Here is a 131429-nt window from a genome sequence, read left to right on the forward strand (position 1 = left end):
TCTGGCAAAAAATCAAAAACAAGAGTAGTGAACATCCTTTACTGAGATGACATTGGTTGTAGTTGTGTCTTTCTAAGAGCATACTACTGATGGAAACCATCAAGGCAATGGATCAACCACTTTTAAGATTAGGTTTTGATAAAAAAAAAAAAAAAATGCATGTTCCCATGTTTGTTTCAGATTTGTGCCAACTGGTTACATTTCTATGACCCAGAGTCTGGTATTGGATTGTATTTGGTCAGTGTCAGTTCTGTCAAACAGATAAATGTGACAGACATTGCTAACTTGACAGAATACAGCAGGAAAACACATGAAGCTTGTGTAGAGCTAACTCCTGAAAATTACCTGGAACATGGACATACTTATTTCACCACTGTATGGGCATTTAATGGAGCTGTCAATCAGAAAAATGTGTCGGCTATCTCAAATGGAGGTATAAAAAAACATAGATCATAGTCATAGATTTGATAAAAAGATGTATCAAATTTGAATATGGGAATTAAATACTAGTAATACTTAATCATCAAAGATTCCTATTCTTGTTTGCATGTGAGAGTTTATAATATTTATAGAATACTGAAATATGATCTGATGTAAATAATTTTTTTCAAATTTTAAGTAATTTTATTATGTTGCAAGAAAATATAATGGTTCCCCAATTTTAATTTTAATTTTTTTTTTAAAGAATGTAAAGATTTATTTTCATATTTTACTTCAAAATTCTGTTATCTACTGTGGATTTATTTATTTTCGTGGATTGAGGAAAATTTCTTTTTTCGTGGATATTTGATTTCATGGTTTTGCCAAAGTCTGCATACATGCCTACGGTATAGCAAATTTGTACTTCATTAAACTATTTAATTCGTGGTGCACTTATTCCCACGAAATCCATAAAAATTGATATCCCACAAATAATAATGAAGCCACAGTATGTGTTTTTTTTTCATATTGAATATGCATGAAATGTGTAACTCTATGTGAACCAATCAACAGTCAGTCAGGTTTTTATTCAACATGTTAGGTTAGATATAAGCTTGGTGCAAAATACTCTTTTTTATGACTTCAAATTTTTGGACTATTTTAAACAAAATTTGCAACATTGTTTTTTTTAAAGATGTACTCAATGACTACAAGGTAGCTGATCAATTTCTTCAACTGTTAGAAATGAATTGACTTAAAAAAAAAAAAAAAAGGAATAGTAAAAATGAAAGTATAAAATGGCATTGATTTTACACTCCCTTACAGTTACTGTTGATCTGACAAAACCTGTTCCTGGAGATGTTGTTGATGGAAATAACACAGGGTTTGAAGACATCCAGTTCTCTGGTAGTGCAGCTAAAGTAGAGATTCAATGGATGAATTTTTATGATCCAGAATCAAAGATCAGACAATATGATGTTCAAGTTCAGGCAGCAGGGTATGTTATTGAATAGTTTATAGATATTCTTGAAGGTTAAAGTAAAGTACGGTAGAATGTTTACCAGATAGAACAGCTATCAGCTATGAGAAACATGGTGTTTTTATGATGACAAAAGATTTCTATAAGGCCACTCCAATTCAAATACTTGTTCTTTGGACTTTTTTGTACAAAAATTTGAGAGAGCTAGCAAGAAGGGTAGTAGGAGGGAGTGTTATCCTGAATTCTCTCAAAAAATAAAGTATTCTTTCGATCTAAAAAATTAATAATTAATTACAGAGTCCCGATAGGTGTAAATCCTTAATTCCTGCAAAACAAAGTTTGGCTGTTTTTTTTATCTTACAGCTTATTCGTCTTTTTTTCTGTATTACTTTTTAATTTCGAATTCAAGGGACTGAAAAAAGTGGGTTTATCATACTCTCTCCTTTGTATTATAAGTTTGGCTGAAAGAGTGTAAACTGTTTGACTTGATTTTGATCTTAATTTGCATATGTTTATAGTCAATTGATTAATATAATCTACTTTTATTTTAGGAATTTATCAGAAAACTTCCAAGTAGTGAGAGATTTTGTAACATTTTCTAACATGACAGAAAGTGCTAAATGGCTGAATTTTCATTTTGAACATAAAGATAGAGTAAAATTGGTTCTGCAAACTACAAATGGAGCTCTCAACTCAATAGTCAACGAGACAGATGGTTATATAGTAGATCTCACACCTCCAAAGCTTGTATATCTAGAAGATGGTTCTGTTCAGCATGAGGATTTGGAATTTCAGGTGGGTAGATATTAAATTATCAAAGACATTATTAATGTCTTCATATTTTTATGGGGCTGCTGACTTAGGTTGGAGCCATATAGTATAACCCTTATCTGTCATTCCATCATTTCATCATTCTGTCATTCTGTCATTCCGTCATTCCACAACGAACAGTTATATGTCTTTTTTCTTCTAAACTTAACATATTGAGCTGATTTTTAGTATGTGAGTTTATAGCTACTATGATGAGTTACAGATCGAGTTTACATTTGATTCTGCTGCACTGATTTTTGCCTAATCTTAAAGGGTATCGACTTTGAAAATTTCGGGAAAATAATAGTTATACAGACTTTTTTTCTAAACCCCTCTACATATTGAGCTGATTTTAGAATGTGAGTCTACTATAATGAGCTACAGATCGAATTTACCTTTGGGTCCGCTCCACTGATTTTCGTCAAAATAAAGGGCTTTGGACTTTGAAATTATTGTAAAAATAACAGTTAAACGGACTGTTTAGCTCACCTGACCTAAAAGGCCAAGTGAGCTTTTCTCATGACTTGGCGTCCATCGGCGTTGTCTCTGAACTTTTACCAAAATTTTCTCCTATGAAAATACTGGGCCAAATTTACCAAACTTAACCACAATCATCATTGGGGTATCTAGTTTTAAAAATGTGATAGATGACCCCACCTGCCAACCAAGATGACCGACATGGCTAAAAATAGAACATTGGGGTAAAATGCTTTTTAAAAAGTTTTGCCTATTATTTTGAAAACTGCTATAAGTAAAGAAAATCTGACAAAAATGTTCAGAATGCTAAGCTCTACCTATTGTTCATTTATGACAAAACTGTCAGACGACTTCTTATAGGAGTTAGGGAACGACCATTTAGCCTCAATGGGGGGTTATGGTTTTTTCCTAAAAAAATATTCTGATCCCCAACTTGATGAAAAAAAATATTGTGGTCAAGCAGATACCAAAAAAAAATTATTCTGAATCCAGATTTTTACCCATACCTTATAGTGTTAAATTTTGAAAAAAAAAATTTGATTGATAGCGTCGAAAAACTAAATAAAAATGTTCTGTCTCCGACAAAAAACCATAACCCCCCCCCCCCCCCCCCCCCTTGAAGTTAAATGGTTGCTCCCTTAATGCCATTAAATGATGAATTTTACCATTTTTTTAAATTTTTTAAATAAAAAAAACGATCAGCAATACAAGATCTACAAATAAGTCAACATGGCTGATATCTTCAATCAACTCCTAATTAGAGTTATTGTCCTATAGTCCTATAATGATGATTTTTTTTTCCAATTTTTTGCATATTTGCGTCATATCTTAATAACTATATTAGATAGATTGAAACTTTAAATAGCAAAAATGATCAGCAAGACAAGATCTACAAATAAGTCTCATGATTGAAATTTTTAATCGACTCCTTATTGCCCTTTAATGATGATTTTTTTTCTTTTTTGCCTATTAACTTAAAAACTGTAATAGATAGATTGAAACTTTAAAAAGCACAAATTTCCACTAATAAAAATGGCGTCAAGCATTTGTGTCATTCCTACACATCTAGTTTTTGACAGGTTTTAGAAATGAACGCTACAACTCAGATTAATTTGAAATGCCTTAGATCATACAAATACTTCTTAAAATTCAAATTTCAACTTTTAATGATTGGAAATGAAAATGCTTTTAAAATAAATTTCTACCAAATTATCATTTTTTGAACTGGGCACATTTTATAAAAAGATATTTTAAACCTAGGGATATAAGTAATTAATATTGCAATAAAGAAAACTACTATGAATCAAGATTTAAAAAATGTATATTAAATTTCCTTCTAATATATTGCTTATCAGATCTAAAAAAAAAAATCATACACAGGTATTGTAGCAATGTGTAATGGTATTCTATCATTGAAATTCTTTTCGTAAAATTATTTCATATTTAATGTATCAAGTCAATTATTGAAACACAGTTTAGATATGAAATGATGTATTTGTAGTCTGATACCACCAGCCTCTCATCAAATTTCAAGTTTATTGATGAAGAATCTGGATTGGATCATTTTAAAATACAGATTTACCAGAGATACCAGAGCATAAGATCACAAATTGTTCCAGGTAGTATGCAATTGAAATTCCAGATGTTATACAAATAGATTTGAATTTTTATCCACCTTTTAATTATATGACTTTCCCATTACTGTTCATACCCCAAGGGTTGACTGGGTTATAGAAATATGGTCATCCCTAATTGGTCTTCTTCTGTCGGGCAGTAAAACTCTTGCCAAAGTGGGTGCGTGGGATGTGGAAATTGGCAGGCAAGTCCAGTCAGAATGGGGATGATTAATCCAATGCCTCATGTAGAGAAAGTGCCATTAATTCTAGGGTCAAATTAAAATAATATTAAGCAAGCAACATTCAATCAACCAAATTAAAATATTCAACAATCATTTGGTGATATTTTAACATTTTTACTTTGTAATATGCTATTGGAATGTTTATGACAACTACAAAATTCTTTGTAGGTGTTTTTTTTAAATTTGCTCAACTCAAGCATAATAACTTATTGTTAATGTAACACAGCTATTTGTTATGAGCATAATTAAATATATATTTATATTCTGTATTTTTATGTTTATTTTATATTTTTTAAATGTTGAACCTTTTTTGCAAAATATTCATTGATTTTATTTTAGAAACTCGCAATGATTGGATTGAATTGGATGATGGAAATCTGAATGAGTTTATCGACCCCAGTCTGACTCTCCGACAGGGTGCAGTATACAGTATAAGAGTAGGAGCTGTTAATAAAGCAGGTTTTATGGCAGCTTTTGAAACAAATGGTGTAATGGTAGACACAACACCCCCTATTGTAAGTTATTTACCGGCTACATGACGATTTATTAGTCTTTAGAGAGAGGGACGCAAAAAAAGCAGTGTGGGGTTTGAGGCTGCTTAAAGTCCACAGCAAGTCCATTGCATTGCTAAATTTATATTTGGGCTGAATTTAGGGACCCTGCATGATGATTGCTACCACACTGATAATCTGATTTGGTGTGTTGATCTTGTATAAAGCAGAGTATATCATATGATATATTGACAAGGTAGAATGACAAGGCCTTTCATACTTCCTGCTAGAAATCAATCAAACTGGCTGCTGTTTTATTTTGGTTTGAATTTATTTAGCATTTTTCATGTCAGTCCTTTTATAGCTGGCTACACGATTTTTGGTTTGCTCATTATTGAAGGTGACAATGACCTAGCGTTTCTTACATCCACATCATTTGGACTTTAGTGAATAGTTGTCTCATTGGCAATCATACCACATCTCCTTATTCTATATAATACATGGATGCTTGTTTCAATTTATAGATTCACTGGCTTCATGTCAACACATTATCAGATGACGAAGGGCAGACTGTGTACGGCTATGTGTGGCAAGCAGATACAAATGGTATAAAAGCAGCATGGCTTTCATCAGATCATGAGTCTGGTGTTATCAATTACAAAATAGCTGTTGGATCCTCACCAGGTATATGTTAAGTAATATAACAATGTTGGAGGTTATGTAATTGTCACAGCCTTTACAGGTAATCAAAATAATGTTGCGTAGGAATTACTCAAGATAATAAAATGCAATTCACTATTATAGGTGTTTACAGGAGACATTGCATTTTGACCTCTCTAATAGCTTTTTATGGTGCTCCATAATAGCTTTGAGCATTCTTGAATATATTACAAAAAGGGTATTTATGCATACAACTTATGATACAAACATTTTTAAAGAAAATTTGTAGCTAACAAAAAAAAAACACAATTTCCACATTGCAACATGTATCAACCCAATGTGATCTTTTCAAAGTATAAACTGACGCAAATTTAGCTTTCTCATACTAAGTTTGATCAATAACTTTTCTGAAGCAAAATAAACAATTACCTTTAAACAATAATTCAAAAAGGTAATACAATTTTCTATAACAACTTGAACTGAAATTATGTAACCCATCATACACACCAATAAAATGAACAAAGGTTCATGAATATTTTGACCTCTTCCTTAAACATATGGACAATGTAGAAGAATCTTTAGAAATAATTTTCAGTTACCTTCATAGCAATTTTATGGATACTTTTCTTTACATTCTAAGGTGGAACTGAGGTTAAGTCATGGACAGATATTGGACTAAAGACAGATAAATATATAGATGGATTATCCCTGGATATTACTGATATTGATACCAAGACCCCAGTGTACTATGTTAGTTTAATAGCATTAAATGGAGCTGGCCTGGAAAGTTCACCTGTGATTTCAACACCAATAGTGGTGGTGGAAGCTGACAAAGCAGGTAAATATGTAGATGGAATATCCCTGGTATCAATGTCACCAAGTCCCTAGTTTTCTATGTGAGTTTGATAGCAGTAAATGGAGCAGGTCTTGCAAGTTCCTGTGGCGTCAACACCATTAGTGGTGATGGAAGCTGGCAAAGCAGGTAAATATATAGATGGTTTATGCCTATAAATGTTACTGACATTAATCCCAAGACCCAACCATATTATGTAAGTTAAATGGCAGGCCTTGGAAGTTCCCCTGTGGTGTCAACACCAATAACGGTGATGGAAGCTGACAAAGCAGATAAATATATAGATGGATTATCCGTGGATATCACTGACACTGATACCAAGACCCCAGCTGACAAAACAGGTGATTTTAATGAGGTTCATGTTCAAATAAATATAAATGCGTCATACAAAATTGGTTCTGCATATATATGTTTTCGACTATCTTTTGTCAATGGGATATTCTAGATTTATTTCACACTCTTGAGTCTCTAAAACATAAAGGCAAACTTTACATAAGATGAGAAATAGCAGTAAAAACTAAGGTGAAAAGGGGTAAGGGGTGTATTTTTTCACATTTAGAAAAATATTTCAATTGAATGTGTTAATTATTTAGATATAATTATTGATGGTACAGATGGAGCAGACCATGATCCTCTATCTGACATTGGTGTTGACATTGATTACCTATCTGACATTTCTACAGTCAGTGTACAGTTTACAGGGTTTTACCTTTACTGTGTTTTGTAGGTATAGTTATTGATGGTACAGATGGAACTGACCATGATCCTGTATCTGACATTGGTGTTGACATCGATTACCAATCTGACATTTCTACTCTAAGTGTACAGTTTACAGGATTTGAGAGTCATCTCCATGGTGTTATGGCCTATGAATGGGCTGTAGGAACAAGTCCAGGTGGACAAGATGTCACCACATTTTCAGCTGATGGAATTTTACATGTAGAAGAGCAAAATATTGCTGGAGATGGTAATTAAGATACATATCAGTATTTTTTTGACACGATTAACATACAACTTTGATTGCCTCATTGCAACATAATTGTTTTTAGTTGAGGAGGTGTGACTTTCATTCTTCTTAGCTGTATCAAAACATAGACTTTTAAACATCAGTAGCTTCTGTTAATCAGCTCAGTAAACAACACCAAGAATTACTGCAAAGGAAATAAGACCTTTCCCCAGAATCAGTTGGTGTTTACCAGGCTATTTAAATGTTTGCAAAGTGACATGTCTCGTGGAATAAACACATGAGAGTTGTTGCAAGGTTTTATTTTAAAGTGTTGAGAGCAGTGTTCACCGTACACAAAGCATGATTTAATGTCCCTATTCTGTCTGGCTGATCATTTATACATCCTGCATAGCCAAAAGGATACCCCACCTAATCAAGGTTTTACTGCTCTACAGGTAAAGTCCAGTTATTACCATATTACTTTACCTCAGTCAACCTTTTGGTTGATTTTGGAATTATGCTAGGAAGTGCACTAGATACAGGTGAGCGACATAGGCTCTTAAGAGCCTCTAGTTTAATATGCAGTTCATTTTTAGCACACAAACACATGAATATCAAAATATAGGCTTTGGAAAAATGTATTTATTTCAATTTTGCTATATTTTTTAGGCCTAACAAGCTCTGGATATGCACAGGTAAATGTTCAGCTGGAGCCTGGAAATACATATTATTCTACCATTAGGGGTGTTACTAACGCTGGAAATATTATTGAGTCTGTATCAGATGGAATAACTGTAGACTTATTACCACCAGACATTGTTTTGGATAGGTAATTATTGTAAACTTTTTATTTATTCTTTGCATGTTAAAACTATTTTTTAATGTTTTTTTTTACCTGTCCTTCATCAGTCTGTCCATCATGACTTTGTTGTCACCTGTGAGTATAGCTACTTCATTTTGTGTCAGATCTTCCTTTGATAGAAGATTTCCATTCATCAAAACCTCAAAAGAGTTTGATAATCAGAACAATCTGAAATAAGTGGAATATTTTTACCAGGGTTTCCAGGGGAGTTTAAAAAAATATCTCATTAATTCTTTTTGCCAGGACAGGGCCTTCATTTTTATATCAAATCTTCAACAAAGTCTTTTATAAGGATAATGATCATAAAAGTCTGGAATTTATTGACAATTTTTATTCAGGGATTATAGATATCCCATATTTTAAAATTCTTGTTCATGTATAGTCACTATTTCTATTTTTTTTAGAATATTTCTATTTTACTTTCTGAGTCTAATTATTTATATGTACTTTATCCATATTTCATTGATGGGTTGATGCCCATGAGTCAGCAACTAAAAAACCAAAATTAAACAAAATAGACATCTGAGGCCCTGTAGATACACTGGTATCTCATATACCAGTAACTCTTTTCTTATTACACAGACTTTCTGATGAAAGTGCAGACAATGGTGGAATTGGTTCAAGTTTGTCAATGTATAAAAGTTCAACTGATTCCCTGTCTGCCATGTGGCACTACAATGATACAGACAGTGGTATAACAAGAGCCTGGTATTCTGTTGGGACATATCCATATGCTGAGGATATATCACCTAGATCTGAAGTGAATATATCCTCTACACAAAGTAGTCACATGGAAGTTGGTACTGTAACACCTGATATTACAGGTATATATAGTTTTGTTAAAATCAGTTTAATAGGAAGTATGAGTTGGTTGAATTATTATTCATCGGTATTGATTTATATTATCAAAGAACCTGAAGTGAGGTAAAGAAGCAGTTTCACTGTAGATAATTTACACATACCTGTACATTTGCTGTTCTCATATTTTACATGTACATAAAACAGTACATCTAGTGTGCATGTCCATTTTACATTAGTTGTATTCATGCTGGAACTTTTTTCATTGTAGGCAAACCAAATATAATCAGTATCTGGGCAGAAGATAAAGCTGGTATGATTGGTAGGACTACATTTGGTTCAATTATCATTGATACCAGTAAACCAGGAACAGGATATGTAACTTGTCCAGAATACATAGGGGTAAATAATGTACAAAGTTGTATGATTAGATAAGAAGTATTTCACAACTGATAATCATAAAAAAGGCTTCCTTCACATTCCTATAGAATGTGGGTTTTGATTTAGCCCTAGCCACTTAATAGTCTTACCTTAGTATCTCATTCTGTCCTTCCTTTATTTTTGTCATTCTGTAATCAAAGAGTTGACAGGACTTTTCATGCACCCGCCATAGGCAACGGGGGCATTAAGTGTTAGCCTTATCCATCTGTCCTGCCGTACGTCTTTCCATCCTCTGTCCCTCCCATTTTTGTTTCTACACTTTAACTTTAGTTTGCCTCATGAAAATTTTATGAAACTTGTACACAATGCGAAGAATAAAAACTCACAGACAGAGTTTGAATTTGGACAATGAGTCACTTATCGTTCTAGAGTTATGCCCCTTTTAAACTTGGAAAATTGCTAATGTTTAGTTTCAGCATTTTTACTGAAGTTTTTCTTATCCAAATTTTATGAAACCCATACACAATGCTAAAAACCACAACACGCAGACAGAATTTGGTTTTTTTTTGTACATATTCATTGATGACTTACATATTGGGTTTGCATTTCCCTCTGGTTAACAGTTTTTGGCCCTTTGACTTTCCTGAAAATTGTACACTTGTCTTGACTTTTTTGTAATCCCTGTAGATCTGGAGCTAACTTTTGGTACATTCGTATATGATGATGACATACAGGATGAGTTTGTTTCATTGATGTGATACTTCGGCTGCAGGCAGGTATATTCTTGTTGTAACCACCTATCTAGTTTTGCTTATCATTGGAGACATTCCAACAACTATAAATTGAACACCGATATAGGCGCTGTTCATTTGATATAGTGATTGTTTCTAATGGTATTTTTGCCAAATGGATATCTAACTCAAATCTTTTCTTTTTCTATTTATAGAAAATATTATATTCACTTCTTGACTTTTCAGGTGGAAACCCCAATACTGTGTTCATGGTCAGGATTTTTAGATGAAGAGAGCCCTATCCAGAAGTTTACCATTTCACTAGGATCAGAACAAGGATCCTCAGATATATTTGAAGAACATGTCAGTGGATTTGTTTCTTTTTATAATATGAAAGGTAATATATTGGGTTTTTTTTCAAATCTTTAGTTTTTTTGCATTTAACATTTACAGACAGTCTGGGATTAATTTTGTTTGACACATGATAAAATTTGTAAAGCTTCATGGATTGTTATTAAACTTAGACAGAAGCTAATCTTCAAGATCAAGAAATAGCCTCTGAAAAAAGCTTGATTTTTAAAAAAGAAATTCTGTATATTACTGATAAATGGACTTACTTTTTGAAGTCAACATTACAGTTTTACACTGACAGCAGCAATCACATGTGAAACACAGGGTTCTCGTGAACCTTTTACAAATTTTTTAATGAATATTTAACACTTTCACAGTATGTCATGGTATTTTTTCTTGCTTAGGAGTGAATCATCTTTTAAACCATGGCAAATCCTACTTTGCCACAGTAACAGCAATCAATTCAGTGGATATGGAAACATATGCATTCTCTGGACCCATCTCCATTGATACAACACCACCTACACATGGGAAAGTGGTGGACCTACATACAGTTTATAGAATCAATGTAAAAGACAACAGCGAAACAGTGGCAATGAATGCTAAAATCTGCACTACAGATGAAGGTTGTTATTTCTTTCAATTCCTTTAGGGAAAATTTTGTTTTTCAATGAGAAAAATAATGGTACAGTTGATTTCACTTGAGCTCACTTCAAATAAGTTTAATCATTTTGAAAAGTCATCATTAAGGAACTAGAGAAGTTAAACAGATTTAGCTACTTTATTAAATCACTCCTACAAAGTTTTTCATAATCCAAAGACCAATTTTTGAAAAAGTTATTAATATTTAATATTTGAATTTAAGTACCTTTTGCAAAATGTCAAAATGAGTTAACTCATTTTGCAGGTTTGTATGTAACAGTCAAATAGATTTGACAGAGAACATATTGTTCAATCATTATTCAATTTTGAATAAAAGGAGATGAGGGGTAAACAATGAGACAGCAACCCAGCAACAAAAATAACCAATAAAACATTTAGAGTTCAACTTTATACAGTCTTCAACAGTAGACAGGTGTCTATAGACTATTTCAATGTAGCTAAAATGTCCAGAGTCTATAAATACAGGATTTTTAATTTAAATTTTTTTAAATTGAAAACCTTTCATACCGTACTTCTATAACAAAGATACGGACTTTAATTGGAATTCTATTTTCCTAACAGATATAAATGTTCTGTTTTACAGAATGTGATGCCTTAGATGCCGTCTGCTCAGAGTCCCTTACTTCTGTATCAGCAACATGGCAGCTGTTTACTGATGATGAATCTGAAATTGTTGGGTTGGTATAAGAATAAATACTGTAGAAAATACATAAGTAAGTTCCGTTGAAGTTAATTGTACTTATGTTCTGGAATCTCTGCCTTGGTGGTTGTGCTAAAATGGAAATGACTTTTCCACCCTTCACAGAGATGCTTATATAATTATCTGTTTATTTTGCTACTAAAGTCTTGAACCAAAAGAATAAAGAAATTAAAGTTGAAATCTTAGCCATTTCTATTGACATTCAGTGTAATTAAACAGATATATCATGTCCATGAGGGGTGTTTGCAAAGATACCAAACTTTCAAAGAAATTTTTACTTGTATTCCTGCGAACAATATATCTGAATATCTTAATGTTTATTCAAATTACATTCCAATAGGATTAAGTATGTTTTCTTTTACCTGCATTAATTAACTAATATCAATACTGTATCTCACTCAGATAAATTTGATAAAGATAAAAATGTCAAGTCCTTTGAATAGAAATAAGAAGATGTGGTATGAGTGCCAATGAGACAACTCTCCATCCAAGTCACAATGTGTAAAAAGTAAACAATTATAGGTCAAAATACGGCCATAGTTTGATATGGTGATATAGCTCTGATTCAGATAGATTTTTATGCCCCACTGTTGGCAACAGGGCGTTAAGAGTTACCCTTGACTGTCCGTCCATCCTTCTTCATACACAATGCAAAGAACCAAAAAGAGCAGACAGAATTCGAATTTTGTCAGTGAGTCACTTAGAGCTATGCCCCTTTTCAATTTTTCAGTTTCTGCAATCTAACTTAAGTTTGTCTCATCCCAATTTTATGAAACTCATACACAATGCTAAGAACCACAACACGCAGACAGAGTTCAAATTTGGGCAGCGAGTCATTTACCGTTCTAGAGTTATGCCCCTTTTTTACTTGAAAATTTGCAAAGCTTGAGCGGTCCTGTTCTCCGACACATTCTTATTTTATTTTTAACAGATTGCAGAACACTGACATGTACTAGTTCCAGTTGTATAAATATATATTATTTGACAATAACAATATAACAGGTACCAGATAGCAGTAGGAACAACACCGGGTGGGGGACAGATTACGTCTTTCTTTGATATACCTGAGGATGCTAGACATTATACAGTACCTTATATAACTATTATTTTACAATATAACAGGTACCAGATAGCTGTAGGAACAACACCAGGTGGGGGACAGATTACGTCTTTCTTTGATATTCCTGAGGATGCTAGACATTATACAGTACCTTATATAACTATTATTTTACAATATAACAGGTACCAGATAGCAGTAGGAACAACACCAGGTGGGGGACAGATAAGAGCTTTCTTTGATATTCCTGAGGATGCTAGACATTATACAGTATCTGGGCTGAACCTGATGGGATATAGAAAGGTTACTAGGATATTTTGTTTCATTTTTTACATAAAAATGTAAAACTGTAGTTTATTATTGTATGGTCTTACAAATAATATTTTCTAATAAAGAAAATAAATCATTGCATTTAAATGTAAGGATATATAGAAATTTCCATGTCACTGTCCATCTAACTGTCTGTTTGGATGAAATGCTTTGTCCTGTGTCAAGTTCCTTTTAAACTTTGTAATATAACAAATCATGAAAGGCATGAAGGCATTACCAAAAGCAAAGGTTTTATTCTGCTTAGTTTGTAATACTCCACGAAGAAAAGTCAGGGGCTTATGGGTAATCACTTTGTTCATCTGTCTTTCCTTCAATGTGTTAAAAACAAATGGTTTGTAGATGGAAACTTTAATATTCCTTGCTTGATTGGAATGGAATTTATTATGATTGAAAATATAGGGAAGGGGAAAGAATCCTATTGATTTTGAGATCAAAGCTAAGGTCAAGGTCACTCTTGCTAAAAATTGAGTTCTGGTTAATTGAAGTAGTAATGTTTGATCACCTTTTTCCAAACACATCTTGTCAATATAACTTATTAGTTGATGAATTGTCCATTCAGAAAGGTGTGTTATGGTTGATTTCTGTTCAACCATCTAACTGTACCTTTTCGAGTATGTAAGCCTCATACATTTGTTTATACAATTACTGTATATATTATAGGTTTATGTATCTATCAGAGGAACAAATGGAGCTGGAGTTTCAAGTGTAGCTACTTCAAATGGAGTTTATATATCCTACCTAAGTCAAGGCCTTCAGCCATTGTCACATATTGCAATCAGTGATGTACTGGAAAACTCTGATGTTGATGTGTAAGAAATTAATTTAAACTTGTTCTGTTGTAATTACCACGAGAAGCATTCATGCTACCTCAGTATGTATTGTAAGCATTCTGGCTAATTTACTTCTTTTCAAACTTTAATAGGATTTTAAGCATAAATTTCCTTTCAATTATATATATAAAGCTTCAATATAAAATCATGTTCATAATTATAACCATGTTGCATTAAACTTGTCCATCTGCTGTCGGTTTGTCCAACAGTTGTTTAATCACACTTTTCAGTAGTACCTGTGAATAGAATAACTTCATAAATGGTTAGCAGCTTGATAATGACAAGTTGAAATGTGAGAGCACTTTTCAGATTTGTCAGAAACCTTTTTCCAGTCTGCCAATACTTTGGATTGTTCAATATGTTTTTGTCCAACCAACTTTTCATTACTATTCACTATATAGAAATTATTACAGAGATTTCCAGAAGAGTTTTGACACACTAAGAGCATCATGGGATTTGTCAGGTGACCCTTGCCCATCAGTGAGAAATGAATGGCAGATACAGAGGCTAGATGGAAAAGTTATCTCAGAATGGCTAGACATGCACGGTAATTATACATTTACAATTATTTCATGTTATTTAATGTATTATCATTTATTGAGGTGCTTTGTTGTCATGGTTTTCTGTTAACAACAAATTAAAATGTGTATATTTTTAATGAACAAAAAAAAATACTCAGTTTCTACAATGTTTACATTAATGAATAGAAAACTGTTGAATGTAATGTAACAACACTTGCAACAATTGGCATGTATGCTCATGAGATTGGAAGGACATATGAAGAGGAGAATGTTTTCTCACTACAAGTCAGATAGTAACCTCTTTAATTTTTTTAATCTTGGTACAACCATTTAATGGTATTAGTTGTATGTTTTATCTGCAACTAGAAAAATAAATATTCAGAAATGTTTTCTTTCAGTTTCAGAAAATGGAATGCTTGATGGACTCCATTTGAATGACAGAGAACTGTATTATTCCTTGTTGAGAGTAACAAATGCTTTGAATTATACCTACATTATTAGAAGTAATGGAGTAACTATAGAAGAAGATCCTCTGCTTCCAGGCAAAGTGTTTGATGGATATATAACTGGATTTGACTTGAATATACTTCCTTCTCAACGTAAGGTCACTGCAAACTGGGATGGTTTTGGTCTGCCAGCATCTGCCTCATTTCAGGTAGATGTTGAAGGTAGGTTTCATTTATATTGAATTTTGAATGAAATGTCTTCCTAAAAAAGATCACAACAATGAAATCTCACAATTTCAAAATCTTAAGGTATATCTAAGTAAGGCACTCATTTGTATTGAAAGTGTTCATTAGTTAGAGTCAGTGATACAGTTTTCATTACAATATTTATTTTAGGAAATCCAGGATATCAGGTAGATGACTCAAAAACTGAGGAACAACGTAAAACACAACAGGTATTATTTTATGAAGTAGCTGTTGGAACAGACAGAAGATTTCCTAAAACCAGGGATAATGTTGTACCATTTACAAATATTGCTGGGAACAAATCTGTCACATTCTATGATCTTAACCTAGAGTCAGGATTAGCAAAGTATTACTTTACTGTCAGAGCCTATAGTGTATCTTATTCTGTTGCCACGGTGACATCTAATGGTTTCCATGTTGGATATGATGGTGGTGTTGAAGGTAAGTTCTTTGTTGCAATCTATTTCCCTTACTTAGTTTCAAGTGGTTGTCTATTGTCTCCCTGCTTTTAAACTTTTTCTAGTAATCTCATTTTCAAGCATTTGGCAAAGTAGATTTTAACTCTGCTGCATCTGTCTTAAGAGTATCTTGAAATTAAAATTTATTTGATGATTGTTCTGGGAGACTATTCTTTGCTGTTGAAATTATTAATCAAACTTGGCAGAAAAAATCTGATGGGTAATTTTAAGATGGCAAAAATTTTCAGCACTTTAGGCAAGATGGATGTTAAGAATTGGTTTTCTTTCAACTTAAAATTTGGAGAACTTGCTTAAAATTTGATATATCAACCGCAATATAACTTATATGTAGAAAAACTTTTGAAAAAAAATCTTTCAAAGTTTTCTTTTCCAAAATCACTAAATCTAAATGTTTGCACAGGGTAGTTAGTCTAAACTTAGAACATATTAGCTTAAGACTAATAAAGTTTTGAAAACAATGAATATAGCATTTTAAAACTTTATCCTGATATATTAATTACTTTTGTAGGTGGATCTATTATCATGGGAGACTATATCAATACAGATACTTATGTAGATATACAATTTGAAGGTTTTACATCTAAGTTGGATATAATGATGTATTATATAGGACTGTCCAATCACACACAAGTTGTTGGAACTGACTGTAAACAATATGTAAGTATTATTTTGTTAGTTCGATGTTTAATATATAGCATTGCTATATATTGATAGACCTATACATATAGACACATACTTTTGCTATTGTTTTAAATCCAAGAAATAACCAAATCATTAAAATGTTCGCTTTTGTTATATTTTAGATTAAAGGTCGTGAAGGAAAGCAAGCTGTGGAAAAAGCATTTAATGTAGCACCATTGATCAACATTAACTTAAACACATTCTTTACTCTGACATCGCTTCGGTTACAGTCAGGAGGAACATACTATTCCTGGGTTATAGGTAAAAACTGGTATTGTGGATTGTGTATTGACTATTGACTATTGTGCATTCTGAACGCTTAACTGTTGTGAATAAATATCCTTGTCTTGAATATGTATGAAATATCTGTCACTGGACATAAAGCAAACAACAATACATCAGTTTATCTTAAAATTCCCCTATTTACAGAATTATATTCACTTTTGATTAAACATGCAATCAAAAAGTGTCACAAAGATAAATGTCAGTTTTGCTAAGAAAAGTAGACAGGAAAGTCACATATGATTGAGTGTTACATTTCAGACAAGGCAAAATATTTCATTGTTTACATACACTTAAAAAGACATCCAAGTCATACTTATCTGATTTGATCTTTTTTCTATTTATATTACAGCTGCAGATGAATCAGGAGATTGCGGAATGATTCACCACAAATTCACAGTTGATACAACACCTCCAATGTATGGTGCTATGACTGCGGGTCCATTTTATAACATGGTATATTTTTTTAAATAGGTTTTTTTTATCATTTTGCGTCATACTTTTGTCCTCTGTTAGCTTTTACAAAAATTTTCTCCTCTGAAAAAATTGGGACCAAACTTGGCCCCAATCATCTTTGACCCTGCCTGCCAATCAACTTGGCCGACATGGCTAAAAATAGAACATAGGGGTAAAATGCAAGTTTTGTCTGTTATCTTGATCTTGAAAACTATGAAATGATAAAATCTGAGAGGGGCAAAAATGTTGAGAATTTGGAGATCTACCTACTGTCCATTTACATCAAAACTGTCAGACGACTTCTTATAGGAGTTATTGCCCTTAAATGATGAGTTTTTACCTTTTTAGCTCACCTGGCCCAAAGTGAGCTTTTCTAATCACTCAGAGTCCGTCGTCCCTGGGCGTCTGTCGTCCTCTGTTAACTTTTACAAAAATCTTCTCCTGAAACTACTGGACATGGCCACAATCATCATTGGGGTAACTAGTACCAAGATGGCCGACGGCTTTAAATAGAACATAGGGGTAAAATGGAAGTTTTGTCTATTATTTTGAAAACCGTTATAAATAGAGAAAAATCTGACAAGAGCAAAAACGTTCAAAATGTTGAGCTTTACCAATTGTACATATAAGTCAAAACTGTCAGACTACTCCTTATAGGAGTTATTGCCCTTAAATGACAAATTTTACCTTCTTTTTTTTCATTTTTGCCTATTATCTTAATAAAAACTATAATAGATAGAGAGAAACTTTAAACTGCAAAAATGATCAGCACTACAAGTTCCACATTTAAGTCTCATGGTCGAAATCGTCAGTGGACTCCTTATTAGAGTTATTGCCCTTTGATGATGATTTTTATCAATTTTTTTTGCGTTTTTGCCTTATATCTTAAAAATTATAATAGATAGATAGAAACTTAGATAAGCAAGGATGTTGTCCAACTACTCCTTATTGTAGTTATTGCCCTGTAATGACGATTTTTACCATTTTTGGGGCGTTTTGCCTTATATGATGAAAATTATAATAGATAAATAGACAATTTGAATCACAAAAATGATCAGCAAGGCAAGATCTACTAACAAGTCAAATTTTGCTGATATAGTTTGTAGACTGTCACTCTTTATAGGAGTTATTGCCCTTAAATGAGGATTTTTTTTTTACCCTCTTTTGTGTTTTGAGCAAAAACTAAAGAATATAGAGAGAAACTAAACACACTAAATGATCAGCAATACAAGATCAACAAAACAGAGATTTTTGTCATGAATTCTATTCTTGTCTACAATGTCCTTTGTTAAATATGCACATAGAGCAAGGTGAGCGACACAGGCTCTTTAGAGCCTCTAGTTTTATGTTTTGGGCAAAAACTGAAGAAGATAGAGAGAAACTGCAAATAGAAAAAATAATCTGCATAAAAGAGACTTTTGTCATGAATTATATCCTAGTACAAATTGTTGGAGGATGTCAATCATTGAAGATGCACATAGATCTAGGTGAGCAACACTTTTTAGAGCCTCAGTTTTCTAATTTCTAAGAATCTGTCTAACACAAAACTGATTGAATAACTATATTGCTAATGACATGGCTAATTAGAACTGAAAAATTGGAAGAATGAATTAACTCTTTTTTTTATAGCACTTGGCCTACACTTCTGACAATACAACTGTCAGAGTTCAATGGACAAACTATAGTGATCCAGAATCTGAGATATCAACATATGAAGTTTCACTGTGGAGGAACACATCATGTTATTCTGATGGAGAGGAAGAACTGTTGGTAGATTGGATAGAATTAACAAACAACTACACAGAATACAGCTTTGTCAATTTGAATCTTACAGTATGTTATAACAATTCACCATATACAATGTATACATAAAAGGAAAAATAGAAGTTTCAATGAAAAAGCAATTTTAAAAGGAAACCATCCAAAAAGTAAAATAATTTCCTTACCTTTTGTTTTTAAAAGCAACGTAAGAGAAAAAGTTTAGAACAAGGTATCTGCCAACAGTCATACACTAGTAGAAAATGTTCTCTTCTGGACTGCCTAACTTGATTCATCTAAAGCCGGAAAGGTACACAGAATGAATAAACATCATGTGTGTTACTGTAAATTCAGAAATTATTGTTTTTGGTTACTGTGGATTCATTTTTCTTTGTTGGATACCAATTTTCATGGATTTCGTGGGTACAGGTCAACCACAAATTTAAATGTTCAACAAATTATAAATTTTCCATTGGCTTGTATGCAGACATTGGCAAAACCACGAAATTAAATATCTGCGAAAGTGTAAGTTTTCCTCAATCCACTAAAATTGGTACCCTCGAAAATAAATGAATCCACTTTATTGCAAAATAAAAATTTGCATTTTAAATTTTGATAACATTATTTGTATGCAGCATTTCCTGAAAAGGCAATGGTTAATCTCATGTTTGTGTTGATTGTCCAACAATCGCATTAAGTACCAATCTGCCTAAGTATCAGGCAGTGGTGAAAACATGGCAAACAAAAACCCGCTCAGCTTTACATTAATTTAAGTTCAGAATGTATAATGGTGCATGAAAATGACATTCATTTCCTTTCCCTGTTCTGGTAATTCAAGATATAATTTGGTTGAAATGCACTAGAAATTAACAATTAAGGGGAGATAACACCATAATTTGCTATCATTCTAACCAAAATTTATCTAGATATTTCTCGAATTACCAGACATGCAGAAACGAAAAACCTACCATTTCTAACTCAGGATGAAGGTATCTTCAAAATAGGGTGGTTAGGTCGGTGGTTTTTTTTCGGCCATGTTTTGAATTTTTTCTAATTTGCCTGATTCTTACAAAGACTGGCACTTAATAGATGCTTGCAAGAATTTCTCAATGTACAGTATACTAGGTAAGCCAATAGATAGCAAGCTCCTTTCAGCATCTAGTTTTGTATTTCAACAACAGTTGTATCTCCATTTTTGGCTAAAAAGACACATACAGTTTCACATTTTTTCACAAATTAGAAATATTCTTTTAGAAATTTTTTTAACAAGTCAATAAATACTGCATGTTAAATTTGTTATTTTCTTTTACGCTGTTACTTAAACCACCTGCAGTTATTGAAGTTGATCAAACAAATTCTATTTGAATTATTTGCCGGTAAAAAGACAAAATAATTGGTTCATTCACTGAGTTTAAGATCACTATTTTAAAACTGTTTGGTCACATGTATTTGTAATTCTTGCTTTCATTTTCAGATGAATATACCATATACTGTTAGGTTTAAGGTTATGAATGGTGCAGGTCTGGACATCCTACAAAAATCTTCACCAGTTCTATATGACCCATCAAAACCAACTGCTGGGACCTTGCAGGATGGACCTGACTTTTCAACACCACAAGTTTGGTTTAGTTCAACTATGACAATAACAGGTGAAGACTTTTCTTTCATGTAGCTAGCTATATATATATATAGAGTGACATACACTATGTTGAAAAATACCGTTGAAAATTTATTTATCTGATCTGGTATTGCAAAGAATGTTTCATTCACCACTCTTTTTAGGGTAAAATTGAACAACACCTGTCATCCATAAATGATTTGTAGATGTTCTAATTAGGTGGGGATTTTGTAGTTTATACCTTTTATGGGTTTTTTTTTCATCTAAAAGCATTGTAAGTAATGTCCATTTTCATAACAATTGTTTTTTTGTGTTTTGAATGGAGTTGAACAATCAAATAGCAGTTTAAAAAAAAAACACACATTTTTTCAGTTATTTGAAAACAATTTAGATAAAGTGCGATCTCACACCTTTTACTTATATTATTAACAGAAGTTCTTAAAAAGAATGATGCATGACTTGTAAGTATGGCTTTTTCTCCTCCATCATGTCAATTAATTGTTCTTGTGGTATTGTTTAAGGTTCAATACTGCACTTTGCCAATCCTCTTGGTTCAGTCTGTCCATCAAGACATATTTCAATGGTGAATGATCCTGACTGGAATGCACTGCAGCAAATTGGTCTCAAAGATCCAAGTGGCAAGAAATGGTCATTACTGTATCAAACACAAAATATTAACAAGGATTTATATGATGATGTTGTTTCTGTTAAACTAGCACGAGACCACAAAAAGATGCAGATGTTTACTGGTGCATATTACATACCTGCAAGTTTTGAAAATGGTGGCACATATCATGTAAGTTAATAAAAGACTTTCTTACCTTCTTTTCAAAATATGAAAAGATAAACAATTATTCTATTTCAACAGAACTGACTCCGTGGTTTTGTAGTAGCATGTCTTGACTGCAGGAGGTTGTGTTTTCCAACCCAGGCTTGATCAAACCAAAGACTGTAAAGATGGTATTTGCTGCTTCTCCATTAAGCCATTCTGCACCAAAAACTTTTCCAACTACTGGTCAGAAGACTAATATTCCGCCATTTTTCTTATGTGTCTAAACAAAGTTTTGAAATACTTGCTAGTTCGAAAAATTTTTTACTAGTCTGGGGCATCTGACTAGTGGCTAACGGTGCACAGTTAAGCACACAGCATTAGGGATTTATTCAGAGCAAAGACTGGTGTGCTCAGAGTCAGAATAAATTGTCAGGGTAGGGTGTCATGTCTTCCTGCCGGCAATAACCTTGTGAACAAGCAAGATAAAAATCTGGCTCGGCATGTTGGTCTAAAACAAAGAAGGGTTAGTATTCACATCGCACTAGCATGTTCTCGTTCTGAATATGCATTAGATATGCCATTGAATTTTAAACAGCCACCAATCCATTTATATTAACAGTCTTTAGCTCAAATTAAAATAGCTTTTAAGTCCAAGCAATTTCATTATTTTATATTCTTTTAGATTTCTGTAAAACCTGCGAACGGACATGGAATTGCTGTAACAGAAATATTATTCTGGGATGGGCAGGATACCAGTATTGCAACCTTTCAATATGAAGAACCAGTTGACTGGGCATCATCAGTTTGTCAGTGTTGTTTACTGAAACCAATACCTTTGGTAAAATCATGTTCATGCTTTTATAAGTGTTTTACTTTTTTATCATATATTATTTCATGTATAGATAGATTTATTAATTTAATGAAAATTTTGGTACTATTGCACACATGGTAGTATATTGGTTTTTATTCAATGATATGGTTTATTCTGGTAAATAGTAAGAAACTGGAAGAAAACATATTAGATATCGTCATCTTTTAAGAATGTTTTCATAGCTTTTTTTTTTTTTTGGGGGGGGGGGGGGGGGGGGGGGGTGTAAAATTAACTTGCACACACAATTGAAGCCTGAAAAATTAAGAAAAAAGAATGATACAAGATTTTTAAGATGACAGATATTTTCAGTGTCTAACATTTGCCAGTAGATCCAGCAGGCAATAAAAGTTATATATAATTGAAATAAGCACCTTCTTCACATTAATATTCAACAATTAAACAGTGGAAATCTAGTGAACGAGAACAATAGAAAATTCACTCTTCTCATGAAAAAGTCAAGAAAATAAGAAATAAAACAATGCCAGTGACAATACTGATCAAAAGTTATTTTCTAAACAATAGTTGTACATTTTTAAGATATATTTGTTATACTGTTTTTAAAAATGTGCATGCAAATACATGATGTTTTATGTTCAGCATTTATTAAGATATTGCATTAGAAGCTTGTTTCACTGAAATTTAAAAAATGTTAAAATTGCTAATCCAGCTGCATACATTAACGGATAATTGGCATGTTCCAGGAAGGTATGCAGCCAGTAGAAAAATAAATTGAAGTTGGTACTTCAGGATTTTTTTTTGCATAGCATAGCAACATTTTAGACCAATTTTACACCAAGCTCCTATAGCCTGCTGTACTCCTCGTTTGCTTTGCTAGGAGGGAAATGATAACATTAAATGGAAATTTTGTTTTGATTTGATTTGATTTTTATTTTTACTATTAACCAGAACGTTTTCTCGTGAATTTCTAATTGATAGCATCCTTGCTAAAACGGGACAAATATTGAAAAGATCAAGTTTTCAGTGTTTACAGGGGAGGTAATATTTTATCACTAGATTTCCCCTCTGTAAATGAATATTTGTGCTTTGATTTAGTCTTTTGATTGTTTTAAAGGCTGACATATGCTGTTTGTTTATCAGACATTTTAAATATTACAGGACTGTGATTATTGTAATTGCTCGAGATATCTGTCAGATAAATATGGAAACAGTACAATACCTACAGTACCTAGTACTACAACAGGAACAACAATCCTGACAACAACACAGCCATATGATATCGTCAATAATCCTGATAACAGTGATGTTTCAGAACCCGTAGATACCAGTAAACCAATAGCACAACGAGCATGTGGCATTCAAGTGTTTTCGGGTACCGTTAAGATAATTTTATTTTTACACAATCTTCACTCAGATATACTGCTGAAGCCTCCATATTGCCATTCTGACTCCTCAGTATGTAGATTTAACATTAAATTATTTTAATCATTTTAAACTCACCTAGCCCAATGGTTCAGTTATGAAAGTAATAATAAAAAAACACAATTATGGTGCTTCAATGAGCACTCATTATTCAATATAGTCCTGATGACACTGCGCTAACAGCTAAACATCATTACCTTATTAAGCACTGACTATGTGTTAACCAGGATGTTGTTGCATTATCTATACTTCATTTTTAATTTTTAGTGAACTGAAATTTGTTTTTCTCTTGCAGATCAAAATCCCAAGATAGTGACTTGGTGTAGATCTTTTAATGACATCTATCCTGTAATGAAGACAGCTGTGGATTATAACATCACAGGAGAATTTGTAAACTTCAAAATCATATTTAAACCCGAGATGGACGATGCAGTTGATGTAAGAATTATATTCGCCATATTTGTTGCATTGTAGGATACCTAGTAGTACAGTACATTGATAATGTTTGCAGTCAAGTTTTTCAAGTCTGCACATTGCATCAATGTACAAAGTAATGTGATATTTTTGAAGGTGTATAGACATACAATAAGGCAGTGTGTCACGAAAAAAATAAATACAAAAAAAAAACAATATCAACAACTTTATGTTTCAAACCTTGGACAGAGCTTCTTCATGATCAAGAAATAGCATCTGATGATTAAGTTTGATTTTTTATATTTTTCCATTTATTACTGATCAATGGACTGAGAAATGGACCTTTTTTTGGCAGCAAACATTACACTTTATACAGACAGCAGCAATTTTCAGGCCAGACACAGGGTTTGGTGGAACTCTTTACAATTTTTCTTTTCTATTTCAGATATCTTTGTGTCTTATTGTATCTGTAAATAATGAGGAATTAACAGAATTATGTGGAATACCTATTCTAAGTAAATCAACAAAATTAGTGCTTCACGTTTTCAACCGTGATAATTTTGTGCCAGATATTACAGATAAATTCAACATATTTTCCACCAAAGCATATTTCAAAAATCTTATCCTGCCACCACCAACCGGTGCACTTTGTCGCTATGGTGATCCATTCAGAGGCGGGACTAATCCGATAATAAAATATGAAGTTGGTATTGGAAGTGACAAACTTTTAACCGATATTGTGCCATTTAGAGAAGTGATAGTACCCTGTATACCTTGCTTTGGAGAATGTTCTAAATATAACTGTGAGAGGAAGTGTAGTGTAAATCAGCAAGTGGATTTCAGGTTTACTTTGACAGACTTAAATTTAAAACCTCAGGTTGTTGATCTGAATGAAACTGGACACTACTATAATAAGACAATAATCTATTATCTTACAGGTTAGTTATTGTAATTATACCCTGGTTTTGACGGAAAATTGGTTGAATTAAGTTATTTCTCCCCAATCTGTATCTGCATTTGTCTGTCCAAACCCTTTTCTGCCATATTTTCTATCGCTAAAAAGTTAATAATAATCCTCTTTTTTTTTGGTTCAAATAGAAAAATCCGATGCTGTTTCACAACAGATTCCAGTTACTTTGTAGAAAGATTGCACATATATTTTTCCAGACATAAGAACTAAGACATTTTATCAGCAAAATTTTCAAAAGAAAGATTTTGGTTAATCAATACAGTTTTCAGCCAAAATTCTTGTAACTTGAGAAAGTTAAAAAATTCAAGCGAATGTCAACTAATTCAATCTTATCAAAGTTAGAATATAATACATATCAGATGTTTTGAAATAATTTGAAAATATGATGGCATTTAGTTGTAAAGATATACTTAAACCTGTGCAACTAGAAAGACTTGTGATACTTGTTTGAGGCAACAAAAAACAAATATCAATCAGAATTCTTACACCTTATATATCATCTCTTGCTTGGTTTCTGATTACACTTTAGTTGATACATTTTAGGAAAAGCTGTTACAGGGGCTGGGGATACTGCACTGTCATCATCGTCAGGATTTTATATTGACCTTACAAGACCTGTGTTTGACCTTGATGTAATGTTGACCAGTCCAATATATATTGATGCAACACAAGGAGAGTTTCAGCCAATTAGATACCAAGCATCCAACAATACTATTAAAGCTTTCTGGAGATGTACAGATGAAGAAAGTCAAATAAAGGTAATGAAGTGCTTGCTTTAACAGAAAAAAGAAACACTATACAATGCACCTGTTGTACTTCTTGTTTGCAATTGATCAAAAATTAAGATTTTAAACAGATTTTTTAAGAAAATGTCAGTTTTGAAATAAATTTTGTGTCCAAACAACAGCTAAATTTGCAGTTCCATAGCTCGATATAACTGCTTTGATAGTCTCTTGGTAGCTTGCTTGTCTTGAGTGTATGAGTTTGTTTCTTCGTTCAGTAATACATGCTGAATAATTAATTCCTGATAGAATCAAAGAAAAGAATGATTACGATCTCTATAGTGACAGCACCAACAAAGATGCAAGTTTCAAAATTTCTAACAAAGTAATTTTGTTAGAAATTTTGAAACTTGCATCTTTGTTGGTGCTGTCACTAAGGCTTGAAAAGATTTGTTTCTGATGCAATTTTATAAATAAAAGGAAGCAACTTTTCAATCTACTATAGATATAATTCTACTTTTAATATTTCTGCTAGCTATAGTGTAGGTCTACTTTTAATATTTCTGCTAGCTATCGTGTAGGTCTATTTGTCAACACTCTTCATTTGCATTATTCAATAATCTCTTAAACTTTTTCATGCTTACTCATTATAAATGTTGAGAATAAAGAAACTAAAAAAAAATTTTAAAAATTCAGTAAAAACCTCTTTTTATAAGAATATTAAAAATTTTGTTACACTTTTAGGAAAATTTGTGGGCTATTGGTGAAACACCAGGTGGAGAGGAAGTTCAAAGTTTTCAGTCCATTGGCTATAACATGACCGCCCTTAATTCATCACTAGAGGGCATCCTAAAGCATAACCATACATACTATGTATCTATCATTTGTATTAATGGTGGTGGGAAATTGGCTTACTGGAATGATACAATAGGTAAGTTGTAAAGGTATAGAACCACTAATTTGGGACCGGTCAGAAAGAACATACAAGAAAGTAGTACATATTACAAACAAAATAGTTCCTACACATAGCTGTATGTCACTATGTAAAATATTTGGGTAATTTTATAGCAAATGGAAGCTTAAGGACGTGGGATCACTGTAAGACCCTTGTTAAAAGTTTCTTTTTAACAATAAAAAAATATACGAAATGAAATTAGGAGAGCATATTTGCCCTGTTGCTCAGATCAGAAATACCTGTTTGTGTACTACCCAACTTACGGGAACAAGTATGCAATTAAAGGTAAGTTAATTTTTTCAGCACAAGTCAGGATAGAGTATAGTTTTGACTTGAAATGACTGTCACTTTATTTGAACTTAAGACAAAATAGCTATAAATGATATAAGTTGCAGAATTTAACATAGAAAGAAATGGGGCTATAAATTAGTGGTGTTATTCCTAAAGAAAATAAGTGAACATTTGTGTGGTCAAAAATTTGTAAACAAAGCAAATATTGTAAGGCATCCTTCAAATGAATGTTTTTTACTAGGCCATCAATACTTTTAAGATTTTAGAAAATGTTATCCAGTGAAACCTGTCCAAACCAAATACCCTTGGGACTTGATGTTTTATTCAGTTTTCACAGGTGTTCAGATTGTAGAGGTAATTGGCAGTTGATGGATTAGAATAATTTCGACACTGTCTGATGATGCCGCTCAGTTGTAGATAGTCAACATCCAAATTTTGATATCCCATAAGTATATCCCAAGACATATTGTAGAGATTATATACTTTCTCAACTCATTAGCTGAAAAGAAAAGGGTTACACTATTTACTGGTGTAATTCACTAGCCAAGAGTTGAAGGGTAACCTTATGAGACAAGAATATAGTCAAAGTAAGTGTATTTAAGAAGCTCCTGAAATATTCAGGACCTCCATTATTCGAATTCAGGATATCCATAAATCATTGAGGACCTCTTGAAATATTACAGGACTTCCATAATTTCATTTTAGGATATCCTGAAGTCGATTTAAGGATGTCCTGAAATCAAATTGTGGTGGTTCTGAAATATTTCCAGATATCCTAAAATTAAATTATGGAGGTCCTCATATCTATTAGGATCCAGAAATGTTTCAGGATATCTTTGAATCTAAGTATGGAGTTCCGGGAATTTTTCAGAATCTCCTTAAAAACAATAATTATGACTAAATCGGCAGCTCATATGACCTCAAGTACTTCATTTTCTTTCACCAGTAAACTCCCTGTTATATTATGATAAAAATCTAAAGAAATTGGCATAAAACCTCATGTGTAAATTAAACAACTACAGTTATATAGATAATCATACAGAGCAAATCTATTTTGTATTAAAATGTTTTTTTTTCATTTATTTAGGTGTTGTAGTACTATTGGAGCCACCAGAGGTTGACAATTTGAAAAATAGTATACTGGGAGACATCCAACCATTTGAAGAAGCAGTAGTCCCTACTGATGCCATGGAAAGTACAGATCCTACAACTATAGGGTTCACCTTTACTGTTAGTGAAGATAAATCTGTAAAGAGATATGGTATGTTCATTTTGTGCTGTTGTTGATTTCAGGGGCTTTTGAAATTAGACTATCTACTACTATTTTGGTGCATCTTATTTGTCTCGCCTGCAAATATGCTATTGTGGGCTTGGATAATTGTTTTTTTTTTATATATTACAACATATATCAGTATTATAGTGTCTTTTGTCTTTTCTCAATGAAGTTGCAGAGACGAGACCAAGGTATGCTGTGTAACACAATGTATAAGTTTGTGATTAGGTCAGTCTCAGCTGAATGACTAGTGGTATGTCAATTATATTTGGTATGCAGTTGCATAAGCACTGGCACATCTCATTTCATGGACATTATTCAACGCCGCCCACTCAGTCATAGTATATTGACTTTAAAAATTTTGCTATCCTTACATGTTAAAGTCAACAATGTATGATGCTGTCAGAGCTTAAAAAACAATACTGTTATCTCCATTCTAATGAAACTGACAGAAAACAACGTCAAATCATACATTTAAAATATGTCATACCTCATCTGCGCTTGCGATACATTTTCATAGCATTAATTGTGAATTAATGCCATGAAAATTGGTGAAGTTATCCAATCAAAATTAACGTAACAAATGATGTTGCATTAGAATGATATTTGGTATGCAGTTGTATAAACATTGGCAGTTCTCATGTCTACAGAGATTATTTGGCCCTGCACTTTCAGTCATGATTGATTGACTGAATATTTTGCATTGTTTAAATGTTAAAGTATTGCCATTTTTATTTTAACATTTGCATTATATTATCTATATTACATACAGGCAAGACATATCTCTGTGTCAACAGTTTTTTGTAAAACTATTGTGTAAATAGAATCATCTTTTATTTACATAGAAAGTATTAGATATTTAAAGAATCAATTCTTTAGATAAAAAGCTCTTTGATTTGATTGTCAAGATGATAATTTTTCAAGTGCACATCAAAGACTGAACATTTTTTGGAAGTGCACAAGTTTGAATATATGATCTTCGATTTTGTGCTTTTTCACCGAAATATTAGACGTCACAAAGCGAATATCTTTATGTCACAATGTTCTATGACATGTTTCCCCAAAATGATCCTAGGTCAACCATGGCATTTCATTCATAAAATGGAAAATGTAATCTAGTGTATTCATGTCATATGTAGAAAAGACGTAAATAGAACCATATATCAGTATATGGTTGTTTAGTTACATATAAGTTATTTGATTTTTAGAGATATGTATTGGAACAGACAAATATTTAGACAACATTTTCCCTTGTACCTGGGTTGGTTATAACACGTCAGGATCAGCTTCTATCAAAGATGGATATTTGTATATAGATGATATCAAGCTGAGACCTCTGTCAGAGCTTAAGACCAAAGTTTGGAATATCTCCTACGAATCAACGGAGAACAAGACAAGCGTATTCCATATGGAACCAGGACGGACATTATTTATGACTATGAGAGTTTGTAATGAAGCAGTACTCTGTACCAATAAGTCAATAGGCAGTGTACTGATAACTAATACAGAAACTGTATTGAAAACATCAGAACACGGAGAATCCATTGAAATTATACAGTCAGTTGCTACTAATTCAACACGGAAAAAGAGGGACACAGATGTGATTGTTGTTACAACACCTGAAGGACTGGAACCTGGACAAACAGTTGTACTACAGCCAATATCAGAGAAGGATCTAAACACAGAATACAGATCTGATTCTTCAACAGATTTCCAACCTTATATTGTTAATCCAGCAACTTCATTTGACATGGTTGAAAGATTATTGTATAGAAGGTATGAGTCTTTTTTATTTTGAAATTTAATGGTACAACAATAATCTTTTAATTGTAAATGATTTTGTATCTGTTAAAAGTTTATCACATTATTAATAGATTATGTTATGGCATTTGCCTTATTTTCCCAGCTGGTATCATCCCAAGACTCTTATTTGAGCTTGAGGGCTTATATGGATTGAGGACTGATACCAGGGATGATATGGACAGAGCCTCCACTGTAAAATACAGGAATGATTACTGCAAGTTTGTGATGCACTGTTCTAGTAGAAATGATATATTAGGTTATGAAATTTGAGTAGAGATCATTGCTAAATCTTAACAATGATAAATGAAGGCTTAACCAAATTGAAATTGTTGGGAAAACAACTTTTTCTAAAGTACATGTATTGCGATCAAGATGACAAGTTGAATTTTCTTAATTTATGAAAGAATTTGCACATGTTGACTTTTAACAGGGAGACAAAGGGAACATAACTCTTGCTCAAATTGAGACAAACAAAAACTATTTGACTTTGACATAAACTTTATCATATCATATTTTATTTATACTTCATCAATTTTTATTGATTGATTGATTTATTTATTTGTAGAATATATTCATATGCAACTACATTTTCTGTGATACCTGTTGGTCACCTGTCAATGCCAGGGCCTATGAATATTACATATCCAGATACTCTGGGTGAGAATGAAGACAACAGAACTGTACTAGCTCACTGGAATACAGGTTTGTCTATTGAATTTTATATCATGGTGTAGCTATTTCCACCTAACACAGTAGACATATTTATCAATTAGTTTTACCTTCATGTGAAGTGCATATACATATTCTCATAGTTAAATGATGTTTTTGAATTTTTAGCTATTCAGCAGTGGGAATTAAGTGGTAGAACCTGTGGTGATGCATCTGTTCTAGATATTGATAATGATGATGGCACAAAGACTGTTCAGGTATTTTTTTGTGTTGAACAATTAAACACATCGACCTTTAGATGTCTTTTTGTTTGTTGAGTTCTTGTCTAATTGACATATACCTAACATCTCCTTTTATTCAGGTGGCCGAGTGGTCAAAGTAGTTAATCTACTGTATTACAAGCATGTCAACGCTGAGCTTGTGAGTTAGAACCAAATCTTAATTGACTAGGATTACCCTTTTTCCTGATGCAGGTCAGTGGTTCTCTCTGGGAATTCAGTCTTCCTCCACCAATAAAAAACTGGCTGCCATGAAATTCTGTCTTCCTCCACCAATAAAAAACTGGCCGCCATGAAATAGCCAATAGTGCTGAAAGTAGCATTAAACACCAAATAATCAATCAATCCTTTTATGCTGATTGAAATAAACAATTTTAATAGGTAATTGAGAAATATCGTGAAGTATTGATCAAATTTGACAATAATACAAGAAAGAAAGAAAGATGTATAAGAAAATAAGATAAAAAAAAAAAAAAAAACACAAATTTTGTTAAGGTAAATTTTCCTGAGGGAGTCACAACAAGGTTGTAATACAATTACATAATTTATGAACTGAAAATTTCCAATTCCCAGCAGCAGTCCACATCCTAGATATGCCATATGTCTGTAAAGAAAATTTGACAATTCCAAAGCTGAATGATTTTACTGTACTTAAAACAAGAAAAGCTGTATTACAAATTAAAAAAAAATTTTTTTGGACAAGAAAAAAATGTTCTTTTATGTTTAAATTCTTGGAAGAGGTAAATACATATTTAAATCATGAGTATAATTGTTCTTTAGTTTTACATATGAATAAATGATTTGTCATAATTTTATTATGAATATTTTGAATGTGAATAATTTTTTAACAAATATATTATCAAGGTTTGCAAAACATGGAGAGGTGAAACAGAAGCAAGCAATGAGACTGAGGAATCCATTTTGTATTTCTCTGAAGAGACACAATTTGCTGTTTTCATTGTATCAAACAAAGTATACAATTCTGCACCAACATTGATCAGTAATAGATTTATATCTATCACAGAAGATCAAGGTATGACATAAAAAAACTGGTATACTGTGGATTCATTTATTAACTCACCTGGCGGAAAGTCCTAGTGAGCTTTTCTCATCACTTGGCATCCGTCGTCGTCGTTAATTTTTTACAAAAATTATCTCTTGTATTACTGGGCCAAATTAAACCAGACTTGGCAAAAATCATCATTAGGGTATTTAGTTTTTAAAATGTGTCCGATGACCCTGCCGGCAAACCAACATGGCCGATATGGCTAAAAATAGAACATACTGGTAAATTACAAGTTTTGTCTTTTATTTTGAAAACCTCTATGAATAGAGAAAATCTGACTGGACAGAAATGTTCAGAATGGTGAGATCTATCTGCTGCCTATTTACGTAAAAATAACTGTACGACGACATTTTAGAAGAGTCAGTGCCCTTAAATGGCAAATTTTATGATATTTTTTTCATTTTTATACAACCGCAAAATTTTTGCATTCCTATAATGTTATCATGTTGTCAGCATCGTCATCGTTGTTGTCCGAAGACATTTGGGTTCCAGACAATAACTTGTGTATAAGTGTATGGATCTCTATGAAATTGTACCACAAGGTTCCTTACAACAAAAGGAAGGTTGGGATTGATTTTGGGGTTTATGGTCCTATTTGTTTAGGAATTAGGGGCTAAAAACAAGAATTTTTCTTGTTTTACGACAATAACTTGTGTATAAGTGTATGGATCTCTATGAAATTGTACCACAAGGTTCCATACCACAAAAAGAAGGTTGGGATTGATTTGGGGGGTTATGGCCCTAACAGTTTAGGGAAAAGGGGCCAAAAACAATACTTTTCTAATACTTTATATAAATTGCTTATATCTTGACCAATTTCAATGGGGTTTGAAGTCCCGAATTCTTGGGGTTCTTAGATATGCCGAATCTAACCGTGTATTTAGATTTTGGATATTGGACCATAATAGGTAAAAGTCCAGTTTCAAATTTTTCAGTTCTCTGACCACATTCATTGTGTGTCAGAAACCTATGCTGTGTCAAATATTTATTTAATGGCAATCCAAATTCAGAGCTGTATCAAGCTTGAATGTAGTGTCCATACTTGCAATAACTATTCAGGGTTCATCCTCTGAGGCCGTTTCAAGCTGTGCCCTGTGGAGCATTTTATTGCTGATTATTTTGAAAACTGTAATAACGGAAACAAGATCTACAAATAGGTCAACATGACTGAAATTGTCAGTCAACTCCTTATTGAAATCATTACCCTATAAAGATGATTTTTCCCATTTTAGCATTTTGCCTATTATCTTGAAAATTATAATAGATAGATAGAAACTATGAATAGCAAAAATGATCAGCAAGACGGGATCTACAAATAAGCCACATAGATGAAATCTTCAGTTGACTCGTTATTGGAATTATTGCCCTTTGAAGATGATTTTTACCAATTTTTTTAGGTTTTGCTTATTATCTTGAAAATATGGTACTGAATAAGTAGTGAAGCACTGGCTACTGAGCTGATGATGCTCTCAGGGACTAGCAGTTCAGCAGGAGTGATATCAACCTAGTTCTAGTAAATAGAAATAACACTTTATAGATTTTGTGTGTCCGAAGCACTTTTCTAGATTTACCTTCATCAGAAACAAAGGCCTTTGCTATTACAATGGATAAATACTTTTAAGATCAAGACCTGTTTCATAACAGGGGGAAATATTTATTCAACTGATGGAGCAACAATTTCAATTTTTTTATGCCCCACCTGCGATAGTAGTAGGGGCATTATGTTTTCTGGTCTGTGCGTCCTTTCGCCTGTCCGTCTGTCCCGCTTCAGGTTAAAGTTTTTGGTCAAGGTAGTTTTTGATAAGTTAAATTCCAATGAACTTGACACTTAGTACACATGTTCCCTAGGATATGATCTTTCTAATTTTAATGCCAAATTAGAGTTTTGACCCCAATTTCATGGTCCACTGAACATAGAAAATGATAGTGCGAGTGGGGCATCCATGTACTATGGACACATTCTTGTTTATAAATACATGTATTAACTGGGATACTATGGAAGGCTCCTCAATATTTCTTCTGATATATCAAGGTGAACAAAACTAGGTCAAATGATGAATGGTTTATCCCAAATAAAAAGACTATGTATTGAGCTGATCTGTTGAAGACATGGCTTATTCAGAATTGGTTTAATTTAGGTACAGTACAGTACCAGTTAGAGGCAGCAGACGAAGAAGATGATACAGTGAGATTTTACCTTGCAACAAAACAGACATACCGATACAAACTTGGTGCTCCAGTTCTGTATGAGAATGGCTTGTAAGTCAGAGCTACCATTCTTTATATATGAAGCAAAGTTATTTTTCTGCTTTAATTTAAATTTAAATTGCTTTGCTTATGATATCATAAGAGTGCACACACACTCAATGTATCAACTGATTGTCAGAAAAAAAAATTATTTCATGGATTTTCAGGGTCAGTATGATACCTATGCAAACCTACGCCTTTGCCCAATGCATCATATAAAGTCAAAAGGTCTCCTCTATAACAGATAAGATAACAATAATCTATTTGGGGTTTTTTACTGTTATAATAAACATTTTCTGATTTTTGTTTAGATTGATGTATACTCCATGTAAAGATTGTTCAGGAGTAGAGACCATTGATATCATCCTCAGAGAGATACTAGCCAGTAAGGATATTACACCAGCCAGCAGGGCGGCAACACTTGTTATTACAATTATAGATACCAATGACCCACCAGATATGTTCCTTGTACAGAATGGTCAGTCTATTTTGTTAGATGATCCAACAGAGCCAGTTATGGTATGAAATTTTAGAAATAATATATATAAAAAGAGGAAATCTACCAATTTTTATGAATACAACTATAAAGGTTAAAGTTATTAACTGATTAATTTATAAATTTTAAACATGTTGCTGTCTTTCTGAAACTTTCAGGCCATTACTTACAAATCCATGATGAAAATATTGTTCAGATTTCATTATAAATGTAAGACTTAATTACAGACCTCAAATAACATAGACAGACAGCTTGAGTATGAAGCACATACTAATCTTACAATGGTGTTAATTGAGGGGGTAGGAGGGGGTGTCATTACAAATTCCTCGAAAAATAAACACAGAATCCCGAAAATATAAAGCTTTCTTTTCCAGATGCCGAAAAAATTAATCAATAATTCCAGAGTCCTGATAAGTGTAAATATTGAATTGCCACAAAAATATAGACCCAATTACGAGTCCTGAAAAAGGTCCTTCCACCTCTCTTTTTTTCTGCATTAAATATAGTTGGTACTTCAATACTTACTTTTTAGCTCACCTGGCCCAAAGGGACAAGTGAGCTTTTCTCATCACTTGGTGTCCGTCGTCCGTCGTCGTCGTTAACTTCTTACATTTTGAACTTCTTCTAAAGAACCACTGAATGGAATGAAACCAAACATGGCATGAATGTTCCTTATGAGGTGCTGACCAAGTGTTGTTACTTTGTAGCTGATCCATCATCCAAGATGGCCGCAAGCGGGGGACTTAGTTTAACATAGGACCCTATGGGAAATACATACAAATGTCTTCTTTTAGAGAACCAGTGAATGGAATGAAACCAAACATGGCATGGCTGTTCCTTATGAGATGCTGACCAAGTGTTGTTACTTTGCAGTCGGTCAATCATCCAAGATGGCCGCCAGTGGGGGACTTAGTTTAACATGAGGACCCTATGGGAAATACATACAAATGTCTTCTTTTAGAGAACCAGTGAATGGAATGAAACCAAACATGGCATGAATGTTCCTTATGAGGTGCTGACCAAGTGTTGTTACTTTATAGCCGATCCATCGTCCAAGATGGCCACCAGTGGGTGACTTAGTTTAACATAGGACCCTACGGGAAATACATACAAATGTCTTCTTTTAGAGAACCAGTGAATGGAATAAAACCAAACATGGCATGAATGTTCCTTATGAGGTGCTGACCAAGTGTTGTTACTTTGCAGTCAATCCATCATCCAAGATGGCCGCCAGAGGGGGACTTAGTTTAACATAGGACCATATGGGAAATACATACAAATGTCTTCTTTTAGAGAACCACTAAATGGAATGAAACCAAACATGGCATGAATGTTCCTTATGAGGTGCTGACCAAGTGTTGTTACTTTGCAGTCGGTCCATCATCCAAGATGGCCGACAGCAGGGGACTTAGTTTAATATAGGACCCTATGGGAAATACATACAAATGTCTTCTTTTAGAAAACCACTAAATGGAATGGAACCAAACATAGCATGAATGTTCCTTATGAGGTGCTGACCAAGTGTTGTTACTTTGCAGCCGATCCATCATCCAAGATGGCCGTCAGGGGGGGGGGGGGGGACTTAGTTTAACATAGGACCCTATGGGAAATACATACAAATGTCTTCTCTTAGAGTAACACTGAATGGAATGAGACCAAACATGGCATGAATGTTCCTTATGAGGTGCTGACCAAGTGTTGCTTCTTTGTTGCCGATTTACTGTTCAAGACGGCCACCAGGATATTTTATTAAATAACGGGACCAATATTAAACCAAATTTGGCCTCAATCATTATTTGGGTATCTGTTATGATTTTTATCTATCTTTACATGATTTCTAAAACCAAAGTAGAGTCAGGTGAGCGACATAGGCTCTTGAGAGCCTCTAGTTATTGTGTGTACATCCATGGAGATTGGTTATGATTTTTTTTTTTTTTTTGTATAATCTTCATATATCAGTTACACTTTACAGTTTTAAATGATATTTCACCATTGTAATCCTCTTAAACCTTCTGTAAGAGCAGTTTTCCCTTGTTAAATATCTGTACAATGTTAGAAATGTGACAGCCATTATCAATCCAGATATTCCCCTTGGTTTGAAATAAAATAAACTTAACAACATTGTTGGAATAATTGTTTTAAAACTTGCAATATAAATATAATTCAGGTATATTTGGAACAGAAGACTGAATATAACAGAAACAAATGGATGGAAGATTTCAGAGCTGTTATAGGAGCCTTTGACGTGGAACAACAACATCTTATTATGGAAGTATACAAACCAATGTCGGGAACAGTTATGTTTACAGAAGTGAAAACAACAGTACCAGATATGTATGACTGTGAAACTGATGTAAATGTAAGTAGATATTGCTTACTGCTGTAAATTCAGAAATTATTGCGATATTTTTATTATTGCGAAAAATGCCACAGGGTTATAATCGCAATAATTTAAAACTCGCATTTTGAAATTTTTTATATGAGTTAAACAGGATTGTTCTCCATATCACAAAAATTAAAATCTCATTTTAGTCTAAAATGACAAAATTGCAATAATAAATGCACGCAATAATTTCTGAATTTACAGTAGAAGGTAATATGTTTCAACAAAAATTTCAGTTTAATTGAAATTTGAAAATAGCTAACAAAATAAATTAGGAACTGTAAGCAATATTGCTTAGATAAAATAGTAAAATGCAGGTATCTCAGGACCATAGATTATAAATAGGTTTGTCTAAGGTGCTTTTTTAGTTGCAACACCTGACCATTTATCCAGATAAAATTAAGATAGACCACTTACAAGAAAATTTCTGAATGTGCTTATGAAGAGGTATTATCCTTTTACAATACCAATATCAAAAACTCTTTTTCACAGTTGCAGCTTGAAATCACTTCTTTAAGCTTATTTGAAATGATCAGAACTTAGTCCATTGTTTGAGAAATGATGTTATTATAAAATGGGTGCAGTGTAGTAAAAATATTCTTTCCATCATAATATAATAAAAATTTGGACAAATCTTATCTAACAGGCACATTTATGTAAAAAAAAAACATAGCAGCCTCCCACAGGATCACTGACCTATATTTTACGCTTCATTGACCAGTTAAGTTTTATGTTAGTAAATATGATGCAATAATATGTGAAATACATGTCATCAAAGTTAATTAAACGAATAAAGCTGTTTTAAAGATCCTTTAAAAATGAGAACAGCTTTTTAAATCACTTTGAAGATATGGTATGTATTACTGACATAGTAACATCTAATAAACTAATTGAACTCATGATAAAGGAACCATGTCCTGGAATAATTATTAAATTAACCAATCGAATACAATATATGATCCAGGATTTATTTTTGCAGGCAGCCAGTGAACCATGTGGTAATTTTAGTTATACTCTGCCTCATGATAAAGGAACCATGTCCTGGATTTATACCACCTTGACCTACAAACAAAGCATAAATGTAACAGGAAAGGACTACATCAAATTTTATGTCTCTGATTCCATGAATGCCTCATCATCAGTAGTGACTGTACAGTTTGTTTTAATGGAATCACCATGTCACAATGATGGGTTTTGTCAACGTAAGTTTTAACTAAGAACTATTATTTCAATGACAACTAATTTTAGTAGAGAAATTAAATTTTTATGAATGATTCATTTAGTATCTCCAAACTTTTTGTTTTATGTAGCATACAGTTATTTTCCAAAGATATTCAAGCATGGTGGTTAATTAATAAAATTACAAATTGTAATCAATATTTTCCAATTTTTATTTTTTAAAGCCAGTTAGAGTTATCTCCCTGATTGGCAAATATGTCAAACCTTTTATAAAATATAAATACTTATGTACTTATTATTTTATTTTCCTAGCTTACAATTTTTATTATTTGTATTTTATCCACAAAACTTTTATACCTTGACTTGGAAAGAAAATGTAGAAAAATGACCTTATAGACACTATGTATTACTTTTTTCTTTCAGCCAAAAATGGCAGTAACTATCCTTGCACCAGCTGGTACAGAGCTAACAATTTTGATCAGTATTTTGAATGTGTATGTTTACCTGGCTGGATAGGTGTATACTGTGAAGAAAATATTGATGAATGTATAAGTTCCCCATGTATGGAACCATTTGAATGTGTTGATGGTGTCAATAAGTATGAATGCAGATGTCCAGTAGATGACCCTAACTGTGATCTTAAGATCTGGATTATTCCAGTGATTGTCCTGAGTGTCGTTTGTTTGGTGATAATCATCATAGTGGTCATTTGTAGATATTGGAAGAAAAGGTGATTGTTAGACTGTTGTTTTTTCAATTTTTACCTAATAATAAGATTATGAAGATGTAATCTGAATGAAAATAGATGTGATAATTATGTCATGATGCAGTTAATCAAACCACAAGTAAGATATCTGGAGATCAACACAGATTCTTAAACAATAGACAAGTTTCTTTACCATTTAAAGTCTGATATTGCACTAAGGTGGATAAATGATCAATTTAAACAGAGAAGGGCCTTTTCCATGAAGTCACAACTACATTTATTGTGACTTAATTTATCTTTAACTACCAGTTTTTGACTTTTTATTACTGCAATTTTAGTATAAAAATAATTGTAAATCTTGATTTAAAATTTCAGTGAAAAATTAAACCAAAATTAATATATGGTCCTACGTTTTTGACAAAATGACCTGTAATTTAATTCCTTTCAATACCAGTTCTTGCTTTGGGCCACACCCCAAAAGAACATAGATGTGTAAGAAATGCTTTGGGCCACACCCCAAAAGACCATAGATGTGTAAGAAATGCTTTGGCCACACCTCAAAGAACTTGGATGTTTAAGAATGCTTTGGCACACCCCAAAAGAATATAGATATGTAAGAAATGCTTTGGGCCACACCCCAAAAGAACATAGATGTGTAAGAAATGCTTTGGGCCACACCCCAAAAGACCATAGATGTGTAAGAAATGCTTTGGGCCACACCCCAAAAGAACATAGATGTGTAAGAAATGCTTTGGCCACACCTCAAAAGACCATAGATGTGTAAGAAATGCTTTGGCCACACCTCAAAGAACTTGGATGTTTAAGAATGCTTTGGGCCACACCCCAAAAGAATATAGATATGTAAGAAATGCTTTGGGCCACACCCCAAAAGAACATAGATGTGTAAGAAATGCTTTGGATCACACCCCCAAAAGACCATAGATGTGTAAGAAAAAACAGACATAAGTGCAATATAGATGTTTGTGCAAAATGATAACAATGAAAATTTAAGGTATGTACAAATTCCTATAAGTTCAAGGTTAGTATAAAAGAAATGAGAAAAGGTCAAATTTCAAGAATAATATATTATCTTTTTATTTTTCAGAGTGAAAAACAAAAAAGCTTATAGAGACCTTCTGAACCAGGTAAATATACTTATAGATTATCGTTGGTCATCTCAACGAGATTGATTTTCTCGCTTGAGCCGTTATGGCGAAAGTGAGAAAAGCAATCGAGTTGAGATGACGAATGATAATCTGTTTATCGCTATTTTGCCTATGACGACGTTGATGTTGACATTGACAACAGCACGTGCGCTTAGTTTCTAGTGATAATTTTTCATATCACTCTACTCCGTTGAGAAAGGTAATTATCAGTCCGTAAGATCAAAGGAAAATTTCGTAAAATAGCGATACTTCTTAATATTTGACACAGTGACACAAATTGTATATACTTTGGTGAATGGCATGCAGGTTGATTTTACAGAGTTTTCATTGAATGTTCTTTTTTTGCAAACTGTACAATGCATAAAAAGTCATATCAGAATTCACTAAAGAAATTTTTATCAAAGATTGTACTTTATGGACTATGTTAAATTTTGTATATATTTTAGTTAAAAAAAAACATATGATAAAGATTTATGAAATAAGTAGCAGCTAAAAATCAACAAGATTTGTTTCATCTAAAATAAGAAATTCTTCTGAAATCAACCTTGCTACTTTCAACAGGGAATGAAAACAACCCTGAAGTTTCAACTTGATTATAAATTATTTCTGAATTCTGAGAATTAGTATATGGTGTTTCTTTGTCTATCAAATGATAGTAAACCATTATAAATTATTTATGAATTCAGAATTAGGATATGTTGTTTCTTTGTCTATCAAGTTATAGTAAACCATTATATATTTTTATTTCATACTGATAAAAGTGTTTTAATATGATTGAAAAATGTTTAACCATTAATAAAGGGGAACAGATTTGAATTATATGCACAATTAATGTTTTGAATATAAAAATAAGGAGATGTGGTATGATTGCCAATGAGACAACTAGCCACCCAAGTTTAAATGATGTGGATGTAAGCAATTATAGGCAACAGTACAGCATTCAACAATGAGAAAAAACTCATAACGTATAGTCGGCTATAAAAAGGCTCGACATGAAAAATATGAAACAATTCAATTGAAAAAACTAACGGCCTAATTTATAACAAAACAATTTATGTAAAACAAATATGACAGACATGAACCAACGACAACCACTACAGGCTCCTGACTTGGAACAGGCACATAAAGAATGTGCTGGGGTTAAATGTGTGTGAGTGCACAACCCTCCCCTAACCCAGAAAAGTGGTGTTACAGCACAACATAAGAACATACTGTAAAAATCAGTTGAAAATGGCTTAACTCATTTAAGATCGATACAAAGCTGAATAAAATGCTTCGCTGGGGCGCAGCTTGATACGACCGCAGAGGTCGAACCCTGAACAGTTGGGGCAAGTATGGACACAACATTCAAGCTTGATACAGCTCTGAATTTGGATTGTTATTAAATATTTGACACAGCATAGGTTTCTGACACAGAAAGAATGTGGTCTAAGAACTTGAATTTTTTTAATTTACCTATTATGGTCCAATGTCCAAAATCAAAATACATGGTTAGATTCAGCATATCAAAGAACCCCATATATTCAATTTTTGTTAAAATCAAACAAAGTTTAATTTTGGACCCCAACTTGGACAAACTTGAAAACTGGGCCCATAATCAAAAATCTAAACACATGTTTAGATTCAGCATATCAAAGAACCCCATATATTCATTTTTTGTTGAAATCAAACAAAGTTTAAATACTGGACCCTATCTTGGACCAACTTGAAAACTGGGCCCATAATCAAAAATCTAAACACATGTTTAGATTCAGCATATCAAAGAACCCCAAGAATTCAATTTTTGTTAAAATCAAACTAAGTTTAATTTTGGACCCTTTGGACCTTAATGTAGACCAATTTAAAAAACAGGACCCAAAATTAAAAATCTAAATACACAGTTAGATTTGGAATATCAAAGAACCCCAATAATTCAATTTTAGATGAAATCAAACAAAGTTTAATTTTGGACCCTTTGGACCCTAATGTAGACCAATTTAAAAAACGGGACTTAAAATTAAAAATCTAAATACACGGTTAGATTTGGAATATCAAAGAACCCTAATAATTCAATTTTTGATGAAATCAAACAAAGTTTAATTTTGGACCCTTTTGACCTCAATATGAACCAATTTGATAGCGGGGCCCACAAATAAAAAATCTAAATTCATGGTTAGATTCAGCATATCAAAGAACCCCTTATATTCAATTTTTGTTGAAATCAAAAAAAGTTTAATTTTGGACCCCAACTTGGACCAACTTGAAAACTGGGCCCATAATCAAAAATCTAAACACATGTTTAGATTCAGCATATCAAAGAACCCCAAGAATTCAATTTTTGTTAAAATCAAACTAAGTTTAATTTTGGACCCTTTGGACCTCAATGAAGACCAATTTAAAAAACGGGACCCATATTAAAAATCTAAAAACACGGTTAGATATGGCATATCAAAGAACCCCAATAATTCAATTTTTGATGATATCAAACAAAAGTTTAATTTTGGACCCTTTTGACCTCAATATGAACCAATTTGATAGCGGGGCCCACAAATAAAAAATCTAAATACATGGTTAGATTCAGCATATCAAAGAACCTCGTATATTCAATTTTTGTTGAAATCAAACAAAGTTTAATTTTGGACCCCAATTTGGACCAACTTGAAAACTGGGCCCATAATCAAAAATCTAAACACATGTTTAGATTCAGCATATCAAAGAACCCCATATATTCATTTTTTGTTGAAATCAAACAAAGTTTAAATACTGGACCCTATCTTGGACCAACTTGAAAACTGGGCCCATAATCAAAAATCTAAACACATGTTAAGATTCAGCATATCAAAGAACCCCAAGAATTCATTTTTTGTTAAAATCAAACTAAGTTTAATTTTGGACCCTTTGGACCTTAATGTAGACCAATTTAAAAAACAGGACCCAAAATTAAAAATCTAAATACACAGTTAGATTTGGAATATCAAAGAACCCCAATAATTCAATTTTAGATGAAATCAAACAAAGTTTAATTTTGGACCCTTTTGACCTCAATATGAACCAATTTGATAACTGGGTCCACAAATAAAAAATCTAAATACATGGTTAGATTCAGCATATCAAAGAACCCCATATATTCAATTTTTGTTGAAATCAAACAAAGTTTAATTTTGGACCCCAATTTGGACCAACTTGAAAACTGGGCCAAAAATCAAAAATCTAAATACATGTTTAGATTCAGCATATCAAAGAACCTCATATATTCAATTTTTGCTAAAATCAAACAAAGTTTAATTTTGGACCCTTTGGACCTTAATGTAGACCAATTTGAAAACTGGATCCAAAATTAAAAATCTAAATACACTGTTAGATTCGGCATAACAAATAAATAAATGTGATCAAAGATTTTACAAATCTAATGCGCCATTCTGTGCAATTAAAGATTACTTCTTGAAATTTTTCAATATTTGAAATTTGAAAAAAAAAAATAATTCTTTTTAATTTCTGAAATCTGAAATGAGAAAAAATTGACCCCCCACAATTTCTTTTTATCCCCCCCCCCCCCTCCTTTTTTTCCCCCAAAAAATTCTTTCCCTCAAGATATGGTCATAATCTCAATTCAAATTTCCAATGGAGTTGGCAACCATAATTACCCATTTAAATTTACCATAGTGCTAACTTAATCTATTTTATAATAGAATATAGTGTCAAATCTTTCATATGGATTTTTTTGTAAAAAAAAAAGATGCAACATTTGCAGATATTTTTACTGGTCTTCCTTTATAAATATGCATTTCTTTAAACATAATTTAAAAGCAGTGTAAGGGAAGTAACCAAAACGTTGTATTTGGATTACCTCCCTTACACTGTTTTAAATTATCTTTATTGTTCATTAACCATTACTTTATACATAATTTAAAAGCAGTGTAAGGGAGATAATTTCAATGATGTATTTGATTTATCTCCCTTACACTGCTTTAAATTATGTTTTGTACTAAAGTATTTGTCCATTAACCAGGACAACCTTGTTTTTCCCCCTTTTTTGCCCCTAATTCCTAAACGGTTTGAGCCATAACCCCCCAAAGCAAATCCTAACCATCCCTTTGTGGTATGGAAACTTGTAGTATAATTTCAGAGAGATCCATACACCGTTCCACAGTTATTGTCTGGAAACTAGAAAATGCTTATTTTTGGCCCCTTTTTGGCCCCTAATTCCTTAACTGTTGGTACCATAACCCCCAAAATCAATCCCCACCTTCCTTTTGTGGTATTTAACCTTATGGTCAAATTTCAAAAAGATCCATTCACTTAAACTAAAGTAAGAGTGCGAAAACCAATGTGTCTTCGGACGACGACGCCGGACGATGACGACGACGCCAACGTCATACCAATATACGACCACAAAATTTTTTTGCGGTCGTATAAAAACTTCTAACAAAAACACAGACCGGACATGGCTGGGTATTTATGAACCCAATTCAACTGCTTACTGAGCATGGACATTTGAAAGATCAATGAGGGCATGGTGGACACATATTCTTGTTAAAACAATAGAATTAATACATATTTGACTCCCTGTAAGATCATTGGTTAACATTTCAGTTCATGTTGTGAAAACCTCAACAACTACAGATGAAGAGATACGTCTTAATCACACTAAACTGGCATTCCTTAGTTTGGGCTGATATCTCTAAATACATGTGAATAAGCTGTCATTTATTTATATAGAATTCTGTATCTGGACCATAACTGGCCAATTAATTATTTAAGCTGACCTAATTATGACTTGAGAAACACTGTTCATCTTGTTAGTTTCTTTCAGGGGCCTTGGTGGCCAAGTGGTCTAAGTAGTCAACTACTGTATCACTAGCCTGTCAGCACTGAGGTTGTGAGTTCAAATCCCTCAGGTGCACTCAACTCCAATCTAAATTGACTAGGATTGTCAGTTTTCCTACCCTAGGTTGGTGGTTCTCTCTGAGTTTTCCGGTTTCCTCCACCAATAAAAACGGACCGCCACGAAATAGCACAAGAGTGTTGAAAGTGGCGTTAAACACCAATCTATCAAGCAATGTTATTTTTCTTTCAGGATTAAATGACTTTTTAAAGATTTTTTATACTCCACGCAGCAAAGTTGCAAAGGATATAATGTTTTTGACTCATTCTTCAGTCCGTCCATCCATCCGTCTATCTTTCAGTCCTTCAGTCCTGTTCTTGTCATCACAACTCCTCTGAAACCACACAACAGAATTTCATGAAATTTTGTAGATAATGAGGACATACTTTGTAAATGTGTATATTGACAGGAAATTATGATTTATTTTTTTCTAGGAGTTATGCCCCTTTGAACTTAGCATTTTGGCCTAAGTATACTACTGCAACAGTTTGTCATCACAACTTTTCTGAAACCACACAACTTAATTTCATGAATCTTTGTAGTTAATGAGGACATAATATGTAGATGTGCATATCCACAAGAAATTTTTATCAGTTATTTTTTTTTAAGAGTTGTGAGTCTTTGAACTAAGAAATCTGGTGAGATTTTGTTTGCTCAATGACAATGTGGGGGTGTGGTGTATGTGAGCATGCTCACAAAGGTTCTTTAATTTTTTCAAAAGTTTTGAATATTTTACTGCCATTTTGATTATGGTTCAGATATCTTGAACTAAGAGCAAATAATTGGTTGATTAATTACTGTAAATTCAGAAATTATTGCGTGCATTTATTATTGCGATTTTTAAATAAAATTGAGAATGGAAATGGGGAATGTGTCAAAGAGACAACAACCCGACCATAGAGCAGACAACAGCCGAAGGTAACCAATGGGTCTTCAATGCAGCGAGAAACTCCCGCACCCGGAGGCGTCCTTCAGCTGGCCCCTAAACAAATATGTATACTAGTTCAGTGATAATGGACGTCATACTAAACTCCAAATTATACACAAGAAACTAAAATTAAAAATGATACAAGACTAACAAAGGCCAGAGGCTCCTGACTTGGGACAGGCGCAAAAATGCGGCGGGGTTAAACATGTTTTTTGAGATCTCAACCCTCCCCCTATACCTCTAGCTAATGTAGAAAAAACAAACGTACAACAGTACGCACAGTAAAACTCAGTTTAAGAGAAGTCCGAGTCCGATGTCAGAATAGGAAACAAAAGAAAATAAACAAAATGACAATAATACATAAATAACAACAGACTACTAGCAGTTACTGACATGCCAGCTCCAGACCTCATTTAAACTGATTGAAAGATTATGTCTTCATCATAAAGAATGGACTAAAATGCAAGATTTATTATTGCGATTTCAGGAAAATCTGCATACAGATTTTTGTATCAGATATCAGAATGTGAGTTCTTATTATTGCGATGATCACCAAGTCGCATTATTCGCATTAATAAAAACCTCGCAATAATTTCTGAATTTACAGTAGCAGCCTATGGTTCTCATGACACATTTGAATTATTAAATATTGGGCATAAATATTTATTTTGACCAGGTAATTGCATGAAATAGATTGACATCTCTGATATCAATAAAGATAATATTTATATTCTTTTTTCTATTTGTAGAGTACTAAAGATCTTTTAAGTGATGATTTATCACGGGAATTTTCATTTGCTAAAGATACAGTGGTAAGTAACATAGAAATTTTAACATAAATAATTTAAAAAGTACATTGTATATGTAGCAGAGGGACATTAAGTTTTACCCTTGTCCGTACGTCCAAAAATTGGTTTCCGTTCTCTAACTTGAGTTTGCCTCAACCAAATGTTATGAAACTTATACACAATGCTAATTACCACAAAACACAGATCAAGTTTGAATTTTGACCGTTCAAGAGTTATGCCCCTTTATAAATGGAATAAATTGCTTTGCCTAGCACAGCTGGATATGACCTCAGAGGTCCAACCCTGAACAGTTGGGGCAAAATTGGACACAATATTCGCGTTTGACACAGGTCTGAATTTGGATTGTAATTAAATATTTGACACATAATAGGTTTCTGACACAGAATAACTGTAGTCAAAGAACTTAGAATTGGTTATATGATTTGAATTTATATTCAATTTTTTTGCTTTTGTGCAATACACTTTGTTGTTGCGAATTGACCCGCCCTCCCCCCCCCCCCCCCCCCCCCCCCCCCCCTTTTTTTTGCTTTTGTGCAATACAGTATGCTGTTGCGTCAGTTGACAATGTTTTCTCGGGGTAACAATCTGCTCTATCACCCTCTCAGCTATGTGTTATTTATATAATAGTAACTTCTAAAAATAAATTGACAGCTAATCATCTCAAGACAATACAACATTTCTTAAAACATAATTTAAAAGCAGTGTAAGGGAGGTAATCAAAACGTTGTGTTTGGATTACCTCCCTTACACTGCTTTTAAATTGTCTTAATTGTCCATTAACCAGGAAACCCTTGTTTTTCCCCCTTTCTTGCCCCTAATTCCTAAACAGTTTGAGCCATAACCCCCCCAAAGCAAATCCTAACCATCCCTTTGTGATATGGAAACTTGTGGTATGATTTCAGAGTGATCCATACACCGTTCCACGAGTAATTGTGTGGAAACTTGAAAAATGCTTATTTGGGCCCCTTTTTGGCCCCTAATTCCTAAACTGTTAGGACCATAACCTCCAAAATCAATCCCAACCTTCCTTTTGTGGTTATAAACCTTGTGTTTAAATTTCATAGATTTCTATTTGATTATAGTTATTGTCCGGAGACCAACTGTCTTCGGACGACGACGTGATACCAATATACGACCACAAAATTTTTTGCGGTCGTATAAAAATTGCAAAATTTTAAGTTTCCGTTCTCTAACTTAAGTTTGCCTCAACCAAATGTGATGACACTTATACACAATGCTTATTCCAACCAAATACAGATCAAGTTTGAATTTTAGTGCGGTCACTCTAACCGTTCTAGAGTTATGCCCCTTTATAAATGGAAAAATTACCAAATTTTTAGTTTCCGTTCTCTAACTTAAGTTTGCCTCAACTAAATGTTATGAAACTTATACACAATGCTTATTACCACAAAACACAGACCAAGATTGAATTTTGGTAGCTTCACTCTAACTGTTCTAGAGTTATGTCCCTTTATAAATGGAAAAATTGCAAAATTTTTAGTTTCCGTTCTGTAACTTAAGTTGGCCCCAACCAAACATTATGAAACCTATACACAATACTTATTACCTTAAAACTCAGATCAAGTACAAATTTTGGTAGCGTCACTATTATCGTTCTTGAGTTATGTCCCTTTATAATGTTGCATGCAAGCAGAGGCATCATCTGTGTCCATGGGGACACATTCTCCATTTATTTAAGTTTTTTATTTTTTTTAATATTCATTAAACAAATATACTTGTACTTATTCTGATTGGGTTTTTATTTTCAAATATTCAAGGGAAGTAAATTTTGTGAAAACAATCACAATTGTGATTGATTGATAGTTGCTAAATGTCCAATGGAAAATATTACATGCATATTCAATATAACAAAATATGACCAGCTCTTGGAATTTCCAGTACATGTCAAAATCTAAGACACTTAAGCACATGTACCAGAATACATTTGTATACATGTATTATAGATATTTTAACTTTAAAAGCAACAACAGGTATGTATTATAAGTGCAATTTTGTGAACATTTTTTAAATTAAAAAAATATCTTTTAGATAAAGTTATAGGCTCATATCTAAATTTTGACAACCAGATCACCAAATGAGGTTATTTTTGCATTCTTGAACATAAAAAGCAAGACCTTTGAAGCCTTAATACAAGGAGGGCATACACAATTAAAAAATAGAAATACCGATTTCACACAGACTTGCATCTTGTGAAAACCTGAATGATGTTATAAGATGGATTGTTTATGCTTTTTGATTTTGAAATTCAAGAAGACAAAAAAGTGACATTTTCATATCTTCTCCTTTACCATGTTTACTGAAATTGAATAGAACAACCAGGACTAGAATCAGTACTATTAAATGAAGACTAAAATTTAAAAGTAGATGTAAAAAAGCTCTTAGAGATGCACAAAATAGAATTGTCAAAGATGTCATAATTCAGTTATTGCACATTTTAATTCTCAAGTCATTTTACACTGCCTTAGTACTGTGAAGTATTTATAAAACTGAAAAATATTCTTTTACATACTAAATGACTCGTATTCATCATGATTGTCTGACTTTTTGAATTCATAGTCTAAAAGTTACAATTGCACCCTAATTATCCAATGTTCAAATAGATCAATGGGCATGGAACTGTATGGTACACTGTTATAGCAGTAATATAAGCTGAAATATATGTCCACAAATTAATGTAATATGAGGCATGAACTGTAGTTTTATGATTGTTCTTTTTTCAAGTATTTTAAATCAGTAACTAATTTTTTTTATCTTTCCTATAGCAAGTTGACTTCCAAGAGAGCCATGATGATCTTGCTAATTTGGATCTAGTGGGAATTCTGAATCCTGTTATTGGTAAAACTGCAAATCCAAGATGGAAGAATAAGGTTTACCCTGAATCATCACGTACCAAGAAATTTCTTATTTCTCCTGCAGAACAGAAATCAGAAAGTAAGCTGAAAGAGGAAATTCAAGAGAAAGATGATTTGAAGAATAACTGGACATATTCGTCACCTGTCCATCAAGCTCTCAAACAAGCCATGAAACCTATAGCAAAACCTCATATGAAGTCTTTAAAAGAAATAAAATTAGAAGTGTCATCTGATAACAAGAATACAGAGCCAATATCAAATCCAACAGAGGAAAGAAAGCAAGACACGGAAGTTATTCATCAACAGGCCATGCCATCACATTTTAAACCAATGTATCAAGCACAATTGGCAAAGCCACTTCCAACAACTGGTCTTGTTGCACAAAACATGTCTTACAGTCGATACAATGAAAAACAACAGCTTGAGAAAAGCAGTGATGCTTAACTTGTGTGTACTTGCAATTGCGTTTTACAAATTTTAGAAAACAGATTTTGGTGATATAGTAACTTTTTCACAATATTCAGTTAACCAGTTTATTATTGATAATTTATTGAATTTTTGCTGAAATGCAAATAATTGTATGATCAAATGTTTTATTTCTAAGTATTAAAAATAAAGTCTTTCTTAGCTTTCAAATGTATATATTGTATTATATACTTGACATGAAATATCTTGTGGTTAAGGTAGCTAGGATGTCTTCCTCCATCTTGGATTTTGAAATAGCAGATAACAATTGGTTTAGATCTTTGATGAAATGTGCGAATTTGAAGAGTAATATGTACTTCACTTGTAAGACTTTTCGTGTTGATATAGAAAATTATGTGTTTTTTCATGTTAACGACTACATTTTACAAAAAAAAAACAGAATATTTTTGCTGAATTCATTTTTTTTCAACTTTGCCGCATAAGGGGAGATAACTCAGATATAAGGGGAAATTACTCAGATAAAGCATTTTTGTTGAGCCTGCAACTTTTGTAGTAGAAAGCTCGACATAGGGATAGTGATCCGGCAGCGGTGGCGTTAACTAACTTCTACAAAGCTTTATATTTTAGAAGGTGGAAGTCCTGGATGCTTCATACTTTGTATATATATGCCTTTTGTTACAAAGTTTCCGTCTGTCACATGTCCATTGTCCTTGACCTCATTTTCATGGTTAAGTGACTACTTGAAAAAAAAGTAAAGATTTTTTGTAATGTTAATTTCTCTCTTATTATGAGTAATAGGATAACTATATTTTGTATGTGCGTACCTTGCAAGGTCCTCATGCCCGTCAGACAGTTTTCACATGACCTCAACCTCATTTCATGGATCAGTGAACAAGGTTAAGTTTTGGTGGTCAAGTCCCTATCTCGGATACTATAAGCAATAGGTCTAGTATATTTGGTGTATGGAAGGATTGTAAGGTGTACATGTCCAACTGGCAGGTGTCATCTGACCTTGACCTCATTTTTATGGTTCAGTGGTTATAGTTAAGTTTTTGTGTTTTGGTCTGTTTTTCTTACACTGTATGCAATAGGTCTACTATATTTGGTGTTTGGAATGATTGTAAGGTGTACATGTCCAACTGGCAGGTGTCATCTGACCTTTACCTCATTTTCATGGTTCAGTGGTCAAAGTTAAGTTTTTGAGTTTTGGGCTTTTTTTTCTAATACTATATGCAATAGGTTAACTATATTTGGTGTATGAAAATATTTTATGATGTGCATGTCAGTCTCGCAGGTTTTATTTGACCTTGACCTCATTTTCACGGTTCATTGCTCAGTGTTAAGTTTTTGTGTTTTGTTCTTTTTTCTTAAACTATAAGCAATAGGTCAACTATATTTGTTGTATGGAAGGATTGTAAGCTGTGTATGTCTGTCTGGCAGGTATCATCTGACCTTGACCTCATTTTGGTGGTTCATTGGTCAATGTTAAGTTTTCATGGTTAAGTTTGTTTCTTTGATTCTATAAGCAAAAGGTCAACTATATTTAATACATAGATTATATGTAAGGTGTACATGTCTGCCTGGCATGATTCATCTGACCTTGACCTCATTTTCATGGTTCATTGGTCAATGTTTAGTTTTCTTTGTTAAGTCTGTATCTTCGAAACTTTGGCAAATAGCTATAGGTCAACTATATTTGGTGTATTGAATGATTGTCAGGTGTACATGTATTTCTCGTTTGCTTTATCTGACTTTAACCTCATTTTCTTGAATCATGTTAAGTTTATGTGATAGTTGTAGTAAAGCTTTATATTTAGGACTATCAACATAATATCAATGGTTAGTATAGAAGGCGAGACATTTCAGCGTGTGCACTCTTGTTTATAATTATAGAATGTGTTGTGAATTTTCCTATTTTAATAAGTAGCAAGAAAACGAGTCTGGTGACCCCAATATTTCTTTTTCTTATCTGAAAGCATATTATGAGAGCTCTCTTCTCATATTTTGTCTTAAAATTCTATGGTCTAGTTTTCTTTTTATCACACGAAATCTGGTTTTCCATTCATAATCTCTACAAAATCTGACAATTTTGCACAACCTGTAGCGTGAAAAGATGCCCGGTGACCAATATTTTTTATTATATTTTTCAAAAAAGCATGGTATAAACTACATTTTGACAAATTATCAAAAAATTCTATGGATTTTAATTTAGACCTCCTTCCGCCCCAATCTACCTCAAATGCAATTTGAATGGAATTATTACCTTACATCAACTACTTTCCATTCTGCATTTTCAAGTACATTTTTGTTTAGACTGTGATTATTTTATAGACAGGTTGTTCCTTTAATGGCAATTACAACACTGAAATTCTGTTGTCTGATTGTAACTTTCAGAATAAGTTCATTCAAAATGTTATGTGCCCAATGCTGTAACTAATCTAATTGATCTTAACTGTATCTCCATGTTTTGCTGTTGCTATTGACTTCACTGTTAGTGTTTCTCTCTACCTATAGCAGTTGCTGTAAAAGTACTTTTGTTGAATGTACTTATTTTCACGAAGTAGATATTGCCACTATATTCATGTGAATTTAATTCAAAAATAATATTAAAAAAAACTATATACCGTATAAATAAGGGTCTTTTTATGTCCCTGCATTAAGATTTGGAGGGGCATATTAATTTACCCCTGTCTTTCCGTTCATCCGGATATAGATACAGATGCATGATATGTCCGGCTATCTCCTTCTACAGTTTTGAGTGACAGCTTTAATATTTTGTTGGATGTTTCTACACATAATATCCACAGGATTTTGATATTTTCAAATATTCTCAAAATGCCAGGTATTTGAACTTAGTCATTTTTAAAGTAGTAGCTGTATTAAGTGATCATGGTTTTTCCAGCTATCTCCTCCAACAATTTTTGAGCTAAAGCTTTAATATTATGTAGGTAACGTTTTAAAAATAGGAAAATAAACAGTCATTCAAAAATTATGACAAAACTGAATTTTGTTAATCGAATCCAACTGCACAACATGTCAGAAATTTAAACACCATTTAGTATATCAACATCTACTTAATATGCTCTAATTATCTAAAATGTTTTAGTATTTGAAATGAAATAGGTAAAATTATTTTCGTTTCAAGATTTTTTTGGTATACGGATAAAAATAAGTGATACCAGTACAGTAAGAATTTTTTTTAGTTGACTTTAGTATGAGTTATGAGTCTTTAAAGCATGCTCACAAAGGTTCTTTAATTGATATCATTTTCATACTGGTCAACTTTTTTTTAAACTTTGATCAGGCTTTTGAGAAGACATTTTCAAAGAAAGAAAATAACACAGAAGTTTACTTACAGCTCATCTAGCCCCAAGCATCATGTCAGGCATTGTCATTACTTAAAACCATTAGATATCTTCTGAGAAACAATTTTGACATTAAAACGAAATCTTTTACTAATGATACTGGGAAGATCCTTAACTAATTTACAGTTTTTGCGGACAAACCGAAGTAAGAAATGACCACCACAAAGGAGCATAAATAGATCCACACGAAATAGGAATTGCATCCAGGTTCTCGGATACAACCTCCCATATTAATATCACATCATGCTGAAATGCATCTAATGTGTTCTTCTCCTAGCTATCCAAAATCAAAGATGTGGAACATATTTTATCATAATCATTTGGTAATCAATGCAATCAGTGTCTCCTCCATGACAGTCTTAAACATTAAAACTAAATATTTAATAAACTACACTGCTAATGTTTAGTGCACATGTTTGGTACAGGTTGGCTGTCATTGTGCAACACAGTTTAATATAGAACCCTATGGGAAAAAAATAGAGACATTTTTGTCAGAAAACAGTGTCAAACATTCAAACATACTATCCACACTGATCTGTGTCCACACTTGCTATTTTTCAAAATTCTTCTGTTTTGTGCTTATCTGAAGTGTAATATTGAAAGTAAAAAATAATAGTTGAAATTGTATATTGTATACCTATTCCGACAAATATATTAATATATAAGACTGAGCAACATGGACCAAACTAAAAACTAAGGTTTTTTTCTTATACTATTGAACGGTAAACTTAATACTTCAATAATGTTCATTTTAACAAACACAGAAATTATAATGTTTTCTAGATTAAGTTCTCTTTTATATATAAAACCTTGTTGAAGGCTCCATGTTGAAGGCCGTACTTTGACCTATAATGGTTTAATTTTTTTAAATTGTGTCTTGGGTGGAGAGTTGTCTCATTGGCATGTACCGCATCTTTTTATATCTAATTAATCAAATAAGAAAGTAAATTGTCTTCCTAAATTTGCTTTATAATTATATTTCATTACATGCAATGTAATGATGGAATTTGTTTATTTGTTTTTAAACTAGCGAATAATTTTTATCACTACCATAAGCATCTGACATGAATTGAATAAAGAGACTAACAGATAAAGTATTAAAGAGTGGAAACGTTTTCCTATATTAATGTAGAGGCATTTGACATTTGATTAAAAATAGAGATAGCATTACTGTCGATAAGTTTTCTTGAATTTCTTCCCTATGCACTTGACCAAGAGTTTTATCATGTACTTTCCATCTTTTGTTTTTCAAAATCATATTTTGTCATACGGAAAGAAATATTCTTAGAAATGTGTTCAAATTAGTCAGATTTTGAGAAAAGTTTGAAGACTTGATTTTCCTTTATGATTCGTGTGTACTGTGTTCAAGTTTTTTACATGTCAATCTGTAACCAGCATGACTATTTACCAGATTTGTAATAACATAACAACACGACAGGTGCCACATGTGGAGCAGGATCTGCTTACCCTTCAGGAGCACCTGAGATCACCCCCAGTTTTTGGTGGGGTTCGTGTTGCTTAGTCTTTAGTTTTCTATGTTGTGTCATCTGTACTATTATTTGTCTGTTTGTCTTTTTATTTTTGGCCATGACGTTGTCAGTTTATCTTCGATCTATGAGTTTGACTGTCTCTCTGGTATCTTTCGTCCCTCTTTTATATCATACAGTATACATGATATAATTTAGAAATGATTTTGAACATCTTTTGTTCATGATCAACAAAAGAGTTCTTGGAATGCAATAAAAACATGAATATATAAAGTTAGTACAAATGTACCAAACACCCAGTTTTTATACCACCAAAGATGAATATCACAATGCATGGAGCGAAAACACATTTTTTAATTTTTTAATTTTACTTAAGACAGTTTTCACCACTACACCAATTCTTCCATCTACCACATTTACAATACACAACATTTAAAAATACCACTGAAAGTTCATCGTCAGAATAAAGATTAATGTAAGAACTGGATTTACTTTTTGTCACACCTTTCTTCAATCTTTGCATTGGACAGTATTACATCTGCTGGTCTGTTGTTATTTGATTTCGTTTAATGTAACTGATGTTTCAATATTTTGTGGATAGTAACCAAATGATTAGGACCACAGCATGTATATACATTCCGTCCATAGCAACACGGATCATACATACAATATATTACATATAAAGATATGATTGCCAATGTGCCATAATGCAGATGAGTATACTTGATTTCAAATACTTTTTTTATTTACTTATATGTAATATAAGTATTGTTTATACAAACAAACAGCCATTTCAGGTTACAAATATAATTAAGGGTATGATAAAGATGCTGACATCCTGTTTTTTATAGCATTTTCAAAATTGGAATACTGAATATCATTTTTATAGCATCTCAGGTTTTGAATACTCAGTACCATTTTTTATAGCATTCTTATGTTTGAATACTGAAAAAGTATAAACAAGTTTTGTTAAAGAAATCTTGACATTAGCTTCTTATGTTTAAATAGTAAATAATATTAGTTACATTATTGTGAATCAGTATGTGAACATATATTGTTTTTCTTTTTTTTTCTTTCTCATGGCTTCATTGAAGGCGAACTAATCCAAACTCCTAAATCCTTGGGGGCACTGATATGATTCCATGTAAGTTTTTGGACCTTGATGGAATTTTTTCACTGGTAATTTCTAAAATTTCATTCATTCCCAATCATTTCGAGGACAAATTTTTATCAAATTGATTCCAGTGCCAGTATGATAGACCCCTGCTACTCTACTATCACATGGGCTATCCCCATGCAGACCTTGCACACCCCGGCTGCAGATGAGACACCTAGTTTCATCCCCTAGTGGAGAACCCTCGCTCCACAGTCCCTGGCTGGCGCATTCTGGGGCAGGCAGGTTCTTCATTAAACTGAAGGTTGCAAGCTGACTTGCACAGGCAGGAACTCACAATTCTATTTGTATGTTGAATGTTTCTCAAGGGCCAAAATTAAGTTGATTTTAGTGTTATTAATAATAAAATTATTCATATTTAATGTCTTTCTGCTTTAAGCCGGTATGATTTGCTGAGAATATGTTTTGGTTTACACACAGAAACCCCTTATGTTAGACTTGGGTTAGTTTGTTTGGAGCCAGTAATTGGTCTATTATGCTTAATTATGTGGGTTGCTGTCTTGACTTTAATTGAGATCTGCTCTATTAGGACCACTCAACCGTTATAAAATAATTACACATCCTCCTACTAAAACTACAGAAAGAATATTCACACTATGATAAATCAGGAAATATATAATAAGAGACTACAAATAAATACAATATGAGACAAACAGAATACAAACACTATTGAAGTTTGTATAAACACAACTAATGTTTTGTCCATATACATTTATGCCATAAGATATACTGTTTTATGCCATTAATAGTAAATGCTGTGAATACATTTGAAATGGCTATAAATGTGTGTTGCTATCACTCTAAGTGCTTTGCTCAGAAATTATTGCAATGTTTGCACTCATCCATTGTAGTTCCAAAATTCACAATACTCCAAACGTAATATTTAATTGTCATTAGAGGTGGTGAATATCTCTGCACTATAACTCATTGTTGATTTTATGAATATGATAAACAAAAAATAATAATAAGAAAAATCCTTACAAAGTCCATGGTAAAAACCTGGTAAATAACTTTCAACCAGACAGAACCAAAAATATGATAATAAATGTTGAAATTTGACATCCAGTTCAAGTGTTCCAAATAACGGTAAATGCTATACAATATAAAAATAAGAAGATGTGGTATGATTGCCAATGAGACAACTCACCACAAATGACCAAATGACAGAAATTAACAACTATAGGTCACCGTAAGGCCTTCAACAGACCATCTTGGATTTTGAAGTAGCAGATAACAATTGGTCTATATCTTTAATTAAATGTGCAAATTTTGAGAGTAGTATGTAATTCATGTGTAAGAATTTTCATGTTAATTAAGAAAATTATGTGTTTTATCATATTCACGGCTGTATTTTCTACAAAACACAATATTTTTGTTTGATTAATTTTTTTTCAACTTTGCCACATAAGGGAAGATAACTCAGATAGTAGGAGAGATAACTCAGATAAAGTAATTTTTATAATAGAAAGTGTTGTGAATTTACCTATTTTAATATGTAGCAAGAAAACAAGTCAAGTGACCCCATTTTTAGCTCACCGTTCCGAAGGAACGGTGAGCTTTTGCCATCACTTGGCGTCCGTCGTCGTCCGTCTGGTGTAAACTATTTCAAACATCTTCTCCTCTGAAACTACTGAACCAATTCAAACCAAACTTAAGCTGAATGATGCTTAGGGTATCTAAAATAAAGTTTGTGTTTTATTTACTGTTTTGTCAAATAACATGGCCGCCATGGCTAAAAATAGAACATAGGGGTAAAATACAGTTTTTGGCTTATATCTCAAAAACCAAAGCATTTAGAGCAAATCTGATTCGGGGTTAAAGTGTTCATTAGGTGAAGTTCTATCAGCCCTAAAATTTTCACTAAATTGGTAATTTTAAGGACATTTTGCAGTTTTTGGTTATTATCTTGAATATTATTAATGATAAAGATAAACTGTGAACAGCAAAAATTTTCAGCAAGGTAAGATCTACAAATAAGTTCATATGATCAAAATTGTCAATTGACCCCTTAAGGAGTTATTGCCCTTTAAGACAATTTTACACAATTTGTTTTTCATGTTTTCCAACTTCAAAAAATCTTCTTCTCTGAAACTACTGAACCAATTCGAACCACACTTAAGCTGAATGATTTTAAGGGTATTTCGAATAAAATTTCGTGTTTTATTTTTTGTTTCGTAAAAAAACATGGCCGCCATGGCTAAAAATAGAATGTAGGGGTAAAATGCAATTTTTGGCTTATATCTCAAAAACTAAAGCATTTAGAGCTAATCTGATGCAAGGTTAAAATATTAATTAGGCCAAGCTCTGTCAGCCCTGATATTTTCAGATGAATCTAACAACCCATTGTTGGATTGCTGCCACTTAATTGGTAATTTTAAGGAAATTTTGCAGATTTTGGTTATTATCTTGAATATTATTAATGATAAAGATAAACTGTAAACAGCAAAAATGTCCAGCAAAGTAAGATCTACAAATAAGTTTTGTATGACCAAAATTGTCAATTGTCCCCTTAAGGAGTTATTGTCCTTTAAAATCAATTTTTCATAATTTGTTCATTTAATTTGCTTACTTTAAAAAATCTTCTCCTTTGAAACTGCTGAATCAATTTCAGCCAAACTTGGGCTGAATGAGTTTCAGAGTATCTAGTATAAATTTTGTATTTTATTTTCTTGTACGTCAAGAAACATAGCCACTATGGCTAAAATGGAACATAGGGGTAAAATGCATTTCTTTGATTTTGAAAATAAAATGCTCCGCAGGGCGCAGCTTGATACGACTGCAGAGGTCGAACCCTGAACAGTTGGGGCAAGTATGGACACAACATTCAAGCTTGATACAGCTTTGCATTTGGATTGTGATTAAATATTTGACACAGCATAGGTTTCTAACACAGAATGAATGTGGACTAAGAACTTAAAAATTTTAAATTGGACATTCACCTATTATGGTCCAATATCCAAAATCTAAATACATGGTTAGATTCAGCATATCAAAGAACCCCAAGAATTCAATTTTTGATGAAATCAAACAAAGTTTAATTTTGGACCCTTTTGACCTCAATGTGGACAAAGTTGATAACGGGGCCCAAAAATCAAAAATCTAAATACATGGTTAGATTCAGCATATCAAAGAACCCCATATATTTAATTTTTGTTGAAATCAAACAAAGTTTAATTTTGGACCCAGATTTGGACCAACTTGAAAACTGGGCCCATAATCAAAAATCTAAATACATGTTTAGATTCAGCATATCAAAGAACCCTAAGAATTCAATTTTTGTTAAAATCAAACTAAGTTTAATTTTGGACCCTTTGGACCTTAATGTAGACCAATTTGAAAACGGAACCAAATAATTAAGAATCTAAATACACGGTTAGATTCGGCATATCAAAGAACCCCAATAATTCAATTTTTGATGAAATCAAACAAAGTTTAATTTTGGACCCTTTTGACCTCAATGTGGACCAATTTAAAAACGGGGCCCAAAATCCAAAAAATAAATACATGGTTAGATTCAGCATATTAAAGAACCCCAAGAATTCAAGAATAAAACACCATTGAAATTGGTCAAGAAATAAGCAATTTAAACGAAGTATCTTCTTTTGCACAATACTGTGCAATTAAATATTTCTTGCTATTGCGCAATACTGTACAATTGACAATTTCTTGCTATTGCGCAATATTGTGCTATTGGATATTTCTTGCTATTGCGCAATACTGTGCAATTGAAGATTTCTTGCTATTGCGCAATACTGTGCAATTGAAGATTTCTTGCTATTGTGCAATACTGTGCAATTGAAAATTACTTGCTATTGCACAATACTTATTATATAATAATTTACACATCCTGTTTGGTGTGTATCTCCTACCATATCATTATTATTTGCTTTTAAATATAAATCAGAAATAACCAACTTAAAATAGAAACTAGAAAAATGTGTTTTTGGGCCCCTTTTTGGCCCCAAATTCCTAAAATATTGAGGCAATTACCCCCATCATCAATCCCAGCCTTCCCTTTGTGGTATGGTACCTTGCAGTACAATTTCAGAGAGATCCATACACTTACACACAAGTTATTGTCCTGAAACTAGAAAAATGCTTGTTTTTTGCCCCTTTTTGGCCCCTAATTCCTAAAATATTGAGGCAATTACCCCCATCATCAATTCCAGCTTTCCCTTTGTGGTATGGTACCTTGCAGTACAATTTCAGAGAGATCCATACACTTGAACACAAGTTATTGTCTGGAAACTAGAAAAATGCTTATTTTGGGCCCCTTTTTGGCCCCAATTCCTAAACGTTTCGGCAATTACCCCCAAACTCAATTCCAGCTCACCCTTTGTGATATGGAACCTTGTAGTACAATTTCAGAAAGATCCATACACTTACACACAAGTTATTGTCATGAAACTAGAAAAATGCTTGTTTTTTGCCCCTTTTTTGGCCCCTAATTCCTAAAATTTTGAGGCAATTACCCCCAAAATCAATCCCAGCATTCCTTTTGTGATATGGAACCTTGTGGTACAATGTCAGAGATATCCATACACTAACACACAAGTTATGTCTGGAAGTTACAAAAATGCTTATTTTTGGCCCCTTTTCGGCCCCTAATTCCTTTACTGTTGGTACCATAACCCCCAAAATGAATCCCAACCTTCCTTTTGTGGTATTGAACCTTGTGGTAAAATTTCATAGAGATCCATGCACTTAAACTAAAGTTAGAGTGCGAAAACCAATGTGTCTTCGGACGACGCCGGACGACGCCAGACGACGACGACGACGACGACGCCAACGTCATACCAATATACGACCACAAAAATTTTTTTGCGGTCGTATAAAAATATGACAGATACAAAGAACATTCCAATGGAAGTTTTAAGCCATTCATTAATATATATTGAAAAGCAAAAATAATCATTGATGAAAGATTTAAGCAAAAATTACAGGTGAGCGATTCAGGCTCTTGAGAGCCTCTTGTTTCTTTTTCTAATCTGGAAGCATGTTATAAGAGCTATCTTCTCACATTTTATCTTAAAATATTATGGTGTAGTTTTCATTTTATCACACAAAATTGGGTTTTCCATGCATAATCTATACAAAATCTGACAATTTTGCACAACCTGTAGCGTGAAAAAAAGTCCGGTGACTCATACTTTTTATCATATTTTGGCAAAAAAACTACATTTTGACAAATTATTTTAAAAATCTATGGTGATTGGGATCCCCTGGTAAGAAACTTTTAAATGTTTTTTTTTTCAAATACTGAATAAAGATATATGTTAATTGAAGTGACTGAACATGTAATGTAGATTCAAATCTAGACCATCTTTAGTACTATTTTTGTTTAATTAAATCATTTGGTATATTTGGTCTATTTCGCTCGATACTACTGTCGTTAGACAATTAGTGCCCGGGGGTTTCATCGGCTCATTAGTCAGTGCTAAGGTACTACTGTAAACCGGGAAATTTTCGCGGCAGTTTTATTTTCGCTATTTTTGCGGTAAGAATTGAAACGCGAAAATAAAACGATCGCGAAAATTTCAAGGAAACTCTATTCATAAGATGAAAACCATTCATGTACATGTATGAATCGGATATGTATTGGACCACTGTATAACACCGAGTTTAAATACGACAGATCTATTCCTCAAATCATAACTATATTTCTAAATGAAAAGCAATGATAGAAATCCTGACTTTTACTCAAGTTAATCTTTTAAAACATGGAAGAAATCCAAAGCAATCGGACAATACGGATATTGTTTTGTAAACAACACTCGCTACAGATATGTAAATGACAACTGTCAATCAGTTCTAAAATCATTACCTCATTGTATCTGCTACACAGTGAAATACCCATGCGGCAGCTGTACAAAGTCTGTTCGTTCCAACCAGAAAGCAATAATGTGTGACCAATGTGATCTATGGTTCCACATTAAATGCATGAATATCACGGTAACATCATACACCATCCTATCTCAAAGTGATGATGAATGGTATTGTTCGAAATGTCAATTGCCAAATTTCTCAGACTCTTTTTTCGAGGATGATGACCAATATCAATACGATGGTAACAATTGTGAACCAGAGTCGATGAGTTCTACCGAAGCTCCAAAAAATGACAATTTACATTCTGATGAAGTCTTTAAATGTTTCCAGAAAGGAATGCACTTTAATCACCTGAATGCCCGCTCGTTACTTACAAAAATTCCTGAGCTACAAACTATTGCGTTTAAAACAAAAGCAGCAGTGATATCTGTAACCGAGACCTGGTTTGATGAAACGATAACCAATACAGAGGCTAACATCCCTGGATACACTATCCTCTGAAAAGACCGTAGCAGATGTGGAGGTGGTGTGTGTATGTACATTAAAGAAAATCTTGCGTTTACGCCAATAAATTTGGACGAAATAAACAATAATGATGAATTTTTGTGTATTGAATTATTATTACCAAAATCTAAACCTATTTTTGTCGGGACTTGTTATCGACCCCCTCAAAATTGTAATTTTGTTGAGAAATTTGAAAAATTTTTGTCTCAGCTAAGAGAGGATTGTGAAATTATATTACTTGGTGATTTGAACATATGTTTTAAAGATCAGAGTGGATCACTGTATAAATCTTTTAATGAGCTTTTAAAATTGTTTAATTTAAGTCAAATTATTAAAGAGCCAACAAGAATAACAGAATTTACAGCATCTGTAATAGATCATATTTTATGTAATAATACAGAGAAAATTTCTCAGTCTGGTGTACTAAATATTGGTTTTAGTGATCATTGTATGGTATATTGTACTAGAAAATTAGCAAAATCTGTATATAATAAGCACAGTAATGTTAAAGTCAGATCTGTGAAATCTTATAATAAAGATGAATTTATAGCTAAGCTTACTAAAGCAAAATGGGAAAGGTGTTTCAGTGCCTCAGACATAAATGAGGCCTGGTCAGTTTTTAAAGAAATTTTTATGGATATTCTTGACAGTGTTGCCCCTCTTAAAGAAGTTTGTATTAAACAAAGAACAGAACCATGGATGTCAGCTGAAATTTTAATAGATATTCAGCAGAGAGACAAATTTTTATCTGATTTTAGACTTCTAAAAATCCTGAAGATTTCAAAAAGTTTAGTAAACTTAGAAATCATGTTCAACGATCATGCAAAACTGCAAAATCTGACTATTACAGCAGTGAAATTGAAGAAAATAGAAATAACCCAAAACAACTTTGGAAAAGTTTTAAAAATTTAGGATATCAAAAAGATCCTAAATCAAATCCTAATATAGTATTAAATATTGATGGGCAAAACTGTCACGATAACAAAAAAATATCAAATAATTTTAACATGTTTTTTACAACTATAGCTGCAAAACTGGTAGAAAAACTACCAACTGCAAAGGGTTTATATAGTGCCACTACAAATATTGTTAGATCCTTTTATGTTCAGAGAAGGAAATCAGATATTTTTTTTAATCTAAAGCATGTAGCAGAGGAGTTTGTGTATAAAGAACTATGCAGTTTAAATATAAGTAAGAGCATGGGCCTAGATGGTATTCCAGCAAGGTTTCTTAAGGATGCAGCCCCAATTCTGAAAATACCAATTACTTTCTTGATAAATTTATCTATATCTGAGGGTACGGTACCTGACGATCTGAAAATGGCTAAGGTCAAGCCCCTATTTAAGAAAAATGACAGACTTAAGCCTGAAAATTACAGGCCTGTCAGTATTTTTAGTATTGTTTCTAAAATTCTAGAAAAAGCTGCCTATAAGCAACTTTAAAAATTTTTGATTTCAAATAATTTATTATTTGAGTTTCAATCAGGATTTAGAAGTTCATATTCAACTGATTCTTGTCTCATTCACTTGATAGATCACATTAAAGCTCAAACAGCCAAAGGTCTTTTTACAGGCATGGTCCTATTAGACCTACAGAAGGCATTTGACACAGTAGATCACAAGATATTATGTGACAAATTAGAAGTAATTGGGGTTAGATCTATACCTTGGTTTGAGTCATATTTAACAAACAGAAAACAGGTTGTAAGTGTAAATGGGGTGATTTCAGAAGTGTGTAATATTACATGTGGTGTCCCTCAAGGTAGCTTACTGGGTCCACTATTGTTTTTGATCTATGTCAATGATGTTCAAACTAGCATCGACTCAGATTGTAAAGTTTTGATATATGCAGATGATACTGCAATTTTATTTTCCCATATAGACCCTGGGGTCATCTCGTATAAATTATCCAGAATGCTGGAATCATGCCATGATTGGTTAACTGACAATAAATTGTCCTTACATTTGGGAAAGACGGAGAGTATAATTTTTGGCCCTGGTCGAAAACTTCGGTCTTTAATACCGGGTGATTTTGCTATCTCATGTAATGGTATTAATATTGAATCCAAAACTTTTGTAAAATATTTGGGAATAATAATTGATCAGTTTCTAACTGGTGATTTTATTGTCAACTCTATAGTGAAAAAAGTCAATCAAAGGCTTAAATTTTTATATAGAAACAAAGAGTGTCTAAATTTTCAATCTAGGAAAACATTGTGCTCTTCCCTGATTCAATGTCATTTTGACTATGCATGTGCATGCTGGTATGAAGGTATATCAAAACAAATGAAGAATAAACTTCAAGTGGCACAAAATAAGATTGTGAGATTTATTCTGCAATTACATCCCAGAAAGAGTGTGACATATATTGAATTCAAGAAATTGGGCTTTTTAAATATTAGTAATAGAGTCAAACAACTAAGACTCAATCATGTTTTTAACATTTTTAACAATATATGCCCAAATTATTTACATACTAATTTTGTTAAAAATGAAACATCTTTCAATACAAGATCAAGTAGTAAAAACTTTTATATACCAGGAATTAAAGGGTGTGAATCAACCACTTTCTTTTATAATGGAATATAAGACTGGAATTCGTTACCAGACACGATTAAAAGTTGCTCCAAAAAATATAATTTTAAAGTGCAGGTGAAAAAATTTTTGATGGATAAATTTAAATCCATCTTTAATAGTGAATTTGTTTTTTATTAATTATACTGGGGCTTTGACCATTTATCTGTGATAAATTCTAAATGATTTGTGCTTGTATTTTCTATGTGTCAACCCTTGGTGTAAACTGGAAGTCTCGTTATAAAAGGACCCCACTGGAAATTAGTTTTACTAACTTTTGTGGGTCATCCTAAGATATTAGGCTACAGTGTAAAATCTAGTCAAGTTAAATTTCACTCATTTTTAATCTAGTCTAATCATATTATCAAAATATCATGAAAATTTTCATAATTTTATTTTTTATTTCTTAATTTAAAATTTTTAGTAAACATGTATATCATTTTATTGTCTATAAACTATGTCTAGTGCTGTATCTATGTCTTTGTAGTGTTTTGTATCTGTCAAATTCATGCCTTTTTATCTTGAATAAATATATATATATATATACAGATTAATCAGATTAAAAGATCGATTAATTAGCATTAATCCTGACAGCATTTAATTCACTCTTAATTAGGTTTTCTTTACTGTATATTGTGTATGTGTTTTAAATACCCAGTCTTTGATAGAACCATGCAAAAGGCTTATAAGTGGGTCCACATGACATGTCAACCAAATGTAATGACTTTTTGCACATATGTTATGATAGTCCAGAGAAAAAAAATTCTAACTTTAAAATTTGATTTAAGGCTATTTTTAGATTTTGCAGTGCCATCTATTGGAAAAGGCTTAATTTCCCAAAATTTCCACAAAAAATGTCACAATTTTGTTACTCTGAATATGCTAGATATGATTATGTTTAGCTGATATTTGAGTTGATTTTTATAACAAGCATCATTAGTCCTTCGAAACTTGACAAAATGTTTTTGCTTGAGTATAGTTTTATTTTGGGGCTGACCGGTCTAAAAAGGGCATTTTGGACATTTTGTTGGTACTTCCTAAAAAGATCAACAAAAGATAGGAAATCTTGTAAAGTACAATGCATTTGTTAATGTTTTAAATATTTCTATAAAGGTTCACATGTGTGCTACAAGTTTTATGATTTTTGAGGTGGGGTCTCTTACACCGTTACCATGGCAACGGAATAAAAATGAGTAATTTTCACATATTTTTCACAATAATCCGTGTATTTAATCATGAAAACTTATTTATCTTTTGACACTGGCTTATGATATTTGGCATTAAGGTGTATGACAATAAGACAGTGTATCTCATAAAAATTAAAACCGTCAAATGACCTTGACCTCTGACCTCAAGGTCAAAATACTTGATTTTTTTACATTTTCTTATCTGGAGCACACCTTTTCCTCTCCCTTGACAAAGTCTTTTAATACTTGACACACAAGCGCAGCACCTCAATATCATGTGTCTCGTACCATGGATGATGACCTTGATCTTTGACCTTCAAGGTAAAATAAAAAGTCAAGGTCAAATATTTAATTTCATATGTCACCTTAAAACCAAACATATTCTTTCTTGCCATGTCAGTATGAAAATGAAGAGATGTGGAATGATTGCTTATGAGACAACTATCCACGTCAGTTAAAATGAAGTGGTAGTAAGCAATTTATAGGCCACAGAACGTGCAAGACATTTTCAGTGCAGCTAAGGGTTTGTCCTTGTGGATCATGCCCCGTCCCTCATAAAATAATGTTGTTATTTAGATTTATCTAAAATAGGGTTCAGAACTCCATCCTTAACCCATATTAAATCTTAATTGCCTTTCTAGTTCATCTTGAGGGACATGCCCTGCCCCCTACATACCATTGATGGTAAAATAGCTTGAAATATGTTCATATCCCTACCTCTAAATCATATATATTCTCAATCAGCAAGACAACACCTTTGAGTACACCAAATAAGTTTTTGCTGTGGTTAGTGCCCCTTATATATCTGTTCAGATACCCACCCCTAAACCATGTACTCTAATTAATATATGATAATATCATGACTAGACCAATTAAGTGTAACATATATTTTGTTCCTCATGCCCTACCTCCTCGTTTCATAAATTAGTAAATATATATATGGAAAACACTACTTACTTCCACGCATTAACCATATATTCTTACTTGCAATGACAATCTTTTTTTTACCAGAATGACTTCTACATGGGAGACATTAGTTTTAATTCACTAAAACGGTTCTACCTAGTTGTAATTAAATTCAAAGACAATTTGGTAGAATTCTGACTTTATGCAGAAAAATTTGAAATACTGTGAATTCAGAAAGTAACCATATAAGGCTAACTACATGGTGTGGGTTTTCCTGTTTGTTGCAGATCGTGTGGCGACCTCTGGGTGTACATTTTTGGCTAGTTAACTTCTGAGATGAAATATTGTCTCCTTGACATATACCCCATATCTGTTCTTGTTGTCCCCCTCAGCATCACATTGCGGTAGGGAATGAATAAATGCTGTTCGTTCGTCTTTCCGGATTGTAAACTTTCTAGCATAATTAATCGTTATCTAATTTGGATAAAATTTATGCAGTAGCTTTCTACAGACAACCGGTCAAGTTTGAAAATGAGTCTTGTACAAAAATTTAGTAGACGGGTAACATTGAAAATCTGTTGTGTTATTCATATTGCAATAATTTTTAAATTTACAGAAATATATTTTGAAAATTTCGATCAGAAAGTTTCAACATACATTGTACATGTAAACGTCAGCTTGTTAGATTTCCCAAATAAACTAAGAAAACCATGAAGATTTCATAAATAAAGGCTGGGTTTTGAAAAGGTCCAAGAAAGTTGTAAAATTTCCCAAAAATTGTAAGAGACGTTATTATAATACCACATCTTTTTATTTTTATATTGTACGCTTTTTTGAGCAAGGAGAAAAACAATACTTGAAAAAGACCTCGTTATGAAGGCATTTGCGATCGCCCTATAAACAACTCCATATAAAATGTTTCAACCAAAAGAATGGTTATCATCAAATTAGATCAGAAGCTTATTTGGAAACTTTACTTTAAAGAAAACAAATGAATTGGTGGACAATTCTACTAAAGTGGAAACAATTGATTAAGCAGATGTAGGACATGATTCAGACTTCATTGAAGTACTACTGTCAAATATTGAATATATTGAACTCAAGATCAGTTGAGAACATTATAACGAGAAATTATTGCTTCTTCTTTTGTTTAATATATGTGTTCAGAAATATTTGTGAATGCATCATGACATGCATCTGTCGCATCACATTTTGGTAGTAAAATGATTTTCTTGAGTGTTTGGTCCTTGGATCCAGCATGAACTGTACATTCAAGTCTGGCAGTTGAATTCTTAAGTTTGACTACATATGGACAGTCTAAGAATCATGTCTATATAAAGATAAGGAGATGTGGTAAAATATGAAACAATTCAATTGAAAAAACTTATGGCCTAATTTATAACAAAACAGTTTACTAAAAACAAATATGATAGACATATATATATATATATGCATGAACCAACGACAACCACTGAACATCAGGTTACTGACTTGGGACAGGCACATAAAGAATGTGGCGGCATTAAACATGTTTGTGAGCACTTAACCCTCCACTAACCTGGGACAGTGGTGTAATAATACAACATAAGATCAAACTATAAAAATCAGTTGAAAAGGGCTTAACTCATCAGATGGATGCAAATAGAAATACATCTAACAAAAACAAAAGAAGACGTGGACGGGTACTTATACATCCCAAAAACAAAACGACACTAAGTACAGATCTGAGAGTACTCGTAGTTACTGACAGCTAGTTCAAAGCCAATAACAACTGATGAAAAAAATCATGTATCTAAGACTAAAATATCAATCAGTACACATCCAACATCCAATGGATTTAGTGTAAAGACGTCATTAACAGTCAGAGAAAAACATGACCTTGTGAAATGCCAAACTATAAGTATCGACAGATTGTAGTAATGTGAAAGTACATATGTGTAATATTTAGTATGGTTTTAATTTACTGATAACAAAATCAATATTTACACCAATAAAAACAATATTCAAAGATTTAATCAAGGATCTGAGTTTAGAAAATGCATTTTTTACAGAATTATTTCCCTTTGTACAATAGAATATCAATATTTATGGCTTCATTTATTGTAATTGTATTATCTTCATTGTTAGTTTAACTTACATTGTTAAGTATAATAATGCTTTAAAAAAAAGTAAAATTTATATATATACATTTCCAAAATTATCTACAGATTGATATTTAAAATTCATTGATTCTGTAAGAGAAATTGTATTTTGGACATTATTCAAGGAGAATTCTAGAAAGTACTTAAACAAGAGTCAACCAATCGTATATGCTTAAATGCGTTTTTAACTCTGTCACTTAAAATAACCAAATAGATAAAGGTTTATATTTTAATGGACAGACAGCTGGTAAGTTTAAAAGAATGTGATTTTAAGATTTTTATAAATGTATTTTTACTGGATTATCTCCCTTTGTACCATAGAAATTCAATATTTATGGCATCATAAATTGTAATTGAACTATGGTCATCGTTACTTTGACTTATTTTGTTAAATGTTATAGTGCTTTTGAAAAAGAAACACTTACATTTCCAAAATTATCTACATAATACCTTTCTTAAATTCGTTGATTTATTGAGAGAAAATGTAAATTTAGGCATTTTTAGAGGAGAATTCTAGAATTTACAACAATGAGACCCCAGCAAGTTTACTAGCTAAAATGCATAATTAAGTATTCCAATTAATAAAACATAGGGAGTTATCTTTATATTTTTAATGGACCAAAGGCTAGATAATTTTAAAAATATGTACTTTTTATGATTTTCTGAAAATAGTTTTTTTACTGGATTATCTCCCTTGGAATAATCCACAAACTGTTTCTTGTAAATTTAAGTACTGATGAGTTACTAAAGCTTCAACACTTGATTATTCAACAAATCATCGTTCTTCATCTTGTTGTTTTCTGCATTCATAAGTTTCAGGGTGTTGAAATTGGTCATTTTCATAGAAAAATACTGCCTCAAACATGGGGAAACTGGTTCCCTGTACATTACAGCATCTCCTAACTGAAAGGCATGGGAACCAGCTGAAATATTTGTTTGATGGACTTCTTTCATAATGTTGTTTAAGCACACAAAGTTTCAATTAAATCTGATGATCCCCCTTGTGGACTGTTTTGCATGGTTTTATGGTAGACTGGGTGTTAAAGGCAAACATGACACAACTTTTAATCTCCTTTAACATCAATGAACCGAAAACAAAAGATTTCTGATTGATTTTATCACTTGATTTACGATACATGCAAAGTAGACTTGCTACATGTCTCTTCCAAATTTTCTTTCAATTTTACCCCTTTAATAATTTTACGGCATTAACTAATAGATTTCAATTATACTGACACCTGCTTTTCTCCAAGGGCAATCAGTATACTGGCAGTTTTCAGTAAACATATAAATTAGTAATAAAGAAATAAAAGAAAGGAAATTGTAGCAAGTCTACATGTAAAGCTGTTCACTTTCAGAAGCATTGATGAAAATATTTATATAGGCCACTTGGATATCGCGAATTCAAAACGGCGCGAAATTAGATTTTGTTAATAAATCGCGAAAATAAAGACGGCGCGAAAATTTCCCGGTTTACAGTAACATGAATAAAAGCAAACGTTTCTTAAATACCCTGTTGATAAATAATGAAGAAAGTGAAGTGCCAACATCCTCAAACAAAATTGACCAAAGCTGTTGTCAATATGGTTTCTAAGATACTTTGTTTGTATTCAAATTTATGATCGATTATGTGGTGAAACAAAGACCAGATTATTTAAAGATTTGTCAGCAGTACATGAACAAGTTATCTCTTGCATAAATCATTAAAGTCATATATTAATAATACATATTTCTGTAGCATATGTCTGTATGCAATATTTCCACCAGTGTACATACATCAATTGATGCGAACAAAATTTTGTAGTCATTATGGTCCAATATTGCTATCATTTGTTTTATACAATTCATCCTTACAAAAAAATATAACTGTTTTACTATGCAACTATAAGATTTACATAAAAAAGAGCAAATTAGGTCAGTTTTGGTTGATGCAGACAAGTAATTTGGTTATACGAGTCAGTCTGAGGTATGAAAATTACTGATATTTGTTTACGATTCAGTATTTTGAATAAAAACAGGACATTTTGGCACTCTCAATTGATGCGAACAAAATTTTGTAGTCATTGTGGTCCAATATTGCTATCATTTGTTTTATACAATCTATCCTTACATAAAAATATAACTGATTTACTATGCAACTATAAGATTTACATAAAAAAGAGCAAATTAGGTCAGTTTTGGTTGATGCGGACAAATAATTTTGTTTTTACAAGTCAGTCTGAGGTATAAAAACTACTGATATTTGTTCACGATTAGATATTTTGAATAAAAAGAGGACATGCTGGCACTATAAATTGATGCGAACCAAATTTTTTAGTCATTGTGGTCCAATATTTCTGTAATTTGTATTATACAGTCCCTCCTGACCTAAAAATATAACTGAATTACTGTGCAGCTATATAGATTGACTTGATAAAGTGCAAATGTGGTCAGTTTTGGTTGATGCAGACAAACGATTTTGTTATACGAGTCAGTCTGAGGTATGAAAATTACTGATATTTGTTTACAATTCAATATTTTGAATAAAAACAGGACATTTTGGCACTCTCAATTGATGCGATCAAAATTTTGTAGTCATTGTGGTCCAATATTGCTATCATTTGTTTTATACAATCTATCCTTACATAAAATATAACTGATTTATTATACAACTATAAGATTTACATAAAAAAGAGCAAATTAGGTCAGTTTTGGTTGATGCGGACAAGTAATTTTGTTATACGAGTCAGTCTGAGGTATAAAAACTACTGATATTTGTTCATGATTAGATATTTTGAATAAAAAGAGGACATGCTGGCACTATAAATTGATGCAAACCAAATTTTTTAGTCATTGTGGTCCAATATTTCTGTAATTTGTATTATACAGTCCCTCCTGACCTAAAAATATAACTGAATTACTGTGCAGCTATATAGATTGACTTGATAAAGTGCAAATGTGGTCAGTTTTGGTTGATGCAGACAAACGATTTTGTTATACGAGTCAGTCTGAGGTATGAAAATTACTGATATTTGGTTACGATTAGATATTTTGAATAAAAAGAGGACATGCTGGCACTATAAATTGATGCGAACCAAATTTTTTAGTTATTGTTTTCCAATATTGCTGTCATTTGTATTATACAATCCATACTGATATAACAATATTATTGATTTAGTATGCGACTATAAGATTTACATAAAAAAGAGCAAATTAGGTCAGTTTTGGTTGATGCGGAAATATAATTTTGTTATACGAGTCAGTCTGAGGTATGAAAACTACTGATATTTGTTTACGATTTAATATTTTGAATAAAAACAGGCCCCCAAACAAAAAAAAGTGAGGAACAAATCATGGTAACAAATGATAACCAAATCGTATGATTTCTTTATGATTTGAAAGTGATAAAATTTCACATGCAAATGAGCTAACAAATCACAACAACAAATCACAAACAAATTGCTTCCAATTCATAAGCAAATCATAAACAAATTTTCAAGAAATTGTATTGAAATCATTAACAAATCAGAGGATATATTGCTTTCCTACTTTAAGCAAATCACAAACAAATTTGTTTCAAATTGTAAAGAAATTATAAAGAAATTGTTAACAAATCTTTAACAAATCAGAATGAAATCATATTCCTACCTCAAGCAAATTGCAAACAAATTGTTTTCAAATTATGAAGAAATTATAAACAAATCGTTATCAAATCTTTAACAAATCAGAAGTAAATCATATTCCTACCTCAAGCAAATCACAAACAAATTGTTTTCAAATTATGAAGAAATTATAAACAAATCGTTATCAAATCTTTAACAAATCAGAAGTTAATCGTATTCCTACATTAAGCAAATCACAAGCAAATCGTCAATTAATTGACATCATCATCGATTCACAGATTAAATCATTTACATCTGGATCAAAAATCTGTTCTGCCCCTGAGACCCCCAAACTTTGAAGTGCACTTGTCTTTATTTTACCCTAGTTACTCCTCTGATTGTTAAGGGATAATTATTTCGGGTTGTCATGAGGAAGCAATTGTCCCCTCTGTGAAAAGTTTCTCTCACTTCTCCAGAATTTGAATCTAACGAGATTTGACAACATGGGCAACCACGTTTACTAGAAGGATGTCGAATACCAGTAGGCGATGGGTCTTAGTCTTGGTCCAAATCTGCTACAGCTCTATACCTGACCAGTCAACATCATGAAATATTTAAACATAAAACTTGCCAGTGCATATTGTCTGCTGACTCGGGAAGCTACTCTTTAATTGCTCGTCTCGTTCTGTTTACATGTCTTTTACACATTTTTTTAAAAAATTTATCCAGACAGTACACATAACGAGATATTGAAATGCACAGTTTCCGAATATAAAAGTTTAAGACCTTTGACATGTTTGAATAGTTGACTTACAATTGAATTCCTGAAACAATAAGTTAATGACTAAGATACTTACCATTGTCATCATTGATAGTATATCTTACTCTTCATCTTGCAACCTTCTTTATTCAGTTAATGTAGAACAGTATTTGAAATTTGAATTTGACCTTAACCGGAAGTTAGAGATAAAGACAAACCCAGAAAATCTGAATGCAATAACATTGTTTTCATTGTACCAAATCATCAATGAATCACACCATGATAGCTAACAAAGTTAACAAATCATTTTCAAATCATTTCCTATGATATTCCAAGTAAACAAATCATAACGAAATCACACAATTTTAGCGAATAAAGTTAACAAATCTTTTTGAAATCATTTCATACGATATTCTAAGTAAACAAATCATAAAGAAATCACACAAAAACAGAAACAAATTGTTCACAAATCATACATTTGAAAGAAATCACAAAGAAATCAGTTTTGGGAATTTGGCGAAATCTGATTTGTTTATAATTTCTTTAATGAATCGCAAGCAAATGGTACTAACAAATTGCAGAATTACGATTTGAAAGAGATTTGAATACGATTTAAAAGCAATTTGTTCATTTATTTTTCTGTTTGGGGGACATTTTGGCACTCTCAATTGATGCGAACCAAATTTTGTAATCATTGTGGTCCAATATTGCTATCATTTGTTTTATATAATCCATCCTTACATACAAATATAACTGATTTACTATGCAACTATAAGATTTACATAAAAAAGAGCAAATTAGGTCAGTTTTGGTTGATGCGGACAAGTAATTTTGTTATACGAGTCAGTCTGAGGTATAAAAACTACTGATATTTGTTCACGATTAGATATTTTGAATAAAAAGAGGACATGCTGGCACTATAAATCGATGCAAACCAAATTTTTTAGTCACTGTGGTCCAATATTTCTGTAATTTGTATTATACAGTCCCTCCTGACCTAAAAATATAACTGAATTACTGTGCAGCTATATAGATTGACTTGATAATGTGCAAATATGGTCAGTTTTGGTAGATGCAGATGCAGTCTGGGGTATAAAAACTACTGATATTTGTTTTCGATTAGATATTTTAAATAAAAAGAGGACATGCTGGCACTATAAATTGATGCGAACCAATTTTTTTAGTTATTGTTTTCCAATATTGCTGTCATTTGTATTATACAATCCATACTGATATAAAAATATTACTGATTTAGTATTCAGTATTCAGTTTTGGTTGATGTGGAAAAATATTTTGTTATACGAGTCAGTCTGAGGTATGAAAACTACTGATATTTGTTTACGATTCAATATTTTGAATAAAAACAGGACATGCTGGCACTATAAATTGATGCGAACCAAATTTTTTAGTCATTGTTTTCCAATATTGCTGTCATTTGTATTATACAGTCCCTCCTGACCTAAAAATATAACCGAATTACTGTGCGGCTATATATATTTACTTGATGAAGTTCAGATATGGTCATTTTTGGTTAAAGAGGTCAATTAATTTTGTTAAACGAGTCGTCCCGAGTCGGACAGTCTGAGATGTGAAAAATGCTGGATTTTGGTGATGATTTAATTATTTGAATAAAAGAAGGACATGCTTGAACTGTTTGTTTGTGCAGAAAAAAGAAATTTACTATGATCAATTTTCAATTAATTTAAGAGGTGTTATTACATTATTAATTAACAGTTAATGTCAATCGAAAATGAACAGTTGGTCATTTAATTTTGATGTACTTTATCATTTGATATTTAAGGTCAGTGTCTCCAGGATACGATGACAATTTGCGTTAACGCGCGTTTACTACAAACAGTAAACGTGCGTTTACTTTTGACGAAATTAGAAGACGCGCCTTTTTCACGTTAACGCGGAAGTAAACGCAAAGGTAAACGCCCGTTTACTTTTTACAAAATTAGAAGACGCCCCGATTTTGCGTTAACGCGAAGGTAAACGCGAAAGTAAACACCCGTTTACTTTTTATGTCAACTGACATTTCCGAGTTAACGCACAGTTAATGCGGCGTTTACTTGAAGTGCACGCGAGTAAACGCCGCGTTAACTTTTTCCGCCTGTTTACATGTAATGCTTGGTCTGCACCCAACTGTATACTACACTCTATTGTTGTCTTTCTTCTTCTTAGGTTATTATGTTTGCAATGATGAATATAAAACATTTTATGCAGAAATACGTTTTGAAAATATTATTTTACAGGTCCCTAAACCACAACAAAATTGCAACACTTGACGTTAATCTCTTTAAAGGTTTGACGGCTCTTAATAAATTGTAAGTAACTTGATTCCACAAATAGTAATTGACTTCTCGTGTTACTGGTTTGCTCTGGCAATGATTTAACTCATCTTTTTGAAAAAGTTGGCCATTTTCCTCCAAAGATGTATTAATTTGTGTCAATTTGATTTTGTTTTATATGTAAAGTGAACATTTTAAAGGAATAACAAATAAGGACCCTTAGATTTATGTTATTGGATTACTGAGTTAAGGGGATAGGAATTTTAACAACGGAGAGGATTCTCTGTATCTGTTAAGACAAGATAGTTTACAGTAGCAGAGATGACAAAATTCTTGTCAAATTGAAACCAATCCTTAATAAAGAGGAATAGCATTATCGATCTGGTGCTATATATTTGTACATTTTATTAGTACAATGTAGTGCATATTTTCAGAACGATAAGAGTATTTGCCCTTGGACGATTTTAGTTTGACATTCTTATATTTTGCACATCAATAATATGAAGATTATATGAAGCTGCTGAATATATATCATAGTCATTTCTTTTTTTTCTTTTTGAAAACCATCTCCACTATTCATATAAATGAATAATTTTTTTAATTATTAAATTTAGTACTATATCTAAAAAATAATCAATAAGAGTTGACAAAACAGTTTAAGATCATCTGAATTCTTACTTTCTTGTAATGTCCTATCTTAGGGTAATCAACCGGATTCCATTTTAATATAAAACATGCATTAACAAATATCGAAATGTTACGATAAAATTCTGATTGTGATAAAGAGATGTCGATATAAAGCTGATTTGAAATTTGTTCATTTACAGTTCTAAAACGGTATCTCATCTGGCAAACTTTTCGTTACTAACTACTGAATGAGAAAGGCAGAAAATTATCAGACCAATATCACCCCCCCCCAAAAATATTTTGGTAAAAAAACAATTAAATGAAAATGGTTATGCAAAATATGATATAAGCATAAAGAAATGTATGAGGTGCAAACGTACAACTAAAAATGTTGTGCCAGTATCCTTCGGATGCTATGTCTGTATGCACACAACTACGTTCTACTTAACACCATCACCACTGACTATGGACCTAATTACCTGACGGGATAACTCAAAGACGTCAGACACATGTCAGAAGACCTCACGTTAAATCTTTCACACTGTTGTAAAAAATAATCATTGAATTATTGTTTTTAAGTTCATCATTGGTAAAGCGGTAAAAAATGGTCATTGAATTATTGTATTCAAGTTCATCATTGATAATGCGCTAAAAAATAATCATTGAATTATTGTACGCAAGTTCATAATTGATAATGCGGTAAAAAATAATCATTGAATTATTGTATTCTAGTTCATCATTGATAATGCGGTAAAAATTTGTCACTGAATAATTGTATTCAAGTTCATCATTGATAATGCGGTAAAAAAATGGTCATTGAATTATTGTATTCAAGTTCATCATTGATAATGCGGTAAAAAATAATCATTGAATTATTGTACGCAAGTTCATAATTGATAATGCGGTAAAAAATAATCATTGAATTATTGTATTCTAGTTCATCATTGATAATGCGGTAAAATTGGTCATTGAATAATTGTATTCAAGTTCATCATTGATAATGCTGTAAAAAAATGGTCATTGAATTATTGTATTCAAGTTCATCATTGATAATGCGGTAAAATATGGCCTTTGAATTATTGTATTCAAGTTCATCATTGAAAATGCGGTAAAAAATGGTCATTGAATTATTGTATTCAAATTCATCATTGATAATGCGGTAAAAAATAATCGTTGAATTATTGTATTCAAGCTCATCATTGATAATGCGGTAAAAAATAGTCATTGAAATATTCTATTGAAGTTCATCATTGATAATGCGGTTAGATATGGTCATTGAATTACTGTATTAAAGTTCATCATTGATAATGCGGTAAAATATGGTCATTGAATTATTGTATTCAAATTCATCATTATTAATGCGGTAAAACTGTATAGGAACAACCTTGATTTTTATATATTTAAGGGCAGACATTGATGGTTTTCTTCTTATAATAATAATATAAGAAATAGATGAATAATAACTATTTATTATATTATAAAAATCTGTCAGAATGTTTCCAATATATCAACCAGTTTACAAACAGATATACTCGACTTCCGTTGCCCCATTTTTGAATTGACGAAAATGCCAAATGTAATGACGAAATACGTTATGCTGTTTTGTAGGTACTTACATACTCAACAACAAAAAAAGTTCCCATATGTAGATGGTTTGCTGTCGTATTATATCACCCTATTATTTTCATTCATTTCTCAAGTAACATAAGATTTTGAGAAAACAATATATATAATCAGTGTTTTATCTTTTTAAAAAACGTTTTGCAATTTCCCCAAAGATATTTACCTATAGTTTGATATGTTTTGTATAATGTTTAGAGTTTACCATTTTCATGAAAATAAAAAGAAGGTGTTTTAAATTGATGCTTTTGAATAGATCAGGTAACTCAATGTCATCTGCATTTTGTCAATGGAGTGGTTACCTTGTTTCTTTTTATAATGAAATAATTAACTGGAGAAGGGATGACAAACTGTTCATTATAATTGAGATTGACCCTTCCTTAAGTGGATAACCCTTATCGATCAAGTGGTATACGTCTGCTAGAAGTAATTCACATTTTGAGAACAACCAAAACATTGTACTTTATAATGCTTTGTATTTTACTCTTTCATTTCTATTCTCCTTTTCAAAAACCGTCTGTAATTTCAAAGAGAAATGTAGAAAATTTAGTTTTAATTTGATTTGGTATCATTTCTAGGAAATAAATAATAAGGACGTTTCGATTTATGTGATTTAGTTGCTGATATCACTTAGTTGATATGAATTTGATCAATGGAGAGGTTTCTCTATTTTTTTTTATGACAAGATAATTAACTGTTTCGTTGTGACTCTAAAAAGTATCGTAAGTTACTCCTGATTGAGAAACGCAAACCATTTGTAGACCAATATTAATTCCAAAAATATTAAAATGATAAAATGAGGGTTTCGATATCGAGGTCAACAGATGCGTATTAAAATACGCCAACACTGGTTATAACGAAGCTTTTGTGTGTTGTTAGTATGGTCTCTAATATAATTTTGTTTGTATTCAAATTTATGATCGATTATGCGGTGAAACTGTCCAAAACCAGATTTTTTTTTAAAGATTTGTTAGCAGTACATGAACAAGTTATCTTTTGCATAAATCATTAAAGTCATACATGAATAATACCTATTTGTGGTATAACAAAAATCTGTCTGTATGTATGTAATATTTCAACCAGTTTTCATACAGATACACTTTGTTATATTATGTTTGCATTGATGAATATGAAACAGTTTATGCAGAAAGACGTTTTAAAAGATACTATTTTACAGGTCCCTGAACCACAACCAAATTGCAACCCTTGACGTTAATCTCTTTAAAGGTTTGACGGCTCTTAATAAATTGTAAGTAACTTGATTCCTCAAAACAATATTTGACTTCTTGTGTTGTTGGTTTGCTTTCGCAATGATTTAAGTTATCTTTTTGAAAAAAAGTTTACCATTTTCTTCTAAAGATGTTTTGATTTGTTGCAATTCAATTTTGTATTACATGTAAAGTGTACAATTTAAAGGAATAACAAATAAGGACCTTTAGATTGATGTTATTATTTTGCTGATATAAGTTAAGGAGATAGGAATTTTGTCAACGGATAGATTTTCCTGTATCTGTCGAAGACAAACTAGTTTACAGGAGCAGAGATGACAGAGTTCTTATCAAATTGAAACCAAACTTTAAAAAGGGAAATAGCATTGTCGATCTGGTGCTATATATTTGTACATTTTTATTAGTAGTACATATTTTTAGAACGATAAAAATATTTGCCCTTTGGACTATTTAAGTTTGACATTCTTGTATTTTGCCCCAAAATAAAATTGAAGATTATATGAAGCTACTGAATAAATATTATAGTCATTTTTCTTTTTCTTTTTGAAAACCGTCTCCACTATTCATATAAACGTATAAATTTTGTTTTTATTAAATTATGTACTGTATCTAAGAAATAATCAATAAGAATTGACAAAACAGTTTAAGATCATCTGAATTCTTACTTTCTTGTAATGTGTCCTACGTAAGGATAATCAACTGGATTCCATGTTAAAAAAAAACATGCATTTACGAATATCGAAATATTACGATAAAATTCTGATAGTGATAAAGTTCGGATGTTGATATAAAGCTGAAATGAAAATTGTTTATTTACAGTTATTAAACGGTATCTCATTTGGCAACGTTGACGTTTCTTACTATTGAATGAGAAAGGCAGAAAACTATCAGACCAATATCACTTCCCAAAACAAATTTTTGGTCAAGGGGCCTCGGTGGCCGAGTGGTCTAAGTAGTAACTACTGTAATCACTAGCCAGTCAACACTGAGGTTGTGAGTTCGAACCCCGCTCATGCGGGTGCACTTGACTCCAATCTTAATTGACTAGGATTGTCAGTTTTCCTATCGAAGGTCGGTGGTTTTCTCCGGGCACTCCGGCTTCCTCCACCAATAAAAACTGGCAACCACGAAATAGCCCAAAAGCGGTGCTTAAAAGTGGCGTTAAAACACCAAAAATCAAAATCAAATCTTTTTGTTAATTTCTCAAGTAACACTTTTTATGCAATATTTCAACAAGTTTTCAATTAGATATTCTACACTCCCATTGTCTTTTTTTTCGTGGGTAATTATGTTTGCAATGATGAATATGAAACATTTTATCCAGAAATACGTTTAAAAATTTGTTATTTTACAGGTCCCTGAACCACAACCAAATTGCAACACTTGTCGTAAATTTCTTCAAAGATTTGACTGATCTTAATGAATTGTAAGTAACTCGATTCCACAAAACAATATTTGACTTCATGTGTTACTGGTTTCCTTTCGCAATGATTTAACTTATCTTTTTGAAAATTTTTGCCATTTTCTTCCAAAGATATATTAATCTGTGTCAATTTAATTTTGAATTACATGTAAAACGTTCAATTTATATGAATAACAATAAAGGACCTTTAGATTTATGTTATTGGATTGCTGATACAAAGTTAAGGGGCTAGGAATTTTGACAACGGAGAGGGCGGCAGAAAATGCGAATTAAAATACGCCAATACTGGTTACGACGAAGCTTTTGTAAGTCGTTAATATGGTCTTTAAGATCATTTTGTTTATATTCAAGTTGATGATCAATTATGCGGTTAAACTGTCCGAAGACTAGACCGAACATGTAAATGTTATCATTTGCATAAATCATTAAAGCCATACATGACTAACTTTTTGTTGTATTATGAACATCTGTTATTATGTATGCCATATTTCAACCAGTTTTCAAACAGATATACTACACTTCCATTGGTATTCTTTTTCTAATATATTTGGATTGATGAATACGAAAAATTGTATGCAAATTAAGTTTTGAAAAAAAATAATATTTTACAGGCTCCTGCGTAACAACCAAATTGCCGCACTTGACGTAAATATCTTTAAAGGTTTGACGGCTCTGAAGGAACTGTAAGAAATTTGATTCCACAAACAAATGTTTGCCTTCATGTAATGATGGTTTTTTATCGCGATGATTTGATGTATTTTTTGCAAAACATTGCCATTTTTTCCCAAAGATATATATTAATTTTTGTCAATTCAATTTTGAATAACATGTAACATATTCAATTTTAAAGAAATAACACATTAGAACCTTTAAATTTATGTTATTGGTTTGCTTATATAGTTAAGGAGGTAGTAATTTTGTCAAAGGAGAGGTTTCCCTGTATCTTTTTATGACAATATAGTTTACAGGAGCAAAGATGACAGAATTCTTATCCAAATTTGGACCAAAGCTAAATAAAGAGGAAAACTTCATCGATCTGGTGCTATATATTTATAAATTCCGATTTGATTTAATTTTTAAGTATTATATGTAATAGCGTTAACAATAGGAAATTTACTACAGTAGATGCGAATTTCGACAATAACTGTTTCGTCAGTGATGTTCAAGTCCACAATATTTGAAAACCAAAACCTTTTCAGAAATGGAAGAGCTGGTACAACTAAAAGGGTTAACAGTATAACCAAATCCGGGCAAAGAATCAGATCTGTGCATGCTGTATATTTTACCATTTTTAAGAACGAAAAATATGACGTTTAGATTGATGTACTAATAATTGAATTTATAGGGTAGCTTAAGGTCATCTGAATGTTCTAATCGATAATTGAGAGTTTACTCTTTATCTTTAGGTGAGCGGTTAACTGGTGCAGGGAAGGCCAAACGCTCTCAATTTTACGCTATACATCTTTGATTAGTAGTTCACATTTTAAGAACAGCAAAATCGTTATAATTTGGAATATTTCTATTGCAGTTTCTTTTTTTTTTTTATTTTGCCATACAACTAAAAAGAAAATTATAATACATTAATAATAATGATGCAAATTTATTTCACGGCTTTGCGGTTCTTCAATCATTGTAATAGAACAGTTTAACATTAATGATGCAAGGTGTATATGAAACATGACTATATGAAAAAGTCTGTTTTGTTTTGTAGTTTTCTGTTTAAGATGTACCATTTTTAAGATTTAAAAAAGATGACGTTTAGATTTACGTTATTGAATTGATAAGATAATAAAAGGTGATCTGAAAGTTGTAAATGACGAAACTCTCTTGTATATTTTAATGGCAAGACAGTTAATTCAAACAGGAATGAAAAAAACATTTCAAATTGGGACCAAAACTTCTTGTAGAAGAATTACAAGATCAAGCCGCATCTATACGTCTTTAATTAGTAATTTGCATTTTCAGAACAACCACAACATTGTTCTGTATGCTGTTGGAATGTGACTTTTTCATTTTTTAATGATAATTAACAAGTTAATATAACATATGTATAAACAAATATCAATATGTAACGATGAAATTCGGATTCATCTTCAGCGCAAAATTTTTTTTAAATTTAGTATCCTAGTGTTTCATCGTAGCTCTAAAACGGTACCACATTTGGCAAAGTTAGTTACTGCTAAATGAGAAATGCAAACCATTTTCAGAGCAATATTACTTCCCTCAAAAATCCATTGATAAACATAAACTCAAAGGAAACCTTTGTGCTTAATATAATTTGTGTGTATAGGATTTTATGGTTTAATATGGACAACTTAGATAATAAAAATTCTGGACTGATATTCGTGCCAGCATCATTTGAAACTTGTGTCTGAATACACTCCACTCCGTGTAATTTCACCATATAACAGCTTGATATGGAGGTGATGAAAGGATGCTTAAATACTTGCATTTGAGGTAAGACGAACCCGGTTAAGTATAGCTACACTGGTATCGACGACGTAGCTGTTGGAAAATTTGGTCACCAAGATAATTGATTTTGTATTCAAATTCGTCTTTGATTATGCAATACAACTGTCTATAGACCAGATGTTATTGCAGACCTTTAGCATATTATTTTTTGCACTTATCATTAAAGTCACAGATGAAAAATACCTATTCATATTATTATAAACATCTCTCAGTAAGTATGCAATATTTCAGATATCACACTTCCATTGTCCTTCTCTTCCAAGGTAAACATGTTTGCATTGATGAATATGACAAATTGTATTCAGAAATACGTTTCAAAAATGTTATTTTGCAGGAACCTAAACTACAATCATATTACAACAGCTGACGTAAATGTCTTTCATGATTTGACAGCTCTGGAAACATTGTAAGTAACTTGATTCCGAAAAAAACATAATTTGCCATCATGTGTTGCTTGTTTGCTCTCGCAATGATTTGATTTATCTTTCTAAAAACATTTTGTTATTTTCCTATAAACATAAGTAAAGTTAAGATTACCTAAGCTGCATTTGGTAAATTCTTTTGGTAATTTTGGTCCTCAGTGCTCTTTAAATTCTTAATTTATAAGAGCTATTTTTAATTTTCTGATTCGAGCGTAACTTATGAGTTTTTTGAAATTTTGTAGACGAAACGCGTGTCTTGCGTACTAAATTTAAATCCTGATATCTTTAATTAAATAGTGCCATTTTCAAAAAAGAAAAAATAATACATTAAGATTGATGTTATTTGATTTTTCATGATGATTTAAGGTGATGTGAATTTTATAAATTTGAGAGGTTATCCTGTTTCTGTTTAGGTCAAGTTAGTTTACTTGATAAGAGACGACAGAATCATTTCAAATTGAGACTAAACCTCCTTAAAGATGAATGACATTATCAATTCAATGCTATACGTTTTCGATTAGTTATTCATATTTTAAAAACAACCACAACATTGTACTTTGAACTATTTCCATGTGACTTTTCTATTTTTTCCTACTTTATGATAGTTAACCAGACACAAATTAATACAAAATATGTATAAACAAATATCAATCTATAACGATAAAAATGGTATTTGAAAGTGTTCATAAAGATAAAATCTTACTGCTTCATTGTAGCTTTAAAACAGTACCCAAATATACAATATTTCTATCAGTTTTCACACGGATATACCACACCTCAATTGTTCTTCTGTTTCCAAGGTAAATATGTTTGTTTTGATGAATATGACAAAAGTTATGCAGAAATACGTTTCAAATTGTTATTTTGCAGGTACTTAAACAATAGTCAAATTTCAACGCTTGATGTGAATATCTTCAGAGGTTTGACGGCTCTTAAGACATTGTAAGTAACTTGATCCCGAAAAAAAAACAATTTGCCTTCATGTGCTGTGGGTTTGCTATCGGAATGATTTATCTTATCTTTGTGAAAACATTTTGCAATTTTCCAACTAATATTGATAAAGATGTGTTAATTTAATTTGGTATTACATGTAAACTATATCAATAACTAGAAATCAAAAAACTAAACGTTAAGATTAATGTTATTGAATTTTGTAAGATAAGCTAATGTGATATAAATGTTTTGAAAACAGAGGCTACCTTGTATCTGTTTAGGACAAGGTAATTTACCTGAGCAGATACGACAGAGTTCTGAATGAAATTGAAACCAAATCGTGCTAAAGAGGAATAGCATTATCGATCTGGTTGTATACATTTGCACATCGTTGATTAGTAGTACATATTTCAAGAACAGTAGTAAAATATTTGCACTTTGGACCACTTCAATTTGACTTTGCCCTATAATAAAAAGGAAAATGATATAAAGCTACTAAATATCTATTGTCATTTTTCCCTCCTATTTTTCTGCAATATTCTTAGAATATGAATAAATATCGTTTTGATTCGACTGGGTTCCGTTTGAAATTAAAATATAGATATGGACGTTTAAATTTATGTTATTGAATTGATAAGACAAATAAATGTTCTTTTACCTCTGAGTTTCTTCTAATTTGTCCCTTTTTTGGGTAATAAACTAGACATAGTTTTTATAAGATATCTATAAACATTTATCGCTATATAACGATAAAATTCTGACTAATCAAGTGCGAAAGTCAAAACATAATTGATCCATTGAAGCTCAAAAAATGTTCCCCAATTTGCAACGTTTTAATTAGTTTTTACTGAATGAGAAAGGGGAACCGTTTTAAGGCCAATATTACTCACAGAAAATCTCTGTCCGTAATGTTGTACTGTATTCATGTCATGTAATGGTGTCATTTTAGTGTTATATTTAACATTGCCATAAAAGTGCGAGGTTTGGCTAGCCATAAAACCAGGTTCAATCCACCATTTTCTACATAAGAAAATGCCTGTACCAAGTCAGGAATATGACAGTTGTTATCCATTCGTTTAATGTGTTTGAACTTTTGATTTTGCCATTTGATTGGGGACTTTCCTTTTTGAATTTTCCTCGGAGTTCAGTATTTTTGTGATTTTACTTTTTGATAAAAACACAAAGGAAACCATTGTGCAAAGTTTGTGTATGGATTCAGAATTGAATGTGGTTAATACAAACAACTAAGATAACCGAATCAAAAATCATGGACTGATATTTCTGCCTGAATCATTTTGCAACTATTGTCTGCTTAGACATAACTCCATTTAGTTTCAACATATCTTCGCTCGAAATTGTGATGATGAAATGAGGGTTTTAATATCGAGGGCAGAAGATGCAAATTAAAAGATTTCAACACTGCTTACGGCGAAGCTGTTGTAAATATTGTATCTATGATACTTTTGTTTGTATTCAAATTTATCATCGATTATGCGGTGAAACTGTCTGAAGACCAGATTTTTAAAAGATGTTTTAGCCGAACATCAACATGATATATTTTCATTAATCATTTAAGTGATACATGAACAATAACTGTTATTTGTATTATAAACATCTGTTAGTATGTCTTCAATATTTCAACCAGCTTTCAGGTTGCACTTTGAAAATACAGCTGTTTCACGCCTCTTTTGGGGAGATATATAATATTCATAGACAATGTATGTTTTGTTTTGTTTACGTACTGGTTTCCAGATATGATCTCTTTGTTTCATCTCATTGATACATACCATTAGAATATTACCAGTATAAAAACACATGGCAGCGGCGAAAATTGAATTCTGAGGAAGACCCAAAGTGAAGGTAGGGGTAGTACAGAATTTGAGTATAAGTTTAAACTCTTAGAAGTTCGGGGCATATAAATGTTGAAATATGCCGCACAGCCCTATGTTTTGACCTTTGAATAAAATAGTAGTGCATATCAACTTCCATTCAAGGATATAATTTTTTACGAAACTTCATAGTAAAAGTGGCACTGTTTTAGTCGCAAAGGGAGTTCCTATGGGAAATTGCATTATCTATATTTACAGAAGTGCAACCTACAAACAGATATACTACACTTCCATGGATATTCTTTTTCTAAGGTAAATATGTTTGCATTGATGAATACGAAATATTTTATTCAGAAATATGTTTTAAAAGATATTTGTTTACAGGCACCTGAGTGGAAACCAACTTGTAATACTTGACGTAAATCTCTTTGAAGGTTTGAAGGCTCTTAAGGAATTGTAAGTAACTATATTCCACAAAATAATATGTGCTTTCATGAGTTACCGGGTGCTCTCTGAATGATTAAATTTGTCTTTTTGAAAAATTTCGCTATTTTCATTCACAGATTTATTAACTTGTGTCAATCTAATTTTAATTTGGTTTTACATGTAAAGTGTACGCTTTTAAAGGAATAACACAGAAGGACTTTAGATTTGTGCTATTGGATTGCTGATATAAGTTAAGGGGATAGAAATATTGACAGCGGAGAGGTATCCCTGTTTCTGTTTAGGACAAGACAGTATACAGGAGCAGAGATAATATAATTAAAAATTGAAAACAATCCTTACTAAAGAGGAATAGCATTATCGATCTGGTGCAGTATATTTGTACATTTTTTATTGGTAGTTTATATTTTCAGAACGATAAATCTTAGCTCTTTGGACTATTTCAATTTGACATTTTTGTGTTTTGTCCCAAAATAAAAATGACAACTACACGAACATACTGAAAATATATTATTTAGTCATTTTGAGAACAACGAAAACATTGTACTTTATAATGTTTTGTATTTGACTTTTTCATTTGATTTTCTTTTTCAAAATCCCCTGCGTTTCAATAAGAAATGAATGAATTTCGTTTTAATTTGATTTAATATCATTTCTAAGAAATACGCAATAACGACGTTTAGATTTATGTAATTGAATTGATGATATAGCGGAGGTGACCTGAAACTGGTCAATGGAGATTTCCCGATTTGTATAACAAGATAGTTAACTGGAGCCGGGTTGTAACAAATATTCTAATAAATAAATTCGCCATAGATACCAGGATCAAAATTAAAATTTAGACCAATATATCAGTTGCAACTATAGGTCACTGTTCGGACTTTAACACTGCAAATAACCAATATTACATAATTAGCTATATAAGACCCCGACATGACAAATGTAGAATGATTCAAACTATAAAACTAACGGCCTGGTTTATGTAAAACACAATAAACAAAAAACATGTATGATAAACAGCAATACACGACAACACTTGACTTATGTGCTGACATGTTTCAATTACATGTACCACCAATTCATACATGTCCTCAGTGGAGGGTTTAGTATGTTTTTCGCAGAATATTTGATACACGTGCATATAAAAGTATTACTTTTCAAACAAAGCTATTTGTAAAATTTAATAGAAATAATGTTAAAAAGATTTAATTCCTGTGTAGTATCAACTGTCATTAAACTTGACATCGTTTTGCATTATATATACATTGTATAAGAGGTTTGCGATTTCTTTCTCTATCATTTAAAAACAAAAGTTCACAAGATATTTAATGCACTCTAAAGAATCAATTCTAATTTTAATTTTGTTCTTGTATAAACAGGAAGCTAGAATATAATCCTCTTGATTGCTCAATGTGCAAATTAAAAAAACTCAAGGATTTTCTTAGGAGTAGGTTTGGAAGTTCCGGCGCAAGGTGTAAAGGTGAAACCAACCTGTTAATCGACCAGAAATTCACCAACTGCAAAGGTAGTATAATACAGCTAATATTTGGATAAAAACAAAGATAAAAATGTAACTGTAGTAGGAAAACAGTTGTATGCAGCATGTAGTAATTTTTTTTTGCACATAAACACGGCATATGAAACTTGAATATTTAATGTGTCAATGAGATAGCACAGTAAAACAAACAATTACCTGCAAGTTACAAAACAATGTTATGTACAAAAAAGGAGATGCGGTTTAATTGCCAGTGAGACAAACACCAACCAGATCCAAAAAACGTTGACCTTTTTAGTAATTATAGGTAACGTACGCCTCAATCATGACAATACGGAACAATAAGCTTTAAAAGTCCCATGCATGTAAAAAAAAACGAAACAATTCAAACTTCCCTCTTACCTCGGACAGTGGTGTAACTGACCAATATATCAATAAACTGTACAATCAATTGGAAAAGGCTACGCTTTTTCGATCGATGCGAGCCACACATAAATAAACTTACAAAAAGGCACGAAGTACCCATCTTAGAATACTCATAGTTCCCGAAAGCTATTTCAAAGTCAATGATATCTAATAAAAATTATGTTTTCATCAGGTTAAATATATAAATTATTACAATATAGAATAAGGAGATGTAGCATGACTTCCATTGAGACAAATATATATCATTTTAGGTATCCATTCCGTATAGTCCACTTTAAAAGGCACCAACGTAGTGGAACACTTACTTAATCCTATCGAAAATATCAAGACGGTGTAAAATCAACGTTGCCAATAGATACTGGAAGTCATAAAACGAATGAACCAGATTATGCATGAAATATTGGGCCCTGAACATAAATCAGTAATAATAAACATAAGCTGCATAGAGAATAACGAAGCTCTATATAAAATCACCAACAAAAATTTCAATAATTATCAGGAAACGGCAGACATCATTTCGTCGTCGAAACCTTGTTTTCATTTCAAACTTACATCACAAGGGTTCTTTTTTTCTAAACTCGTGTATTGCACTTCCCATTCAAATGAAACTATTGAATCAAAACGAAACTGCATAGTAAAATTAAAGGTTTTTGTTTCATTTTTTTGAAACATTATAAAATAGGTAATACTAAACTTGAAACACCCAAAAAAATGATACACGCATATGCACAAAACCTAAGCCTGTCATGAATTTTACAAATAAAGGGGTAACCAACGCTTTGACTAAAATAGATTAGGCTTGTTTTATTTTCACAAAATTTTGACAAAATATTAACTTTGACCATTTTGACAAAAATATAGAAATTTCAAAACATTTGAACCACACAATTTACAGGAATAATTTCATTGGATATAAAGCAGTTTGACATAGAATATTTTGATGATTAAAAAGCTTGATTTCTATTTACTAAACAGCATATGATTAAATAGTTCAGCTGATTTCCCTTAAATGAATAGAATGATATTTTATTTATTTTGTCGCATTATCACTCTACTTATATTTATAATCAAATGTATCTCCAATTTTCTTCCAAACTTCTTTGTAAATATTGTTTGCTTGTCATATCACATATTAACCTTTTTTTCCTTGTTCATGTTTTTTAACACAAACAATTCAAGCATTACTCGTGCAAACATTGAAACATGGTTTGGTGCTGGTATAGTTAACACTTTAATTTCCTGGGAAAATTTGTAGACTATTGCATTTTTTCTTAATATGCTGTTGTCTGTTTGTTGAATAATTATATTTTCCTAAAGATTATGTTTTTACTAATTTTATTGAATTATTGATGGACTGTTTCTTTTTAAAATTTTTTCTTTTTTTCACCTTTTTTGTCAGAATTAGAAACGACAGCAGAATCCTTTCCATCGTCTGTTACTACAGAATATCAAGCATCTACAACGGAAAGTACAACTGGTAAGGTCAGAGCTTATAGTTAATTTACGAAATGAAAAATTTAATGAATTGCATATGAAATGACTTGTTCAAATATTAAGTTCGAGATTATACATTAAAAATCTAGTTTCCAATCTAAATAAACATGAAACGAAAGATAATACGTTAAGTACGATAACTTGTAATTGCAGGTCTTTCGTCGTTTGAGAAGAGTTGTCTTATTATATTTCTACTAATATATAAGTTGATATACATGTACTTTATGCTTTTATTAAGATTAAGTGCAGGAAATTAAATCAATATATCAAATTATTGAAAACTACTGTTCTGGCTTAAGGGGGAAAGTTTATTTTAATGAGTATAAACGTCCCTTTGGTACCTTTGGTATCTTTCACCTATCTTATACACCAAAAGAGATATCATATTAACTTATTTAGATATCTAATTAACTTAATAAAATATCTAATATCTTAAATAATATATCTATGTATGATAAATAATATAAAATATCATATTATTTGATTGAGATATCTGATAAATCAACCATAAAAAATACAATGTTAAGATATCTTATAAAGTTAATAAGATATAAAGTAAAGTAAATATGAAATGCATTATAAACATTTAAAAATATCTTTTAAACCAAACAAGATATCTAATAAATTGTTCTTGAAATAGATATGAGATATCTTTAAAACTATATAAGATATAGTTTTAGTTAAAAAAAAATATCTCATAAAGCAGACAAGATTTCTTATAACGTATATAAGACATCTTATTAACTTTAAATTAATTAAACTATGTCATAAAGAATATCATATATCCTAAAACTCTATAAGATATCTTATCAACTTTATAAGATGTCTTGAAATTTTATTAATATAAAGACGGCTTGACACACATGGATGCAATCAATTTGTAAAAAATAAAATTTGTTTTAAATGTAGCACTATAAGTGGATATAATTAAGATAAATAATTTGTAGACTATTGCATTTCTTCTGAATATGCTGTTGTCTGTTTGTTGAATAATTTTTTTTCCCCAAAGATTACGTTTTTACTAATTTTATTGAATTACTGATGGACTGTTGCTTTTTAAAATTCTTTCTTTTTTTCACCTTTTTTGTCAGAATTAGAAACGACAACAGAATCCTTTCCATTGTCTGTTACTACAGAATATCAAGCATCTACAACGGAAAGTTCAACTGGTAAGGTCAGAGCTTATAATTAATTTACGAAATGACAAATTTAATGAATTGCATATGAAATGACTTGTTCAAATATGAAGTTCGAGATTATACATTAAAAATCTAGTTTCCAATCTAAATAAACATGAAACGAAAGCTATTACGTTAAGTACGATAACTTGTAATTGCAGGTTATTAGTCGTTTGAGAAGATTTGTCTTATTATATTTCTACTAATATATAAGTTGATATACATGTACTTTATGCTTTTATAGAGTAAGATTAAATGCAGGAAATTAAATCAATATATCAAATTATTGAAAACTACTGTTCTGGCTTAAGGGGGAAAGTTTATTTTAATGAGTTTAAACGTCCCTTTGGTATCTTTCACCTATCCTATACACCAAAAGAGATATCATATTAACTTATTTAGATATCTAATTAACTTAATAAAATATCTTATATCTTAAATAATATATCTATATATGATTAACTATATAAAATATCATATTATTTGATTAAGATATCTGATAAATCAACCATAAAAAATACAATGTTAAGATATCTTATAAAGTTAATAAGATATAAAGTAAAGTAAATATAAGATGCATTATAAACATTTAAAGATATCTTATAAACCAAACAAGATATCTAATAAATTGAAATAGATATGAGATATCTTTAAAACTATATAAGATATAGTTTTAGTTAAAACAAATATTTCATAAAGCAGACAAGATTTCTTATAACGTATATAAGACATCTTATTAACTTTAAATTAATTAAACTATGTCCTAAAGAATATCATATATCCTAAAAAGTCTATAAGATATCTTATCAACTTTATAAGATTTCTTGAAATTTTATTAATATAAAGACGGCTTGACACACATGGATGCAATCAATTTGTAAAAAATAAAATTTGTTTTAAATGTAGCACTTTAAGTGGATATAATTAAGATAAATCAATTTTATAAATGAATGTGCCTTTGATTTATATAATTACTTTTTTTAAAAAGAATATTAGTCAAGTGACCCATATCATTCTTTTCATTTCATAAACGCTATTTGAATTGATTTTTCTGTTAAACATTTCCTCATTCAGTTTTCTTTCTATTCACACAAAAGTTGTTTTCTAATATTTGCGAATTTTGCACAACGTGTTGCCTGAAGAAAATCGGTGTTTAAATCTTGGAAATATATTTTTGGAAATAGAATGATGCAAATTACATTTTTTGCAAATAATACAGAATTTCAATCTTTTTTAATTTAAACGCCTATCTATCTTAACAGGGTTAATGCCTGTACCAAGTCAGGAATATGGCAGTTGTTTTCCGTTCGTTGGAAGTGTTTGAACTTTTGATTTTGCCATTTTATAAAGGACTTTCCGTTTTGAATCTCCCTTTGAGTTCGGTGTTTTTGTTATTTTACTTTTTATATCTTTTTCTAGTAATCATTACCCATAAAGTGCTTTTCATAGTTAAAGATGAAACAAGTGTGTCGTACAGCGTTGTCAGATGAAACAAGAGTACTCATGATGTTGTTGTTTACATCTGCTGAACGATCCAAAAATAATTACAAATAATTTTCACAAAATTAATCTGTTTTTTTAACTGGTTCGATATTTTTGTGGCGAGACATAGGGATAACTATTCGGCTGTGGCGGCAAAGTAAACTTTTTGTATACAGCATTATATTTCAAACGGTTGAAGACATGGCTGCTTCATACCTTGTATGCAGATACCTTATGTTACGAATTTTTCGTCTCTCATATGTCCATTATCTTTGACCTCATTTTCATGGTTCAGTGACTGCTTGAAAAAAATGTATAGTTTTTTTGTCTGTCATGTAAATTTCTCACTTTTTATGAATAATAGGATAACCATATTTGGTATATGGGTTCCTCGCAACGTCTACATGTCCGTCAGACAAAGTTCACCTGACTTCGACCTCATTTCATGGATCAGTCATCAAGGTTAAAGTTACGTGATTAGGTTCGTTTTCAGATTTATATATTTAGTTATTAATATTATTAAAAATAAGTAGTATGTTAACCATATGTGGTGTATGGAATGATTGTAAGGGGAACATGTCATTCTGGCAGGTTTCATTTAACCTTAACCTCATTTTCATGGTTCATTGGTCAATGTTAAGTTTTTGTGTTTTGGTCTGTTTTTCAAGTACTATAAAAGAGGGACGAAAGATACCAGAGGGACAGTCAAACTCATAGATCGAAAACAAACTGACAACGTCATGGCCAAAAATAAAAAGACAAACAGACAAATAATAGTACAGATGACACAACATAGAAAACTAAAGACTAAGCAACACGAACCCCACCAAAAACTGGGGGTGATCTCAGGTGCTCCGGAAGGGTAAGCAGATCCTGCTCCACATGTGGCACCCGTCGAGTTGCTTATGTTATTACAAATCCGGTAAATAGTCTAATTCGGTAAGTCACATTCGTGAAAAGGGAAAGGTATTGTAGTTACGACATAAGGAACATATATCCGATATCATCTGTGAAACGGTTATTCCATAACGGTCAACCAACTCGTGATGGCGTCCGTAAAATTTACGAAGGGATGACTTCAACTTCACCATTTGGAACTCTTGGTTTAATAGCTTCCTTGTGAGCAGCAATCCTCTATCAAGGAAATCATGATAGGAAACACAAGCCCGGGAATATCGTATCAATTGGGAGATATATACTCCGTATGCAGGCGCTGCTGGAATGTTGCTACATAGAAATGGAAAGTTCACAATTGGGAAGCTGAAATTATCTCTTTTGTCGTAAAGTTTTGTTTTCAACCGACCCTCGTTGTCAATTTCTAGATGTAAGTCAAGATATGAGGCAGACTTAACTGTATCTGTAGTATCCTTTATCTCTAGTTCGATGGGATAGATTCGTTTAACATAGTCACCAAATTTTGTATTATTTAGTGAGAGAACATCATCTATATAGCGGAACGTAGAGTTAAAGGATATTGCTAACTTCTTATCTCTCTTTCTAAGAAGCTCCTGTATGAAGTCAGCCTCATAATAATAAAGAAACAAGTCGGCAAGAAGAGGGGCACAATTGGTTCCCATTGGAATTCCGACAGTCTGTTGAAAAATAAGCAATATGTCAATTATCTTTGGTGTTTGGAAATATTGTAAGGTGTACATATCGGTCTTGCCGGTATGATCTGACCTTGGCCTCATTTTCATGGTTCATTGATCAATGTTATTTTTTTTAAGGTTTTGTGTTTTGGTCTTTTTTACGAGTACTATAAGCAATACGTCAACTATATTTGGTGTATGGAAATATTGTAAAATGTACATGTCGGTTTGCCGGTATCATCCGACCTTGACCTCAATTTCATGGTTAATTGGTCAATGTGAAAAATTTTGGGTTTTGGTCTGTTTTTCAAGTGCTTATAGGAATAGGTGAGCTATATTTGGTGAAAATAATAGTTGTCAGGTGTGTACATGTCTGTCTGGCAGGTATCATCTGGTGTTTTTATCTGTTTTCAATTACCATAAGCAATAGATCAACTATATTTGGTGTATGGACTAATTGTAAAATGTACATGTCTGTCTGACAGGATTTATTAGATCTAACCTCATTGTCATGGATCTTTAAAAATGTTAAGATTATGTGATACTTTTAAAACCGTTATGTTTAAGACTTTCAACATAAAATCAATGTTCAGTAAGGCAAGCGAGACATTTCACCGTGTGCACTCTTGTTTTTCATTGGCTGAATTTTTTTTACGCATTATCAAAACGTTTTCTGAGGAAAAAATGAATCATTTCAAAATTTAGAAAATCCAGGCACACTTGAAGAATTAAATTGTAATTTTGGTTTGTCGTTGTCATAATGGGTTCAGACTGAGAGATTTTTGGCACAAATTAGACTTAACAAACTGAATGGATCTGAACAGATATATAAAAATTCCATTCAGATCCATTTTTTTCTTATTTGTATTTGTAAGAGTACATACAGTCTCAGTCTCTGTCCTCATGCAATAATAGTACATTTTATAATTTGACGTTTTTACCAATTACACAAGTTTTTCCGTATTCTTAAATTGAACACAGATTGAAAGAATTAGTTAAATTCAATATCATTGAAAGGAATGACCAACCTATATATAAATATCTATTTTTAGGCACAATAGATAAACTGTGTGAGAGAAAACACTCTGATTTAAACAAAACTGATCTAAAACTGTTAAGTTTGTTTCATATCTTGACTAACATTTAGAAATTAACAATTAGGGTCAGTTGAGAATAATACTTTACGACAAAAGGGACGATTTAAGCATCCCAGTTGTGAACTTTCCATTTCTATGTAGTTACGTTCCAGTAGCACCTGTATAATATGACATATATGTCTCCTAGTGAATACAGTACATCAGAACTTGAATTTTCTATAATGATTTTCTTGATAGAGGTTTGCTGGAATTAAAGAAGCTGTTAAACCAAATGTTCCAAATGGTAAAGTTGAAGTCATCCCTTTGTAAGTTGTACGGACACTATCACGAGTTAGTTGACAGCTATGGAATAGCTGTGTCACAGATGACGAGGAATATGTTATAATTGTTTTAACTACAATCCAGTTTTATTTTCCTTAAATGTGAGGTCACCGAGTAGGGTTCTGCTTATAACTATTCAGGAGGACCTGAAATCACACTAGGTTTTTTTGTGGGGTTAGCATTGCTTAGTCTTTAGTTTTTCATGTACTGTTTTGTAAGCTGTTGTTTGTCTTGCAGTTGCAGTTTGTCTTTGACTTGTGAGTTTGAATGTCCCTTTGGTATCTTCTGGTTTATAAATGTTGTTTCATGCATCACATTTTTTGTGCAGATATTGTTCTTATATGGAGTGCTTTTATTGTATTACTTCGGCAGTATCAATTACTTATTGTCTAAATTTATTAAAATCCGATCTGTCTCTTTGCTTTTTAAATGTTTTATTGACTAAAAATTTATAATGAATAACATATTTGAACACTTCCGCTTTTCAATTTGAAGAATGTCGGTTGGAACATCGACTTGCAGGACTATATCGACTATATCGAAATATAATCTGCAGATTATCAATCAATGTTTTTGATAGTCAATAATAAGCATTCTGTAATTTTTCCGTTTACATTTTATTGGATACTGAACATGTCCCTTTTGACGCCGTTAATATAAAAATCAAACGTAGCAAAGTGAACTATTGATTTCAATCAAATTATTTAACATCATATTATTATTTTTTTGTAGGTATAATAAATACAGAAGTCTTGTGGAGCCGGCATTTTACTCCTTCTCAGTTGCGGTATCGTTTGCTTTTTCGCGCATAAAAAATGTAAAAGAGCAAACATAAACCAAAATGTTAATAACCGCGGCGCAGAAATCAGTCCAAATGTGTCCACAAATAGGGGAAGTGATGAACAATATGCGGAAATCGAGGAATTAGAAATGGAAGATGTCATCGTATCACCATCAGAACAAAGAAATCTGACTGATGGTGATAACTCAAGTAATTCGTCGTCAGATAGGATTCAGGAAGATGAAGATAGCAGGGACAATACAAATTACTATCAATCTCTGCAAAGAAATAGGCTAGACGAATCAAGACATTATTCTAGTCTCACCAGTATACATATTGAAGAAATCGTGGATGAACCAATCTGAAACTAAAACATTCCTAAAACAGAAGACAATAAGAAACGGTATATAAAGTCTTATTTGGAAATCAGTGCTTTGGTACTGACATACTTTATGATATACCGTTTCTTAAATTCTCTTTTGAAAGATTTAGATTATTTTTAGAAACTAAGGTTCAAACTCCACCTAGCAAAATTGACCTTTTGGTCACTGAGGCCTTAATGGGATCCGTAACACATATACACTCTTGGCTGACATTTTTTTTGGACTTTGACTTTGATCATTCATGATGAAGGTTAACAAATCAAAGAGCTTCTGATGCATATCAAAATTTCTATTATATCATTCTAATTTTCAAAATGTTTAATCAGAAATTGAAACTGGTCAAGCCCCTTGTTCATCTTGAAATGCAAAAAAGAAATCAAAGCATACAAAATACTTTTTTATGTTTTTTTTATGTTCCCCTACCCACTTGTTATGTCAATAATGACCTTCAAAAAATTCATTACAGCTGTATATAAAGGTTCAGGTGTTTATTTATTGAATTACAATCGAATATGTATTTGCAAGGGTTTATCACATAGTAATTTTTATTGTTGTTCTGTTAAATAGTTGTATAAATCATAAGGCAAATAGTTTGTAAAGTGCTTATAAATATAATTCATCAATTTCCATTTCTGTTTATTGACGATTGCAAAGGTGCAATCAAAAAGAAATAAAATGCTCCGCAGGGCGCAGCTTGATACGACCGCAGAGGTCGAACCCTGAACAGTTGGGGCAAGTATGGACACAACATTCAAGCTTGATACAGCTCTGAATTTGGATTGTGATTAAATATTTGACACAGCATAGGTTACTGACACAGAATGAATGTGGTCTAAGAACTTAAAAATTTTAAATTGGACATTCACCTATTATGGTCCAATATCCAAAATCTAAATACATGGTTAGATTCAGCATACCAAAGAACCCCAAGAATTCAATTTTTGATGAAATCAAACAAAGTTTAATAAATTAAACTTTGGACCCTTTTGACCTCAATGTGGACAAAGTTGATAAAGGGACCCAAAAAATCAAAAATCTAAATACATGGTTAGATTTAGCATATCAAAGAACCCCATATATTCAATTTTTGTTGAAATCAAACAAAGTTTAATTTTGGACCCCGATTTGGACCAACTTGAAAACTGGGCCCATAATCAAAAATCTAAATACATGTTTAGATTCAGCATATCAAAGAACCCTAAGAATTAAATTTTTGTTAAAATCAAACTTAGTTTAATTTTGGACCCTTTGGACCTTAATGTAGACCAATTTGAAAATGGAACCAAAAATTAAGAATCTAAATACACGGTTAGATTCGGCATATCAAGGAACCCCAATAAATCAATTTTTGATGAAATCAAACAAAGTTTAATTTTGGACCCTTTGGACCTCAATGTGGACCAATTTAAAAACGGGGACCAAAATCCAAAAACTTAATACACGGTTAGATTCAGCACATTAAAGAGCCCCAAGAATTCAAGAATAAAACCCCATTGAAATTGGTCAAGAAATAAGCAATTTATACGAAGTATCTTCTTTTGCACAATACTGTGCAATTGAATATTTCTTGCTATTGCGCAATACTGTACAATTGACAATTTCTTGCTATTGCGCAATATTGTGCTATTGGATATTTCTTGCTATTGCGCAATACTGTGCAATTGAAGATTTCTTGCTATTGCGCAATACTGTGCAATGGAAGATTTCTTGCTATTGTGCAATACTGTGCAATTGAAAATTTCTTGCTATTGTACAATACTTATTATATAATAATTTACACATACTGTTTGGTGTGTATCTCCTACCATATCATTATAATTTGCTTTTAAATATAAATCAGAAATAACCAACTTAAAATGGAGAATTTTAAAAGAAAAAAAAAGGAAAAAAAGAAAAAAAGGAAAAAAAAAAAATCCCCCCCCCCAAATTTTTTGAAACCCCTTATGATTCATCACCCCCAAACTCAATCCCAGCCTTCCCTTTGTGGTATGGAACCTTGCAGTACAATTTCAGAGAGATCCATACACTTGAACACAAGTTATTGTCCTGAAAGTAGAAAAATGCTTGTTTTTTTCCCCTTGTTGGCCCCTAATTCCTACAATTTTGAGGCAATTACCCCCAAAATCAATCCCAGCCTTCCCTTTTTGGTATGGTACCTTGCAGTACAATTTCAGAGAGATCCATACACTTGAACACAAGTAATTGTCTGGAAACTAGAAAAATGGTATTTTTGGCCCCTTTTTGGCCCCCTATTCCTAAACGTTTTGGGCAATTACCCCCAAACTCAATTCCAGCTTTCCCTTTGTGATATGGAACCTTGTAGTTCAATTTCAGAAAGATCCATACACTTACACACAAGTTATTATCATGAAACTAGAAAAATGCTTGTTTTTTGCCCCTTTTTTGGCCCCTAATTCCTAAAATTTTGAGGCAATTACCCCCAAAATCAATCCCAGCATTCCCTTTGTGATATAGAACCTTGTGGTACAATGTCAGAGAGATCCATACACTAACACACAAGTTATGTCTGGAAGTTACAAAAATGCTTATTTTTGGCCCCTTTTTGGCCCCTAATTCCTCAACTGTTGGTTCCATAACCCCCAAAATCAATCCCAACCTTCCTTTTGTGGTATTGAACCTTATGGTAAAATTTCACGGAGATCCATTCACTTAAACTAAAGTTAGAGTGCGAAAACCAATGTGTCTTCGGACGACGCCGGACGACGCCAGACGACGACGACGACGACGACGACGACGACGCCAACGTCATACCAATATACGACCAAAAATTTTTTAATTTTTGCGGTCGTATAAAAATGACAGACTTGCAACAATAAGACAAACAGCAGTTAACCACAGATAACACTTCAGATTAGGCAACACAAACTCAAATAGAAACCAAGATAAAATCATGTTCTCAATTAGGGTAAACAGCTATTGCTGTATTGATGACAAGCGTTATGTTATATCCTTTGTTAAAATAATAGTAGACACGTACTGGTAGTTTTATGGAATATTCTATTTGGTAAAAAGAATTGCTATTATAGTTTTTTTTTTTTTTTAAGATATTTATTTTGCATGGCTAGAGTTTATAACAATGTCAATGTACATGCTCTGCTCTCTTTGGAATCCTATGATTACGTTATTGAATTATTCTATGTGGTCTTGTAAAATTCATCTAGTAAAAATTAAAATCTTTTTGGATGTATTTGTATTAATTCATTGTTATAAAATTGTGTTCAGTTTTCGATACCTTGTGTACTTACATTATGTCTATGGTAAGATTTTAAAAAATATGTATGTAAAACAGTAAATGGTGTTTTTTTTTTTTTATTTTGCTGTTTTTTGTAGTTGAATATGTCTACTCTGTACATTTTTCTTACTTTCTGTAATATAGTTGATACCCATTTTAGGTTTTTTATCAGATGATACAATATATTAAAAATATAAAAACATGATCAGTTTGAAAATTAAATCCTTGAATGTTTATCCTTTAGTTTTTGTTTGAATTTTATGAACTGTCGTTGTCAATGATAAATAAAGGCAACAGTAGTATACCGCTGTTCGAAACTCATAAATCGATAGAGATAAAAACAAATCCGGGTTACAAACTAAAACTTAAGGAAACGCATCAAATATAAGAGGAGAACAACGACACAACAAAAACACAACATTAAAATGTAACACACACAGAAACATAAAAACATTGTTACCAGCGATGTCATACGTTGAACCCATAGATCCTTTGTCCTTGCTTGTGGTGTGTGAAGGGCTAAGTTGGGGTGCTTCATCACCAATAACATTGTTACCAGCGATGTCAAAGGTTGAACCCATAGATCCTTTGTCCTTGCTTGTGGTGTGTGAAGGGCTAAGTTTGGGTGCTTCATCACCAATAACATTCAAAGTTACATCATTGTCTGCTAAGGTAATGTTTCTATTATATGAACCCTTCCTTCGGTTGCAATTAAGAATGTTCGGTTGTCATGTTTTGGAATTTTTGTCAGATTTTCGGAATCCTCTGGTTTTATCTATTTGTATGCCTTAAAAAATTTTGCACACTAACCCCCAGTTTTCTTTTTATAAATCTTTTACATATATAATTATAAGCCATATGTAAAAGTCTTATAAAATCTTTTTTATTTTTTAATAGTTTTTGAGAACTTAAACTTGTCAATGATAAAGCTATGAAAAATCAAGAGAGAACATTTTCCCACCAAAATTTCAATGGCTAATATCTCGAAAACAAGCACACAGACCTATTTTTTTTCCCGCTCTTTTGGTTCCTTCATTAATCCTCTATCAATATATACTAGTGTTATGAAAAGCTTGTTATTTTGAAACTGAGTAGCGAACTTTCTTAAGACATGATACAGTTGTCTTATCCGTGGATTGATTTATGATAGAATTTACTTACTGATAATCCTGATGAAGCATTGTACCCTTCCTAATGATTCTGTCAATTGGAGAATGTGTTGGTAATTTTACTGTAAATAGGTGTGTTTTGTACGCAAGAAACTTTATTGGGTGGTGTTAAATTGAAAACAATGTATGTATACTGGTTTTTTTGTAGTAGCATATGTTTACTCTGTACATTTTTGTACTATCTGTTATGATAATTTGAATGTATTATCTTTGAATTGATTTATGATAGATTTTACTCACTGTTATTCTTTACAATATATTGTAGCCTTACTACTGCTTTTGTCAATTGGAGACTTGCTGACTGTTATGTGTAGATATATTTACTGCATATAGGAAACATGTGTTTTGTTCGCAAGAAACTTTATTGAGTGGTATTAAATTGAAAACAATATATTTGAGCCGGTGAAATAAAAAGTATGATTTAATTCATGTTTTTGAACATTGATATAAAGTCGTCATTTTGGTTATAAGAGCATTTTAAAATCTGGGTCAACTCACACTTAGTTTCTTTACATGGTTAGTTTGTATCGATGTAGTTTGGAAAACCCAAGGTAAGAAAATACCAAGTAAATATTCAGACAATAACTCGAAGGAAAACTTACAATCGACAAAAGGATGAGCAGTCCTCCAAAAACTTAAAAAACTAAAATACTGAACCACACGAACTCAAGCAACAACCGGGTGTGAATTCATGTGCTTTGTGAATGGAATTCGTGTCGCAATTTGCTATTTTTTTTATCTTAAATTTTTCATTTCGATTGCTACATGTACATTTAGATGACTGTTTGTAAATATATATTGTGTGCTCTATGTATATCAAAATAAAAATTATATATTGTAGTTTACATTGTTTTTTAGACATACAAATATTCGATGACATGAACATGTGAAGGATTTGCTTTTGGAAAAAAAGAAGAGAGGATGCATATAAAAATTATAAGTTTAATGACAACAAACAATGTCATTGACAAAGGTAAAAACAGCAAAAGGAGGGACACAATATCAAAACATCACAAAAAAGACTAAAGACAAAGCAACACGAACCCTATCAAAAATAGGGGAGAACTCAAGTGATCATGCAATAATAACAATTCCTGCTAAACACGTGGCACCCGTCTTCTAACTCAAGTCAAGTAATTCATCAACTTAAGTGTACCTAACTACTTTTACTATAGTTCATTCGACGTTTTTATGAGAATTTAGTTTTAAAACTTTAGCTTCTATCATCACAGAAAAGACATTAATTGTCGAAATGCGCATCTGGTGCAGTAAAATTGCTTACATCAACTTCAATTTAACTTTGGTGGATAGTTGCAATTGTCTCATTTGTGCAATCATACCACATCTCCTTATTTTCATACCGTTAATATTTTTAAAAGTTCTATTTGATTAGTACAATTGAAATAGTCATCGAAGTCTGTATCAATCATTCGAAGGCGAAATATGTGGTCGAACTTAAAGTCAAAGGTTGACTTTGGCCTCTATATAACAAAAAGAGGATGTGTTGTGATATCAAATGAGCCAACTATCCATCATAGAACAACTAACAGGGATGTCAAGAGATAAAAGTCATTCTGACACTTAAAAATTTGAAATTGGACATTTACTTATTACTGTCAAATATCAAAAAATCTGAATACATTGTTAGATTCGGCATATAAAAGAACCTCAAGAATTTAAATTAGACCCTTTGGACATCAAATGTGTACCAATTTGATAAAGGGTCAAAAATTTAAAAAAAAAACATATTTTTAATTGTTTATGAAATAAACTAAGCTAAATTTTGGACCCCGATTTGGACCAACTTGAAAACTCATCTTGAAATCAAAAATATAAATACATGTTAAGATTAAGCATATCAAATACCCCCATGAATTCAAATTTTGTAAAAAAATAAACTAAGTTTAATTCTGAATCCTGTGGGCCAATTTGAAAAACGGGCCCAAAATCAAAAAAAATAAATACACGGTAAGATTCAGCATATCAACGAACCCGAAGATTTCATTTTTTGTTGAAATCAATAAACGTTTAAATTTGGACCTATCTCGACCTAAATATTGCACTTCTGTGAATAAAGACAATGCAATTTCCCATGGAAACTCTCTTTACGGCTAAAACTGTGCCTCTTTTTTTCTGAAGTTTCGTAAAAAATGTATCTCCTAGATTGGAAAGTTGATATGCACTGCTATTTTATTCATAGGTCAAAACATAGGGCTGTGCGGCAAATTGTCAACATTTCTATGCTCTGAACTTCTAAGTGTTTAAACGTATACCAAATTGTATGCTACCCCTCCCTTCACTTTGGTCTTCCTTAGAATTCAATTTGTGCCGCTACCATGTGTATTTATACTGGTAACATTCCCAAGATATGACTCTATGAGATGAAACATAATTATCATATCTATGAATATTATATAAGAAGCGTGGTTTGTGAAACAGCTGTATTTACAAAATGTAACCTACATTTGAAAAACGGGACCCAAAATTAAAAATCTAAAAACATAATCAGATTCCTCATTTTTATGATTTCAAACAAAATTTATTTTCGGACCCTTTGGATCTCAATCTGGGCCAATTCAAAATGAGGCCCAAAATCCAATATCTAGGTACATGGTTAGATTCAGCAAATTTAAGAAGCCCAAGAATTCAAGACTTTCAAATAACCCCTATTGAAATTGGTCAAGATATTCGTAATTTATACAAAGTATTAGAAATTTATATAAGTATTATTTTCGCCTCTTTTTCCTAAACAGTTAGGACCATAGCCCCAAAAAATAAATTCCCAACTTCCTTTGTATGGAACCTTATGGTACAGATTCAAAACGATCCATAAACTTATACCGAAGATATTATCCGGAAACAAGAAATCATTGGTTTTTTTCTACTTTTGGTCCTTAATTCCTAAACGTTTGGACCATAACCTTAATTCCTTATCAATGATTTTCATAAAAAAAAAAGTTAGAATAAGTACATGCTGATTTGATCACTACCTGAACAAATGCTGATTGTTATCTGTAAAGCAACCAACATTTTCCTGACCTATATTTGAACATGAAACAGACATGAAAGCTTTCATTATCAATGCCTAACGGAAAAGAGAATATTATATGAACACTATCTGGTAAATGTCTATACAAAACTTTACTCGATTTCAACACCGTATAAATTCCAAACAAGATTTGAACAATGTTTTATAATTATCGCGTGATGCAGGGTATTATTCAACATTTACTGAAAGAAATAAAAATCCAAAATGGGGTGCGTCTGAAGCGCTTTCTGGTTTTACATAAAAAAGACAATTCATAACTTAAATTAATTAAAACAATCTCTTGAATAGCTATATTAACAGATAGAGCTGTCAGAAACTGTTCTAGAGATCAGTCAGAAAATGTTGATATAGAAAATACTTTTCACATCTATTATAAGTAGATACATTTTGAAGTCTTCCGGTACTTGAGTAGTAATAAGACCTTTTAAACATGTTTTAAATATACTAGAAAACTACTAGTAACTATAATATTACTAGCCATTTAACGAAACTATAAACATCTGCCATACAAGAGGGAGGTATAGCTAGCTATAAAACAAGGTTGAGACTACAAATTTTCTTCGGCAAATGCATCTACCAAGCCAAGAATATGACAGTTGTTTTCCATTCGTTCCATTTGTTGATATACTCGAGCGTTTGATTTCGTCAGGTTTTGTGGATTTCCTCTTTTTGAAATTTACCTTGGAGTTCTGTATTTTTGTTTATTCGTTTTTGTAAACGAATTGGAATATCTTATTTAAGGAAAGAATACACTTGCAAAACAAATATTGTCAAAAGAAAGTAAACGCATAAAATCTTGAAATGTACTGGAAATTACCATATAGTTTACCAACCATCATTCAAGTAAAACCACCTAATATGTTTTCAGTGTTATAACAGAAATCTTGGCACTTGATTTATATATAGACAAAAGAAATAACATGATTGTTTTGTTTGAAATAATTTTGATCAATCTTAAATAAATAAGACTAATTCAGATAAATTATACTAATACAATTACTTAAAAACATGGACAGAAAGAAAGAAAATTGATATTTTTTAAAAAGTATATAGAATAACCATCATAACTATATCAATAGATAAAGCTATTTATATCTGTTCTAGATATCCACCAGGAAATGTTTATATTAAAGTTTTATAAGTAGATACACTTGACGGCTTTTAAGTTGTAATAATACTTTTACAGGCAAATCATTATATAAAGATGCAAAGCAGTTAAGGCTTATCTGTGATTTATAATTATTATATTGTCATCATTCAAAACCTGTAAGACATTACATGCAATATACATCTACATAAGAAAATGCCTGTACAAAGTCAGGAATATGACAGTTGTTATCCATTTGTTTGATGTGTTTGATCTTTTGATTTTGCCATTTGATTAGGTACTTTCCGTTTTGAATTTTGTTCGGAGTTCAGTATTTTTCTGATTTTACTTTTTTCAAATGATAATGTAGCTGATAAAATCTTTTAGTGGCTCGCTGTTTCCGCACCCAGCTTTTATATTTTATAGGGGGGCTTTGGGCGTTCTAATGCAAGTTGGTCCAGAAGTTTGATTCGGATGCATGTGGTTTTAAAATTTATAACGTTGTTTATAATTGTATAGCCTCGTATTTATATACTACACGATTTGTATACTTTATCGTGGTAAATATATCATTATGTTTAACCTTTTTGCTGGCGTCTTTGTTAGATGTATTTGTAATTTGTTTGAATGTTTTCAGTCAGTTTTGGCTGCTGGATCCCAATTGTTGTCACGTTAACCAAAAATGTCTGTTGGGGTTGCTCACCAAAATGTATCAATATCATACAAGTCATAGAAGTAAAGGCTTAGCTAGGCATAAGATTGGGTTGAACCCACTGTTTTCTTCGGAAAATGCAAGTACCAAGTCAGGTATATGATTGTTGTTTTGCATTCTTCCAGCGTTTGATTCTGTCAGGTATTATGGACTTCCCCGTTTTTTAATTTATTTGTGGGATCACTTTTTTTGTTAAATTAAATACTTTTTTTAGAAATACTAGAAAACTTCTAGTTACTATAATATCAAAGTTTTGATGTGAAATAGACTTTTATATTTTACAATGTTTTAAGAAAGAACACACATGCAAAATATATGTAGGCAAAATAAAGTGAAAGTTAAAAATCTTCAGTTATTCAGGGATATATCTGAGTTGACCTGACATCATGCAAATCTTCTTTAATGGTGCCAATGTTTTAGTATTATTATGGAAAATTTAGTACATGCTTTATACAGGTAACAAAGATATTCCTGAATAGTTTGTATGAAATAATATGGATCACTATATAAAAATGGAGATACATAAAAAAAAAAATAAGAAAAAAAAAAAAAAATACTCCGCAGGGCGCAGCTTGATACGACCGCAGAGGTCGAACCCTGAACAGTTGGGGCAAGTATGGACACAACATTCACGCTTGATACAGCTTTGCATTTGGATTGTGATTAAATATTTGACACAGCATAGGTTTCTGACAAAGAATGAATGTGGTCTAAGAACTTAAAAATTTTAAATTGGACATTCAGCTATTATGGTCCAATATCCAAAATCTAAATACATGGTTAGATTCAGCATATCAAAGAACCCCAAGAATTTAATTTTTGATGAAATCAAACAAAGTTTAATTTTGGACCCTTTTGACCTCAATGTGGACAACGTTGATAACGGGGCCCAAAAATCAAAAATCTAAATACATGGTTAGATTCAGCATATCAAAAAACCCCATATATTCAATTTTTGTTGAAATCAAACAAAGTTTTAATTTTGGACCCCGATTTGGACCAACTTGAAAACTGGGCCCATAATCAAAAATCTAAATACATGTTTAGATTCAGCATATCAAAGAACCCTAAGAATTCAATTTTTGTTAAAATCAAACTAAGTTTAATTTTGGACCCTTTGGACCTTAATGTAGACCAATTTGAAAACAGAACCAAAAATTAAGAATCTAAATACACGGTTAGATTCGGCATATCAAAGAACCCCAATAATTCAATTTATGATGAAATCAAACAAAGTTTAATTTTGGACCCTTTGGACCTCAATGTGGACCAATTTAAAAACGGGGCCCAAAATCCAAAAACTAAATACACGGTTAGATTCAGCATATTAAAGAACCCCAAGAATTCAAGAATAAAACCCCATTGAAATTGGTCAAGAAATAAGCAATTTATACGAAGTATCTTCTTTTGCACAATACTGTGCAATTAAATATTTCTTGCTATTGCGCAATACTGTACAATTGACAATTTCTTGCTATTGCGCAATATTGTGCTATTGGATATTTCTTGCTATTGCGCAATACTGTGCAATTGAAGATTTCTTGCTATTGCGCAATACTGTGCAATTGAAGATTTCTTGCTATTGTGCAATACTGTGCAATTGAAAATTTCTTGCTATTGCACAATACTTATTATAGAATAATTTACACATCCTGTTTGGTGTGTATCTCCTACCATATCATTATTATTTGCTTTTAAATATAAATCAGAAATAACCAACTTAAAATGGAAAATTTTAAAAGAAAAAAAAAATGAAAAAAAAAAAAATCCCCCCCCAAATTTTTTGAACCCCCTTTTGATTCATCACCCCCAAACTCAATCCCAGCCTTCCCTTTGTGGTATGGTACCTTGCAGTACAATTTCAGAGAGATCCATACACTTGAACACAAGTTATTGTCTGGAAACTAGAAAAATGTGTTTTTTGGCCCCTTTTTGGCCCCAAATTCCTAAACGTTTAGGGCAATTACCCCTAAACTCAAACCCAGCTTTCCCTTTGTGATATGGAACCTTGTAGTACAATTTCAGAAAGATCCATACACTTACACACAAGTTATTGTCCTGAAACTAGAAAAATGCTTGTTTTTTGCCCCTTTTTGGCCCCTAATTCCTAAAATATTGAGGCAATTACCCCCATCATCATTCCCAGCCTCCCCTTTTTGGTATGGTACCTTGCAGTACAATTTCAGAGAGATCCATACACTTGAACACAAGTTCTTGTCTGGAAACTAGAAAAATGTGTTTTTTGGCCCCTTTTTGGCCCCCAATTCCTAAACGTTTAGGGCAATTACCCCCAAACTCAATTCCAGCTTTCCCTTTGTGATATGGAACCTTGTAGTATAATTTCAGATAGATCCATACACTTACACACAAGTTATTGTCATGAAACTAGAAAAATGCTTGTTTTTTGCCCCTTTTTTGGCCCCTAATTCCTAAAATTTTGAGGCAATTACCCCCAAAATCAATCCCAGCATTCCTTTTGTGATATGGAACCTTGTGGTACAATGTCAGAGAGATCCATACACTAACACACAAGTTATGTCTGGAAGTTACAAAAATGCTTATTTTTGGCCCCTTTTTGGCCCCTTATTCCTTTACTGTTGGTACCATAACCCCCAAAATCAATCCCAACCTTCCTTTTGTGGTATTGAACCTTGTGGTAAAATTTCATAGAGATCCATTTACTTAAACTAAAGTTAGAGTGCGAAAACCAATGTGTCTTCGGACGACGCCGGACGACGACGACGCCAACGTCATACCAATATACGACAACAAAATTTTTTTTGCGGTCGTATAAAAATTGATAAGTTTCATTAAATGAATTTAAATTTTGAAAAACATAATTTTAAGAAAGAAAGAAGAAACAAATAATTTGAATAAACTAATTGAATGTAATATATAAATAGATGAACAGATGAATAGATAGGGCTGTCCTAAACGGTTCTAGGGGGAATTTAATTAATTAATGTATCAACATCTGTTTAGGGTAAAACTGTCAGAATCTAGTTTATGCTATTCTATTTACTGACGTCCAAAACTGTACTAGAGTAAAACTGTCCAAAAAAGTTCTAGGTTTGAACTGCTTCTGTCAGAAACTGCTTGTAAGGTGTAAGGAGAATTGTTCTATGGACTGTTATATGACAATTCATCTCGCAGTTCCTGAATTTATGATTGGTTAGAATTAATCACAATTGTAGCTATCTTGTTTAATTACATAATTTTATACATCCTTGGCTTTGATTTGGTTTTTGATGCAAATGTTCCTTCTGAATGTTAAAACTAGAAACATGCTTCAGACACAACACAATTTAAGTGTTATTTTTATTTCATAATGATAAATATTGAGAAAGCTTAACTTTGATAACAGAGCCTTTTAATATTTTAACATTTTCACATCTTCAAGTATTATAAGTAGATAAACTTAGTGGGCGTCGAGCATTTGAGTATTTTTGATACTTTTATCGACAAATTATTAATGAAAAATAAAATATCTTCACCCTTATTTCTGATTTATAAAGCTGTTATCATTAAAAACGTAACAAAGTTTGGAGTAAAATATGCATCAAATATGAAGGCATATGATGACATGGTTTTGACAAAAACTGGTAATAGTTACAGGTATATTTTGTATGAAGTTGTAGTAGTAGTAGCAGTAGTAGTACTGTAAAGCAAAATATTGTCCATGAAATATTGTCCCCTAAGACAATATTGTATGACTTTGTATAATGAAATTTTGTCCACATCTATGAAATAATGTCCAGTGAAGGACTAATTTCCCTATGTCCATATACAGACTATATTTCATAGATTGATAGTATCAAATTTTGTCTTGTTAAAGGGAGGTTATCCAAGGTTATATATATTGTGTATATTGAGACTATATTTCATAGATGGATTGTCATGAAATTTTGTCTCATGAAAGGGAGGTTATAAACATTTAATATTTTGGATAATGCTATCATTAAAGTGTTTTATTTGATTGATTATAACAAACAAACCTGCATAATTAATGATTGCAGCAATTTTTGGTTATACACATAATTTTCATGAAAAATATTTTGAAAATTCCAGAAACGCTCACAATTTCATTGCAGATGATTTCTTAGGGAAGATATAATTAGATTAAGAAATATTTTCATAGACAGTATTTTACAGTAAAATATTGTCATGGACAGAATTTCACAGTTAAATATTGTCATGGACAGTATTTCATAGTGAAATATTGTCATTGACAGTATTTAATAGTGAAATATTGTCATGGACAGTATTTCATAATGAAATATTGTCCAGAAGGAGATGACAAGATTTCATGAACAAGGACATTATTTCATAATGAAATATTGTCCTAGACGGTATTTCATTATGAAATTTTTTGTCTGACGGACAATATTTCACGCGGGGGGGGGGGATTATTTTATGTTACAGTACATGGTGAAAAAAACAGATACAACAGTAATGATATGAATGACATTTTATTTTAAAACTGCACACAATGAAAACTAAAAATAAAATCTCCTCCAAATTAAAACTATCTTTTGCCACTAGTGACAATGTCCTTTTGAAATACACATAAAATCTTTTCAAATTATTTATATTAAGTTAGAAGAGGACCTGCCACTTTTCAACTTTTTCTGTTCAACAGTATGCAAGATAAAATTTTAAACTAAGCTTTATTCAAGCTATTTGACTACAATTTTAAAATAATGAATGCAAATCTGTATACAATATATCTTGTACATGTACAATTAGAATATTTTACATATTCTAATAAAGTTATATCAAATATTCATATATTTTAAAGTACATTGTCTTTTTATCTATAATTTGAAATTGTCAAGAAATTTTATAGTAATTCAAAAGCATTTCAAATATAATAGTTTGATAGTAAAATTGAGAATGGAAGCAGGGAATGTGTCAAAGAGACAAGCTGACCAAAGAGCAGAAAACAGTTGAAGTTGAAGACAAAAACTAATTTACATTTTGATGTAACAGAAGAGGATTCTAAATGCCTGAAATCCTCACCAATCAAACACATATCTTGTATTACTGGTCATATTTTCTGTTCACATTTTCTACCTATCTGTTATAGTATTTGAGATAAAAGAAAATCCTCATTATAGATCAAAAACTTGTAAAAGGAGTTTGATGCAGATGGGAAATGAGGTAGAACAAGATATTCCCTAACCAATTCTCAGATTTCTGTTCACTCTAAAATATAAACACTTATGAATTTCCAACTGAAAACATTTATCTCTTCCATATTCCAACTAAAAATATTAAGCACTTCTTTATAATCTAGCTCCCACTTTTAATATATAAAAAAGAAATTATTTGAATCTGCAATAATTTTGAATTCTGGAAAATTGATAAGAAGTGTATGATGAAAACTGACCCAACTTTATAATAATAATTGATAATTTAGTATGAACTAACTAACACACTAAGTCATGCATGTATGGCTAACCCTATTTAGTTGGGTTGGTTTTCGTCATACATTACTATCAATTTTTTAGAATTCAAATTTATGCTAGATTCAAATACATCCTTGTTATAGCACACCACTTTAGAACTTATTATATCCAACTTTATATATTTAACGTGAGGGTACCCAGGGTTCTAACTAAGGCGAGTCCATGAGTCCTAAACTCATGAAAATCTGTCTGGACTCACCATTCACAAAACTGGTGAGTCCAAAGATGCATCAAAATTGAAATATTTTGTATAAACTGAACACATATATCATCATTTTATAGCAAAATTTTAAAAGAAATCTAAATTTAATGTCATTTCATTGCTCTATTAGGTCATGGAAACTAAAATGATAAATTATATTGCAAAAGAATATCTTCATCTTACTGTTGGACTCACCATGGCCAAAAATGACGAGTCCCTGGACTCGCCTTCAAAAATCCTTAGTGAGAACCCTGGGTACCAAAATTGCAACTACTTTGACAGTTTTTCACCTACATTTATTTATTTACTATATAGTTCCACCAATAAAATTTTGCATCCATATTGAATAAACTGCTTCGCTGAGCGCTGCTGGATACGCCCGCAGAGGTCCAACCCTGAACAGTTGGGGCAAAAATGGACACAATATTCAAGCTTGATACAGGTCTGAATTTGGATTGTAATTAAATATTTGATATATTATAGGTTTCTGAATAAATGTAGTCAAAGAACTTGAAATTGGTTATATGAAAGATTCTTGCTGTTGGGCAATACACTGTGCTGTTGCGTAATACTTAGTAAATCTGTTGTCAGACTATAAACAAAAAACATCTTATAACTCGGAAACATAAAATCTAAAATTTATAAAAATCAAAAGGGAGCTTACAAAAATAGATATAAACAATTTTCCAAAATTTCATAAAAAATGCTGAAAGAATTTTTTAGTTATTGTCGGAAAACTGGAAAATCCCCCTTTTTTGTAATGAATAAAGCCCCATAAATCGGAAACTTATAGTCTGATATTTATAAAAATCAAAAGGGAGCTCATGTTGATAGAAATAAACAATTCACCAAAGTTTCTTGCAAATTGGTGAAATTGTTTTTGAGTTATTGTCTGAAAACTGGAAAATCCCCCCCTTTTTAATGATTAAAACCTCAAAACTCGGAAACGGTAAATCCGAAATTTATATAAAAAACGAAAGGGAGCTCACGTCAATAGATATGAACAATTCACAAAAATTTCTTGCAAATTGGTGAATTTATTTTTGAGTTATTATCCGAAAACTGGAAAATCCCCCCTTTTTTAATAAATAAAACCCCAAAACTCAGAAACAGTAAGTCCTAAATTTATAAAAAAAACAAAAGAGAGCTCACGTCAATAGATATGAATAATTCACAAAAGTTTCATGCAAATTGGTGAAATTGTTTTTGAGTTATTGCCCGAAAACTGGAAAATCCCCCCTTTTTTAATGAATAAAACCCCAAAACTCGGAAATGGTAAATCTGAAATTTATAAAAACCGATTGGGAGCTCACATCAATAGATATAAACAATTCACCAAAGTTTCATGCATATTGGTTTAAGCATTTTTGAATTAATGTCCGACATGTTGACGAGGGACAGACGGACAGACGGTCAACGGTGTACCATAATACGTCCCGTAAACGGGCGTATAAAAAAGTAATATCACAAAAATACCGAACTCTGAGGAAAATTCAAAACAGAAAGTTCCTAATCAAAAGGAAAAATCAAAAGCTCAAACACATCAAACGAATGGATAACAACTGTCATATTCCTGACTTGGTACAGGCATTTTCTTAAGTAGAAAATGGTGAATTAAACCTGGTTTTATAGATAGCTAAACCTCTCACTTGTATGACAGTCGCATACAATTCCATTATTTTGACAACGATGTGTGAACAAAACAAACAGACATAATAGGTAAAAATGGCAAAATAGGGGTACAACAGTCAACATTGTGTTATAATCTTAATCGCTATAAAAACAAACAAATATGTAACAAAGAAACACAAAAAGGCATATAAAATAGAAAAATGGGATTGAACCAACCTCCAAACAATCCATGAAATTCTGTATTGAGGAGTACCCAAATTGCATTCATGCTTAAATTCACATCCTTAAAAATCAAATAACAGATGTTTTGTTATATTTCTTCAAATATTTAGAACAATTAGACATGATTACTATTCATTTTTTAAGAAATAGATGCTCGTAACATATTTTTTTTTGCTCATTTTTACAAGATGACTTTTTGTGGACGTCGCATAGCGACGTTTCCGTAGCTTTTACTTTTTCTGGGGAGTACTTCATCTGTTGATAAATACTGTGAACCTTTTGTGAATATTTAAATATATTAACCTATTTGAAAGATGAGCATCATGTCAAATAATAAAAAGTACAAATTGTTTAGTCCCTAAAAAAACTTGTAAGATTTTCGCTGCTATTTTTGCTAAATAAGTGCAATTTTGGTACTCTGTGCAATTTGGGAACTGTGACGTTAGCACTTATTATATCCAACTTTAAATATTTAGCACTTATAATGCGTAAAAAATTACATCGGCAGTTAAAAATGAAAATAACAACAGGAACATATATAAACATAAATTTCTCATTTGATGTAAAATAATTCTGTAATCTGTTATTGTTCCTATTCTTTATTTTGACGCCTTCTACTTCTTTGAAAAGATGTAACTTGAGTTAAGCCTTGCTCTTTGTCTAATTGCTCTGCTATTGCATAAGCCATTCCCCATTCACTAGTGACAATAATGATCTCTTGGAAATTTAACCATGATGACAGTGTTGCTTTCATGATTTCAGCTGCAAGAACTGATGAAAAGATTGCATATGGGGTCTCAAGGCCATCAGTACCTGAAGAAATATAGAGATCAGATAATTTAGTTTAAAACAGACTGGATAAAATTAATATTATGTAAACCCAATAATTGAAGCAACTGCTATAATGATATTTATAGTATTGCCATTTTTGAACTCTTTTGTACAGAGGGCATGAAAAGTTTAGCATAATAGGGCCATGGCATCATATCCTCAATCTAAACTAGAGGCTCTAAAGATCTCAGCCTGTGTCGCTCACCTGCACCTTCAACAATGACTACTTTTTAATAAAAATAATCATTAAAGACGACAACAGTGGCTTTTAACACATTGACTACTCATGAGGGTCTTGCACTGTCCGTATCATTAAAGGGAAATAACTCTATTAAGAGTTAACTGACAATTTCAGTCATGTTGACAAATTTGTAGATCTTATCATGCTGATATTTTTTTCTCTTTAAAGTATTTATTTATCAATTATAGTTTTTCAAGATATCTAAGACAAAAAAAGGCAAAAAAAAAGAATGTTGAAAATTTTCATTTACATGATTTAAGGGCAATAACTCAAACAACAAGTCGACTGAAAATTTCTGCCATGATGGCCTATTTGTAAATCTTGTCTGCTGATCATTTGTGCCATTTAATGATTCTATCTTTATATTGTAGTTTTCAAGATAAAAGGCAAAAATGGGAAAATTGTCATTAAAAATCAATAACATTAATAAGAAGTAGATTAAAGAATTTTTGCCAAGTTTGACTTATTTGGAGATCTTGTCTTGTCGAAATTTTTTGCTTGTAAAAAAGTGTCTATCTATCCAATACTATTTTTAAGATCTTAGCCAAAAAGCAAAAAATTGGTAAAAATCAACATTAAAGGGCCCTTATTCCTAAACTTTTTGGGCAATTACCCCCAAACTCAATTCCAGCTTTCCCTTTGTGATATGGAACCTTGTAGTACAATTTCATAAAGATCCATACACTTACACACAAGTTAATGTCATGAAACTAGAAAAATGCTTGTTTTTTGGCCCCTTTTTGGCCCCAAATTCCTAAACGTTTAGGGCAATTACCCCCAAACTCAAACCCAGCTTTCCCTTTGTGATATGGAATCTTGCAGTACAATTTCATACAGATCCATACACTAACACACGTTATTGTCCTGAAACTAGAAAAATGCTTGTTTTTTGGCCCTTTTATGGCCCCTAATTCCTAAAATTTTGAGGGAATTACCCCCAAAATCAATCCCAGCCTTCCCTTTGTGGTATGGTACCTTGCAGTACAATTTCAGAGATCCATACACCTGAACACAAGTTATTGTCTGGAAACTAGAAAAATGCTTATTTTTGGCCCCTTTTTGGCCCCTTATTCCTAAACTTTTAGGGCAATTACCCCCAAACTCAATTCCAGCTTTCCTTTTGTGATATGAAACCTTGTAGTACAATTTCATAAAGATCCATACACTTACACACAAGTTAATGTCATGAAACTAGAAAAATGCTTGTTTTTTGGCCCCTTTTTGGCCCCAAATTCCTAAACGTTTAGGGCAATTACCCCCAAACTCAATTCCAGCTTTCCCTTTGTGATATGGAACCTTGTAGTACAATTTCATAAAGATCCATACAATTACACACAAGTTAATGTCATGAAACTAGAAAAATGCTTGTTTTTTGGCCCCTTTTTGGCCCCAAATTCCTAAACGTTTAGGGCAATTACCCCCAAACTCAAACCCAGCTTTCCTTTGTGATATGGAATCTTGCAGTACAATTTCATACAGATCCATACACTTACACACAAGTTATTGTCCTGAAACTAGAAAAATGCTTGTTTTTTGGCCCTTTTATGGCCCCTAATTCCTAAAATTTTGAGGGAATTACCCCCAAAATCAATCCCAGCCTTCCTTTTGTGGTATGGTACCTTGCAGTACAATTTCAGAGAGATCCATACACCTGAACACAAGTTATTGTCTGGAAACTAGAAAAATGCTTATTTTTGGCCCCTTTTTCCTAAACTTTTTGGGCAATTACCCCCAAACTCAATTCCATCTTTTCCTTTGTGATATGGAACCTTGTAGTACAATTTCATAAAGATCCATACACTTACACACAAGTTATTGTCATGAAACTAGAAAAATGCTTGTATTTTGCCCCTTTTTGACCCCAAATTCCTAAAATTTGGAAGCAATTACCCCCAAAATCAATCCCAGCATTCCCTTTGTGGTATGGTACCTTGCAGTACAATTTCAGAGAGATCCATACACTTACACACAAGTTATTGTCTGGAAACTAGAAAAATGCTTATTTTTGGCCCCTTTTTGGCCCCTTATTCCTGAACTTTTTAGGCAATTACCCCCAAACTCAATTCCAGCTTTCCCTTTGTGATATGGAACCTTGTAGTACAATTTCATAAAAATCCATACACTTACACACAAGTTATTGTCATGAAACTAGAAAAATGCTTGTTTTTTGCCCCTTTTTTGCCCCTTTTTCCTAAAATTTGAAGGCAATTACCCCCAAAATCAATCCCAGCATTCCCTTTGTGATATGGAACCTTGTGATACAATGTCAGAGCGATCCATACACTTACACACAAGTTATTGTCATGAAACTAGAAACTAAAACGCAAAAAAATGGTAAAAAACATCATCTAAGGGCAATAACTTTAATAGGTCTAAAGATTTTGGTCATGTTCACTTATTTGAAGATCTATTCTTGCTGGTCATTTTTGCTAAATAAAGTTTCTCTGTATCTATAATAATTTTTGCCACTTTCATTTTTGACAAAAACCGTCTGAAAAGTGACATATTATGGCATATTTGATAGATTTTTCATATTTAAGCTTGAATTTGAGCGTCTTTAATGACTAAATCAGTTCAATTCTTTCACATAAACTGATTGAATCGACTGAAGTAGACACTTAAGTGTTTAAAAAGTGTCCAAAATCTTTCATCAGATGAACTTGAATTTTGAGGCCAAAATCGGCCCTTACCGGACCTACTCCTTTGTCATTTAAGGGCAATAGTTCCTCTAAGAAGTTGTCTGACAGTTTTAACGTGATTGGCCAATCAGTAGAGCTCATCATTCTGAACAGATTTTATTGCATTTTACCCCTATGTTTTATTTTAAGCCATGTCTGCCATCTTAATTGGTAGGCCGGGTCATCAGTTATATTTTTTAACTAGAAACCAAAGTGATTATTGTGGTCAAGATTGGTTAAATTTGGCCCAGTAGTTTCAGAGCAGAAGATTTTTGTAAGAGTTAACAGACGATGACGACAGATGAGAAAAGCTCACTAGGCTTTCGGCCAGGGGACATAAAAACACACAATTGAAAAAGAATTCCTTCAAATAAGTTAAAATGTAATATTATTGTCTCGCCTTGACGGAGCCAAAAAGCAAGACATAGGTATGCTGTTTCCGGCGGCAGCAGCTGGGTCAACAATGTATTAGTTTATGATAAGGTCTAGTGTATGGTGAACCACTAGTGGTAGGTCAATGGTATTTGGTATGCAGTTGTATTAGCATTGGCACATCTCATTACAATGAAGATTACTTCGCCCCTCCCCCTCAGTCATGGTCTATTGACTTTGAAACTTTTGCTTAGTTTACATGTATTAGTTTGTGATTAGGTCAGCTTATGGGGAAGCACTAGTGGTAGGTCAATGATATTTGGTATGCAGTTGTATAAGCATTAGCATATCTCATTTCCATGGAGATTATTTGGCCCCGTCCCCTCAGTCATGGTCTATTAACTTTGAAACTTTTGCTTAGTTTACATGTATTAGTTTGTGATTAGGTCAGTTTATGGGGAACCACTAGTAGTAGGTCAATGATATTTGGTATGCAGTTGTATAAGCATTAGCATATCTCATTTCCATGGAGATTATTTGGCCCCGTTCCCTCAGTCATGGTCTATTGACTTTGAAACTTTTGCTTAGATTACATGTATTAGTTTGTGATTAGGTCAGTTTAAGATGAACCACTAATGTTAAGTTAATGATATTTGGTATGCAAATGTATTGGCATTTACAAGTTTCATTTCCATGGAGATTATATAACCCCACATCCTCATTATGGTTCATTGACTTTGAAACTTTTACATAGTTTACAAGTTAATTTGTGTTTAGGTTTGTTTAAAGGGAACAACTTATGAGATTTCAGTGGTATTAGGTATGCAGTTGTATAAGCATTGGCACATCTCTTTTCCATGGAGATTTTTTAGCCCTGTACCTTCAGTCATGGTTCATTGACTTTGAGTATTTGCCTTACTTACATATGAAAGTATTGCTATTTTAATTTCAACTTTTGCATTATCAAAATAACAAATAGGCGAGACATATCTCTGTGTTAACAGTTTATAATTATATTTTACTTTAAAAGTATGAAAAGAATTTCTTTTAATAACACTTGGTGAAAATTTAGTATTTAGGATTGTTTAGTAATAGATAAATTTAAATATTGCAAAATATCTAGGGGCTGTTCCAGAATTAGACACATGTGAGGCACTACTTTTTTAAGACCCAAAACACCAATAAAATTTTAAAAAAAAATCATTTAACTTATAATTCTTACATAGTTCTATGGAAAATGCAACCATCTATATTTAATCAAATTGAGTGCCTCTCATCCCCCATCCAATATATTTTGGAACAACCCCAGCTAGAATTCATCAACACTACGAAAATAAAGGGACATGCAGCCTGGTTTGTGGTTGTTGTGTGCACACATTTATGTCAAAGCAACTTGTGAAAGGCATTTCCCATATTTTCTTTTCAAATCATGCATTTTTAAATATCAATGTTTCATATGTAGTAAACATACATACCTATACCAAGGACAGGTACTGCTACAGTACTGATGTTCTGTCTGTCGTTGGATAACTTTATTATATTTTGTAAGGTTATCTGTAGTTCTTGTAGGGCCAAGTGCTCTATTCTCATCACTTTGCATCAGTTTTCTGTTAATGTCTGTTAACTTTTACAAAAATCTTCTCTGAAACTACTTGGCCAATTGGAACCAAACTTCATCACAAATCATCCTTGAAGTATCTAGTTTAAAAATTGTATCCAATGAGCCCGCCTGTTGACAAACATGCCAACATGGCTAAACATAGAATATAGGGGTAAAATGCTGGTTTTGTCTATTATCTTGAAAACCTCTATAAATATGGAAAATCAAACAAAAATATTCAGAATGTTGAGTTGTTACTGTCCGCTTATATCAAGACAGTTATATGACTTTTTATAGGAGTTATTGCCCTTAAATGATGAATTTTACCATTTTTTTGCCTGTTCTCTTGAACATTAAAATAGACAAATATTAATAGGAGTAGTTGTCCTTAAATGACTATTTTTACCAATATGTTTTCATTTTATAATTTTGAAAACTATAACATTAATGGCAAACAGAAACTTTTAATAGCAAAAAATCATAGGGGGTTCTGCAGAACCCTGTGTCGCACCTGTAATTGCTGTTGTCGTTGTAAAAGTGTAATGTTGACTTAAAACGTGAGTCAATTTATCAGCAAAATACAATATTTAAAAGTTTGTCTTTAGATGCTTTTTCTTGGTCATGAAGATTAGCTTCTGTCCAAGTTTCATAACAATCCATGAAGGTTAACAAATTTATCATGTAAAAAAAATTTAATCCCAGACTGTCTGTAAATGTTAACAGTAAAAAAGTGAGTCCATCTATCAGAAAAATACTGAAAATGAAAAAACAAATGAAAAAGTTTGCTTCAGACATTATCTCTTTATCATAAAAAAGCTTCTGCCAAAGTTTCATAAAGTTCTGTGAAGGCTTGACAAAGTAATTGATGTGTAACAAATTTTAACCCCAGACTGTATCTACTTGTTAACTAAAAAAAACTAAGTCCATTTATAAATAAAATACAGAAAAATGAAAATAAATATTTTCGAAATTTTTGCTCTGATTACTGTCGTTTGGTCATAAACAAGCATGTGTCCAAATTTCATAAAATTCCATGAAGGTTTGACCAAGTAATTGATGTATAAAAAAAACTTTAACCACAGACTGAACCTAAATGGTGACAACACTGACGAAATCTAAGATCACTATGTCTCACTTTCGCAACATAAAAGTTGCAGGCTCGACAAAAATGAAAGCATCAGACAACTCCTTATAGGAGTTATTGTCCTAAAACAACAATTTTTTATATTGCTTTCGTTTTTGCCTATTATTTTGAAAACAATAATAGATTGAGAGAAACTCTATAAAGTGAAAATTATCTGCAAGACAATTAAGATCTACAAGTAAGTAAAAATGGTGAAATTGAGAGACTCCTTAAAGGAGTTGTTGCCCTTTAATGACGACTTTTTACCAATATTTGGGTTTTTGTCTATTATCTTGAAGACTAGAATAAACTTTAAATAGCAAAAATGATCAGCAAGACACAAGATCTAACAATAGACCAACATAGCCTACATTGTCAGTTGTTTCCTTATAGGAGTTATTGAATTAGATCCAGGTGATCGACACTGCAGGCTCTTTCATACTGTTAAATTTATTCACTACTTTTCAATACTGAGGTTGATTTTGTGCTTGTCTTATTGTACTGACACTTTTCTTTTAAAGTAGAAGATCCAGATTTGACTTACAGATACTTTTGATTTCTTGTCTGATGTCTCATTTAATTTATGAAGTCAGGTGTATCTATCAGTCTAGAATGTTCTCCTTCTAACCATTTATTTCAACAGAAGTTCAATTTATTTAAATGCTGATTTTTATTGGCAAATACCGGTAAATAAATCATTTGACTCTATCATACATTTTCATTTTGTATGAAAACAATCTATTTGTATGAAAACAACCCAATCTTAAAGAATAATTAGCTTCGCCTACAAAATTGATCAACACTATCTTAACACATTGTTCAAGTACTCGCGATCCCTGCAATGATGTAAAATGTTTCCAGGTTTTTAAAACTAGAGGCTCTAAAGAGCCTGTGTCGCTCACCTTGGTCTATGTGCATAAAAAACACAACAATAAAAAGCAAAGATGCTTGATTCCTTACTGGAATTAGAAGACAAAAATCCCAAGGCTTATTGGGATATTATTAATAAATTTAAATATTCTGACAAGGACATCAGTGATCAGAGCTCCAATATTCCCTCTGATGAATGGTATAATTATTTTGATAAACTTTTAAATGTAGATTGTAGTAATGAACAGGATGATTTTCCTTCAAGGTATAATGTTTTACTTGATTATGATATAAATATGCAGGAAGTGTTGAAAGTTATAAAAAGTTTAAAGAATAACACAAGTGTAGGTTTTGACTGTATAAGTAATGAGATGCTTAAACATTCTAGTGTGAATATGTTGAATTGTATTTGCAAACTTTTCAATATCATTTTGAAATCAACTTTATTTCCTAGTAGTTGGACAGAAAGTATGATTAAACCTCTTTTTAAAACAGGAGACGTTAGAGATCCAAGTAACTACAGAGGTATAGCAATATCTAGTTGTCTAAGTAAGTTGTTTGTAAAGATCTTATGCAACAGATTAGATGTATTTGTAACTGAGAACAACATACTATGTAAAAATCAAATAGGCTTTAGAAAAGCTAACAGAACAATTGATCATGTTTATACATTAAAATCTATTGTGGATAAGATGTTTAGGGCAAAAAAATATCTATATTGTTGTTTTGTTGATTTTAGAAAAGCCTTTGACACAGTTCGGAGGAATTTTCTCTTTTCTAAACTTTTTGAGCAAGGTATTAGTGGCAAGATTTTCCATTTAATCAAAGATATGTATACATGTGTTAAATATTCAATTAAACTAGACTCCGGACTAACTGATTCCATACTCTCAAATGTTGGTGTAAAACAAGGGTGTATACTGAGTCCCCTTCTTTTCAATTTATTTATGAATGACTTTCCAGGATATCTTGATAAGAAATGTGATCCAGTAGATATATGGAATACAAGCTTAAATTGTTTAATGTATGCAGATGACATAATTTTAATGTCTCAAACCAAAGAAGGGCTACAAAACTGTTTATCCTCATTGGAACTTTATTGTCAAAAATGGCAATGATCACTGAATATAGAAAAAACTCAAATAATAGTATTTAATAAATCAGGTAAATTATTGAAAGACTGTAATTTCTATTTTGAGCAAAATCTTATCAAAAGTGTTCAAGAGTATAAATACCTAGGTATTGTAATGAGAGCATCAGGTTCTTTCAGTACTGCAGTTGAAGATCTCAGTAAGAAAGCTCTTAAAGTAATTTTCAGGATTAAACGTAAATTTCATTGTACACATAATAATACACCTTTGCTCTTAAAACTTTTTGACTCCTGTGTTAAACCAGTCCTTCTTTATGGAAGTGAATTGTGGGGTCCGTACATTCTTAACCTTTACAAAAGATTAACACCAGGTTCAAATGATGATTTAGAAAAAACTTTTCTAAATTTTGCACCTGAAAAGGTTCACATTCGATATTGTAAATTTGTAACTGTGCAACTAAATATGCTTCTAATATTGCCAGTATGGCAGAACTTGGTCGTTATCCAATCTCTATATTTGTTATTTTGCAATCTCTTAAATACTGGATATATTTGTATAAAGACCCTCTTTTGAATTTTTCAAAATTAGCATATAAGTCAATAGAAGATGTTGATTGTACCTTTCCATGTACCTTCAATAAACACATTTTTCAGTTTCTAAAATTCATTGGTTTTGACCATGTCTGGAATAATAAAGGAACTCTGTCAGAAGGAAAACTCATATCTTTTTTTACAAGTTAAAAAAGGAATATCAACCTGAGACTTATACAAAGTTGAATATCTCAAAACAATATATTAGACTGTAATATGTAAATTAAGAATTTCTAACCACAATTTACACATTGAACAAGAGGCTCTCAAGAGCCTGAATAGCTCACCTGTATTTCAGAGGAGAAGACTTTTAAATGTTAGCAAACTTGATGAACAAATTGTGTAAAATTGTCTTTAAAGGGCAATAACTCCTTAAGGGGTCAATTGACAATTTTGGTCATATTAACTTTTTTGTAGATCTTACTTTGCTGAACATTATTGCTGCTTACAGTTTATATATATCTATAATAATATTCAAAATAATAACAAATAAAATGCTCCGCTGGGGCGCAGCTTGATACGACCGCAGAGGTCGAACCCTGAACAGTTGGGGCAAGTATGGACACAACATTCAAGCTTGATACAGCACTGAATTTGGATTGTAATTAAATATTTGACACAGCATAGGTTTCTCACACAGAATGAAAGTAGAAAATAACCAATTTAAAATGGAAAATTTTAAAGAAAAAAAAGGAAAAAAAAATCCCCCCCCCCAAATTTTTTGAAACCCCCTTATGATTCATCACCCCCAAACTCAATCCCAGCCTTCCCTTTGTGGTATGGTACCTTGCAGTACAATTTCAGAGAGATCCATACACTTGAACACAAATTATTGTCTGGAAACTAGAAAAATGCTTGGGTTTTTTGCACCTTTTTGGCCCCAAATTCCTAAAAGTTTAGGGCAATTACCCCCACACTCAAACCAAGCTTTCCCTTTGTGATATGGAACCTTGCAGTACAATGTCATAAAGATCCATACACTTACACACAAGTTATTGTCATGAAACTAGAAAAATGCTTGTTTTTTTGCCCCTTTATGGCCCCTAATTCCTAACATTTTGAGACAATTACCCCCAAAAACAATCCCAGCCTTCCCTTTGTGGTATGGTACCTTGCAGTACAATTTCAGAGAGATCCATACACTTGAACACAAGTTATTGTCTGGAAACTAGAAAAATGCTTATTTTTGGCCCCTTATTCCTAAACGTTTTGGGCAAGTATCCCAAACTCAATTCCAGCTTTCCCTTTGTGATATGGAACCTTGTAGTACAATTTCATAAATATCCATACACTTACACACAAGTTATTGTCATGAAACTAGAAAAATGCTTGTTTTTTGCCCCCTAATTCCTAAAATTTGGAGGCAATTACCCCCAAAATCAATCCCAGCATTCAAACCCTCAATCAGCATCATTTAACAGTAATATCTAAAAATGGAAATTACATAATAAAGGTATTAAAATAGAAAATGACATCATAGTCATGGCTAAAAATAAACAAAATCCTTAATCAGCAACATTTTACAGTAATATCTAAAAATAAAATTCCTTTGTAACCATAAAAGCCCATTTAAATACATCATGACAGATATTAAAATAGAAAATGACATCATAGTCATGGCTAAACATAGCAAAAACCTTAATCAGCATCATTTAACAGTAATATCTAAAAATAAAAATTTCTTTGCAACCATAAAAGTAAAATAGAAAATGACATCATAATCATAGCTAAAAATAAACAAAAATTTTTTTTATTACCAAATTTTAAATGGAGTTTATTAAACTAAAACAATAAATTTGCAACCATAAAACCCCATTTAAACACATCATAAAAGTATTAAATAATTCAACTACATCATAAGGCTATAAAAATAGAAAATGACTTCATAGTCAAGGCTAAAGGTAAACAAAAAACCTTCATCAGCAAAATTTTATATTGGCAAATTTCCAATGAAGTTTATTATACTAAAATTGTTGGCAAATTTCCAATGCATTTATTAACAATAAAGTTATTGGCAAATTTCCAATTTACATAATTTAAAAGCAGTGTAAGTGAGATATTTAAATGAGTTTGAATTACCAACCTTACACTGCTTTTAAATAATGTTTTGTACTTATTTGTCTATTAACCTGGAAACCCTTGTTTTTTCACCTTTTTTTCCCTTATTATTTAAAGGTTTGAGCCATAACCCTACCCCAAAGCCAATTCTTAAATTCCAATGTAACCTAAATTTACAATATACATAACTTCAATTTAAGTTTTTGATAAAATCAAACCACATCATTATTATTTGCTTTTATATCTAAATCAGAAATAATTAACCAACTTTAAGTGGAAAATTTTCACACATCACGCCCCCCCCCCCCCCCCCCAAACTCAATCCCAGCCTTCAGTTTGTGGTATGGTACCTTGCAGTACAATTTCACAGAGATCCAATTACTTAAACACAATTAATTGTTGGAAACTAAAAAAAAATGCTTATTTTTAACCCCTTTTTTAGCCCCTTATTCCTAAACATTTGAGCAATTATCCCCCAAACTCAATTCCAACTTTCTCTTTGTGATCAGAATTAACCAACTTAAAATGGAAAATTTTAAAGAAAAAAAAAAGGAAAAAAAATCCCCCCCCCCCAAAAAAATTTTTTGACCCACTTCCCTTTGTGGTATGGTACCTTTAAGTACAATTTCAGAGAAATCCATACACTTGAACACAAGTTAATGTCTGGAAACTAAAAAAATGCTTATTTTTGCCCCCTTTTTTAGCCACTTATTAATAAATGTTTTGGGCAAACATTTTACAATAATATTTAAAACTGAAATTAATTTGTAACCTTAAAATTAAATAGAAAATGACATCATAGTCATAGCTAAAAATAAACAAACTATTGGTAAATTTCCAATGGAGTTTATTATATTAAAACAATAAATTTGCAACCATAAAAGCGCATTAAAATACATCATAAAAGTATTAAAAAAAATTTAACTACATCATAAGGCTATTAAAATAGAAAATGACATCATAGTCAGACTAAAGGTAAACAAAAAACCTTCATCAGCAAAATTTTATATTGGCAAATTTCCAATGAAGTTTATTATACTAAAATAATTGGCAAATTTCCAATTTACATAATTCAAACATAGTGCAGGTGAGATATTTAAATGAGTTTGAATTACCAACCTTACACTGCTTTTAAATAATGTTCTTTACTCAATTATTTGTCTATTAAAATGGAAACCCTAGTTTTTTAACCTTTTTTCCCCTTATTCCTTAAACGAAAAAAAATAATTACCCCTTTTTTGACCCCCCCCCCCCCCTATGATTCATCACCCCTCCTTCCCCCCCAAACCAAGCTCAATAACAGCCTTGCCTTTGTGGTATGGTACCTTGTAATACAATTTTAGAGAGATCCATACACATGAACACAAGTTATTGTCTAGAAACTAAAAAATGCTTATTTTTCACCCCTTTTTAGGCCCCTTATTACTAAACGTTTTGGGCAATTACCACAAAACTCAATTCCAGCTTTCCCTTTGCGAAATGGAACCTTGTAGTAAAATTTCAGAAAGATCCATACACTTACACACAAGTTATTGTCATGAAACTAGAAAAATGCTTGTTTTTTGCCCCTTTTGGCCCCTTATTCCTAAAATTTCGAGGAAATTAACCCCAAAATCAATCCCATCATCGACCCTTTGTGATATGGAATCTTGTAGTACAATGTCAAAGAGATCCATACAATAACACACAAGTTATGTCTGGAAGTTACAAAAATGCTTATTTTTCGGCCCCTTTTTGGCCCCTAATTATTTAACTGTTGGTACCATAACCCCCAAAATCAATCCCCACCTTCCTATTGTGGTATTGAACCTTATGGTAAAATTTCATAGAGATCCATTCACTTAAACTAAAGTTAGAGTGCGAAAACCATTGTGTATTCGGACGACGACGACGACGCCAACGTCATACCAATATACGACCACAAAATTTTTTTGCGGTCGTATAAAAACTGCAAAATTTTGTTAAAACTACCAATTCGGTGGCAGCAACTCAACAATGGGTTGTTGGATTCGTCTGATAATTTCAGGGCCGATAGATCTTGACCAATTTAACAATTTTACCCCATGTCACATTTGCTCTAAAAGATTTAGTTTTTGAGATATAAGCCAAAAACTGCATTTGACCCTTATGTCCTATTTTTAGCTATGGCAGCCATGTTTGTCGCTGGATACAAACTTAGGATACAATTTATAAACAAGATACCCTAAGGAACATTTATTTAAAGTTTGAAGGTAATTGGCCCAGTAGTTTCAGAGGAGAAGATTTTTAAATGTTAGCAAACTTGATGAACAAATTGTGTAAAATTGTCTTTAAAGGGCAATAACTCCTTAAGGGGTCAATTGACAATTATGGTTATATTAACTTTTTTGTAGATCTTACTTTGCTGAACATTATTGCTGCTTACAGTTTATATATATCTATAATAATATTCAAAATAATAACAAACAAGAGGCTCTAAAGAGCCTGTGTCGCTCACCTTGGTCTATGTGCATATTAAACAAAGGACACAGATGGATTCATGACAAAATTGTGTTTTGGTGATGGTGATGTGTTTGTAGATCTTACTTTACTGAACATTCTTGCTCCTTACTATTATCTCTATCTATAATGAACTTGGCCCGGTAGTTACAGTGGAAAATACTTTGTAAAAATTTACAAAATTTATGAAAATTGTAAAAAATTGACTATAAAGGGCAATAACTCCTTAAGGGGTCAATTGACAATTTTGGTCATGTTGCCTTATTTGTAGATCTAACTTTGCTGTTCATTATTGCTGTTAACAGTTTATCTCTATCTATAACAATATTCAAGATAATAACCAAAAGCTGCAAAATTTTCTTAAAATTACCAATTCAGGGGCAGCAACCCAACAACGGGTTGTCTGATTGGTCTGAAAATTTCAGGGCAGATAGATCTTGACCTAATGAACAATTTTATCCTCATCAGATTTGCTCTAAATGCTTTGGTTTCAGAGATATGAACCAAAAACTGCATTTTACCCTATGTACTATTTTTTAGCCATGTCAGCCATCTTGGTTCGCGGGCGGGGTCATCAGACACATTTTTTAAACTAGATACCCTAATGATGATTGTGGACAAGTTTGGTTAAATTTGTCTTAGTAGTTTCAGAGGAGAAGATTTTTGTAAAAAATTACAAAATATTACGAAAAAAGCTTAAAAATTGACTATAAAGGGCAATAACTCCTTAAGAGGTCAACTGACCATTTTGGTCAAGTTGACTTATTTGTAGATCTTACTTTGCTGAACATTATTGCTGTTTACAGTTTATCTCTATCTATAATAATGTTCAAGATAATAACCAAAAACTGCAAAATTTCCTTAAAATTACCAATTCAGGGGCAGCAACCCAACAACGGGTTGTCTGATTGGTCTGAAAATTTCAGGGCAGATAGATCTTGACCTAATGAACAATTTTATCCTCATCAGATTTGCTCTTAATGCTTTGGTTTCAGAGATATGAACCAAAAACTGCATTTTACCCTATGTACTATTTTTTAGCCATGTCAGCCATCTTGGTTCGCGGGCGGGGTCATCAGACACATTTTTTAAACTAGATACCCTAATGATGATTGTGGACAAGTTTGGTTAAATTTGTCTTAGTAGTTTCAGAGGAGAAGATTTTTGTAAAAAATTACAAAAAATTACGAAAAAAGCTTAAAAATTGACTATAAAGGGCAATAACTCCTTAAGAGGTCAACTGACCATTTTGGTCAAGTTGACTTATTTGTAGATCTTACTTTGCTGAACATTATTGCTGTTTACAGTTTATCTCTATCTATAATAATGTTCAAGATAATAACCAAAAACTGCAAAATTTCCTTAAAATTACCAATTCAGGGGCAGCAACCCAACAACGGGTTGTCTGATTGGTCTGAAAATTTCAGGGCAGATAGATCTTGACCTAATGAACAATTTTATCCTCATCAGATTTGCTCTTAATGCTTTGGTTTCAGAGATATGAGCCAAAAACTGCATTTTACCCTATGTACTATTTTTTAGCCATGTCGGCCATCTTGGTTCGCGGGCGGGGTCATCGGACACATTTTTTAAACTAGATACCATAATGATGATTGTGGACAAGTTTGGTTAAATTTGTCTTAGTAGTTTCAGAGGAGAAGATTTTTGTAAAAGATTACAAAAATTTACGAAAAATGGTTAAAAATTGACTATTAAGGGCAATAACTCCTTAAGGGGTCAATTGACCATTTTGGTCAAGTTGACTTATTTGTAGATCTTACTTTGCTGAACATTATTGCTGTTTACAGTTTATCTCTATCTATAATAATGTTCAAGATAATAACCAAAAACTGCAAAATTTCCTTAAAATCACCAATTCAAGGGCAGCAACCCAACAACGGGTTGTCCGATTCATCTGAAAATTTCAGGGCAGATAGATCTTGACCTGATAAACAATTTTACACCAGTCAGATTTGCTCTAAATGCTTTGGTTTCAGAGATATAAGCCAAAATCTACATTTTACCCCTATGTTCTATTTTTAGCCATGGCGGCCATCTTGGTTGGTTGGCCGGGTCACCGGACACATTTTTTAAACTAGATACCCCAATGATGATTGTGGCCAAGTTTGGTCAAATTTGGCCCAGTAGTTTCAGAGGAGAAGATTTTTGTAAAAGTTTACGGACGACGGACGACGGACGCAGGACGACAGACGACGGACGCCAAGTGATGAGAAAAGCTCACTTGACCTTTCAGGTCAGGTGAGCTAAAAACTGCAAAATTTTGTTAAAACTACCAATTCGGTGGCAGCAACCCAACGATGGGTTGTTCGATTCGTCTGAAAATTTCAGAGCTGATAGATCTTGACCAATTGAACAATTTTACCCCATGTCAGATTTGCTCTAAAAGCTTTAGTTTTTGAGATATAAGCCAAAAACTGCATTTGACCCCTATGTTCTATTTTTAGCCATGGCGGCCATGTTTGTCGATGGATCAAAACTTCGGATACAATTTATAAACTAGATACCCTAAGGAACATTTATTTAAAGTTTGAAGGTATTTGGCCCAGTAGTTTCAGAGGAGAAGATTTTTGAAATAGTTTACGACGACGACAACAGACGACGACGACGGACGACGACGGACGCCAAGTGATGGCATAAGCTCACATGGGGCCCTTTGGGCCCGGTGAGCTAAAAAGGCAGATATAATAATACGCCTTTGGGTCAAAGAATATGTAAACATTGTATTGATAACAAAATTGAAGATGAGTTTCATTTTATATGTGAATGTAACCTCTATCAAGACGAGAGGAAAAAGTTTAATGATGACATTGTTAATATTATACCGTGTTTTTGTAATTTAGATAATTTTGATAAATTCAGATATTTAATGAACTGTTCGGAGACTGATGTTCTCAACAGATTTCTTTTATATATAGACAAATGTATTTTGATTAGAAATTCATCAGTGGGAATAACTGCATAATATTGAAGTGGTTGTTTTGTCTATTGTTTGTTATAAGTGTCACAATTGTTGTCTCTTTATGTTTTATTTTTGTTTTGTTTTTCTATGTTTTCATGTTTTTCAGCGATGATATTTTTGTACTGGAATTTATACTGAATAAAATTAGTTAGTTTATTAAACAAAGGACACAGATGGATTCATGACAAAATTGTGTTTTGGTGATGGTGATGTGTTTGTAGATCTTACTTTACTGAACATTCTTGCTCCTTACTATTATCTCTATCTATAATGAACTTGGCCCAGTAGTGGAAAATATTTTGTAAAAATTAACAAAAATTTACAAAATTTAATTATGAAAATTGTAAAATTGACTATAAAGGGCAATAACTCCTTAAGGGGTCAATTGACAATTTTGGTCATGTTTGACTTATTTGTAGATCTTACTTTGCTGTTCATTATTGCTGTTTACAGTTTAT

At 32.0% G+C, this 131429-nt stretch overlaps 4 protein-coding genes and 1 long non-coding RNA gene across 5 annotated transcripts; 4 read left to right on the forward strand and 1 right to left on the reverse strand.

Annotated features, from left to right (window-relative positions):
* Positions 1 to 1217: 1217 nt before the first annotated feature.
* On the forward strand, positions 1218 to 13382 carry LOC127719259 (uncharacterized). Its single transcript, XM_052225275.1, has 13 exons — positions 1218 to 1417; positions 1951 to 2194; positions 4188 to 4305; positions 4884 to 5059; positions 5560 to 5719; positions 6336 to 6533; positions 7276 to 7515; positions 8164 to 8323; positions 8939 to 9180; positions 9426 to 9556; positions 10513 to 10663; positions 11864 to 11957; positions 12983 to 13382. Exons 1-13 carry the CDS (start codon positions 1218 to 1220, stop codon positions 13380 to 13382), a joined length of 2514 nt encoding a protein of 837 aa, XP_052081235.1.
* A 1355-nt stretch (positions 13383 to 14737) lies between these two features.
* On the forward strand, positions 14738 to 16600 carry LOC127719260 (uncharacterized). Its single transcript, XM_052225276.1, has 4 exons — positions 14738 to 14744; positions 15117 to 15386; positions 15561 to 15851; positions 16398 to 16600. Exons 1-4 carry the CDS (start codon positions 14738 to 14740, stop codon positions 16598 to 16600), a joined length of 771 nt encoding a protein of 256 aa, XP_052081236.1.
* A 4611-nt stretch (positions 16601 to 21211) lies between these two features.
* LOC127719261 (uncharacterized) lies at positions 21212 to 25870 on the forward strand. The gene is made up of 6 exons (XM_052225277.1): positions 21212 to 21480; positions 22139 to 22294; positions 23444 to 23657; positions 24003 to 24145; positions 24567 to 25059; positions 25635 to 25870. The coding sequence occupies exons 1-6, from the start codon at positions 21265 to 21267 to the stop codon at positions 25868 to 25870; spliced, it is 1458 nt and encodes a 485-aa protein (XP_052081237.1). The 5' UTR covers positions 21212 to 21264.
* Positions 25871 to 28206: 2336 nt separating this feature from the next.
* On the forward strand, positions 28207 to 50422 carry LOC127720424 (uncharacterized). The gene is made up of 13 exons (XM_052227012.1): positions 28207 to 28320; positions 29541 to 30108; positions 30701 to 30837; positions 30973 to 31061; positions 31947 to 32115; positions 34287 to 34407; positions 34707 to 34914; positions 37059 to 37250; positions 38254 to 38476; positions 38877 to 39183; positions 40265 to 40304; positions 46867 to 46929; positions 49710 to 50422. The coding sequence occupies exons 1-13, from the start codon at positions 28248 to 28250 to the stop codon at positions 50241 to 50243; spliced, it is 2724 nt and encodes a 907-aa protein (XP_052082972.1). The 5' UTR covers positions 28207 to 28247; the 3' UTR covers positions 50244 to 50422.
* Positions 50423 to 115712: 65290 nt separating this feature from the next.
* LOC127720447 (uncharacterized) lies at positions 115713 to 117440 on the reverse strand. The gene is made up of 2 exons (XR_007990747.1): positions 116266 to 117440; positions 115713 to 115946 (listed from the first exon to the last, which is right to left on the reverse strand). It is a non-coding gene; the product is annotated as an uncharacterized LOC127720447 (long non-coding RNA).
* Positions 117441 to 131429: the final 13989 nt, after the last annotated feature.

This window comes from Mytilus californianus, unplaced genomic scaffold (assembly GCF_021869535.1).
Source record: "Mytilus californianus isolate M0D057914Y unplaced genomic scaffold, xbMytCali1.0.p SCAF_11, whole genome shotgun sequence".
Lineage (NCBI taxonomy): Eukaryota > Metazoa > Mollusca > Bivalvia > Mytilida > Mytilidae > Mytilus > Mytilus californianus.

What these genes read in the sequence shown, in the direction of transcription:
- LOC127719259 (XM_052225275.1), top strand. Translation starts at nt 1,218, where the DNA reads ATGGCATTGATTTTACACTCCCTTACAGTTACTGTTGATCTGACAAAA. An exon ending in GTTCAAGTTCAGGCAGCAGG is followed by an intron (nt 1,418 to 1,950) that starts GTATGTTATTGA and finishes CTTTTATTTTAG; the next exon opens with GAATTTATCAGAAAACTTCC. An exon ending in AAGATCACAAATTGTTCCAG is followed by an intron (nt 4,306 to 4,883) that starts GTAGTATGCAAT and finishes ATTTTATTTTAG; the next exon opens with AAACTCGCAATGATTGGATT.
- LOC127719260 (XM_052225276.1), top strand. An exon ending in ATTTCAGGTAGATGTTGAAG is followed by an intron (nt 15,387 to 15,560) that starts GTAGGTTTCATT and finishes TATTTATTTTAG; the next exon opens with GAAATCCAGGATATCAGGTA. An exon ending in ATATGATGGTGGTGTTGAAG is followed by an intron (nt 15,852 to 16,397) that starts GTAAGTTCTTTG and finishes TTACTTTTGTAG; the next exon opens with GTGGATCTATTATCATGGGA.
- LOC127720424 (XM_052227012.1), top strand. Translation starts at nt 28,248, where the DNA reads ATGGAAAGTACAGATCCTACAACTATAGGGTTCACCTTTACTGTTAGT. An exon ending in GTTCTGTATGAGAATGGCTT is followed by an intron (nt 34,408 to 34,706) that starts GTAAGTCAGAGC and finishes ATTTTTGTTTAG; the next exon opens with ATTGATGTATACTCCATGTA. An exon ending in ACTGTGAAACTGATGTAAAT is followed by an intron (nt 37,251 to 38,253) that starts GTAAGTAGATAT and finishes TTATTTTTGCAG; the next exon opens with GCAGCCAGTGAACCATGTGG.
- LOC127719261 (XM_052225277.1), top strand. Translation starts at nt 21,265, where the DNA reads ATGGTGAATGATCCTGACTGGAATGCACTGCAGCAAATTGGTCTCAAA. An exon ending in AAAATGGTGGCACATATCAT is followed by an intron (nt 21,481 to 22,138) that starts GTAAGTTAATAA and finishes ATATTCTTTTAG; the next exon opens with ATTTCTGTAAAACCTGCGAA. An exon ending in AGATGGACGATGCAGTTGAT is followed by an intron (nt 24,146 to 24,566) that starts GTAAGAATTATA and finishes TTTCTATTTCAG; the next exon opens with ATATCTTTGTGTCTTATTGT.